This window comes from Dipteris shenzhenensis, chromosome 22 (assembly GCF_047967505.1).
Source record: "Dipteris shenzhenensis isolate YYH24624 ecotype China chromosome 22, Dip_SZ_1.0, whole genome shotgun sequence".
NCBI lineage: Eukaryota > Viridiplantae > Streptophyta > Polypodiopsida > Gleicheniales > Dipteridaceae > Dipteris > Dipteris shenzhenensis.
In genome coordinates, this window is record NC_141617.1 from 27,491,300 (window position 1) to 27,635,478 (window position 144,179).

The 144,179-nt window shown below is 43.5% G+C and overlaps 3 protein-coding genes across 17 annotated transcripts; all 3 read right to left on the minus strand.

Annotated features, from left to right (window-relative positions):
• Nucleotides 1-72,478: 72,478 nt before the first annotated feature.
• LOC147887955 (uncharacterized) lies at nucleotides 72,479-98,761 on the minus strand. 15 transcript variants are annotated; one of them, XM_087393360.1, is made up of 16 exons: nucleotides 98,747-98,761; nucleotides 98,463-98,599; nucleotides 98,103-98,295; nucleotides 97,872-98,006; nucleotides 97,505-97,690; nucleotides 96,857-97,327; nucleotides 96,616-96,737; nucleotides 95,954-96,059; nucleotides 95,713-95,834; nucleotides 94,971-95,076; nucleotides 94,730-94,851; nucleotides 93,990-94,095; nucleotides 93,749-93,870; nucleotides 73,644-73,780; nucleotides 73,432-73,565; nucleotides 72,479-73,259 (listed from the first exon to the last, which is right to left on the minus strand). In XM_087393360.1, exons 6-14 carry the CDS (start codon nucleotides 96,942-96,944, stop codon nucleotides 73,754-73,756), a joined length of 921 nt encoding a protein of 306 aa, XP_087249486.1. In that variant the 5' UTR covers nucleotides 96,945-97,327; nucleotides 97,505-97,690; nucleotides 97,872-98,006; nucleotides 98,103-98,295; nucleotides 98,463-98,599; nucleotides 98,747-98,761; the 3' UTR covers nucleotides 72,479-73,259; nucleotides 73,432-73,565; nucleotides 73,644-73,753. The 15 variants fall into 15 exon arrangements, with proteins under 15 accessions (XP_087249486.1, XP_087249495.1, XP_087249494.1 ...); XM_087393369.1 differs by lacking the exon at nucleotides 98,747-98,761 and having other exon boundaries at nucleotides 72,479-73,002; nucleotides 73,214-73,259; nucleotides 98,463-98,732; XM_087393368.1 differs by lacking the exon at nucleotides 98,747-98,761 and having other exon boundaries at nucleotides 72,479-73,077; nucleotides 73,214-73,259; nucleotides 98,463-98,732.
• Nucleotides 98,762-103,518: 4,757 nt separating this feature from the next.
• LOC147887956 (uncharacterized) lies at nucleotides 103,519-105,860 on the minus strand. The gene is made up of 2 exons (XM_087393375.1): nucleotides 104,338-105,860; nucleotides 103,519-103,607 (listed from the first exon to the last, which is right to left on the minus strand). The coding sequence occupies exon 1, from the start codon at nucleotides 105,801-105,803 to the stop codon at nucleotides 104,343-104,345; it is 1,461 nt and encodes a 486-aa protein (XP_087249501.1). The 5' UTR covers nucleotides 105,804-105,860; the 3' UTR covers nucleotides 103,519-103,607; nucleotides 104,338-104,342.
• On the minus strand, nucleotides 105,811-119,442 carry LOC147887957 (uncharacterized). Its single transcript, XM_087393259.1, has 8 exons — nucleotides 119,021-119,442; nucleotides 118,801-118,932; nucleotides 118,338-118,660; nucleotides 109,654-109,811; nucleotides 108,139-109,427; nucleotides 107,725-108,018; nucleotides 105,917-107,635; nucleotides 105,811-105,816 (listed from the first exon to the last, which is right to left on the minus strand). The coding sequence occupies exons 1-8, from the start codon at nucleotides 119,156-119,158 to the stop codon at nucleotides 105,811-105,813; spliced, it is 4,059 nt and encodes a 1,352-aa protein (XP_087249385.1). The 5' UTR covers nucleotides 119,159-119,442.
• Between the last annotated feature and the right edge of the window lie 24,737 nt (nucleotides 119,443-144,179).

Genomic DNA, 144,179 nt, shown 5'->3' on the forward strand with positions numbered 1-144,179 from the left:
TATAAGTAGGTTCTAGAGGCTTCCACTGACCTAAGCACCCACAACATAGAACCCCACATGATGGAAGATGCCTTCCACTTTCACTACACTATCCTTAAGGTAGCCTCCATTCAATATCATCTTCACCTCACCAACCCACTTCCTCCAACCTACAATTTTTATGTAATGCGCCATAATTCTCTCCACACACAACCCATTTTATGTACGCCATTCTATGGGCTATCCATAGGTGCCACTTATTCCTTGGTATGTGCCTTGTAGGCCTAGTTATAGTCAATTAGGACTATTGATACAGTTAGTACATGTACCACCTAGGTCAGTTAGGACACTTAGTCCAATTAGGGCAGCTAGCCCTAGGATTTTGTTATGTTGGCTCCCTCTTGAGCCTCTACTTTCAGTTTTGTAGCAATCTATTATAGTATCTTGGTTTTATCCTTCTCTCCATTTTTGAGCTTCCATTGCTTGCCATAGCCAATAGCGGTATCAGAGCAGGTCAGGAATCCATTCCCTCAGCCATTTACAACTTTTCCAGGCTATTTGGCAACCTCCTGAGCCCTCATTCCTACTAGTTTTGCTGGTTTCTACACACTCGTGAGTGTTTGAAACTTCTCCAAGCACTTCTGTCATGAAAACCCTGATCTTGACGCAAGAAGACTGCATTTTGGAGCATCCACCGCGAAGGGAGCCACATTTTGAGGCAAAGGGAGCTGTTTTTTCTCAGTTTTGACCTCACACGTGTGGCAGCTACTTGCTGTACGAAATCTATACAGTTGTATAGCACCTTCTGTTCACAAGTGTGACTATAGATTTCTATACGGAGTCTATACGACCATCCGTACAGTTTGTATAGGTTGTATGGACCTACTGCGTCTATTTTTACTGCATCGACAAGCTATACAAACCTATTGGATGTGCTTTTACTGCACCGAAGGGTTGTTTGGACCTGCCTTAAGTTTGTGCCTACATTTTGGAGGTGTTTCTTACTGCCTCATGCTGCGTGCTGGCTGTTGAAGCTCTTTGGAGATTGCTAAAGTGATCTGGAGATCTCTCCTTGAGCCCTTTTTTCTTCCATTGGCTATTCTTTGCCTTGGGCTGCGAGTACCCATCCATTGGGATCACTCTTCTCTCATTTCTAAGTGCTCTCCTCCTTGTGGGAGCACTCTTCTCTCATTTCTAAGTGCTCCTCGTGGGAGCACTTTCTCTTGCTGTAATTCTCATTTCTAAGTGCTCCTCGTGGGAGCACTTTCTCTTGTTGTAATTCTCATTTCTAGCCCTCTTTTGCTCTCATTTTCACCTCTCCTTCAAGGGTGAATCTCTCTGCTCGCATTCAAAGCTTTTTTCACTGCTATCCTTTTGAGCTACATCATTGGGTAAGCCATTGTTGCATTGGTTTTTTCCCAATTTCTGCTTCATTTGCATTTTGGAAAGGCCCCGTGTTGCCTTAGAAGGCCTCGCTTTGCCTTTTGGGGATTTTTCTTGCAATAGCTACACCTTGGGATAGCAGAATCTCTTGCAAGGAAAAGCTTTGAAGCTTGAGCAGAATTTGTCACTTGATTTTGAGAGGTTGCCTTTCTCTCATTTGCTTTGCCAGTTGGTGCATTTGTCTTGAATTTCAGTACCATGACTAGCAACAAGGATGATTTGTTTGGGATGCTTGGGGCTTATCCCATGTGGTCATACATAATGGGACATGTTTTGGTTGCCAAAAATCTATGGCATATTGTTTCACGTTCTAAGGCCAAGCCTACATGTAATGTCGCTTCTAGTGCTACACCTACTACCTCGGGTTCTTCTTCTAGTGATGGGTCTTCAGGTGATGGTTCTAATGCTACTTCTAGAACCCGTGGAGCTATTGTTACAGGTGCTTTGCCTCCTACACAGGAGCAAATTCAATGGGATGGTCCTGATGCCAAAGCACATGCCTTGATTGCTCTTTCAGTGAAATGGGTTATTATCTGCCAAATCTGCTCTTGCAAGACTGCTAAGCAAGCATGGGATCATCTTGCATCTTTGTATCAAGTGCGGAATGAGGCGAGGGTTGCCTATCTCCGCAAGCAGGTGAAAGATTTGAAGCTTGATGAGGTTGGAAACATGGATGCCTATCTCACTAATGTGAAGGATTTGAAAAAGCAATTGCTTCTAAGGTTGAAGCCTATACTGTTTGGGACATATCAGAGGAAGCTAAGGATATATCCTTTTGGGAATTCTCCCTCATGTTATCCCCTAGGCGTATCAATGTATTGCTACAAAGCTCAAACGATGTGGGATTCATAGCAAATAGATGATCATGTAGCTTAGCATCCCCTAGCCCTATGAGCTCATCCTCTCGTGGGGTTCACATCATGAGTTCAAATATTTAATCTTGGCAATACAATCCCTTAAGGACTCACTCTCCTTTTACTTTATCTCACAAAGCTGGTTAATTGGGATTCACTTGGGACCACTGGGGGCAAACCCCACAATGAAAGATTTACGCAATGTGTCCCAATTTATCTTCTCCTTAGGGCTTAAATCTCTGAACCATTGTCCATCCTTGCCATCAAGGATTAAACCAAAAGCATTACTCTTGTCTAGATCTCCAATATCACTAAATGTCTCACAGATTTGTTCAAATCTCTCCTTCTCCTAGAAACTTGGTGATTAGCTTAGAGATTGTGGTAGGCTTGCCCCTTGAGGGCTTGGTATCCCTTCTCCAAAACATTGGTGGAGGAGCGGTGGCCCCCCTTTCTAATGCTTGCACTAGGATTCTCATAGCGGTGGCCCCCCTCCTCCTCCTTCCTAGCGGTGGAGGAGCGGTTGGGATGGGAGGATCCAAGCCCACTAGGCATTTGCATTGTGACTTGGGTTGGGCTAGGCCTAATAGGTTAGACTAGAGGTCCTATAGGGAGTGGTATGTTCCCTACAAGCATGGGCCTATAAACGGTAGTTGTCGGGCATGCAATATCTCCCATGTTTTGTTGTCAAGGAGGATTCATAGGGGCTCCTAAGGTGGAGGTTCTTAATTGTGGGCCTTCAAGGTTACTCCTTTGCCCCCTTTGTTCTAGCATTCGGGACCTTTGTGTGAACCTGGGTCCAAATCCATCCCATAGGATTGTCGATCATCAAAGAATCGGTATGATTGGCATTGATTGCTAGAAGGCATAGTGGGACTTGATTCTCTAAGTATTGCTTGTAATATTGGTGGTTGGGCCGACATTTGAGGCTCTATTGTTACCCTAGTTTGCCCCGCAAATGGGTTTAGCAATTCAATTGGGTCTGTCAATCCAAACCTTCCCATGATATTCGAAAAGGTTTCCCTTAATCTAGTTATTGTTGTAGATGGGGTAGGAGAGTGGAGATCATTGGGGATGGAGTTTAGAGCCACTGAGGCTGTAACATTAGAGGGTTCACCCAACTCTCCATCCTGACTCATGGACTCTTTCAAGCTAGATAATTCATATGGTGATGGTCCTTACAACGAGTGAGAACCGACTTTTGAGCTTGCTGATCCTGAGGATGCCAAGCTAGGTATGAAGGCCAACAAGATGGTATTTGAGGCATTGTCTTCAAGCTCAAGGTGAGCTTGTAGTACTCTTTTTAATCTCAAGATCATGTGTTCATTGGCACAGTTGAGGCCCCAATTGTAGGTTGAGTTTGGCAACGTGGGGTCAAGGGGTGGCAACCCCTTGTGGCTTCTCGGTGCCATAGTAGGGTATGATCCAAGGATGCCTATGACTAAAGCTCTAGTGATCAGATTAAAAATCACTAGAGCCATCTACTTGACAAGCCTTCAGTGAGGCTACCCAGGGGAATGAAGCTGAGCAAACAACCCTTTAGATGGTAAAATGGTCTAGGTACAAGACATCTAATGTGGCAGGCCTATGTGGGCTTTTATATGCCACAAGAGAGGCTAGATAGCCACCACAAGCTGGCCTGTGGGCCAATCAAGTGATTCAAGTTGGTGAGACTAATTGGGTCAGCCAATTGGGTCAGCCAATAGCGGGGACAGTCAGCCACATTGGAGCATTAGATAAGGTCTCAGCCAAGAAGTGCTTCAAATAGCCCTTTATAGACTATAATTAGCCCCATAGGAGTGCATTCCAGAGGCACTAGTGGATGTAGGTATGAGGTAGCAATAAGATAGAAAGTGCTCCAGGCCTTTGTAGTGCAGCAAGGGACTAGAGTTCTAACATGGAGACTACATCATCAAAAGCGAGGTGCAATAGAGGCATGAGTAGTAGCAACAACATATCCTTGCCCTTGTGAAGACATTAGGTGGTGAGTATATTACAAAGCTGCAGAAAGGAAGCTAACAGAGATTTTGGCTCCCTAAGAAGTTTTGGGCACCTCCTTGGTGCATTGAAGTTCTCACTGGTATGAGCCATAGGTATTCGATTTTCCAACATGGTATCATAGCTAGTATAAGAGCTGACAAACGTGATTAGACATGTCAACCCTATAGAGGCTAGAGGCAGGTACACAGCCTGCATATCATGGATGGCACATGATGCAAGATGGCGGGGGAGCCGGCAGCCAGGTTGGCCTGTTTGGAGGCTGGTAGGGCTGGTCACAGCCACAGCCTACTAGGATTGGAACAAGGGCAGACTATGGGGGCCTGGACCCCTCAAGGTTTAAGGGCAGTGGGGAGGCAAGGCACAAGTCGGCCTACATAGGGGCTATACCCCTACCTTGAAGTGTGGGCCAAAAGCCCTGGAAAAGTGAGCCTCAAAGGGGCATTTATAGTAGACCAAGGCAAGGCCTGGTCAGCCTGATGGGGTCAGCCATAGGCAACCTGCCTAGTCAGTTTTTGCAACCCTTGAAGAGCCTAAAAAGGAGGGCCTCCACCCCTCACTCATCATCCGATAGTACAGCAAAAAAGGCCGTAGACAGGAGCAGCGAGAAGACACTTCCTTGGGCCTCATCCTGGAGGTAAAGGAGAGTAGAAGGTGTGCTGCAGACTAAGCTCTCAAGGGCTAAACCTTGGCTATCTCTCTAGGCAACAAGGTGTTGTGATCTGGACAAAAAGTCTACTTACACTCGATGTGGAGCATGCAGGCTCGAGTCTAGACATAGCCGACAGATAGAAGAAGTGCCTTGTGGTAAGATTAGAGGGCCACACCATTGGTGGGACTCTAGATCTATCTCTTTTGTATTGTGTCCATAGTTTTGGACAGAAATATATTATTTTGATGTCTTCTATATCTGGCTGGTTCATTGTCTATTGACGAGTATGCACAATCTATCCTATGCACATAAGTTTAAGAATTTTTTGATTCCACTCCTGGCACACACACAGTGTGAGCTCTTGGGCTATTCTATCAGTCTTTCATTGTGCGTACCCTCTGTTGGTTGATTTCTAACATAATTGGTGGATACTTCAAAGGAGCTAGACCATATTAATGGCTTGTATGGGATTAGCAACACTTGTTAGATCCTTATGCCCTAGAACTGATTGTTCCAATAAAGATGCAGGAAGGAGATCTAATAAGTGAGGATTTGGTTATCATGAATCACCTAGTAGTTGTAGCTCACTAAATACTGTAGCAATCCAAGCCTCTTACTTTTAAGGAGTTGGGCCCAATTCTCATGCAAGAGGAAGACAAGAAGAAGATATATGGTGACAACAATATAGCAGCAGACAATTGGAGTATCTTCATCAGTCGATTGGTAACGGACAAGATGTGTCAATGAGCAGATCCAAGGAAATACTTGGTAGGCAATTCAAAGCTTCCATGGTGCATAAGAGGTGCACAGCAAGGGTACTAAGGTGCCACATGGTTGTCTGTAAATGGAGGGAGTATGATTGCATAGGGAATACTGCATGGAACAAAGTGATGTGCTGGCAAGTGATGTTAGCAACTGTAGGAAGGCATACATTAGAATGTATGGAGGTATTGGAGAGGATCCAAAAGGCCTTGATAGTAGGAGGTATTCTTGGGATGATCTATCAGTCTTCCACTATGGGATACCCTCTGTTGCTTCATGTCTAACAACCTCATTTCCTTCACACTTGTGCTTTTCCATAATAAGCCTCATCACACTACTAATTAAGTTGTAGCCATATATCACTTTCTAGTGTATGAAAAATATTAACATGACAACTTGGCAAGAGAGCTGACCTGCACCTTCCAAGTTCATTGACACTTCTATCCACATAGGCACTATTATATTTTCAATGTAGATAGTGACCTACATGGAAGGTGCAATCTAGATGCCAACCGGGCTTTGAAACATGAACCTATGCCTTGCAAGTTTTACCCAGAAACTCCTACACGCACATCTTGAAGTCCCTCGTAACATTCCTACATGTCTTGATGCATCTCTACACACCTCAGGGTGATTAGTGCATAGGGCGGCAAACTCACACAAAAGATTGCACACCACTACTACATTATTGGGATTCTTTGTTGAATCACATATTAAATAAAAAAACCCTCTCGATGCTGTAGTTTGTTGACTACAAGGACATAAATTTTCCAATTGGGAGGTGGGTGCTTCCTTTCACATGAAAGCATCTTGCCTATGCCTTAAACTACAAGATCATGAGGTAGAACTCCAATGTGTCGATGAAGAAAGTTGATGTGAAAAGATATTGCACACAATCCTGAACTCAAACTTTTGCATTCATCACTACTATGTCTAATCCCCATGCCGCAAACCCACAATTCTGTCCAACCTATTTTGAATTGGCACTATAGGAATAGAAAATTGGAAGCACTAGCAGTGTCAATCAATATCTGATTAGCCTTTTCAACATCTTGACAACATGTGTTTGGCAGTCGATCTGCAAAAGTAACTATCATTAGTGATAGATTTGTTCACGCTCATTACAAAATTTCCAAGTTTGTGCCTTACCCTTCTACGATAATTGGGCCATAAATTATTGAAGTACAAGAACTCCAGAAGTGAAGATTTGTGACTCAATATTCAAGGGATTGGAAGAATATAGGCTACAATCAACGGATAGGCAACGGGAAGGGAAAGGCAGGGAGAGGGGTGAAGCAGAGAGCAAGGTAGCGAGTGGCAATGTCAATATGATCAGGTGATGAGCTTGGAAGAGGCCATTGGAGATAGCCATGCAAAAGGAGAAAGGCTCAAGGGATGGCAATGAGGGAATAGGGGAGAGTAGTGACCATGGAGTAGCGAGGCGGGAAGAAGAATGGGCAGCTCACGTGTCATTCTTTGTTTGGTCTTTTTGAAAATTTATCTGTAATTTCATTAGATCAAGCTCTCATATTTTTTAAGCTGTACATTCGAAAGCTGCATGAGAATAGTATAAATTTTCTTCCTAGGAAAAAATCTAACATTAGCATGTAGTGAAACATAATGTTAGAACAACCCATAAGTAGAGGAAAAGTGATTTGCACGCTTAGGGAACGATCACACATGGCCCATAGTTCGTTGTTACAATAGAGGGGAGTACAATCACGCAAGGATGGAGGAGACAAGGTAGCAAGCAACTCCCATTCGCTAAGCAAGCATTGATAGGAGTGCATTAAAACCCTACAAGTTGTAGAAGGCCTTCTTTGCATCATTTTATTGGCTCAAGTGGTCTCCATTAATGAGGGAAGTAGGTTCAGATGAGTAGCCCCTCATATCAAGGAGAGGCAATACTTTGTTGTGTTATGGAAACCAATTCCCATCTTTTGGCAAACCAATTCAAGCCAATTATTGAATTTTGGGCCATGCATGGTCGTGCGCTTTTTTCTCCTCAAATCTATGATGTTATAGGGAGTTCCTAAAACTATGATGCAAATGTTCCAAAGTACAATATTTAGGTAATCGTGAATATCGAAACCATCCTCTTGGCATCATGGGAATGCCCTCTAAAAACAAAGTTTATATTATTGGAAAAGCATAGCATCCCACAATCATAACAAACAAGAACATACTTTTTTAAAAAGAAACAACCACATACTTGTAAAGGTGACAACCAAGATGTCCTATATTATGGAGAATTTCTTACACCCTTATTAAAAGGAGACTTGATATTTTTAATTATAGCTTTGCTCTAGGATTACAACCACTTAAAAAGGCAGATCTAGCATATCTAATGTAGCCAATACAACCACTTAAAAAGGTGGATCTAGCATAAATATATTCGATAAGTCCATAATGTAGCCAATACAACCACTTAAAAAGGTGGATCTAGCATATATATATTCAATAGGTACATAATGTAGCCAATACAACCAAGGTCTGATAGTCTAGCCAAAGCAAGTACATAGTTCTCAACCAATCAATTCATTTGTTGGAGGGCTTGAAGGTTAATGATTAGTGTTTTTCTGGGGAACATAACTTAGCATAATCGTATTAATTTGTAAATGGGGGACGGAGCTAAATAATTGAATTTTGATTACCTTAGGGGCTTTGGGCTATTCAAAACAAACCATGTCAAGCACGTCAAGCATTCCTTTGGCCCACCAAAAAATCAAGCATTTCTTTCCTCCACCAAAAAATCAAGCTAAACTAGAAAAGGGGAGGGAAATGTTCACATGTACTTTGGACTATTTAAAAAAATACATCAACCCCTCCTTTGGCCCACCAAAATAAACTGCATCAAACATTACTTTGGGATATACAGAGATTTGCCAATTGGAAGTGGCAAATACACACCCTTTATTTTCTCCACATAAAGTAATCTTAGAGGCACTTCCCATGTACCCTTATTTTTTTCCACACAAAGTAAATTTAAAGGTACTTTTGATGCAAACTTGTAGGACAAACTTCTGCATATCATGAAAACTAAGGTATTGTGTTAGAAACTATCATAATCATGCTAGAAACAATGTTGCATAATCATGCTGAAAATAATGTTGCTTAATCATGCTACAAACAATTTTGCTTGCTGAGAAATGCGAGACTAACAGCTAGTGACAAGTGCTTGTGGTGAGACCCTATTGGTGTAGACTATGTGGGAAGAGCACTGAAATGCAATGTAGAGCAAATATGTGAAGCATGTTTTTCTTCTATTCGCACAAACTAGGGAAAAAAGTCTGTAAAGTAGTTTCCAGTAAAAGGGGTATGAATCAAATGAGGGCATCAAACCCTTATGTGCCTATAGGCAGCCTACGTGGGATGCAGAGATGGGATGCAGAGACTACCAAAGTCTTGCTTAGGGAAGTCATGATAGCCTAGTTGACATGGGAAGCACTTCTTATCACTTGGAAACAGCGTACTATCAAATTTTGGAATAAACACACCCCTTATGTTAGTTTGATAGGGCTACAGATTCTAACCCCTCCTGTATTTACAAATCTACAAGCCCAACCAATTAAATAACCCCTCTTTTTGAATGCATGTGGTACACTAATGCATTGTAGGGTGCACCCCCCAAGTGCATGGTGAAAAACTAGGAAATATCCATTCTAAGCCATGCAAATGACATTAGATGGTCATGATACTTTTGCACAAGCCTTGAAATCACCTATTTTAAGGCTTGTCCAAAGTATCATGCCCATAAAATAGTGGTTGCATGGCTAGAAGCACAACAATGCATGTTTTCAATGCTCATGCATGATGCATAGTGAAAAATTAGAAAATATCCATTCCAATCCATGCAAATGACATTAGATGGCTATGATACTTTGCATAGGGCATTAAAATCGCCTAGTTTAAGGCTTGTGAAAAGTATCTTGTCCATCAAATACTATTTTCATGGCTAGAAGAACACCGATGCATGTTTTTCAATGCTCATGCATGATGCATGGTGAAAAACTAGGAAATATCCATTCCACGCCATGCAAATGACATCAAATGGACATAATACTTTGCATAGACCTTGAACATTCCCATTGTAATGCTTTTGCAAAGTATCATGCTTATCAAATATCATTTGCATGGCTAGAAGTTGACATTTGCATGTTTTTCAATGCTCGTGCATGATGTATGGTGAGAAACTAGGAAATATCTTATCCAAGACATGCTTGAACAACATCGAATGGCCATGATTCTTTGCGTAGGGATTTAACTCACCTTGTTTGAGTCTTATGCAAAGTACCATGCACATCGAATACCATATGCATGGCTAGAAGTACAACAATGTGGTAAAAAAGGAGTTACGGTAAAAAAGTCAGCAGGAGCCCTAAAACAAGGCCTCCCAGGCTCCAAGATATTATAATCCAATACGAGTCACCAATTTTTAAACTTAATCAAGAACTAGAAGTGAGAGAAGTATGAAAATTTTTATGAAATGCCAAAAAAATGGAAAACTTTGTTTTCGTCGATATAGGCACTAGTATACATATGCCTATAGCAACTCTGATAAACTTTCAAAAAGCAAACCCAAATGCTTTTATTTTTTCTGTGCCTCTCTTGTTTCAACTCTTGCCAGCTTTTTTCCTCTTTCCCATGACCTTGCTACCATCTCCCTACCCTTCCCTACCATCCCCACACCATCGTTGGCCAACCGTCTCTCCACTCCAAGCTTGAAGAAGAAGATTTCTACTGGGAGCTAAAGAAGCGGAGGACATTTTTTAGCTTTTTGAGTGGTTGTCTTCAAATTCCTTCTTCTAGGGAAGCTTCCAACCCTCCCATCTCCATTAGAAGAATCTTTGGAATAGCTAGTAGGTGTTTATGTGTTTATTATGTCTTTGTGGTTGCACAAAAGGAAAATATGATATTTTTATAGGGGAGATGCTGCCAAAATTTTCCAATTAGTTGCTTACTTGATATGAATGCATCTTGTTTCTTACTTGCTTGCTAGATTTCATTGCTTTCTTGGTATCTTATTGTCTTGTTTGCCTTCCTCCCCCACAGGCTCACTTCTCCAACCTCCTCTCCTCTCCTTCGTTATCTCCTCCACTCCCTCCTTCTCTCTTTCTCTCCTCCCTCCTGGGGACGAGCATTTTCTGAGCGAAATCTTCCGAGCGTCCGAGCGAAGGAAAAAAAAAGCTTCCAACTATGCATAAATATGGCAAAAATCGATCAGAAGAAAACATAGTTTCACTTAGAAATATGCAAAGTATTATAGCAATGCCTATTTTATACAAAAATCTTTAGGTGAATCTGTAGGAATGGTGAGAGCATAATGGGATGGCTTTTGAAGAAACCCACATGTAGAGTAGACTTCTCTATGAAAATTCCCTTATGATCCTTCTTACAACTTTTACTTAATAGGGGGTGACATTGAAAACCCTCTCTCAACCTATCTTCATGAAAGAGTTTCTTCAAAGAAAACTCATTGAAGCAAGCCATCCAGGTAGTTTCGCCAGCAAAACCCCTTTGAAGCAAGTCTCCCAAGGTAGTTTCGCTGGCGAAACTACCTTGGACAGCACTTTTAAAAGTGACATAACTTTCATATCCAATGTCCAAATATAGTCATTCAACCACTCAAATTGATCGGAACACCCCATTTGAGCACATCTATGGAGTTATATTTTGGAAAATCTTTCATATATAGTATTAAATATTACATGTATTTTATGAGAGTGATATATAAGCCCAAGTTAATACTTATTTATAGTAATTTAAACTTCTTTAGAAACATGTCCATAAATATGCTATAAAAACACTAAAAAGATATTGCCATATGATATAAATGTGTTAATAAGTAATTATATATGCATAGTATTATTACATTGAGAGTGATTATGAGGAATGTTTCTTAAAGGAATCAACACTTTTTTAAGGTAATAACAGGGGTACAAAGGGATGTCTCTAAATAAGAAAATTATGTTGTGTAAAAATGAATGAGTGACTAGTCTGTGTATTTTTATGATAAAGGGATCTAGTTCTAGTGAAAATAAAAGTGTAAAAACCATGTTTCCTAAAGAAAAACATTTTTAAAAATCTCTTGAAAAACACGCTCGGATAAACCTGCTCATAGGTTTTTGCTCGTAAAATTGACGCATCCCTCCTCTCCTTCCATTTCTCTCCTTTTGCCTTCTCTTTCGCCCTCTGCACCTCCCTCCTCTGCCTCTTCGCTTCGCCTCATCTCTGCCTCCCCCTCAAATGTCCTTCCTCCTCACCCCCCCGTTATCTCTTTTCTTCCTCCCTATAGTGGGAGCATTTGTGCTTGTTAAGGCAAAATAAAATCTTGGTGATGACCCTTGGTATGGACAGAGGGGCTCTATGGCTACACCCTCAAATCCCACATTCGTTAAGGTTCTTCTTTCCCCAGCTGACAAGAAATAGGTATAGGAGGCAGTTCAGTCCCTTCAAGACAAGGCGATCATGGGCAGAATTGTGGGCCTCACTCCTACAAGGATCCAAGAGAGCTTGGCATTAGAGGGTGACCACATCCAGGAGGTCACCATCTATGGAAGAGGCATATTGCTCATCCACTTGAGCTCCCCCGACACTACCTCGACACTCATGGAGCAGAGCCCCATCCTCCTTGGCCCGCATCTAGTGTACCTCTTTCCTTGGTACCATGGCCTTATAGTGGTGGAGGACATGGACACGACACACCATGTCCCCTGTTATGCTCCACTTCCCAGGGCTCCCTTGGAGTATCAAGCCATCCTTCCCTCCATTGGTCGGGCATTTGGCACCGTGCTCAAGTCTCCGCCAAAGTCAGCCACCTCAGTTGTAGAAGATGATGGGGTCCCCAGGATCAGACTGGTGGTTGAGAGCCCAGAGTCCCTCCCAGAGTTGATCCTCCTAGAGACCCTCAAAGGGGGCACACTTTGACAATAAGTGGATATTTGTGGGTTACCAGGCCAGTGTCTTTGGTGTAGATAGATGGGTCACCTAGCCAGAGACTGTTAGAACAAATTGATGAAGGTATACCTATGTGGTGAGTGTGCCTGTAGTAGGTGTGATTGATGATGTGTCAATCAGTAGGTGTGAGTGTGGAAGGTTCTAGTGGATGATTGAGAGATTCATGGAGAGATCAGTGGAGTGATTTGTGGATCTGGGATGCTCTCTCTTGAGCTCACATACAATGTATCACTGGCCTGTATATTGGTACTTCCTCTCATGAATAAAGCACACTTTCTCCTTCATTGTTGATCTCATCATGACTTCCTTTTAGTTCCTTCATTTGGTATAAGAGCCATGTCCTCCTTGAGCTTCTAGCCTCCATTTTTTGCCACATGTCATCACCTCCTTCATCTTCTCCATCTTCTTCCATATTTCCTCCCTTCTCTCCAAAATTTTCAAAGCTTGGTTCTCCTACCACGCGTGACCATTTTCGGAATGCTCTCAACATCAGAGTCCTCTAGTAGGGCGAACCTACAGCAACAAGCATTTATAGAGATGTGGACTATATGCGCCGTGCCGCTACTAACTCTGTCTGTTGAAGTTTTGCACAATTCCATCGATAGGGAATACACTTCTCTAATTCCTTCAAGCCGTAGTTGGGCGATGGTATAAGACATCTTGGGTACAAGTCTAAGACTATTTGGTCCACTAACCAAGGAGAATTCTGCAAAAAGATAGTCGATTTTCATCAGTGTTTCCCGAATGAAATCGCGCACCATTTTGCTCATGCTTCATATTAGAGACTCTCCTCAGTAAGAGCTTTCATTGTGCTCTAAATGCCCCTTTATTTTGCTCAAGACAGGTCAAATTGGATCCTCCAGTTTCTGCTTGCTCAATTTGGGGATAACTCAAAAATCTTGGTCAAAGCTTGACTTTTACAGAAGTCTGTCATTTCAAAAAATTTCTTCTATATGTGTTTCAGTTGCTTGAAGTGATAGATCTTGAATTGACTGAGTATTGACTTCAATATGGACCATGGAAGTATCATGGTATTTTTCATATTGAAATGGTTTATAGTCAAAGATTTGACTATCTTTAAGAAAACTATGCTTTGCATGATGAATGCTTGCTTCAACAAAGATAAAGCATGTATATTCTATGATGATGATCTTGTGATGACATGGATGTTGGCTATGTACGAGCTTCAATGTATAAGAGTAGACACTACCCTTATTCTTCTGACAAGTGGTAAGACCCTCTTCATCTTCAATCTATTTGTCCAATTCTCTTGCATATTCTTCCTTGGCCAAGCTAGTGAATAGTTCTGACATTTGGATCATTTGGCTAGCTTGATGTTGGAGAATGACAGACGGTGATGAGGTCTAGCGATATTGCTAATACAAGTGGTGCCCATGTAGCCATTCCGATGATTCTGTAGTACTTGGGGGAGGTTGTTCCAATGGCATTTCAGTCCCTTGTGTACAATAGTCATATTGTTGATCTGGCACTAGCTCCCCTTGTGGCTCATCGACTGGCATGGCGTCGATGGGCAGTTCTAGTGATGATGTAGCCTCAGGCTCTGGTGCCGATCTTTTCTCAAGTTCTGGTACCAATCTTGCCTCATGCTCTGGTTGCTACTGTTGTTAGAGATATATTGGTTGCAATTGTGCACCGAGCTATAGCATTTCAAACTCCTCAATTGGTTTTGGTGACTGGGGTAGAGTCATTTCTCTTTCTTGTAGTTCTTTTTTGATGATTATAGCCAATAAGTGTGGAATTTTACAGTTTTGGCCTGAAGAACCATCTAGTTTCTTTATAAAGAAGATGACGAAGTGCTGGACCCAGTCTTGTTTTAGCTTCCTACTCAGCAAGACAAATGTGCGGAGTGGAAGGGATCGATTCTTGCCGCACTTAACCCCCAGGATTGTGGATAGGAATTGTGCTGCTTCCTTGAGGCGATGGTCAAGGATTGTGCGAAGCAATATGCCGTCTCTATGGATCAGTGTGCCCTTGTGTTTGCTCTTTCCTACTGCTTTCGTAGGAAGAGCTGGGTATTCTATGTTGTAGGGTTCCGAGGCTTTTTGTCACCTACAGATATATTGGGTTTGTCGTTGTAGTATATGTGTAGCTTAGGACCTCGAGTCGTGTTCCGGTGAGAGACGTAGGCTTAAGTGTGGTGAGTAAACAAAATGCAAGCATGTGTAAAAGGCACGTAAACCATTGTTGTTGGGGTAATGAAGGCTTTCGCCTTCATTGGGGGTTGTAGGGTTTAGGAGGAGTTTAAGGGTTCAGAAGGAGGTTCCAGGGTTTAGGAAGAGTTCAAGGGTTCAGAAGGAGGATCCAGGGTTTAGAAAGAGTTCAAGGTTTAGAAAGAGTTCCAGGGTTTAGAAGGGGGTTCCAAGGTTTAGAAGGAGTCCAGGGTTAGAAGGAGGGTCCAAGGTTCAGAGTAGAGTACATGGTGGAGAACTCGTCTCCCTCGTAGATCATTGAGTTTAAGGGTTTAGGAAAGCATAGGAGTGGGAGAGGAAGAAGGTGTAAGAGCATGGGTGAAGTAAGAGAGAGAGGATGAAGGAGGAGGAGGGAAGAGGAGGAGGGAGAGGGAGGAGAGAGGAGGAGGAGGAGGAGGGAGGAGGGAGGAGGAGGAGGAGGAGGAGGGAGAAGGAGGGAGGAGGAGAGGGAGAGGGTGGGTTACAGGGTTGGAGGAGAGGGGAGAAGGGTTGCAGGGTTAGGACATGCTTTTGGACGTGCAGTGCAAGGAAGCATGGACCCTTGAGACAAATGCTTGGAATACCAATGTAGACTCAACACAATGCCCCAAGAGTGTGGGCTTCATTCCATTATGGGGTATTTATACAAGTTGGAGAGCTTCTCTCTCTGCATGTAACACAAAGTTGTATCACAAAGTTGTAACACAAAGTTGTATCACAAAGTTGTAACACAAGGTTGTATCACAAAGTTGTAACACAAAGTTGTGTCACAAAGTCGTAACACATTCTCTCTCTACATGTAGAAGTTGTAACACAAAGTTGTTACACAAAGTTGTAACACAAAGTTGTGTCACAAAGTTGTTACATAAAGTTGTAACACAAAGTTGTGTCACAAAGTCGTAACACATTCTCTCTCTTCATGTAGAAGTTGTAACACAAACTTGTAACACAAAGTTGTTACACAAAGTCGTAACATAAAGTTGTGTCTAGAAGTTGTAACACAAAGTTGTAACACAAAGTTGTATCACAAAGTTGTATCACCTTCTCTTTCTTCATAAGTTCATGTTGGCACAGAGTCAACATACTCCCGGATCCATTTTATTACCCGTCCTCGGGTTATCGCTTATTTTGATTGCAGAGTTGAGATGCCATGTGTGTAATCCAGTGGCTATTTAGCTTGTGGTATGCGAGTCGTTCCTGCTGTAATTCTTTTGCACCACACAATGTGTAGTCAATAGTCAAGAAACTTATCTCCTCTTAAGGAGGGGTAGATGACTATGAATGTCAGAGGGGATCTCATTGCTGAGGTTGCGGACGCTGCCATTGAATCTTCTTGGGAAGAGGTTTGGCGGGGGTCTTGTTGTTGAGGCTATCATTTCTTGCTATCTTGCATACATGTTGGATGCGATTGCACCCGTAGCATTGAGCTTGTAGATATTAGTATGCAAGTTTGATATTTTTGCATATAGGAGACGGCTGTGATGTTTGGCGGGGGTCTCGTTGCGGAGGCTGCAGACTCTGTCGCCAATTCATCTTGAGCTTTGGCATAGCTTCGTGTACTGCTTGTGAATTCATTGCATGCTTTGAGAGTATGGAATGAAAGTGTGTGATACTATTTTTTATGCAATCTATTATGTGCCTATGCAAAATCATGTGAGTGCATGTGATGTGTCTAACTATATGCTTATTTGTGGGATTTGATAGGGAAACTAAGACTCAAACATCCCTAATGTGCAAAAGACGTGCGTATGCAGTGAGTGTGCGTGTAACAATCTAGTGCAAACTATATGTGCAAAAATGTGCATATGCGAGTGAGTGCTCGTTATACAATCTAATCCTAACTAAGGAAGACTTGGTTTCCCAAATCTTCATTTTTGTCGGGGATGGCTCGCGTGTTGATGTAGTAGCGCTTCAGTCGGCTCCCGTTTATTGTTGTGTTGAATGGAACTCCATCTAGTGTTTCAAGTAGCACAGCTCCAATGGGATTCATCTTTCGTACTCGGTAGGGTCCTTGACCTAGATACTTCAGTTTTCCCTTGTGTACTTTGGCATTGTATAACAGGACTAAGTCGCCTTCCTTGATGTCTTTAGCTTTCAGATTCCTGTCAAACCATGCCTTTCTTCGACGTTTTTCTGCTGTCATGGCATGATAGGCAACTAGTCTTGTCTCTGTATGCTTTTCCAACTGACAAAGCCTTTCTTTCAAGGACTCATGATCACCCATGCGTTCCTGTATTGCGATGCGTAGACTTGGTATTACAAATTCGAGTGGGACCACGGCTTCAAGGCCGTACACCAATTGAAAAGGTGTGTTCCCTGTACTGACCTTGAATGTGGTTCTGTATGCCCATAAGGCTGCATTCAGTTTCTCTGCCCAATCAGAACGCTGTGGTTCTACTACCTTGGTGAGGATATTGCATATGATTTTATTTGTGGATTCTACTAGTCCATTCCCTTGGGGGTAGTAGGGTGTGCTTTTTCTATGAATGACCATGAAGCCAGACAAGAGTTCTTGGATTACCTCATTGATAAAATGTGTGCCTCTATCCGACACAATTTCAAGGGGGCATCCGAATCGGGTGATCACATGTTCGTACAAGAATCTTGCTGTGCTTTTGGCATCTGCCCTTCTGACTGCTTTAGCTTCAGCCCATTTTGTAAAGTAATCAGTGGCCACAATGATGTAGCGTGCCTGTGTTCCTTTTGCTGCTGGATGTATGGGACCCACATAATCAATCCCCCATTTTTCAAATGGCTGTTGTGCAACAACTGTTGTTAGGGGATTGAAGTCTTTGTGTTGTGGTTTAATAGTTCGTTGGCATACATCACAGCCTTTTACATATTCATAGGCATCTGCCCAGAGTGTTGGCCACCAGTAGCCTGCGAGGAGAACTTTTCTTGCTGTGGCTTCCCCTTGGAAGTGTCCACCTGCAATGCCTTCATGGACTTCACTCAGGATTGGCAGGATCTCATGAGGCATTACACATCTTCTTAATATCTGGTCCTTGCCCATCTTGTATAGTTGTCCTGCAATGAGTTGATATGGTGCAGCCTTTAGAATCAATTTTCTGGCATCTACTGCTTTCATGTCAGGGGGTGGTCTTCCTGCCATCAAGTACCCAATGATATCTCCACACCATTCTGGAACAGCATCTATTTGAAATAGTGTGGCATCTGGTAAGTCATCTTCTATTCCAGTGGCTTCTTCTCCTGTCTTGACTCGAGACATGTGATCGGCAATGTAGTGTTGGGCACCTTTGCGGACCACAATTTTGAAGTTGAATTCTTGCAGCAAGAGGAGCCATCTGGTTATTCTTCCTGTGGTACACGGACGGTTCACAAGATAAAGCAATGCTTGATGGTCGGTGTAGAAGACAAAATCATTTGCGAGTAGATAGTGCCGAAATTTCTTTACACTATACACCATTGCTAGGGCTTCTCTTTCTGTGGTTGTATAGTTGATCTCTGCATCATTGAGTTGTCGACTGGCGAAGTAGACGGGGTAGTCTTTCTTATGTTCACCCGGTTGACAAAGTACACTTCCAATTGCATACTTGGATCCATCAGTATGAACATGAAAATCAATATCCCAATTGGGAGATAGAAGGATGGGTGTTGTGATTAGGCGCCACTTTAAAAGCTCAAAGGCTTGGTCGCACTCTTCGGTCCATAAGAACTCCACTAATAATTTGTAAAGTGGTCTAGCTATCATGGCATACCGCAATATAAATCTTCTATAATAGCCGGCATGTCCCATAAAGACCTGTACACCTTTGGAATTTGTAGGAGGAGGCAATTCCATGATGATTTTGATTTTATCCATGTCAGTTGCAATCCCATGTTGAGAGACGATGTGTCCCAAAACAACTCCGTGTGTGACCATGAACTGGCATTTTGTTGGATTTAGGGAGATGCCATACTCCCTGCATTTGATTAGTACTTCTTCCAGACATTTGAAGTGGTCCTGTTTGGTTGAATGGATGCACAAATCATCCAAGAACACCTGTAAAAACTTATTCAAGAATGACTTGAAAGCTGTGAACATGACTCGCTGGAATGTGGCTGGGGCATTACAAAGGCCGAATGGCATGACTCTATATGCAAAAATACCCCATTCTGTAGCAAATGCTGTTTTTGATTGGTCTTGAGGAGCAATTTGTACTTGGTTATAGCCACTGAAGCCATCCAAGAAGCTATATATTTCGGATCCTGCCACCTTTTCCAACACTGTTTCTGTTAAGGGTAGGGGGTAGTGATCCCTAATTGTGGCGGCATTCACATTTTTCAAGTTTATGCATATTCTGAGCTTCTTGTTGCGTTTAGGCACAATGACAATGGGTGAAACCCAATCAGTGTGCTCTATTTCGTAGATGAATCCAGCATCTAGGAGTTTTTCCAGCTCGTCATAAACCATGGTGCCATATTTAGGATTTGTGCGATAAGGTCCACATACCTTAGGGCGAGCACCTTCCCTTATAGGGATCGTGTGAACTGCCACTTCTGGTGAAATTCCTTTCATCTCTTTGTATGACCATGCTAGGCAGTCACGGTATTCCATTAGGAGGTCTTTGAGTTTGCTTTCATCTTCTTGACGGAGCTGTTTCCCAATGAAAACCAACTTTTCTTCCTCCCCTTCAAGGGCGAGGTTTATTGTGCGTGTTTTTGCCGGTCCCTCATAGATTGGAGTTTCTCCAATGCTATCGGTTTCTTGAACTTCAGATTCTCTGATTGGTCTTGGCATTGCTATTGGTGCACTGCCACTTGTATAATTCTTAAAGTATTCCGGCACTGCTCGAAGATCGGCCTCTGATGGGGTTGAACTAGCCTGAGATGTGTCATGAGTACTGGGTGGCATAGTTGCATTTAGTAATTTGTTAGGCTCTTCTTTCCTTTCTTTTTCTGAAGTCTCTGGATCGAGCTTCATCCGCACATGTGGCTTATATTTCCGAAACTTCTTACGTTGGGAACTATGGGGTAACTTTTCCACTGGTAAGGTGTTTCCAAGTAAGGGTTCATGTGCTGTACATACTCCTTCCAGTCCTTCAGGGGACCATTCAAGAGGTGGCGGTTTTGACTTTGAGGGGACTGCCTTTGCAAGATACAATTCCACAATCCTTGTTTGGACTCGTTCGAATTCATTGAAGTGCTCGGCCTTGGCTTTTCTGCGATTTCCTCTGGCAGCTTTCTTGTGGGATCTTCTGCTGTTATTCAACACTGTGGAGGTTCAACTTTTGGGAGCTCAACTGCCATTAGGGCATGCAGAATGGCTAGGTCATTATCAAAGATTTGATCTTCAATTTCAGCATTCGCAGCCTCTATTTCAAGGTCCCAAGGAAAATCTGAGTCATCATTGGTATGGGAACCTTCTTCAGGTTCATTATTCCATTCGAGGTCTACCATAAAGAATGGCATCTCTAGATCGATTTGTTCTTCATGTGTCGGTGGAGGATCGACCTGTAGTGCGTTAACATCTATCTGTGAGAAGATGGGGTCTAAGGAGTGGCAGTTGTCGATGGTTGCCAATGTTTGTATCCAGTTATTGACATTGCTTTGTGAGTCACCTGCTATGGCATGCTGTTGCAAGGGAGCTGATTTGCTTGAGATTGTCGTGGAAGATGTGTCATCCAATGTTCTAGGAACAATTGGTTTAATAGCTCCTGTCCCCACATTCACCCTGACTGCAGTGTCTCGATTCTGGATTGTCAATCTATCCGTTCCCCAGTCATGGAGGACTGATGCTTCCCGTAACCAAGGACGTCCCAGTAAGATTTGATAGGATTTTTTGGGGAGATCCAAGATTGTGAATTGAAGGGAAAAGCGGACTCCTGCGATCTTTGTGGACACGCCATTCACTATTCCCAAGGGTTTAGCCCGTGAATCATCGCGTATGTTGAAATTAGCCTTTTGCATTGGTGGGAGACCCCATTCTTCGTAAAGCTCCTTTGATAGGACATTGACACCTGCTCCACCATCCACTATGGCTTGGATTTCATTATATGCCTTGTGGATCAAAGGCACAGTGATGTTGCGTATGTCATCTTTCTCACCCATCCGCACAGGGATATCATCAATGTCGTTCATAGGTGGAGGGGGATTTGCGAGTTCAATCCATCCTTTGAAACTCTCCCAGAGATTGGGACAATTTCGTAAGAGGATTCCGATGGGAATGGACACAGGGCAACTCAAGATGCTAGAGAGTGCAGCTCCTTCAAGTTGACGTGGCGGTACATTCTGTTGTGGAGTTTGTTGTTGGAACAAGGGCTCGAGTACAGTATCAATACTTTGTGGGGCCAAGTCATGGAGTGGGTCTTGAGCTTGTTTCTGAGCCTCAAATTGAGCTTGTTCATTTTGGACCCATTGCTGAAGTGCCTGAAAACGAGCCTTCTCCACCTCTGCATTCGGGAATGGAGCTTCTTTTATTCGAGGCTCAGGAGTTGATGTGGATGAACTCGGCTGCTCATTGCTTGGCGGAGGTGGAGGCACTTGTGCTTTCTTTCTCAGAAGTCGCTTCGGTTGGATTGGAATGATAGGGTCCTTCGTGGCCGCTTTCTGTTGGCGTGTAATTACATTGATAGGTTGTGACCTTAGACTTGCCGGACCCAGACTTTGATGGTCCACCCCAATGATGCCGATGGGGACGTCAGGCTTAACCTCTGTTTGTTCTGGGACCTTATTTTTCATGGGACAATCCATACAGGCATGTCCTATGCCACAATCTCTGCAGAGCGGTTGGAAAGTCGCTGGGCTACCACGATGAGGGCACTCTGCGATCCTATGATTTTCTCCACAACCGTAACACTTGATTGGTGTGCGAAATGTGTTGGGTCGCACTTGATTTGCATAGACTGGTATTAGACCCTCTGCACCTTCTACATAGTACACTGGGTACTCTGCTTCATACTCAAATAGTGAGTCTACTTCTTCGGCTTGTAATTGATGTATGGGAACTGCCTGAGGAGCTGGATTTGGTGCTCTTGGATACGGTCGTGGATTCGGATTCCTGAGTAGTTGTGGGACTTGTGTCCGAACGGGAACATGATTTAGTCTCGGAGCTGGGGGCGCTTGTGCAAGTGTCGGTTGCCTGTATACTGGCATGGGTGCCGCTTGGTATTGTGGTGGTCGAGGCGGATTGTTGCGCATGTTGAAGATGCAACTGGTCTCATCATGGCCGCCGACGACACAGATATGGCACCACAACCGTGGCGGTGGATTTGCTTGTGCATTGATTCTTGCTCTTAGGACTGGGCATTCATTTGCTGTATGATTGGCCAAGCAGTGTGGGCACCAGACATTTTCTCGCCGTGGATATGTTTGAGTTGGCGGCTGAGACAAGTGAAGTTTTTGATCCATGGCCTGCATCATATCTTCTTTCAGCTTCAAGGTCATGGCCTCGAGGCGATCTTCATTGGATGTTTCGGCAGTGTCCTTTGATTTACCTTTTTTCGAGCGCTTATCTCGTGTATTTGATCTGGCATCATCACTGCTAGTGTCTGAATCTGTCATGCCATCTTCGATGTCAATGGCTGCCGCATGAGCAGCACTGAATGTTTCATAGCTACTTATCTTTTTCATATCCTTGTGGATTTTCTTTCGTAGACCTGCTATGAACCATGCCGTGAGGTACTTTGCATCTGGGCATGGGTCACATTTGGCGATCAATCGCTTCATCTTTCCCAGGTATGTGCGTACATCTTCCCTCCGGCCTTGTTCGATCTTGCTGAGTTGGAGAGCGGGATCATCTTGTAGCCTCTCCGTTTGAAAGCGACGTTTGAATTCGGTTTGAAGTAGGTCCCATGTAGCACGTTCTTCCACAAGAAGGTCGAGGTACCATTCTGACGCCTCATCAGTTAAGGCCATTGGAAACCAAGCCACCTTAGTTTCATGGGATTGATCACCACCTGCTCGACATGCGGCATCAAAATGTTGGAGGAAGCGAGCAGGGTCTCCCCTACCATTATATTTGGGAAGTTCCAGTTTTCCCAAGGGGCGTCGGTCGTGATTGTTGTGATTTCGTCGATTGAAGAAGTTGTCAGCCTCGGCATCGAGCTCGATGTCCCCATCATGCTCAAGCGTACAGAGAGGGGGGGGGGTAAGGGGGAGAGAGAGGAGAGGGGGGGTGGAGGGGCGAGCGTAAGGGGGTGGGGGAGAGAGAGGGATGGGGGACGAGGGGGTAAGGAGGAGAGAGGGGGATGGGGGACGAGGGGGTAAGGAGGAGAGATAGAGAAGGGGTGGGGGAGGGAATGAGGGGGAGAGAGGAGAGAGGGAGTGAGAGAGGGGGATGGGCGGAGGTGGTGGTGTGGGGGAGGGGGAGAGGGAGTGAGAGAGGTGGTGGAGGGGGAGGGGGAGAGGGAGTGAGAGAGGTGGTGGAGGGGGAGGGGGAGGGGGGACGTGGTAGTGAGAGGGAGGTGGAGATGAAGGGGGAGGGGGGAGAGGGGAGGTGGTAGTGGAGGGGGAGAGGGGGGAAAGATGGTGGCGGAGGGGGAGAGGGGGAGGGGGGAGGAGATGGAGGGGGAGGTGAGGGGGAGGTGAGGGGGAGGTGGTGGGGAGGTAGAGATGAAGGGGGAGGTGAGGGGGAGGTGGTGGGGAGGTGGAGATGAAGGGGGAGGGGGGAGGAGGTGGAGGGGGAGGTGAGGGGGAGGTGGTGGGGAGGTGGAGATGAAGGGGGAGGGGGGAGAGGGGAGGTGGTAGTGGAGGGGGAGAGGAGGGAAAGATGGTGGCGGAGGGGGAGAGGGGGAGGGGGGAGGAGATGGAGGGGGAGGTGAGGGGGAGGTGGTGGGGAGGTGGAGATGAAGGGGGAGGGGGAAGAGGGGAGGTGGTGGTGGAGGGGGAGGGGGAGAGGGGGAGGTGGAGATGAAGGGGGAGGGGGAGAGGGGGAGGGGTAAAAGAGCAACAAAAAAAAACTGAAAGACGGAAATTGAAAAGCAAGGCGAAGTGGTTACCTGACGCTCTCCAAGTCTTTCTCGATGGAACGGGATTGTCGCGGAACAATGGACGGTGGGTGGAAGGCTAGGTCATCGCTGCGAGAAGGGCTCGATGTCACTTACATGGCGAGGATAGGAGTAAGGGGGTGGTCGATGGAGAGGGAGGAGTGTCTTGCGTGGGGCTCGGAAGGAGGAAGAGAATGGAGGAAAAAAGTGAAAGATGAAGAATGAGGGGGGTGGAGTAGGTTTTTATAGGTTTGGATTTTAGGTTTAGGGTTTAGGTTTAGGGTTTAACCCTAAACTCTTCCCGAGCCATAACTCTTTATGGAGAGCTCGGTTTGCCTTTCTGTAAAAAGGTAAAATGATCGTAATTGAAAGCTCTTTGCAACCGTGTCCACTACCTAGCCTAATTGTACATCATGTGGCTTTTACACCTACCTACGCATGTTTACTCGCTACTTGAGACGCTAGTCTCCCCGGCAACGGCGCCAAATGTTTGCTCTTTCCTACTGCTTTCGTAGGAAGAGCTGGGTATTCTATGTTGCAGGGTTCCGAGGCTTTTTGTCACCTACAGATATATTGGGTTTGTCGTTGTAGTATATGTGTAGCTTAGGACCTCGAGTCGTGTTCCGGTGAGAGACGTAGGCTTAAGTGTGGTGAGTAAACAAAATGCAAGCATGTGTAAAAGGCACATAAACCATTGTTGTTGGGGTAATGAAGGCTTTCGCCTTCATTGGGGGTTGTAGGGTTTAGGAGGAGTTTAAGGGTTCAGAAGGAGGTTCTAGGGTTTAGGAAGAGTTCAAGGGTTCAGAAGGAGGATCCAGGGTTTAGAAAGAGTTCAAGGTTTAGCTACGAGAGCTGGGTATTCTATGTTGCAGGGTTCCGAGGCTTTTTGTCACCTACAGATATATTGGGTTTGTCGTTGTAGTATATGTGTAGCTTAGGACCTCGAGTCGTGTTCCGGTGAGAGACGTAGGCTTAAGTGTGGTGAGTAAACAAAATGCAAGCATGTGTAAAAGGCACGTAAACCATTGTTGTTGGGGTAATGAAGGCTTTCGCCTTCATTGGGGGTTGTAGGGTTTAGGAGGAGTTTAAGGGTTCAGAAGGAGGTTCCAGGGTTTAGGAAGAGTTCAAGGGTTCAGAAGGAGGATCCAGGGTTTAGAAAGAGTTCAAGGTTTAGCTACGAGAGCTGGGTATTCTATGTTGCAGGGTTCCGAGGCTTTTTGTCACCTATAGATATATTGGGTTTGTCGTTGTAGTATATGTGTAGCTTAGGACCTCGAGTCGTGTTCCGGTGAGAGACATAGGCTTAAGTGTGGTGAGTAAACAAAATGCAAGCATGTGTAAAAGGCACGTAAACCATTGTTGTTGGGGTAATGAAGGCTTTCGCCTTCATTGGGGGTTGTAGGGTTTAGGAGGAGTTTAAGGGTTCAGAAGGAGGTTCCAGGGTTTAGGAAGAGTTCAAGGGTTCAGAAGGAGGATCCAGGGTTTAGAAAGAGTTCAAGGTTTAGAAAGAGTTCCAGGGTTTAGAAGGGGGTTCCAAGGTTTAGAAGGAGTCCAGGGTTAGAAGGAGGGTCCAAGGTTCAGAGTAGAGTACATGGTGGAGAACTCGTCTCCCTCGTAGATCATTGAGTTTAAGGGTTTAGGAAAGCATAGGAGTGGGAGAGGAAGAAGGTGTAAGAGCATGGGTGAAGTAAGAGAGAGAGGATGAAGGAGGAGGAGGGAAGAGGAGGAGGGAGAGGGAGGAGAGAGGAGGAGGAGGAGGAGGGAGGAGGGAGGAGGAGGAGGAGGAGGAGGGAGAAGGAGGGAGGAGGAGAGGGAGAGGGTGGGTTGCAGGGTTGGAGGAGAGGGGAGAAGGATTGCAGGGTTAGGACATGCTTTTGGACGTGCAGTGCAAGGAAGCATGGACCCTTGAGACAAATGCTTGGAATACCAATGTAGACTCAACACAATGCCCCAAGAGTGTGGGCTTCATTCCATTATGGGGTATTTATACAAGTTGGAGAGCTTCTCTCTCTGCATGTAACACAAAGTCGTATCACAAAGTTGTAACACAAAGTTGTATCACAAAGTTGTAACACAAGGTTGTATCACAAAGTTGTAACACAAAGTTGTGTCACAAAGTCGTAACACATTCTCTCTCTACATGTAGAAGTTGTAACACAAAGTTGTTACACAAAGTTGTAACACAAAGTTGTGTCACAAAGTTGTTACATAAAGTTGTAACACAAAGTTGTGTCACAAAGTCGTAACACATTCTCTCTCTTCATGTAGAAGTTGTAACACAAACTTGTAACACAAAGTTGTTACACAAAGTCGTAACATAAAGTTGTGTCTAGAAGTTGTAACACAAAGTTGTAACACAAAGTTGTATCACAAAGTTGTATCACCTTCTCTTTCTTCATAAGTTCATGTTGGCACAGAGTCAACACCTTGGTGAGGAGAGACTGTACTTCGAGAAACTTTGCATCAGTAGGCCGCTTAGGGTATTTGACACATTGTGTTGGCAGTGAGAAAGCCCTTTGAATGACTGTACTGTCGAGGATAATGTTTAGTGGGCTCTGATGTACAGTGATTGCACCATACTTGCCAACCTTTGCATTGCTGGAGTGGTAAGAATGGAGAAAGTCTTTGATGTAAGTGGTCATTGTAGGATTGTCCTCCAAGGATTTTAGGCTCTCATGCAAATTGCCTAGACCCCTTTGCTCTAAGTAAGATGTTGCTTCTTGGGAAAGAGCATAAGTCAATGTGGGTGGCTAAAAAGTTCAAGTGACTGGGCCCCGTCAATGGCTGTGTAGGTCGATGGTGATTGGGGTGGCATTTGTTCGTCTTAGTCATGCACTGAATCCTCTTTGGAGCTATCGCTCTGGACCACAAATGCCTGTGGTCATCATGGTTGAGAGGATGTAGATGGTTGCGAACTCTGGAGAGGGTCTTGTGGTTGAGGCAATGGGTTCTTTCTACGCATCCTCTTTAGTGGAAGCATCTTTTCTGAACCTGCATCCATGTGCATGTGGTGTACCATTGAGCATTAGATTGGCTAGCATGCCGGTATGAACTTTCTGTGTGTGTGTGTGTGTGAAATCTTATTTTTATACATGCTTTGAGAGTGTGGAATGAAAGTGTGTGGTACAATTATTCATGCAACCATTTCCAATCTTGAGCCCTACAAAATCAAGGGAAGTCCTCTCCGGCAATCCATTTGGAAAGCTTTTGAAAAAATAAAGAATTTTCTATAATTTTCTTCCAAAGGGAGCCTTTATGGCTATTTAATCTATATGGGTCTCTACTATCTTCACGAATGCCCAACTCAATGATGAGCAGCTTCTCCTAGCCAACCATATGTTCAAAAGAACTGCCAACTTGGGGACAACTTTGGAATAAAGAGCAGCTAAGATGGAAGACTTGGCAATAAATTAGGAGGGAATTTTCCTTGACCAATCAGTATCAGCTACTACTGATTATGAGTAGGTTAAGAGCTCTGGCAAGGGAACACATGTTGGAAAGGTGGCACTTTCTTGATCTATCACAGGGAATTTAGTTGGGTAAAAAGTACTTCTCTTTTTCCTATCCCCACCCCATCCTTTGATATTGAGGATCTTTTTAGAACTCTTAATGCAAGGTGGTTGCTTTAGGACATCAGAGAGAAATGGTATGAAAGATTTGGGAAGGTATGGAACAAGAAGGTCTGTGAAAAAATGTCATGCCTGGTTTGTCTTATACTTCATAAAGCTATGTGGACAAATGAAAGGGGTCCCATGATAGGGAGAGGAGATGGTAAATGCAAAAAATGCCTTGGTGTTATTGAAGAGATTTTCCATCTTTTGGTTGCTTTCCCTCATGCTAGAAAAGTGTGCAACTACATCCAAATAGAAATTAGGGATCCAATTAACTGAAAGTATATTTTTGTTGACTCTGTGCCAACATGAACTTATGAAGAAAGAGAAGGTGTTACAACTTTGTGATACATCTTTGTGATACAACTTTGTGATACAACTTTGTGTTACAACTTCTAGACACAACTTTGTGTTACAACTTCTAGACACAACTTTGTGTTACAACTTCTAGACACAACTTTGTGTTACGACTTTATGTAACAACTTTGTGTTACAAGTTTGTCTACATGAAGAGAGAGAATGTGTTACGACTTTGTGACACAACTTTGTGTTACAACTTTGTGTTACAACTTTGTGTAACAACTTTGTGTTACATCTTCTACATGAAGAGAGAGAATGTGTTACGACTTTGTGACACAACTTTGTGTTACAACTTTGTGATACAACTTTGTGTTACAACTTTGTGATACGACTTTGTGTTACATGCAGAGAGAGAAGCTCTCCAACTTGTATAAATACCCATAATGGAATGAAGCCCACACTCTTGGGGCATTGTGTTGAGTCTACATTGGTATTCCAAGCATTTGTCTCAAGTGTCCATGCTTCCTTGCACTGCACATCCAAAAGCATGTCCTAACCTTGCAACCCTTCTCCCCTCTCTTCCAACCCTGCAACCCATCCTCTCCCTCTCCTCCTCCCTTCTCCCTCCTCCTCCTCCTCCTCCTCCTCCCTCCTCCTCCTCCTCCTCCCTCCTCCTCCCTCCTCCTCCTCCTCCTCTCTCCTCCCTCTCCCTCCTCCTCTTCCCTCCTCCTCCTTCCTCCTCTCTCTCTTCCTTCACCCATGCTCTTACACCTTCTTCCTCTCCCACTCCTATGCTTTCCTAAACCCTTAAACTCCATGATCTACGAGGGAGACGAGTTCTCCACCATGTACTCTACTCTGACCCTCCTTCTAACCCTGGACTCCTTCTAAACCTTGGAACCCCCTTCTAAACCCTGGAACTCTTTCTAACCCTGAACTCTTTCTAAACCCTGGATCCTTCTTCTGAACCTTTGAATTCTTTCTAAACCCTGGAACCTCCTTCTGAACCCTTAAACTCCTCCTAAACCCTACAACCCCCAATGAAGGCGAAAGCCTTCATTACCCCAACAACAATGGTTTACGTGCCTTTTACACATGCTTGCATTTTGTTTACTCACCACACTTAAGCCTACGTCTCTCACCGGAACACGACTCGAGGTCCTAAGCTACACATATACTACAACGACAAACCCAATATATTTGTAGGTGACAAAAAGCCTCGGAACCCTGCAACATAGAATACCCAGCTCTTCCTACAAAAGCAGTAGAAAGAGCCAACATTTGGCGCCGTTGCCGGGGAGACTAGCGTCTCAAGTAGCGAGTAAACATGCGTAGGTAGGTGTAAAAGCCACATGATGTACAATTAGGCTAGGTAGTGGACACGGTTGCGTAGAGCTTTCAATTACAATCATTTTACCTTTTTACAGAAAGGCAAACCGAGCTCTCCATAAAGAGTTATGGCTCGGGAAGAGTTTAGGGTTAAACCCTAAACCTAAAATCCAAACCTATAAAAACCTACTCCACCCCCCCTCATTCTTCATCTTTCACTTCTGCCTCCATTCTCTTCCTCCTTCCGAGCCCCACGCAAGACACTCCTCCCTCTCCATCGACCGCCCCCTTACTCCTATCCTCGCCATGTAAGTGACATCGAGCCCTTCTCGCAGCGATGACCTAGCCTTCCACCCACCGTCCATTGTTCCGCGACAATCCCGTTCCATCGAGAAAGACTTGGAGAGCGTCAGGTAACCACCTCGCCTTGCTTTTCAATTTCCGTCTTTCAGTTTTTTTTTGTTGCTCTTTTACACCTCCCCCTCCACCACCATCTCCCCCTCTCCCCCTCCCCCTTCATCTCCACCTCCCCCTCTCCCCCTCCCCCTCCACTACCACCTCCCCTCTCCCCCTCCCCCTTCATCTCCACCTCCCCCTCTCCCCTCCCCCTCCACCAACACCTTCCCCCTCCCCCTTCATTTCCCCCTCCCCCTCCACCTCCTCCCCCGTTCCCCTCTTCCCCCCCCCTCCACCACCACCTCCCCCCTCCCCCTTCATCTCCCCCTCCCCCTCCACTACCACCTCCCCCTCCCCCTCTTCCCCCCCCCTCCACCACCACCTCCCCCCTCCCCCTTCATCTCCCCCTCCCCCTCCACCTCCTCCCCCCTCCCCCTCTTTCCCCCCCCTCCACCACCACCTCCCCCCTCCCCCTCCCCCTCCCCCATCCCCCTCTCTCACCTTTCTCTCTCCCACCCCCTCTCTCTCTCACTCTCTCCTCTCTCCTCCTCATTCCCGCCCCCACCCCTTCTCTCTCTCTCCCCCTTACCCCCCTCGTCCCCCCATCCCCCTCTCTCCCCTTACCCCCCTCGCCCCCCCTCCCCCTCTCGTTCCCCCATCCCCCTCTCTCCTCCTTACCCCCCTCGCCCCCTTACTCCGCTCAAACCCCCCACCCCACCCCACCCCACCCCACCCCCTCCCGCGGCGGCGCTCCGCAGCGCCGCCGCCGCCGCCGCCCGCCACCCGTCTCTAACCCCCTCTCTAACCCTCCCCCGCCCCGCCCGCCGCCGCGGCGGCGCACACAGCGCCGCCCCCCGGCTACCCGCCCCGCCCGCCCCGCCAGCGGCTGAGCCGCCAGCGGCGGCGCCCCCTCACCCGCCCGTCCCGAACCCCCTCCCCCGCGCGCCCTCGCCCGCGACCCCCCACCCCCCGTTCACCGCCCCGCCCGTAGCCCACCGCCCCCCGCCCCCGCGGCGGCGCACACAGCGCCGCCCCCCCCCCGCCCCGACCCGCGCCCCGCACTCACCCCGCCCCCTCTCACCTCTCACCCCCCGCTCCCCACCCCCCCCGCCCCGCCCCGCGCCCCGCACTCACCCCGCCCCCTCTCACCTCTCACCCCCCGCTCCCCGCCCCCCGCCCCCCCGGCGGCGCACACAGCGCCGCCCCCCTTCCTCCTCCCCTGCGCACCCCCCCTTGCGAAACCCCCCCCCCCCCCCCCCCCCCGGGCGCCGCCGTCGGCAAAGCCCCCCACCCCGAAAAAAAAAAAAAAAAAAAAAAACAACAACAACAAAAAACAAAACCTAACCTAAAACTAACCTCAGGTTAGTTACTAACTACGGTTAGGTTAGTCGATTAACCTAACTACAGTTAGGTTAGGTTAGTTAACCCTAGATTAGTTAGTTAACCTCAATTAGATTAGCTACGTAGGTTTGGTTAGTAGTAACTACGGTTAGGTTAGTTTAGTTAGCCCTCAGTTAGGTTAGACTAACTCTTCAGTTAGTATCTAACTACAGTTAGTTAAACCTCCCAGTTACAGTAACTGGGAGAATTTAGGTTAGTTAATCTAACTAGAGTCACTTGGTTTCAACCCCTCGGTTGGACTTAAAGTCCATTCACACCACCATTAGGACCCCCCCAAGCGCCAAATTTACCCCTCCTTTAACCCCTCGAAACTCATCCGTTTGGGACCCAAATTGAACCCCGTTTGAACCCAGATTTCACACACGAAAACACCACGTTATGGGGTATTTTTCCAGCCCATTGCACACCGTTTCGGCATCCCTAGCACACGTTCATTCGCGCCCCCGTGTGGGCCTCATTTTGCATTAATTCACTCGTATTTTCACGTCGCGACCTCCGATTAACGATCCGTCTGCACCGGCACATTTCCCTACACACGTAGGACAATCCTAGGCACATTATTAACACGACGGTCCCTACACAAACTAACATCACTCTAACTCTCCTAACGACACCACCTCCACGCCCACACTTGGGGTAGCGATCCCCTTAGCCAATCACGCACCATCTGCATGCAGTTACGTTCCGGCCAACGACTTCGACTCCAACGCTCACCCAATCCGCATCTAACTCCACTGCAACAACCGCCCCCGCCAATCCTCTACCCCGAATCCCCCCCTGAGGTTCAACAACTTCCTTTAACTCCTCCACGCCCCAACATGGCTGGACGTCGTCCTGAGCATGATGGGGACATCGAGCTCGATGCCGAGGCTAACAACTTCTTCAATCAACGAAATCACAACAATCACGGCCGACGCCCCTTGGGAAAACTGGAACTTCCCAAATATAATGGTAGGGGCGACCCTGCTCGCTTCCTCCAACATTTTGATGCCGCATGTCGAGTAGGTGGTGATCAATCCCATGAAACTAAGGTGGCTTGGTTTCCAATGGCCTTAACTGATGAAGCGTCAGAATGGTACCTCGACCTTCTTGTGGAAGAACGTGCTACATGGGACCTACTTCAAACCGAATTCAAACGTCGTTTTCAAACGGAGAGGCTACAAGATGATCCCGCTCTCCAACTCAGCAAGATCGAACAAGGCCGGAGGGAAGATGTACGCACATACCTGGGAAAGATGAAGAGATTGATCGCCAAATGTGACCCACGCCCAGATGCAAAGTACCTCACGGCATGGTTCATAGCAGGTCTAAGAAAGAAAATCCGCAAGGATATGAAAAAGATAAGTAGCTATGAAACATTCAGTGCTGCTCATGCGGCAGCCATTGACATCGAAGATGGCATGACAGATTCAGACACTAGCAGTGATGATGCCAGATCAAATACACGAGATAAGCGCTCGAAAAAAGGTAAATCAAAGGACACTGCCGAAACATCCAATGAAGATCGCCTCGAGGCCATGACCTTGAAGCTGAAAGAAGATATGATGCAGGCCATGGATCAAAAACTTCACTTGTCTCAGCCGCCAACTCAAACATATCCACGGTGAGAAAATGTCTGGTGCCCACACTGCTTGGCAAATCATACGGCAAATGAATGCCCAGTCCTAAGAGCAAGAATCACTGCACAAGAAAATCCACCGCCACGGTTGTGGTGCCATATCTGTGTCGTCGGCGGCCATGATGAGACCAGTTGCATCTTCAACATGGGCAACAATCTGCCTCGACCACCACAATACCAAGCGGCACCCATGCCAGTATACAGGCAACCGGCACTTGCACAACCGCCCCCAGCTCCGAGACTAAATCCTGTTCCCGTTCGGACACAAGTCCCACAACTACTCAGGAATCCGAATCCACGACCGTATCCAAGAGCACCAAATCCAGCTCCTCAGGCAATTCCCATACATCAATTACAAGCCGAAGAAGTAGACTCACTATTTGAGTATGAAGCAGAGTACCCAGTGTACTATGTAGAAGGTGCAGAGGGTCTAATACCAGTCTATGCAAATCAAGTGCGACCCAACACATTTCGCACACCAATCAAGTGTTACGGTTGTGGAGAAAATCATAGAATCGCAGAGTGCCCTCATCGTGGTAGCCCAGCCACTTTCCAACCGCTCTGCAGAGATTGTGGCATAGGACATGCCTGTATGGATTGTCCCATGAAAAATAAGGTCCCAGAACAAACAGAGGTTAAGCCTGACATCCCCATCGGCATCATTGGGGTGGACCATCAAAGTCTGGGTCCGGCAAGTCTAAGGTCACAACCTATCAATGTAATTACACGCCAACAGAAAGCGGCTACGAAGGACCCTATCATTCCGATCCAACCGAAGCGACTACTGAGAAAGAAAGCACAAGTGCCTCCACCTCCGCCAAGCAATGAGCAGCCGAGTTCATCCACATCAACTCCCGAGCCTCGAATAAAAGAAGCTCCATTCCCGAATGCAGAGGTGGAGAAGGCTCGTTTTCAGGCACTTCAGCAATGGGTCCAAAATGAACAAGCTCAATTTGAGGCTCAGAAACAAGCTCAAGACCCACTCCATGACTTGGCCCCACAAAGTATTGATACTGTACTCGAGCCTTTGTTCCAACAACAGACTCCACAACAGAATGTACCGCCACGTCAACTTGAAGGAGCTGCACTCTCTAGCATCCTGAGTTGCCCTGTGTCCATTCCCATCGGACTCCTCTTACGAAATTGTCCCAATCTCTGGGAGAGTTTCAAAGGATGGATTGAACTCGCAACTCCCCCTTCACCTATGAACGACATTGATGATATCCCTGTGCGGATGGGTGAGAAAGATGACATACGCAACATCACTGTGCCTTTGATCCACAAGGCATATAATGAAATCCAAGCCATAGTGGATGGTGGAGCAGGTGTCAATGTCCTATCAAAGGAGCTTTACGAAGAATGGGGTCTCCCACCAATGCAAAAGGCTAATTTCAACATACGCCTTGCCGATGATTCACGGGCTAAACCCTTGGGAATAGTGAATGGCGTGTCCACAAAGATCGCAGGAGTCCGCTTTTCCCTTCAATTCACAATCTTGGATCTCCCCAAAAAATCCTATCAAATCTTACTGGGACGTCCTTGGTTACGAGAAGCATCAGTCCTCCATGACTGGGGCACTGATAGATTGACAATCCAGAATCGAGACAATGCAGTCAGGGTGAATGTGGGGACAGGAGCTATTAAGCCCATTGTTCCTAGAGCATTGGATGACACATCTTCCACGACAATCTCGAGCAAATCAGATCCCTTGCAACAGCATGCCATAGCAGGTGACTCACAAAGCAATGTCAATAACTGGATACAAACATTGGCAACCATCGACAACTGCCATTCATTAGACCCCATCTTCTCACAGATAGATGTTAACACACTACAGGTCGATCCTCCACCGACGCATGAAGAACCAATCGATCTAGAAATGCCTTTCTTTATGGCTGACCTCGAATGGGATAATGAACCTGAAGAAGGTACCCATACCAATAATGACTCAGATTTTCCTTGGGACCTTGAAACAGAGACTGCGAATGCTGAAATTGAAGATCACATCTTTGATAATGATCTAGCCATTCTGCATGCCCTAATGGTAGTTGAGCTCCCAAAAGTTGAACCTCCACAGTTGAATAACAGCAGAAGATCCCGCAAGAAAGGGAGCCGACTGAAGCGCTACTACATCAACACGCGAGCCATCCCCGACAAAAACGAAGATTTGGGAAACCAAGTCTTCCTTAGTTAGGATTAGATTGTATCACAAGCACTCACTCGCATATGCACGTTTTTGCACATATAGTTTGCACTAGATTGTTACACGCACACTCACTGCATATGCACGTTTTTTGCACATTAGGGATGTTTGAGTCTTAGTTTCCCTATCAAATCCCACAAATAAGCATATAGTTAGACACATCACATGCACTCACATGATTTTGCATAGGCACATAATAGATTGCATAAAAAATAGTATCACACACTTTCATTCCATACTCTCAAAGCATGTAATGAATTCACACGCAGTACACAAAGCTATGCCAAAACTCAAGATGAATTGGCAACAGAGTCTGCAGCCTCCGCAACGAGACCCCCGCCAAACATCACAGCCGTCTCCTATATGCAAAAATATCAAACTTGCATACTAATTATCTACAAGCTCAATGCTACGGGTGCAATCGCATCCAACATGTATGCAAGATAGCAAGAAATGACCGCCTCAACAACGAGACCCCCGCTAAACCTCTTCCCAAGAAGATTCGATGGCAGCGTCTGCAACCTCAGCAACGAGATCCCCTCTGACATTCATGTGGAGATAAGCTTCTTGACCAACATCCTTTTATACCAATCCTCCACAATGAGACCCCCGCTAAACCTCTTCCCAAGAAGATTCGATGGCAGCGTCCGCAACCTCAACAACGAGATCCCCTCTGACATTCATAGTCATCTACCCCTCCTTAAGAGGAGATAAGTTTCTTGACGATTGACTACAAATTGTGTGGTGCAAAAGAATTACAGCAGGAACGACTCGCATACCACAAGCTAAATAGCCACTGAATTACGCACATGGCATCCCAACTCTGACATCAAAATAAGCCATAACCCGAGGACGGGTAATAAAATGGATCCGGGAGTATGTTGACTCTGTGCCAACATGAACTTATGAAGAAAGAGAAGGTGTTACAACTTTGTGATACATGTTTGTGATACAACTTTGTGATACAACTTTGTGTTACAACTTCTAGACACAACTTTGTGTTACAACTTCTAGACACAACTTTGTGTTACAACTTCTAGACACAACTTTGTGTTACAACTTCTAGACACAACTTTGTGTTACGACTTTGTGTAACAACTTTGTGTTACAAGTTTGTCTACATGAAGAGAGAGAATGTGTTACGACTTTGTGACACAACTTTGTGTTACAACTTTGTGTAACAACTTTGTGTTACATCTTCTACATGAAGAGAGAGAATGTGTTACGACTTTGTGACACAACTTTGTGTTACAACTTTGTGATACAACTTTGTGTTACAACTTTGTGATACGACTTTGTGTTACATGCAGAGAGAGAAGCTCTCCAACTTGTATAAATACCCCATAATGGAATGAAGCCCACACTCTTGGGGCATTGTGTTGAGTCTACATTGGTATTCCAAGCATTTGTCTCAAGTGTCCATGCTTCCTTGCACTGCACGTCCAAAAGCATGTCCTAACCTTGCAACCCTTCTCCCCTCTCTTCCAACCCTGCAACCCATCCTCTCCCTCTCCTCCTCCCTTCTCCCTCCTCCTCCTCCTCCTCCTCCTCCCTCCTCCTCCTCCTCCTCCCTCCTCCTCCCTCCTCCTCCTCCTCCTCTCTCCTCCCTCTCCCTCCTCCTCTTCCCTCCTCCTCCTTCCTCCTCTCTCTCTTCCTTCACCCATGCTCTTACACCTTCTTCCTCTCCCACTCCTATGCTTTCCTAAACCCTTAAACTCCATGATCTACGAGGGAGACGAGTTCTCCACCATGTACTCTACTCTGACCCTCCTTCTAACCCTGGACTCCTTCTAAACCTTGGAACCCCCTTCTAAACCCTGGAACTCTTTCTAACCCTGAACTCTTTCTAAACCCTGGATCCTTCTTCTGAACCTTTGAATTCTTTCTAAACCCTGGAACCTCCTTCTGAACCCTTAAACTCCTCCTAAACCCTACAACCCCCAATGAAGGCGAAAGCCTTCATTACCCCAACAACAATGGTTTACGTGCCTTTTACACATGCTTGCATTTTGTTTACTCACCACACTTAAGCCTACGTCTCTCACCGGAACACGACTCGAGGTCCTAAGCTACACATATACTACAACGACAAACCCAATATATTTGTAGGTGACAAAAAGCCTCGGAACCCTGCAACATAGAATACCCAGCTCTTCCTACAAAAGCAGTAGAAAGAGCCAACAATTTTATTGGGGGATGCCTTTACAACGAAGTAGGAGCTTTGGTTCCAAATCATAGCCCATGCTTTGTGGTTAATTTGGATATCTAGAAACAACTTCCAGTTTAATGATATTGTGATGCTTAAAGATACTATGTTTACATCATCTTGGGATAGGAGAAAAGGAGACTAGACTTCCAAATAAGTGCATATAATCTAGGGCACACCAAGCTAAGCAAGGATATTGCTAACCACATTAGTAGATGTAATTTGGATGATGTTCATGATAATCCCCCTCATTCCTACCGCAAGAAACCCCCTACTCAAGGTGATGTTCCTTGGAATTTTGTTCAAGGTGTTGCTACTCAAGGTGTTGCTTCTCAAAACCCTACTTCAAGTGTTGTTTCTCAAACACCTATTGAGTCCTCTTTTCAAGTTGCTTCTTCTTCTTAACAAGACATATCTACTGACCCTACACAAGGTGTTTATATTCAATGTGTTGCTCTTTGGAATGTTAAAAGGGTGTGTTCATCATTCGAGAATATCACATGTGGCATATAGTGCTTCATGGATGTTGGGATATACTTTGTTGTGGAGCATAAACAAAATTCCATGGGAAGACAAGTGTATGATCATTAGGATTTTCATGTTTTATAGTGGGAACCCAACTAGGGACTTAGGAGTCACGATAGCAATGAAATCTCAATTTAGTCCTCATTAGTTATGCAAGATGTACGGGGGCAGTTCCTTGTTCAAGTGGATGCTCTGGTTGAAAAATTATGGATAGTACGATTGTATGTGCCTAACGGTGTAGCATAATGCCCTCAGCCTCAGCTATGGGGTGCTTGTTCCATGATAAACCCAGCTTTGTATTGGGTGATTTTAAATTCTATCAATTTTTAGAGCATGTCTCTACACCCCACTCCCCAGGCCGATTCAAGCATAATATTCCCAGTGTTGGGGACTGGGAAGCACTTTGGTAAGCACATCTGCGATCATCTACTTTGTGGGTACAATGGATGTTTTTATTGAAGCTATACTTATATATTAATATAAAATCTAGGCAAAATTTTAACAAGCTAGTTTTTTAAGTCTCACAATATTGATAGAACATGGTAGAATTTTATATATTTTCTTTTGAATTTTAAAGTAAAAGATGTAAATCCTAGCGAAACTTTACAATTTCTCATAAAAGTTTCAAATCCCGGCGAATATTTCTAATGTTCATTTTTATTAGGGCATACAAACTTTCGGAACCAATATAAAAGTTTCGCTTCTTAACGAAACTAACATGAAAAAATCATCCATGGTGGGTACATACTAGAGATCCACTAGACCTTGATTAATGAAATCCTTTACAAAGTGGAACTTGAGATCGACATGCTTAGCTCGATCACCCTATGATGTGTTGTTGGCCATCGTAATGCAGGACTGATTATCACAATTGAGAGTGAATGATATCTTTAAGGCAAATCCAAGTTCTTTGTGAATGCCTCGTATCCAAATCTCATTGAAAATAGCTATTGCAACAGCGAGGTATTCTACTTCAGCCACCGTAGAGATTGCAACCATTGGTTGCTTCTTGGAGTACCAATTGAAAGGGCCAAAAGCCATATGGAAGGCATATCCTGATGTAGACATGTAGGTGTTGATGTCACCTCCCCAATCTCAGCACCGCACCAGCTCATTAGGATCAAATTAGAATTTGCTTGATAGGTGATGCCAATATCCTTGGTGTGAACAAGGTAGTGAAAGAGATGCTTCACTACAAGCCAATGATTTGGTCCTTAGCATTTGCAAGTTCCCATGCCTTTAGTTCATCAGTGGGGGCCACTGGACAAGATTGGCAAAGGTGCTAGTCACGACTGTCCACAAGTCAGAACGTTGGAGCAGTGCCTTCATTTTGATTGACCAAAAGTGGTAAATATTGGATTTCATCAATTTGTCTACATCATAGACTCGCATTGTGGATTTGGAGGTCGAAGTCATTGAAATGATCAGGATCAGTGGGGATGATAAAGAAAGATTGCCATAGCGTCATGTAAGAGGATGGAGACTATTTCTTACCAGACAAGCTCCCAATAGGGGATGAAATAGTAAAGATCAACTTGGGCATTGATAACGTGAGGATCTAAGTTGCCTACAGACATGAGAGGGGAATATTTAAGAAAGGGGATGGAACCACAATAGGTGTCACAAATAGTGACCTCCTGATACCATGTTGAGCAATGAAGAAAAACCTAGAGAGGATGAAAGAGAGAGCATGCATGCAAGAAGGAGCAGCAAACGACCTTGAAGAGCAAGTCAATACAAAAGAAAACACCTACATTATTCAACGAAAAGAGAAGACTATATGGACGTTTATAACATCAGTTATTTAGTTGAGTCAGTTCGTGATTGAGGGCATACATGCACACCTCATCACATATTTATTTAGTGGATACACAATTAGGATTAATAATTCAATAGTATGGTGACATGTGGAATGATCCACAACATAATGAAGCTCTCTTTCTCTCCATCTAATATATTCTCCCAACCATGCCTCCTTGTGTCTCTCCAAAAACAAGGTTTGCATCCTGTTTTTACCTTCTATTCACATGTCCATGATGGGTGGTGTACTCAACTCCTTCCAAGCAACAAGGAGTGGTAGTAGAAGTGACGAAGGTGCAATGAAGGGCCGGAAGTGTGAGCTGTGAAGGTAGGAAGTGGACGATCAATCTTCCTTTCCCCTCCATGACTTTAAACTTGAGTGCAAGAATAGACAAGGTGTAAGAACTCCTCTGAGTGATGGAAGGAGACAACGTCCTTTTTTTAATGATGTAGTTGCATTCTCTCATCCCGTGGCTAGCAATTGTACAATCTCAAGAAGTGGATCCTGGTGTAACTATTCTTCTTGATACCTGCTTCATGTTTGGTAGGCCCATGTGGAAATGAACAAACATTCCTTTCCCCTCCATGACTTTAAACTTGAGTGCAAGAATAGACAAGGTGTAAGAACTCCTTTGAGTGATGGAAGGAGACAACGTCCTTTTCTTAATGATGTAGTTGCATTCTCTTATCCCATGGCTAGAGATTGTACAATCTCAAGAATTGGATCCTGGTGTAACTATTATTCTTGATACTTGCTTCATGTTTGGTAGGCCCATGTGGAAATGAACACTCGACCATCCAACAAAAGGGGGAGGACGAGCAAGAGGAGAAGGAAAAGAGGAATGGAGGGGGATAAACATAGATGAGCGAGGAGAAATACAAGGGGATGGGGCAGATGGCAGTGACTCAATGGAGAGATCATTGCAAAGGCCAGTGTCAGACACAATGGCCGAAACTGACATTCAAAAATAAATAGAGGGGGGGGGAAACAACATGTGGCACTTTAACAACCCAAATGCCACATCAAAAAATATTCCATGTGGCATTTTGGCTACCAAAGTGCCATGTGGAATGCCATATGGCACTTTAGTTGGTCGAAATGCCACATGGCTATTGAAGTGCCACATGGCCCTTTTTTTTTCCCCATGCAGACACAACAACACAAAGCAACTATAGACACGCTTGGTAGATGTGCAAAATAGCGGGCGCATCTATAGGCGTTGCTTGAATAGAGAAATTACGAGTGCGTCTAATCACGTGTCTAACAGCTCGTCTATTTGCACGTGTATTAACACGTCTATTTGCGTGTCTACACTGAGAAAATACGGGCCCATCTAACATTGTGTTTATCAGCGCGTCTATTTGCACGTGTATTAGTGCGTCTATTAGCGCGTTTACATTGAGAATTAGACGCGTATTTAGACGCAAAATAGAGAATACAGAAAGTGAGATTTTGGTGTACATCATTGCTTTCCAAACATTGCCCATGATTACCAAAGCACATAATTTTAACAAAAACATCAATGCTTTTTTGCAAGCCCACATATACAAGAATTAAGTGAGGTGAGGAGAATGAGACAATATGTAAAATCGTTTTGCCAATATCAATGATGGGCTATGGTTCAATCTCATCCTCAATGAGATCAACCCTTGCCAAACTATCTACTTCAAAATCCAAACAAGTGTTTAGATCTACAAATACATTCAACACACTACTACTTGTGCTACTCATGTGCTCATCGAAATCAGTATCACCAATGGTAGGCTCATCCTCATGGGTAATGGTCTCAATATCTGTATCTCCTATCTCATGATCATCCTCCTAGACTCTCGTATCACGATCATCATCACGTCCATGGCCATGATCATCCTCCATATGCTCCATATTAGTAAATGTACTATACATCACTTTGGAACGTGGCATAATAGGTATAACATGCCACCATCTATTATTATCCACCATTGGTTGATAGACAACCTAATTCAAACACAAATACAATCATGTTATTTTCCTTGCATCAAATATTTAAAAGCGAGTATTTTTATATGTGTGCACAGTACCTGTTCACATTGTTGCGGTAGTACTAGTGTGTCCTTCCTACTTTGCCAAAACTTTGTGGAGTCAATAGTTACAAAGCCACTTGCATGGTGTTTGATTGTTGCATTAGGGCCTCTTTCCACCACGTCCTTAAACCACTTTACATCCAAAACATACACAAAGAAGCGTCAAAAGTCAAGCTTAATAATATCTTGGATTATGCCACAATAATCATCCATGGCTCCATTGGCTCCCTCAAAGCTAGCAATGACGCCGCAATCTTGTGTGTTTCTCTTATCATCAATCCGTTGTGTTCGAAAATGCTTGCCCTCACACCATATAGCATTGAACATAGTGCACTACACCAAGAAAAAATCAATTAAATAAGCAATCTAAATTATTGAAAGCTCCTAACTTATGCATAACATTCTATATACCGACCTTGCTCATGCATCCTCCTCCACGGCTTCATGAGGTAATGGCGGAGGGCTACTATCACCATCACTCCATGCATCCGTAACGGTCCCTCTTGAAGATCCCACCTCATATCCCCGACACTTCACTTCCTCGCGACGAGCATAGGGCAACATATGCGGGTGTGGCATTGCATCCTGTATCAAATTAAAATGGGATTATAACTCAAACATATGAACACCCATAGGTATCTCAATCAACCTTAACTCTTTAACACTTACCATGTTTACGGTCGCATCCCATTCTCCATACTTTGAGATGTGATTGAGTGTAATCCTGCGTGCACGATACATGTTTCCTCGACATCGATCACACATACATTTGAATTTTTGCTCCAACCACATTTCACGATGGTGGATACAGAGGGATTCATCCTCACTAGAGCTACTTGTTAAAGATGAAGACATCCTACAAACAAACAACCCAAAAAATTTTGCTTTTCTTCAAATATTTAATTTTAAACTCGGTGGCGCGTCTAAAACCGCGTCTATCTATTCTGTGGTGCGCATCTACAAGCGCATCTAAAACCATGTCTATCTATTCTGTGGTGTGCGTCTACAAGCGCGTCTAAAACTGCGTCTGCTCTATGTATTTAGGCACATGTATAGATGCGCCTATAGACTTTTAAATCTGCTTTTAGCGCGCTCGCTTTGCTTTTCTTCACATTACTTATACTTCACACGGCTTGCTTGCTTTGCTATTAGCAGATCCATAGTTTTGACGCTTAAGAGGAAGGCACCCACACTTACTTCCAAGCTTACACTTGAGAGGAAGGCACCCACACTTACTTCCAAGCTTAAAGGAGAAGAGAGTGAACAAGGAAGAGAAGCAACTTTGAAAAAGGAGAAGAACCTTCCATACCTCTATCCAAGGTAAGTCTTTTTGCAGTTGATCTTTTTTGGAAGTTTGCTCTCTTTGGATTTGTACTTTCTTGTATCCAAGAAACGCATGATTTTGGTATCAGTGTTACGTTTTTGTGTCGGATGCATGTCCTTTTCTACTTTTTAGAAAAGTCCGTCTGTCGGAGCGCGTCTATAGGCACGTCTCAGAGCGTGTCTAAAACTGCATCTATAGGCGCGTCTAGATGCGCATCTAGCCTGTGTGCAGACACAGACAGCCGCATCTATAGATGCACTGTTATACGGAAAAATAGACGTGCTTCTCAGACGCGTCTATAGATGCACTCCGACAGTAATCTTTTCTTCCCTTCCCCTTTCTTCTCAGCTCATTAATAATCGTCTTTTTTTCTTTCTTCCAGTTCATCATGTGGCCAGGAAGCTCTTCGGGCTCACCTGATCTCCGAGAGTCTATTTTTAGGGAATTATATAACCTTTTAGGGCACCCTCCTAGTCCTGCGGGGTTATACGGGTATATGACCGGTACTCTAAACACCCCCCAGGAGTCGGCACTATAGACTCCAAACCACCCCACACCAACTGAGATTACCCCAGCGGAGTCAACACAGCCCAACCGGCTACACAGCGCGTGCCCATCTCCCATGCTATCTTATGCCCGTTCCCCCATGCCGTCTTATGCCCCTTCTGCCATGCCATCTTATGCCCCTTCCCCCATGCCGTCAGGAGGTCCTTCTGTCTCGCAGAGCCGTCGACGTACTCCTGTGTAGTCGAGACTCGGTTCTCCAGCTACGAGTGGTCCACGTAGTCCCGTGCAGTCTCCAACTATGAGTGGCCAACGTACTAGCTCGACACGACATGGTAGCAGGCGTAGTAGTAGGGAGAGCGGTGGGGGATGTATGGCACAGTGCTTTGGGAGGGGTGGTGGTTGGGACGATGATGATTTAGATGATTTAGACGTGCCTCCGGGTGATGGTACGATATTCTATGACATCACTTAGACAGGAGGCATCTTGATGGATGCACGGGGGAAGGACATCATGGCCTTCATGCGCTCTGTAATTGCTAACAATTACAGAGATTGCTTTATCCACTACAAAGACCAGCCAAAGAGGTTGGCTGATGAGACCCTCGTTGCTGTTCACTCTAGGTATCCTAACCCCCCCAATCGTCAATTCACAGATAAATGGGCCAAGTCAAAGATTGTTACGACACTTGGCAATAAAAGATCTTCGCTTAGAGGCAGGCACTAGCGGAGCTTGCCAGGCTCGAGGGAGATCAACCACCAAGGGGCCCACCCCACACCGCTCACAAGCGTGAGTGGAAGAAAGCAATGAAGTCAGCGAGGGAGGACCCCAGTCTGCAGCACATGGAGGCACAAAGGATCCAGATGGAGCAATATGGAAGTGTGCATTTTGGAGCAGGGGGTGTTGATTCATGGGAGGCCTAATTTGTAAGTATCGATCTCAAATTATATTGCTTATGTAGTTTATTAGGAGGTTGCTTCTTTGTACTAACCCCTCCGCAAATTGTGTCGTCTTGCAGCTTGATATCGTGGGCGGATACCCTACTCCTGTCGAGACAGCCTACCACCGCCACCATCGCAGAGGAGATACATGGAGGTACTTCTATCATGACGGGTTGATTACTAAGGAGCAGTATATCCAGGCTATTGGAGCGGCCCCCGAGGTATTTGAAAGTAATTAAATAATGTCAATATTATAAGTAAAGATTTGATTTTTCATACATTGATATATGTTGTCTCTTGTTTACAGGTCCCTGCACAAGAAGACAAGGAAGAAGACGAGGAAGGAGGCGGAGAAGGGAGCGCAGAAGGGAGCACAGAAGGGAGCATGGAAGGGAGCGAGGATTAGTCGTAGAAGTAGTGCTAGCTACTCTTTTTTGTACTTAAAGCCATTGGCTTGGCTTCATGCCTCTTGTATATACACTCCTCTTATTTTTTGTACTTGAAGCCACATGACGTGGCTTAGCTTCATGCTATATGTACATACAAGCACTTTTTGAGCTTTCAATTTTATTGCATTCTGGAGTTGTAATGTTTTATTTGGAATTGTAATTAAAATGCGGTTGGCTGTAAGAATTGAATTACACAATGTGGAAATGGGATTCTTGTAACTATATAGCATACACAACATACATAGCATTTTGTAAATTTAAAAAAATATATTATATAGCGCGTCTATCAGTGCATCTATAAATACGTCTATATACGCGTCTGTCTGTTCGAGAAGCGTTTATTTGCACGTCTATAAATGCATCTATAAGATCGTTTATAAACGCGTCTATACACGCATTTAACAATGCATCTGTCTGTTTTTTAAATTTTTTAGCAGAGCGTCTATTTACGCGTCTACATGCACGTCTATGCACGTGTCTATCTCCTATATAGACGCACTGTTAGACACAGGTCTCTAGATGCGGAAATAGACGCATAAATAAATGTGCCCGTAAGTTTTCTTTTTAGTTCAGTAAATGCGTCTGTGTGCGCATCTGTGGGTGCTTTGTCTTGTTGTGGGAGGGGGGGGTTGGAAGGGGATTGTGTCTGTGTGTGTGTGTGTGTGTGTGTGTGTGTTTTAACCTACATTTCTACTACTCTATTTCACATCTCATTCCAACATCCTTGATACATTCAGAATTGTATAACTTTAATACCTTTGAATCAATCATTTCATTATTTCATTGAACAAATTGCAAGAATCATACTCCCTTTTTATCACAGAATTTCCCAAATTCCTTTAAATCCCAAGTCCTATTGTTCCCCATATGACTGGATTAGAGAATCACCCAACTTGATTTGCATTTAATTTCATTATGGCATGCCACTAAGGGGCTCGAGGTTGTATCATACCTGTTGGACGTCCATCCCCAACGCTCAATAGTACACATCCACTTGAATCCTCATAGTGTGTGAGCACAAGTGCCCAGGTTTCACCACCCATTCCTTGCTCTGAGCTTGTACCTCATTACTCAATTGTTCAATACTCCTGAGCTCTTTGGATATGGCTCTTTTGCTATCTCAGGCTTCTCAGGAAGGGGGTTGCCTTGGATGCTCCTACGGGAGCCCTTGTACTTCAAAGTGTCGAGTGTCGAAATTAACTATTTGGCTGTATTTTTGCCGCTCCTCAGTCTGCCCATATCCTTGGCTCCAATCTTCTTTATTACTGCAAAATCGTTCCCCCTTAGCTTCCAGTTATTACCCATCTTCCTACTTGCGTAGTCAGTTGGGGGCATTGGGGGATCCAATCGGAATCACTGAGTATCATTGTCCTAAGTTGGACCCACAGATACTGTCCATTCGCCCCTTTCGTGTACACATGTTTAATGTTAAGGAGGGATATTGAATTATCGTACAATACCATTTCAATTTAGGACGTTTAGTTCTCCTTATATCGTTCCTTCTTTTCTCGGGATCCTTTGGACAAAATCGATCCCTAGAGGTACTTGTAGGTCTCTTCTCATTATCCAACAGTCCATTGTATATTCGACACACTTTTCCTTCCCAGTCATGGTACATGCCTTCACTCATGGTGGTTCCATTCATCACTTAGGTGGAATATGGACTATTAGTGACGCAAACTTGAAATAGGGACGTTAATTCCTACCTTCTCCTTTTCGTCCCCTCTTTAGGTCCTTTGGGTAATATTGGGTTCTAGGGGTATTCGTAGGTCCCCATTAGATATTCATGTTACAAATGCTATTATCTGACGACTTCATGACATAACCCAACATGTAGTCAGTGGTATATGTCATGGGTCTCTTTTAATAATTCCATACTCAACCTTTCATGGATAAAATTCGCACGTTTAACCAAGGTATAGTCCCCTACATATAGTGGTCCCATTGATAGTATCGAGAGCACTTTCACTTCTAATCGGTCTAACTAAAAGCCACGAGCTCACGCATTTTCAAAGTTTTCTTTTCATCTCCCCTTTATCTATTTCCCATAGTATTTTTGCCATATAAAGTGTAAAATCCTAATCATATAGCTTCTACTAATTGCATGGGAGGTAACTATACTATCATGTAAACCAAATCATGCATAAGTATTCGCTTACACCCAGTTTTTTCCACAGATATGTGTCTGCTATACCCTATTAAATCCACTCAATAATGTATTACATTGATACAAGCCCTAATGAGATTGGGGCACGTCTTGTTACCTCCTGCAATGGGAGGCACTTCCTATTACCTTCCTTGTTAACTAATGGGGATCATACTTCCCATATCATAGGTGTCCAATTCCATCATCACCACTGGAAGTGTATTCCATTTGGAAGTGTATTCCATTCTCTTTGGTCCCTATATATCAAATATCTCCTACTATAACTGCTTGTTTTGATCACGTATCGAGATATTCCCATCCACATAAAATGGAAAATGCAATACTACTACATCTCCAATCATTGCCATATAATAGTGCCTTAAATTGGAAGAACCCCCATAAAGATTGAGGTACTACTTAATATCTCCCCACCAATGGGAGGATTTGTGTGTGTGTGTGTGTGTGTGTGTGTGTTAAACGCACACACACACACACACACACGATCACATGCACATGCATGTAGTCTAGATATGTGTCATGTGCACCCCCCTCCTTTCTTCATATATTTTTGCTCACAATTGCATTTTTACTTCATTTTTTTAACTCAAAAACTTTCACCAATGAAGGTATAAATAGCCGTAATGAATCCTTTTTTAATCATTTCAAAGTTCTTACCTCTGTCCCTCCTTCGTTCCTCCCCCCCCCCTCCCCTTTACTCTCCTCTCCTCTTCTTTTTTGTCCATCCCTCTCCTCTCCTTCCATGTACTCTCCTCTCCTTTTTGGTCCCTCCCTCTCCTTTCCTTTCCTCTCCTCTCCTTTTTCATCCCTCCCTTCTTCTCATCTCTTGGTAATTGTGTGCCCTTCCTTCCCTCTTCTCTTCTATCTTGGTAGTTGATGTCCACCACTTACTTGGGTCCTATTACAAGATATTTGCTCAAGTAATTATTTGACTCATCCCTCCCTCTATTTCTCTCTCTATTTGCAGGGGTCGCACGTATTAGCTATTGTGTGGTTGTTCTTGAGTGCGAAAGGTTAACACCTATCTTCCAAGGAATCAGGGAGGCCTAGTGGGACATGATTTAAAGGGACCGTGAAGAACAAATCGGTGGTCAATCATGACAAGACTATCGGTCCGTAAAAAGTCCAAATGATAATCACAAGGGACATACTTATATTTATCCTCATAAGGCCGAGTCACGACACCTCAAAGAACGTAGGAGAGTAAGAATTATTTCACATATTGGAGGAGCTCACTCCCTTGCTAGAGAGCAGAAGGTGAGGGCCACTTCTAAGGCATAGTTGTTCAATCCAGTTGTTCAAGGATTGATTGCATAGTTTTTCTCTTACCCATTTCTTAAAACACAGATTTTGAGGAATGGTTTGTAGGGATCGAATGGAAGTAGCTAAAAGCACACAAGGATATGATAATGTTTTCAAGCTAAGCATGAATCCATGTACGATTTCTTAAATGGTAGCAAGTTTCTAGGTCAATACTCCCTTGAAGATAAGTGCTTTGTCATGAAGAAGTCTACAATGGGGCTACCTCTGGGGTGACCTTGTGAAAAGGATGTGATGGAATGGAAAACATTGAATATACTATGTGTGCAGTGTTGAGATATGGTGCCATGTGCACATAGATTAAAGGCAAAGGTATGGTATTGCAACAGTTTCCAAGTACGTTTGCTAGAAAAGCCATGCAGTGGTTCAACCTGTATGGAGTGGGAAATTTGTCCCCTTATAATGAGTTAAAGACATAGTTCTTGGAGATGTTTTGAAAAGAGAAAAACCCAAGTGATGTTAGAAAAAAGCTGAGGCAACTTTGACAAAAGAAAATGTCTATAGAAGACTACACCTAGCAATTTTTGAATCTACATGCATGTTTGGATGTAGTAGAAAGACCACCAGACTAAAACGATTGTAGAATATTTCTGCAAGGAACTCAAACCAAAAATTTGTAGCTCGTTTGGTGGCCTCGTACCGCCAGTAGGGGAAATGGGTTCAATACCCCCATCGATGCAGCCAAAAGAGCTGAAAGATGTATAGGCACAATCAAGAAGAAAAGAAAGAAATTTGAGGTGGAATCTGAAGAAGATTTTGAAGATAACTCAGATGCATTGGACAATGAATCTAAATCCAAGTCCGAGTCTAGCACTAATGAGTCCGGAAGTGATTCAAAAGAGGACTGAAAGAAGAAGAAAAATAAGGAAGCAAAGAAAGCTGAGAAGGAAGAGAAGAAGATGAAGAAAGAAATACAAAAGTTAAAAAAGACTCCTTTAGCTTCTGATTTGGAGAAATTAGTGGATCAAAAGCTACAAACTTTGGGGGTGAATCAGAACCAACCACAATTGTAGTGTGAGATCTGCAGTAAGAGTCATCCAACCTCAGCATGTTGGTACAACCCCAATGCACACAACAATCCACAACAATAGTAAGAGAGAACTCCATCAACAATGGGTGCCAGTGCGGTAGCCATTGGAGCAAATGAAGCGATCGTTGCACCACAGAAACACCAGTAGCAATAGCAACTGCAACAATAGCAACAAATAAATTGGGGACAAAAAAGGAACTAGAACCAATAAACTAATTGGAATCAACAATACTCAGGCCAATGTGGCTATTTTATAGGAATGGATGGTCACCGTTTGGGATCCAATTATGCCCTATGGATAAAGCACCGAGCTGAAAGGGGAATTCCAATGTCAATTATGGCAATCAGGGTCCACCACCACCTCAAATGGCACAATTCATGTGCAAGCCAATGTAGCGTTGATACAAGAACTACCAAATGCACCGAGAGGCTGAGCAGTGGCATACAAGAAGGGTAGGCAGCATGACCCGCATGAGTTGTGTGATTGTTTGGGGTGTATCTTGATTGAAATGATACCGGAATAATTACCAGGCATAGAAGTTTTGGCAGTGACCAGATCAAAAGGACCAGCCTCGGAGACACCACAAGCAAAGAAAGAAGTGAAATGGAAAGCTCTTAGATAGAAGGACCAAGAAGAAGTTTAAATAGCAGCATTGAAGGAAATTCAAAAGACACAAGCCAAAGAGGCAAAGACCATAGTTTGGCAACTGGTGGATTTGTAGGAATGGACCAGTTCAAAAGATCCGAAAGGTAATCCAATCAATAGTCTGAAGTTCAAGTCCGGGTTATAACCCACTGTTGAGTCCGAGAAAAGACTTGACTATAGATCCGACAAGTAGCCAAGACTTGGGGACCCAATCAACAATTTAGGAGCAGGGGGGACTAGCCGAAAGAAGGACAAAGAGATCCTCTTAGAGGAATTGTTCCACGCCCTAAAGCAAGCATCTATTACAATCACATTGGATCCACTGTTGAGTTTGACTCCCATGTTCCGTGAGAATTTTATTAAGGAACTGCAAGAGGCAAAACAAGATCAAAAGAAACCATAAGTTTTATGTCAATTAGATCACCAACCATCATTGGAACAACCAATAGTATTAAAAGTAGAACTGGATGATGTGGACTATAAATTCTAAGCAATCAATATGCATAGTACAATGGCCAATAGATACAAGGAACATTGCTAGATGGGGGTTCAAGTGTCCTCCAACATAGTGCTTATGAGAAGATGGGTCTAACAAAGATGGGGGCTCAGGTGTCCTCCCACACAGTATGTATGAGAAGATGGATGAAGCACCTTTTCATGTCAAAATGGTTGATCAAAAACGAGTCCAACCACTAGGTATTGTTTGCCAAGATCTATTATAATTCAAGGCATGATATTAAAATTGAATTTTGTGGTCCTCCAGATGGAAAAGGGATATTTCTTCTATCCAATGTTGCTGGGTAGGGCATGGTTTGGCTTCTAAGATCACAGTCGAAACAAGAAAAAGAAACCCCACCTGGGCATGGTCCCAAAGGTAAATATGGAAAAGGCAAATACAATGTTGATTACGCAGTGTGTCAATATGCTATCAGAGATGATGAGGATCAGGAGAAAGATTTTTTGAATGCAAAATCATCCATAGTGCCACTCTTTGATGTTGATGTGGGCCATATAGCACAGTGACATGCAGCTGAAGTGGCGGCAACCTGCCCAAATTTAGTTCTTCCAACTCATCTTCTTTTACCCTTGTTGTTTTCTACATATTCTCCTCATAGGCTTCTACTGCCTTGCGAATGACATCTTCGTCCCATTTTGCTGAGTGGAATCTTCATCTAGATATTTTGCGGATTCCGAATTGACATGCTCTTTGCTGTGGACTTCAGCTCGACAGGAAAGCCACAAACAGTAAAATCAAGTGTGCTCATGAAAGGCACTTTCAAAAAATAATTGATGCAATTAATAATGGAATTTAAAGATATTTTTGCTTGGGAATAATATACTAATATGAAGGGCATAGATCCAAGCCTATGTGTTCACCACATAATTTGAAAAAAAGAAAGACATAGTTCTGGTGATCCAACAGAGATACCAAATGAATCCAAATTATTCTAAGCTTGTTAAAGAAGAAATTGATAATTTCTCAAAGTGGGTTTCATATACCCGGTGGACAAAGTGACATGGCTTCCTCCTATAGTTATAGTTCCCAAGAAAAAGGGAAAATTGTGGGTCTATGTGGACGTAGCCACCACTATAACCAACCCCTTCCCTCTACCTTTTTGTGAAACAATGCTGGATGTAGTAGAAGACATGAGGTGTAGAGTTTTCTAGCTGGTTTCAGTGGGTACAATCAGATCCAGATGGCAGAGAAAGATCAGACAAAATAGAATTTGTCATGGATTGGGGAGTGTTTGCCAGCAATGTCATGAATTTCAGATTTAAAAATGCTCCACCCACACTTCAAGGATAGATGCAGACAATTTTCCCACCGTACCTAACTACTTTCATGAGATTTTTTTAGATGATTTCAGTGTGTTTGGCAAGAAGGATGAACACATTGAACATCTTCGACTTTGTTTTGGAAATTTCCAGAGTCTCGATGGAGCTTGAATCCGATGAAATGCGCATTTGCAGTCCGTCAAGGTACCTTACTTGGGCACATTATTTGATACATGACCACAAAAAAGGGCTCATCAATGATTCTCCACCCAGCCTCAATTCCAAAGTGCTCCCTCTTCCTACGTACGTGAACTCTTTCCCGAGTTCCCTCTCTTTTCTTCCTTTTATGGAGCCTGTCTCTAGAAATCCCCCCTGAACCCAGTGCTTGCCATTTGGAGCCCACTTGAGAGCCACATGTCCATAAAGGACCTTAGTACCTTTCTGCCCTTTAGGCCTTAGCATTGCACTCCCCATTCTTGCCTAGGCCTAGGATAGTTCCTAGTCCCCAACCCTTTAGGCGCTTGTCAACCAAGCACTGTCGAGCCCTCTGGTTTCCCGCTTCACAACAACCTCACCAGACTATACCGGGATTATGGCTAACGTAACATTCCCTTCCCCTTAAGAATGGTTTACATCCAAAAAAATTGGGAAACCTCCTCTAGAGAGTCGCTTACCCTTTCCCATGTTGAACTCTATTCAGATCTATCTTTCCACTTAACCAGACATTCTTGCCATATAGTATGTCGTGTTCTTTTTTCTTATTTATCTAAAATTCTTTTTGGTTCGTGTGGTAGAGATGCAAGTCCAATGAGTTCAACTAGGACTTCATTTCCAATGAGATTATCATCATCTCCTAATTTTCTTTTTAGCGTGCTGACATGAAAAATTGGATGTACTCTACATCCCTCAGGTAAGGCTAATTTGTAAGCAAGTTCTCCAATCCTCTTAAGTATTGTGAATGGTCCACAATACCTAGGAGACAACTTTGGACATTTACCTGTCTTTAGAGATTCTGAAGATTCAGGTACCTTAAGGTAGACTTTCTCATTTACTTCAAACTCCAACTTTCTACGGTGGGTGTTTGCATAACTTCATGCTCTATCCTGAGCTCTTCTTATGCTATCTTTAGCTAACTTAAGCGTTTCATTCATATCCTCAATAAAGTCTTTGGCCGCTTGAACCTTCTCTTTTTCAAGTCCCACTGTCATTGGGGCTCTTGGTTGAAATCCATACATCATCATGAATGGACTAAAACCTGTAGCTGAATGTTTGGCACTGTTATATGCAAATTCTAATATGGGCATATACTGTTCCCAATTTTACATATGCTCAAAACATATCCTCAATGATCTGGTTGGCCCTTTCAGTTTGACCATCACTATGTGGATGATCCGCGGTGCTCATATTCAATGAAGTTTTTAATCTCTTAAACACAGCCATCCAAAAGTGGCTGCTAGATTTGCTATCCTAGTCACTAATGATACCGGCTGGTAGCCCATATAATCTATAGATATGCTCCACAAATAGCTTAGCTAATTCTAGAGTTTTAACATCTTCACTGACAATAATAAAATGAACCATCTTGGTCAACCAATCCACAATTACCCACATTGATTTGTGCCCCCTTTGGGTCCTAGGTAATCCCACAATGAAATCCATGGAGATGCTTTCCCATTTTCTAGATGGAATCTCCAATGGGTGTAGGAGACCTCCTACCTTAAGGCGTGACCTGGCATTTTTGGCACTTCAATACATAATCTTGGACGTCCATACCCATTCCAGGCCAAAATAATTGTCTTTTCAGAAGCACATATGTCTTCTGAATTCCTGGGTGTCCAGCACTCGGACTATCATGACATTCAAAAAGAATTCGGCACCTAATGTCATTATTATCCAAGACACATACTCTAGGAGGTAGCCATCTTCAATAGGATATGTTTTCCACTTGAGTCCTTTATCACCAACTTGTGGTGTGTCATCATTTCCATGCGACTCCTTAGTGAAAGCCTCTCGATTAGTTGGATCCCTATTTCTAATTGCTTTCCATATTTCAGAGAAGTGAGGATCAAACTCACATTTCCCCTTAAGGACTGTGGGAAATCATTTTGAAATTGAGTAAAACTCAATTAATTAACAATTGGCATTCGGCTAAGAGAGTCTGCTACCACATTGAACTTCCCGCTCCTGTATGTCAATTGTATATCAAACTCTTGCATTAACTCAACCCATCTAGCTTTTCTACCTTTAAGCTCTGGCTGATTACAAATCCACTTAATGCTCTCCTGATCAAAGATGATCTCAAATTTTGCACCATATAAGTAGTGCCTCCACTTTTTTAAAGCATAGACTATAGCATATAGTTCCTTTTCATATGCCGAGTAATTCCATTGGACACAATCTAACTTTTTTCTTTCAAAAGCCGTTGGTCGACCTTTTTGTATAAGTACTGCCCCAATAGCAAAATCACTAGCATTTGTCTCAACCACAAATGGTTCATTGGGATCCACTACTTTTAAGACAAGAGCTGTTGCTATAGCTACTTTTAATTTTTTCAAAACTTCTCTTTTGAGGTTCATCCCATATGAAGGTGCTTCCCTTCCCCTTAAGCTAGTCCGTCATCGAAACAGCAATCCTAGCATAATCGTGGATGAATCTCCTATAGAATCCTGACAAACCTAAGAATATCTGTAACTCTTCTAGATTTGTAGGATGTGGCCATTCCAATATGGCCCTTACTTTGTTAGGGTCCATATGAACCCCTTCTTGGGATATAATATGTCCCAAGTATTTCACTTCTTTTGCAAAGAATTCACATTCGGATTCTTTAGCAAAGAGTGAATTATCTCTAAGCAGCTAGAATACTTTTCGCAAATGTTCCAAATGCTTTTTCTTGGTTTTACTATAAATAAGGATATCGTCTAAAAATACTACATCAAATTTTCCTAGATATGGCTTTAAGACACTATTCATAAGTGTCATGAAAGTTGCTGGACTTCTTGGTGTAGTAGTCATTCCAATTCCATCGAACAAATAAGAGGAGAGTTAGGCACATCATGTTCTCCTTGAATCTAGAAGACCCTACCCTCTTTTTCAAACATAATGGAGTTATTAAGATAACTCCACTGTAAGCTATGCCCAAGACTATGCAGCCATTCTCGACCAAGCACTACATCTGTTCAGTCGAGATGCATGATTTGGAAATCCAAGGCATCCTGATAACCTTGAATATCCACCTCCACACCGTGTATCATGGTGTCCCAAACTTTTTTATCACTTCCCTTTGCCAAAGAGACCACATATTTATGGGGCACTGGGACTCTCAGGCAATCTTAATTTCTTAACTAAAGTTAATGGCTTCCTCAAAGGTTTTAGGAGAATTTCTTTTCACCTCAACCTTATAAGTGTCTTTGAGACCTCTCATAAAACCCCTTATTTTTTGGAATTCATCAACTCTCTTCAGCTTAAGGATTGCCTCCCTATAGTTTGCTATGTACTGGACTATAGTATTTTTACCCATAGTACAATTATCCCAAGCCTCCCACACTCTTTATAATTCATTTTTTGATAAAAACTCTTTTAGGAAGGCTTGTCCAAACTCAGTCCAATACCTAGGAATTCTATCACTTTTCCTGAGGCTCATCCACCATTTGTAGGCTTTATTTCCAAGGGAAAGACTTGCTTCCACGACTTGATTTCAAGAGGAGAATTCCTAAGTCCGTGGAAGTCTTGCCTCTTTTGCAAGAACGTATTAATCACATCTTTATTACGCTCCTTTTCCTTCCCATTGAAAATTGGCGGTTTTAAGTCCTTAAGGATGTTCGACGTTTGTCTAAGTTGAGAGGTGGACCTCTCAACTTGATTAGAAAAAATCGATGATTTTTCAGTAATAGTTACCGATTGAGAATCGGCTAACTTATTTATAGCTTCAGCTAGGGTTTTCAATGTATCACTGATAACTCCTAACTGTGTTTCTATATTTTGCATTCGAGTTTCAAGTTTAGTGAATTCCATATATAGAATTTCATAATCACCATAGTCTGTGTCCTCCATTTCCACGTTATCCTCTTGAGTTTCAGTTTGTACCTCCTCATGTGTTTCCTCTCCAAGTATCGCTTTTCCTTTTCTAGCCCTTTCCTCGGCCTCTCTAACCATATCATCCCTTTCTGGAGTTGTCATTTTAAAGACATATTTTTCCAAAAATTATAAAGCAAAGTGCTTTATGTCAGAGAGAAAAATGTGATGCCCACTTCCCTAGTATTTGTTCGAGGCATTGGATTTGTCTTCGAAGTTGTCTCACTTTCTTTGATTCACGGACTCTCTTTTCTTTAATTGTTGATCTCGCCTTCGCTTTCCTCGAACTCGATCCCCAAAATCTTCTTTTAATTCCAGCCTCTTCCGCTTTCTTGTATCTCAAAGTCGTCGCTTCGATCTTCTTCTTTAAATTCGGTGAGGATAAGGAGATTGGGAAAGTAAAATAGCTCTTTAGTCCTTGGTGGTGGAAAAAGGAATCTTAGAGATGAGAGGGATAAAAAAGAAGAAGAGTGGGTAACCTTCGAATGACATGGCTCTGAATGGATTTCTCTGTCACTCTGTGTATGCGCATGGGAGTTATGATTGAAGGTTGCGATGCGTGCCCCGTTCTCTTCTTTGATCGCTTTGGTAGAAGTTGCACTGCGTGCCCCGTACTTGATTCAGTCTACTATCTCTAAGTCGCAGCTCCTTCGAGTACGTCCTTCTATATGCAGGCAGCAGGTCGCCCGTTATGCAGGTGACAAATCCGCTGTGCAACAATTTGCAGGTCCTCAGAGAATCTAAGTACTAGCATGCTGCAGCGCAGCAACAAAGCTAACAGTATGACACATCTTCATAACTGACACACCTTAGTTTCCAACGCCTTCAAATTGATTCGCAGGCTACTGGAGAAGGCAGTCTAGTCTCTTAACTCCCAGTAGCCGACTCTGATGGTGCAATTAATCACTCTGCAGCCGCTGCTGGTGATTTCGGCCCTCAGGCAGTGCTCAAGCTTTTGCTTTTGTCTTCATCCTTCTATTCGTCATTGAACCTTATGCTCTGATACCAATGATACGTGACGACAAAAAGGGTTCATCAATGATTCTCCAAGAGTGCTCCCTCTTCCTACATACGTGAACTCTTTCCCGAGTTCCCTCTCTTTTCTTCCTTTTATGGAGCATGTCTCTAGAAATCTCCCCTGAACCCAATCTCCCCTGAACCCAGTGCTTGCCACTTGGAGTCCACCTGAGTGCCACATGTCCATAAAGGACCTTAGTACCTTTCTGCCCTTTAGGCCTTAGCATTGCACTCCCCATTCTTGTCGAGGCTTAGGATAGTTCCTAGTCCCCGACCCTTTACGCTCCCGTCAACCAAGCATTGTCGAGCCCTCTAGTTTCCCACTTCACCATATTCTCACCAGACTATACTGGGATTATGGCTAACGTAACATTATTTCAGCCAAAGAAATGGCTATTGATCCAAGGAAGGTCCCTCCAATCAAAGAAGCAAAAGAGCCCAGAAATGCCAAAGAAGCCATGAGATTCATTGGGCAAGTAGAATGGCACAATAGATTTCTCAAGTATCTATCCTATGTCAACCATTAAAAAATTGTTTGGAGAGACGAATAGCAAAAGGCATTTGATCCACTAAAGAAAATGTTGGTAGTAGCACCTATTCTTATTCCACCAGACTGGACCCAAGATTTCCATGTTTTTGTGGATGCATTGGATATTGCCATAGGGGCAGTATTAATGCAAAATTTGAAAAAGGAGTAGTTCCAGCCCGTTTACTATGCTAGCCACACCTTGTCACCAGTCGAAATGAAGCATTCAATTATACTGAATGGGAAGTCTTAGGTATGGTGTATTCATTGCAAAAAAAATTGGCATTATCTTTTGGGAAATGTAGGGGGCTTTCATGTCGACCATGAGGCATTATCATATTTGGTCAACAAGCCACAACCATTCGGAAGGATATCAAGATGGATCCTACTTCTACAAGAATTCCATTATAGAATAGTGCACACTTTAGGAAGACAGCACCTTATTGTAGATTATCTTAGCATATTAGAGTTTAGGGAGCACCTAGACAAGGAATTTTGGATGATCTACCAGATGCATCTTTGTTCCAAGTGGAAGCCATTCGAGGAACGGATCGGTATGACATAATGTTGCAGTTTCTAAAAAATGCCATGTTCTGTAAAAATTTCATAAGAGATCAGAGGGGTAGAATGGCTCTCAAGAGTAGACCATTCATCATTGTGTAGGGGCATTGTATAAAATGGTAATAGATCAGATACTCTAACGATGTGTCACTGACCATGAGCAACACGCAGTTTTGCAAGAAGACCATCAAGGGACATCGTGTGGTCATTTTGCGGTGTCACACAGAAAAATATTTTTTAAGTAGGATTGTGGTGGCCAACTACTCTTAAGGATTCACATGAAATTGCAAATAAATGCTGGTATTGCCGAAGAGATGGGTAGCCATCGAATGCTAACAAATTACCACACTTAACCCAGTTTTACCACTAGAGCTATTCCAAAAGTAGGGTCTAGACTTTGTGTGACCATTCAAACCAGCTGCAAAACACACTGGGAACAACTACATTTTGGTAGACATGGATTATTTCACTAAGTGGGTAGAGGCACAAGCACTACATGACAATTCATCGGACAGTACTGCAAAGTTCTTATTCCGCAACATCATTACATGGTTTGGATGTTCGATAGAGTTAGTATCGGATCAAGGAGGACACTTCCTAAAAAGAGCCATTAAAATTTGACAAAATTTCACATGATTGTTCACAAAATTGTATCAACATACCATCCACAAGCAACCGGATATAGGCAAAAAGTTCTAACAAAATCATGAAGCGGATTCTGAAATTGACAGTTTTGGAAAATAGAATGGACTGGGACACAAATTTGGATTCAACGTCGTGGACATTCCAAACAGTATTAAAAGTAAGCACTGGAATGAAACCTTTCAAGTTGGTTGATGGAGTTGAGGCAGTGGTACCTATGGAATTCAACTTGGTTTATGGAGTTCATGGAAGGAAGTGATAACAGTGACACTTCACATGTGCAATTATTTCAGCACATGCAGGAATCAACATTTCACTTCGTTCACAACAACAACCATTTCAAATTCCTCGTTGTCCTTTGCGTGTTTCAGTTTTGTCAAAAAATCACCCCTGCTATTCTCATCGGTTTCCCAGCATGTAGACTAATCTCAAACCTATAGTAGTTGAAGAACACACAGTAGGAGAAGGCGGTGCGAGTAGTTTATCTAGCTTACAAGTGATGGCAACTTCCTTCAATAAGTCAGCATGTAAAAGGAAGGGACCACCAACATCATGGTGCGTAGTCAAGTGAGAGCTAACATGGATGATAAAGCGATGAAGTCACCTTGACCCGTGCGAAGAAAAGGTTAGCAGACACTCCTAGTTGTGATTTTCAAGATTTTAAACACAACTTGGGGAAGTTGATAGAGGGTCACAGTAAATTATTTTCTAAAAATTTATTATTAAAAGAGAAAATTACAGCACTTACTCCAGTGGAAGGTCAATTTAAAAATATGTAGGATGAGGAAGAAGTGGAGATTGCGAGAACATTCATGCCTCCCATTACATTATCTGAAATGCAAGACAAATTAACATAGCATATGGTTTAGTTATGGGCACAAGTGGGAAACAGATTGCTTAACTTATAGATAGAACCAGCTCATCAGTGTGAAGATCACATTTAGAATTTGTCTTTTTTATTGAACAAGGAAGTGTAGGAATTGAAAAAGGAATTCTATGCATTGAACATTAAGTTGGCTAAGACAAAGGAGTTTGAGTCAATAGGTTCTTTATCTTAAGAAGAATCAGAACAACTGATCAGAGAAGAACCTGAGACTTCTTCTTCATAATTTTATCCCTTGTTAAGTCTTTCCTTGCTTTTACAACAATTGATTTTAAAGAATTAGTGACTACAACAAAACAAGATACAGCAGCAGAGCCTCTGATAGATAAGGAAGTAGCTCATACTCTCCTTATGACAAAAATAGAAAATATTAGAGATATGATGTGGAAATTCACAAGATTTATTATGAAGACATAGAATGTAATTTCACAAGAATTGATAATTCTCTTGATATTTTAGTTTCAAAAATTATAACATTGACAAATGAGAACTGAGTTGTGGATGACGGACACCCTACTGCCACGACTCCGGAGGTACCAGCTTTTAAACTGGTAATTATGCAGGTTATGATAATCTGAAGGTAGCACAGTCTGCCAAAACAACTACTAACTTCTGACTTATTTCTGAATTCATTGTTGTTAGTATTTCATTTTGTTAGTTTTCAATCTGTCCATACTTTATAGGAAAAATGTCAAGTAGATATACAGACTTTTTTTTTTTGAAAACAACTAACACCATTTTGTGATTGAAAACTCAGGTTTTACTTGGGGAGAAGTGAACAACTATGTATGGAATCTATTAGTATCTTGGTACTACACAAATCTATGCTAGTAGATAATTACATAGACTTGGTCTGATGGGATGTTACATCAGATACAAGAGTTCACTACTTTCCAAAAGTGGAGATCTAAAATTTTGAGGTGGGTTCAAGTCCAAGAATTTAGTCCAAATTCCTATCCACCACAAGTTGCGAGGTCTTAAAGGGTAAAATAAGTAACCTGACTTTAATACCAAAATGGTTAAGAGTCCTAGCTATTAGAAGTTGTAATTAAAATACCAAATATGAAGTTGAATATAGCAAGAATGTAAGAGAGATATTGAGAGAGAAGTACACAATGTGAGTTTTTGTTGTAGTATCTTGAATAATGAATACAATTTCCAATTGATTATATACCTTTGTAAGATGAGAATAAGTCCAGTCATACAATTGATTGTCTATTCTATGCATTATGTTTCCATTACCATTTTTCGAGTGCAATTCTGTATCTATTTCCTCCTTCTATGAGCAATGAGAGAGAGAAGAGAATTCTGTTATGAAGCAAAAATATCCCAACTATCCTGTAGATCTTAGTTCTTCTCTTCAACAAATGCAACGTTAGTTTAGTTCCTATTCTTTCAACCCCCAAAGAATGAAGTTTTGTATTCTGATAACATGAAGGTGAAAGAGTTCCAACAGTCACTACTTTCCATAGTTTGAAGAAATTTGTACAATCAATCTTGAGATTCAAAAACCCTTCTTTAAGGAGCTAAAGAGCTCCATTCAAAGCCCTATCAAATATGGGCTACAACCCTATAGCATTGGTTTTGGTAAGGTGATACATGCATTGCATTTGATTGTGTGTTGAACCAAGAATTCTTAGAACAAAATTGCATGCCAAGCCCATAAGATGGCTTTGATTGGTGCATATGAATGCTGATGGATCTTGTATGGATTATTTTAAACCTTTGGTTAATAAGTAACTCAGGTTGAGTTCCAGCTCAACATAGGGGATCTCAGGTGGAGTTCATGCAAAAGGAGGTATGAGCATTTGCTCAACACTTCCCTCTAAGGGCAATGCGGCTCCACAATTTATGGAGAAATGCAAGCTACAGGTAGCGGTGTCCAATCATGGATTGCAATCCAACTAGTTAGGCAGAGAATAGAATTAGAAGGATGCAAGATCAGTCGTCCCCATTCAGGTGATGAGCGCATCTATATGGCAATAGATATGTTAGGTGTAGAGAGAACTCAACCTTACTTGGTTAAATAGGGAGCTGTAAGTAAGTGAGTAGGCCCTAGCGAGTGTAGGAAAAGGGCTTCTAGCTCATAGAGCTTCAATCCTAAGTTGAGGTGAGTGAAGTTGAGCATGTGTGAGGTCTGTTGTGCACCTATAAGCTATATTAAGTAGTATTAGTTTCAATAATACAGATATTTTTATTATGAAATGGGTATTCTATTCTCATTCTATTTAAGTGTGCAAGCGCCTATCTCCATATAGTTCACCTACCCAACACATCACCTTGATCTGTTAGTTGATACTTCGCCACACCCAACATGTCGCCCTATTCTGTTAGTTATATGTGAGAGACCTCAACAACGGAAGTGGAACTGAAGAGGGTGAGAGAGAGAAAGATCCAAAAGAGAGAGCCACACAAGTTTTGGTGGGTGCAGAACACCCCAATCTTCTTTGTCATTCATTTATATATGTATTTGAGTATTGTATATAACTGGGGTTAAGGTATAGTGGCCTTTAACCCCCACAATCTCCCACTTAAAGGACAATGTGCCTTTAAGGGAGAAAAACCAATGAGCATACTATCCAATTCCCATCAATATACGACAATACTCAAACTGCTGACTAGATAAACTCTTCATCATAGCATATCTGCAGGGTTATCATCTGTATGAACCTTGACAAGCTCTATCCGCTTGTCCTCAAGTACCTCACTAATGAAATGGTACCTGACCTCAATATGTTTGGTCTTTGCATGAAAGACCAGATTTTGTGCTAGCTGAATAGCACTCATGGAATCACTATGCAATGTTGGTACACCTATATGAATCCCCAAGTCTCCCAATAGCTGATCAAGCCATATAGCCTCCTTGCAACCCTCTGTGCATGCAACATACTCGGCCTCTATGGTAGACAAAGCAACGCACTTTTGTGCACGAGACATCCACAACACTACACCACCTAGAAAGGTGAAAACATAACTAGAAATGGATCTCCTACTATCCACATGCCCTGTATAGTCTGAATCTATGTACCCAAGTACACACATCTCTCCTTTGTCAAAGTAGATACACATCTCCTTGGTACCCTTCATGTACCTCATGAAGCACTTAACTACCTCCAAATTCCTCTTTCCTGGATTAGCCATACAAACATCAGGTAAAAACTCCCATTGCAAGTGCAATGTTCCATCTAGTACCTATCATAGCATACATAAGACTCCCAATCGTTGATGCATAAGGAACCTTGGCCATCATGGCCCTCTCGTCATATGATTTGTGACTATCCTGACTCACTTTCACATATGGAGGCAATGGAGTACTTACTGGCTTTCCCCCCTCCATATTGAAACGTTGTAGCACTTTTGTAACATACTCCTTCTGTGAAATCCAAAGGAGCTTCCTACTACGGTCACACGTGATGCGCATACCAAGAATATGACCTGCAGGTCCCATGCAACTTGGACTTCAATGCATCTAGCTCATAAGTATTCTTGCTAGCCAATAGCATATCATCCACATAAAGTTCAAGGAGTATTAGGCTCTTATCCTTAGCCCTTTTATGTAGAGACTGTGATCAATCTCACTTCTTCTGAAACCTTGGGACCGATTGAAAGCATCAAACTTCTGATACCATTCTCTAGGCGCTTGCTTAAGGCCATAGAGACTATTTTTTAGCTTGCAAACCAATGCTCTTTGCCCTTTTCTTCAAAGCCTTCAGACTGTACCATGTAAATTTCCTCATGCAAGAAAGTTGTCTTGACATCTATCTGCATAAGCTCCATATCCTCTACTACCACAAGTCCAAGTATGCATCTAAGTGTGGTCATCTTCACAACCAAAGAGAAGATCTCATCAAACTCCACACCCTTCTCTTGGTTGAGCCCTTTAGCAACCAAATGGGCCTTGTACTTAGGCTCATCATCACGTGTGACCTTCAGCTTGTAGACCCATTTACATGGCAATGCTTTCTTTCCACGTGGCAAAGAAACCAAGTCTCAAGTCTTATTCTTCATAAGTGAACTCATCAATGATTGCATAGCATACTCCCACTTGTGCTGATCCTCGCACATCATAGCCTCTCTATAGCAAGAAGGCTCCCCACAATCATTAAGCATCACATATTCTACCCTTGGAACAAATCTCTCAGGTGATCTAAACACTCTAGCTGATCTTCTCAAGGGCATTTTAGCTTGCCGTTCCACCTGCATATTAGCCACATTTGGCTCATCATTTCCAAGAATAGATGATCCATCATCTACCCTTGATTGTGTACTTGTGGGAGGACCTGGTCGCACCATTTACTGCACATTTGGTGCATGGACAGCTTGTTGTCTCTATGCGAGTGGATTCACATCCTGGAAAGTGATTCTCCCCATTTCCACATCCCTCATAGGTGTCTTATGCATCTTATTCTCATTGAAGACCACATCATGGCTTCATATGATCTTCTTTGCTTCTACATCCAGAGAGACGATAGCCCATCTCTCCACTTTCACTCATAACCCACAAAGAAGCATTTCCTAGACTTAGGATCTAGGTTCTTCTGAAACTCTTTTGGCACATGTGCATATGCCTCACACCCAAATATACACAAATGAGAGTAAGAGAGCTTCTTGCCACTCCATGCCTCTTCAAGAATACCAACATCCAAACTCTTACTAGGTGATCTTTTGATCACAAGCCCCACAGTCTTCATTGCCTTAGCCCAAAAACCACCAGAAAGACTTGCATTTGAAAGCATACATTGCAACCTTTCCTGAATGGTGCGGTTCATCTGTTTAGCAACTGGATTTTTCTCTGAAGTACGAGGGGACATGAGCTCCCTCTTGATTCCACGTGTATCACAGAAATGTTGAAAGTCATGCGAGAGATACTCTTCACCATTGTCAGTCCATATGCATTTAAGCGTTTTATTTGATTGATTTTCAGCAAAAGCCAGCCATTTCTGAAATACGTGGAAAACATCACTCTTCCAAGATATAGCATAAGCCCACACTTTCCTAGTTGCATCATCAATGAATGTCACATAGTATTCAGCCCTGCCTAATGACCGTGTAGGCATGGGACCACATACGTCTAAATGCACCAAATCAAGCTTTTTAAGCTCTTTCTTTCCCCTTCTTTTATGGGTTGATTTAGTCTACTTCCAATAGAGACAATGCTCAAAAAATTGAAAGTCAAAAAAACTCAAATGCGGTACATAACCCAAATAGCATAGGAGTTTCATTCCATTGTGGCTCATGTGCCCCAACCAGCAATGCCACAAAGAAGTCCTTGGCTGCTCGTTTATTGCAACCACATGATCAGACACCCCTGATACATGTAAGAGATACAATGTCCCACACTTGGAACCTCTTGCCAAAACCATAGAGCCCTTCTGAATTTTCCAACTCTGAAATCCAAAGTCTGAAAACCAGCATCATCTAGCTAACCCGCTGAAATGAGAATCTTGGTCAACTTAGGCACACGTCTCACATTTTTCAAAACAAATGCAGACCCATTTGCAAAAGAAAACTTTATCACGTGCTCCCACTATGCACATACATAGTTATTTCCAAGATACACACAACCTGTCTTTCCACTGTCATAAGTGGAGAACCATTCCCTATGGGGAGTAACATGGAATGAAGCACCAAAATCCAAAATCCAATCCTAGGAATATGCATCATCTGAAGTTGTTAATTCACTTTTCCTTTGTCCTCCCTTGGACTCTCTTCCTTCTTATTTGCACCCCAATTTGCATTCTTTTTCTTGTCCTTTTGCTCTCTTTTCAACTCTTAGCAATTCTTTCTCATGTGTCCCTTCTTGCCACAATGGTAACACTTAATGTTTTGTGCCCTGAATTTGCTACGAGACTTCCCTCTTTCTTGGGACTTTCCCCTGAACTATGATCTTCCCCATTGCACATTTAAGGATGCATCCTTCTTGTTGCCATCCATAGAATTCTATCTAATCTCCTCGGCCAACAAGCTACCCACAACATCATCAAACTTTAGTACTCCACCAGTGAAGAGTTACTACTAGTTGTACGAAAGGTATCCCATGAGGATAGCAATGAACACAAGAGGAATATTGCCTTAGTCTCCGCATCAAAATTCATCCTCTAAGCCTGAACCTGGCTGAAATGATATTGAATTCATTCCAGTGAGAAGCAATGGAGACCCCTTCCTTCATTTGCAGCTCAAACAACCTCTTCATGAGGTAAACTTTATTAGAGGCAGTTTCCTTCTCATAAGTGGCACATAATTTCTTCCACAAATCTTTTGTAGTCTGCTCATTTACTACTGTGAAAAAAACTGACTCTGCAAGATGAACGTCCATCAATAAAGCATCCCACAAGGCAATCTGGGCCTATCAGCGCATCCAACAAGGATCGCAATGCCTCCAAAAGCATCCATTCTAACCCAATGCAAACCGCGAATGAGCGCACATAGCTTAAACTGCAACTAGAGTGATCTGCATAAGGTATATCCAAAAAATCTCAGCCTCACGGCAATGACCGCTAAATTCAGCTTCTAGAGCTCAAATGTGGGACTCCATAAAGCAATATCCTTGGTCCTCAAATGCTCTAATTTGTGGTGACTTCAATAATTCTCCTCACTGGAAGGACAATACCACGTGCCTCAAAACATGAGTGTCACTGCACAATCGAACTCAGCAAGAAAATCTACAAATATCTCTCTTCTGCTGGAACTCCGAAATCCCAACCAATGGATGCAAAACAGGGAGTCAACCCTTGCAGTTTACCAGCAATTTAAAAATGTTAGGTAACTTAGACCTTAGCCAAAATGCCACGTGGCACCTATGTAGAAATCTGAAGAAATCTGCAATAGAGAAGAAAAACGTTGACACAGAGATCTATAATGCTGAGAATCCTTCGCCGAATCGCGCAAGACTTTGCAGATAGCAGTTTTGGCCCAATCCCCGATCCATCGAAACAGACAGATCTGGCAATGGTGGTCTGTGCAAGCGATCCAAACCACGAGCATCCGAAATGTAAGAATGGATCCAAATTTCAAAATGCTTGATCTGATTGGTTTTTCCTACTTCTTCTCCTTCTCCCAAGGTGGCTGGAAGCTTGGAATTGCTTCGGAAGCGGAGGACAGAGTAATGAGCTCACAAAGTGATTTCATAGCAGGGGATGCCAGATTCACGGGATGAGCCTCAAATCGCCCTTTTGCTTCAAATAACTTTCACAATGCTCAATAGAGTCCACATCCAGCTAATGGTCACACCCACGAGGTTTTGCAATGAGAAATTGGCTCACCTAGAATAAAAAATTGTCATAGGCTCCAAAACCACCCAAATTTTCTTTTTTTTGCTTCAAAAACCACTCAAAGCTTAGAAAAACCACCCAGAGACTTCCTAAAACCACCAACAGGATTCCACAAGGTTCAAATACCACCTGGGAAGCTCAAACAAGCACCCATAGGCTTGCTCCGTCCTCCCGAGAAGCTGCAGCAGCAAACTTCGGTCTCTAGGCACACACACGGGCTCAGCTAGACCACCCGTGCTCTGATACCAATTGAGAGATCTCAAAAACTAAAGAATGGTGAGAGGGAGGGAGAGACAGATGAGAGAGCCACACAAGTTTTGGTGGGTGCAGAACACCCTAATCTTCTTTGTCAATCATTTATATATGTATTTGAGCATTGTACATAACTGGGGTTAAGGTACAGTGACCTTTAACCCCCACAATATGTTGGCATCTATTGCCAAACACCACATTTCTGGTGGAATCCATATACAGCAACACGATAACTGCAAGAGAGAGCATCTTCTACATGAGAGGGAACCTTCTGCAAGCCATAAGCTCACCCACCCAAACTCAGGCACAAGGGTAGTTAGTCAACTCAAGAGACAGGGGAAAAGATTGTCGATATTTGGCAATCCTACTAGGGATAGATGTGTTGAAAAAGTGTCAAGTGGTAACCGATCGGATTGAGAATGGCATTTATACGAATGAGTGCATAGATTTTCATAGTAGCAACTTATGTTGACTCAAGAAAAGGCTTCAATAGCTACTTGGTTTAGTCGGATGTTACAATTGATTTCTCTCAGGACAGTCTAAGGACTTCAACATCTGTAGACCTCTCTAACAACTAGTATTTGGATTGAGAATTGTTCTCAAGAAATCCTTCATATCATTCAGGTGAAATGAAATGTATGATACATGCTCGGTGAGGAGAGAAAGGTATGTGGCAAGAAGGGAAAGCTTTCTTTGCAGAGATTAACAAGGTTAATAGAATTTGGAAGACCAGGAAGCTACCATGTATTTTGAGCTAGTAGGGGACGAGTAATGGAATTATGAGGAGTCGTCAGAAGGCCACCTACATAGACAAGCTTGAGATAGACAATGACCTGGCTATGTGTAGAGAGTACCAAACCGACACTAGAAGTGAACCGGTTCCCAATTAGCATCTGAGGTGACTTGCACCTTTAATAGAGAAGTGACTTCCAGGTTCTGGAAAGAGGATTTCGAGCAATCATCTATAAAAAGTCTCAATTCTAGGAAGTCTAATAGATTCAGACATAGACCAAATATGAGCACGATCCTTCAAGTTCACAACACAATACTGGTTTAGAAGCTAGGCATACTTCAAGCCTAGAGTGACAATGGAGATCTACACAAGTGTCAGAGGTAGAAGTGCAAGAGAATAAACACAGTCACAACCAAGCTTTTGACCAAGAATCAAGGTGCACTCACAAGAGCAAGATCTCAGGACATAAGTTATCATCGGGATAGAGAACACCCTATCCTATCCCACCATCCAAAGTTCAAGCACCAAAGTTCAAGCAACAAGTCTTGTATTAGTATTGGGGTGTGGCCATACACATCATCAATGATCTAGGCTAGCACTTCCAAATATTTTCATAGCTAGAAGGCTCAAGTGTCAAAGCTGCCACCTATTGGGGGACACCACCATGAGCACATCCACACAAGCAAATGTTTCCATAGGACTGATGACAATAACGACAAGGTACCTAAAGGACCCAAGTTGGATGCTATTGAAGTAAAGCAAACCACACTAATTAAGGTCAAGTTCCAAGATTTTAAAGGAACTAAGTATGAAGGTCCTTATAGTCATTTGCAGAGTTTCATGTAAGTTTGAATATTAATGGTGCTATGACAAAGAGGAATACATGAACTATTTCCCATGTATACTCACCAAGATGGCCCAATGTTGGTTCAACCAATTTCCAATTGATTACTTCAAAGATTGGAAACAAATGTTCGAGGCTTTTCTAAAAATGTTCAAACAAGAAATTAATGAATAATATGTACACCAAAGCTTAGTGACTTGAGTCAGAAGCAGCATGAGTTCATACATAACTTTTTACTCGGAGTGCCACCTTTGAGTAACCATCTTAGCACACTTCTAGAGGATAAGTCATTGCGATCATGGTTAATCATGAGCTGCACTCAGATCAACCTCAGATCTCTACAAAGAGTCGATTTGATAAAAACATATGAAGCATTACTGAACTAAGTTGTTGCATTGGAGAAAATTCCTCCAGCCAAGAAAAAGACCAAAAAGAAGGCTGACGTGAGTCATGATGAGGATGCTTTGACTAAGCCTGACAAAATTAAGTCAACACTGAAGAAGGCTTTGAAAGAAATGGGATTTAGAGAAAAGCTAAGTCAAGAAGAGAAATGGTGCAACAAATGTTCCAACAAGGGACATACAAAGGACGATTGCAAAACCAAATATTGTGGGACTTGTTCCAAATATGGACGAGATGAGTCTGGTTGCTAGTATGCCTAAAAGAATCTGCCTAAGGTTAATTAGGTTGAACCTGATTCAAAGACCAAGGAGGCGTGATCACCGAAACTTGGGCAAGGTAAAGGTAAGGGCAAGAATAGTAAGAACAAAAATCAAGGTCCTTCACAAATTGGATGTTATTTCTGTAATGGTAATCATACCAAGGCAAGGGTAAATCAAGGTCCTTCATTGGTAATCATACCAAGGTAGAATGTCCACATTGGCAAGAACATTAGAAAACCACAATCATCGAAATCAAATTTAAAGATGGTCAAGTAACTTTGCCAATAAACAAAACCAACATCAACCCTAAGACAACAAAGTTCAACAACAAGTTCTTATTTCTCAATACTCAAATGCAATTTTCAACAATAATGAGGGCATTTGGTAGTTTGACTCGAGTGCAAGCAATCATATGTCTCATGAGCAAGAATGGTTTTGATAAATGCATCCAAATAAGAATGCAAAAGGAAATATAATCATGGTGATGATACCCCACATAAGATTGAAGGAATTGATAATTTTTCTCTTCATAGTGATGAAGAAGTTTCAAAAAGCATAGAAGATGCTTTCTTTGTTTCGTCAAAAATCTCTTACTAGCTAGTTAAATAGATAAATGAGACATGGACTAGTAAATTAACATGTTCTCTTGTACAATCTAAGAATTATAGAATCCAAACAAAATTTGAAAATTTTAGAATAATGTTGAAATTCTCTTTACTATTCCTACTCAAAGAGCTGTGATAGCTTCTATCCAAATCGATTCTTATTTGAACATACTAACATACTATAGCACAAAAGGTTTGATCATATCAATTTCAAAATCTTTGTTTCACTCAAGCAAAGAAACATGATTAAAGGCCTTCTATAGGTAGTTTCAAAAACATGTATGTAAATCATGCTATACATGGGAAAGAAACACCATCAATGTTTTTTCATTTCATGCATTCTGACATTTGGGATTATGTCTCAAATTTATCCTTCAGTGATGCTTTACAATTCCTCACTTTCATTGATGAATACTCTAGAAAGACATGGATCTACTCTCTCACGCAAAAATCAAGTGCACTCAACGCATTCACAAGGTGGAAAGTTTTAAGAGAAAAGTAAACTAGAAATTACATAAAGGTCCTTTGATGTGTGAATGGAGGAGAGTATAAGTCAAATGAGCTCAACAAGTTATGCAAATATCATGGAATAAAAGATAGTTCACTTTTAGATATACTCCTCAACAAAATGGAGTTACTAAAAGAATGAATAAAGTCATAGAATTATCAAATAAATGCATGATGGATGATAAAGAAAGTCTCCATCCATATTGAGCAAAAGCATGTGGAACTACAATTTATTTAATGAATTGAAGTCGAATTACAACCTTGAGGAATGTCAATCATAAAGAAGCTTTTACATGTGTAAAGCCTCCAGTTGACCATCTGAGAGTGTTTGGATCGCTTGCATACGTACACAATCCAGATGAACTTTGTAACAAAATAACTAGATATCTATTAATGTTCCCTCATAGGATATCTATTAAATGTTCCCTCATAGGTATAGTGATGAGTTCAAAGCATATAGATTATGAGATCTAGCTAAAAGAAAGCTCATTCTTTCTACATGATCAGTGATGATACTTTGATCAACCCATAATTGTTTCAGTACCATCTTTATCAATATCGGTTGTTCAAAATATTACTTTACCAACATTTTCAAAAAGTTTCTAATCCACTATGATGACACATAGAAACGGTAAGTAGGAAATGTATGAAATTGTGGATATTACAACAACTATCATCACAAACATTATAGAATTTTCCAATGCACATTGAGAAGATCATCAAGAGAAAAGAAATAGTGAAAGAGATGGGCATTCATGGCCAAAGTTATGGAAATAGAAGGACCAACATCATTCAAGAAGCAATCCGACTTCTATAATGGAAATGTGACATGGATGAGTAGTGCAATCCCCTCATCAAAAACAAAATAATGTCATACATATCTATTAATTGAAAAGAAACCCAATGGCTACGAACGGTCCCTCACAAAAGTCAAGCTCAACTCAAATGAAGCAATTTTAAAAAATACAGGTCCATATTAGTTGCCACAATTATGAAGAAAAATTTGCAATAGTTATAAAGATGACCAGAATTAAATTGCAAAAATCTCTTTAAGGATGAAATACACACCACTTACTTTAAATGCAAGAATTTAATATCATTTTCTGGCAAGGTAATTTTGACCATCAAACTTAGATTCATCACTTTAGATCAAAATGATAGCATATGACATTGTTCTTGTTGTGTTTTATGTTGATGACTTGATCATCATTGGCTCCAATAGGCATCTTATTTCATAAGTCAAAGGTTACCTCACATCAAGTTTCAACATAAAAGACATGGAAAAACTCCATTACTTTTTGAAAATGGTTGGATTTGTTGAGTTAGATGAAATTGATGGGTACAACTTAGCCATACTTGATCGATCCTTTCTCCAATCAACTACTTACACTCACCAATCTACTCCATGAAGAATGGCATTGAATGTATCCCTACTTGCCTACTGGATGTTGTATGGAATTCCTTGCGTTGCATCCATGTTTCGACTATGAGGGTTTGCCTTTTGATCATCCCTTGAAATAGAAGCTCACATCTCTAGATCCTAACTTTACTTTAATTTGATTTGCTTAAGTGGCCATATGCTAAGAAGTTAGATCCTATGTGCCAATCATTATTAAATGGGATAGACTCTATGGCTTAATATTTTGCTCCTATGGTGATTTGGTCCCTACTCACTACTGAGACATGCCCAACTATCAAAGCACCCATAATTGATGGGAAACATGATTTCTTTGAAGATGGGAGTAGTTCCTCTTATAATGGCCAAATAGCATCTACATTTCTTATGGTGCTATCAATGCTCCAATGGAATTAGATAGTTAACAAGTTGCCTTGCAACCATATCTTTGAATCTCCCTTAAGATCTAGTTTGATGCTCATTTTATAAGGGTTTCTAGGCTTCTCATTTTGGAAAACATGGTCAAATCTCTTGGAGACTTGAACCATTGGGTTTCTCTCTCCCCCACTCTCTCTCAACATCATCTAAAGTTTCGAGATCGGGCAAATGCAAAGTAGATGGCGATTGTCATTTGTAACATCATCAAAAAATGGGCACACCCACATGTTTCTATTATCAAGGTGCAGGGACACTCGAGTTTGATTATTTAAATGTCTGCCCGTCATTTCAAAGTTCTGACGTAGCACAAGGGAAGTATGGGTGGTGAATGCCATTAGTATTGTCATCAAAAAAATTAGTTCGCACATACACGCGCACGCACACTTGTCGGATGTGATGATGGGGGAGGCACCTATGTATGAGTTTTGAGGTAGCTCAAAGCTAGCATAGGTAGTGAATATCATTCTTAGTTGACAAGAAATGAGCCAACTTTCCATTCTTTGGCTTTGTTAAAAAGTAGCAACTTCTTTAATCAATCATAGTTAATCTAATATCATTAGCAAACACAAGAGGAAACAATGTTCATGAGCCATTGCGTGTAGAAGCAACTTTTAAATAGATGAATGGCAACTAGAAAGTTTGCATGCATTGAAAGGAGAGCCGAGTGTACCCTTCTATGAAGGTGTGAATTGTAAAGCTGTTGGATAAATTCAACCCTTGTTACAAAATGCATGCCCAAATTATATCAGAAATTTGTTAGCACTGCCGCACTAGGGGCAAGCTATAGCAACGAGGACCTTCCGGGTCTAAACCGGACTTTGCTAAGATTGACTTTTACTCGATCACGCTAAGACATTTACCCAAAACAATCTAGGGCAATGGGAGGGGCACCTCGTGCCTCTTGTTGATAGAAGCATTCTTAATTTCTCTTGTTTAGAGAAGCATTCTTAATTCCATCCAGCCCGGAAAGGATGATGTGGTGGTGATCATCAGCCCTCCAAGTAGACTCGGGTGATCCCCAAGAGCACCTCTGGAAGTAAGCATCTGGTATTTAAAACCTGGAGAAATATGGTTTCCTTAAGAAGACGAACCAATGTTCCTAGAGCGCCATCAGCAGATCATTCCATTCCACGACATAAAGATATCCCCTTGCTTTGTCTCCTTTTCCTGAGCTTCTGTTGGGAAATCTGAGCCCAACAGATATCCGAGAATCAATCAGCGAATCAATCTGAAAAGATATCCGAGAATCAATCAGTGAAGCCCAACAGAGAGAGATCACAGCAGCCAGAGCAGTTGCCGACACCTGCTCCAGATTCCAGTACAAAATCCAATGAGAGATTTTCCCACTCTATCCTAAGAAGTTGATGTGACGACCGCTCTAGGTTGCTCACAATATTCTACGTTCTCACGATGTTTACAATGTGTTCTCCGTTGCCCACCTGTGTTCTCCGCTCTAGGTTGCTCACAATGTTCTCCATTGCCCACCTGCGGCACAAGAACACTCATAGGTGAATGAACAAGGAGATGAATACTCCATACACAGCATGCCATTCATCGCGTGCACGCGTGCGTGAAATGGATTTCACCAAAAAAAAGTGTGCGTGTGTGTGTGTGTGTGACCCAGAGGGATGTTTGGAAGCAGGTTGCTTACGAGTACCTGCAGAATTAATCCTGTCTTCCAAGAAGTTTTCAAATTGCCAGCATAGGGGCGCAGAAGCCCTGTGAGAGTGAAGTTTAGTTATGGTAGCTTTGCTTCACTAAAATACGTCCACATGAGAGAGTATCACATATCTGAAATGTCAAACGTCATGTTTATAAGGTTACAAAGTAGACTGCAACAAACTTAACGTAGAACGTAAAAAAACTCACCGTGCTGCATAAAAGGCTATGGCATTGCCTTCTGTGGAACTTTGATGGCACAACATTCAAGCTGTTTGATGAGATTCGTGTGTCTTAATATCAAAGAGGACATGCGAGCCTCACCTGACTTCTGAGGGATCTATTAACTTCAAACACCACACAACATATTGCTTAGAGAAAGCTTGCTTCATCTGCAATAAGCACTAAACTTTTTCACAGAGCCAAAAATCAGATATTTAGCAATCCTTTCCCTTAAATTAAAGATATACTAGAGCAACAACACGCACAAATTAATCTTGGCACCTGCAAGAAATTGTCAAATTGAAAGCCAGAGTTGCTTGCTTTAATAATTGGTTCGATTAAAAGTTTCCCATTGCAAACACTCACATATTTATATCCAATGCTTGCTTTATGGCCATTCAAAGCTTGAGGACAAAATCATCGTCCGTCAACTTCATATAGTGTGCAAAATAGCTTGAATCATCCAAAAGCTGTAGCACTTGGCTAAAGTCTGGAATGGACAAAGCTAAGACCTTCAATGCGAAAAAGAGAAGATGAAGCTGACAGACATCAGAGATTGCCCTTTCTTGGGATCCATGTACATGACAAGTTTCACAACAGTAAGAATCTTGGCAGTGTCAATAAGGTTTTGTCACCGAGACAAAACCTAGCACTTCAGATTTTTTAGTGGGTAATTGAGATACTACAGCTACTAATGATGATGACCCATATGCTTTTTTCACTTGCAGTTACGATCCCTCAAAGGATGAATGCTCTTTCAGTGTTGATGAGACACTACATACTTGGTATTTTGATAGTGGTGCTTCAAAGCACGTCACTTCCAAGAAAAATCTGTTTGTAACTCTCATTCTTCACCCACCAAGAGGAAAGTCACTTGTGCAAATAATTATTCTTATTCAGTGTGTGGAATGGGAGATATTATTCTCACATCCACTGATGGCACTTTTTCCAGAATTTCAGATGTACTCTATGTGCTAGGTATAAAGAAGAATTTGCTTTCAGTGTCCTCACTCAATAGAGGAGGATTTCAGGTTGTTTTTTATGATGACAAGTGTGCAGTCAGAGACAAAGAAAATGAATATGCTTTGAGGTTGTCTGGCACTTTGTATCGGGGTCTTTTTCAGCTTGATTTATATGAAAAAAGATCCCATCTTGCATTATCAGTTAGCACTCCCACTGCTGCGATGCACAATGCGGAGTTATGGCATGCCAGGTATGGGCACATGAGCTATGGCAGCTTAATGACACTTCAGAGGCATGATATGGTTGATGCATTACCTCCTTTGGAGTCGCCTCCTCCTCATGCATGTGAAGGTTGCATTCTTGGCAAAATGCATAGGCTTCCCTTCAAGAAGCATGGTGCACTGGAAGCTACAACAAAATTGCAGCTTATTCACAGTGATGTCTGCGGTCCCATGAGGACACCTGCTTTTGGGGGTTATCTCTATTTTGTTACATTCATAGATGACTTTACCAACTATACTTGGGTCTATGCCATATGGTCTCGAGGCAAAATCAGAAGTGTTTATGCATTTCAAACACTTTGTGGCTATGGTTGAAAATGAGACAAGACTCAAGGTGCAGACACTTCGCACAGATCGAGGGGGGGAGTACATGTCTCATGAATTTGAGACATTTTTGAAAGAAAAATGCATTATGCATCAGCTTACAGTGAGGCTTGTTGAAAATGAGGAGAGGGTGAGAGACACTCAATCACAGGTTAGAGACAAGAGCTGAGGCACAAACTGATGTTGATAGATTGTGTTATCATAGCAAGTACATAGCCTCATTTATAGGCTGGGCAAGCCTTATCTTCCCACACTGACACCTCATAGATGAGGTCACACACAAGAGAATCTAGATCCTATAATCTAGAGGAGGAATCACACCTACCACATGAGGTGGCACAAGTGGCCTCAAGACTCTTTACACTCACACAACTGTAGGACACTCCTAGGACTCTAGGACCACACACACTAGGACTCCGATTCCAACAAACCCCCCTTCAGAGCTAGGGTGAGAACCTATGACATCATCCAGACTGTGCATCCCAGGCAATTTCAGAGGCTAACAACTGAGCATAATTCAGAGGTTGAACCAAGCACTCTCATGGCTTAGGTGTCAACGTGATCAGAGACTCAAATCTGAACATGGATGCATGACCAACTCATAGAACTAGGGAGTACACCAACATCCTAGAACTCGGCCAGGCTTGATAAAGGAAAGACATAACAACCCCCCTGTCTCCTAACTGGGTACATGGAAATAAGTGGAGCCTTTTTTAGGACAAGGCACACAAAATGACAAATATTACATCATTTTAGGGGGACTACCCAAGGCAGAGTACCTTACACACACATGACTCTAAAAAGCCCACTCTTCATCTATCACCTCATGGAGGGATAGATCAGAAACAGCAACAGTGCAGGCTTGTTCCTCAGGTCCAGAAGGTGTAGCTTCATCGTCTTCGTCCTCACTCTGCTCCGCAACCAGATTGGCATGTTCTTTGGCTTGTACCTTTGCCATCTTCTTGAAGCAACGATCCTCTAGATGGCCAAGCTTCTGACAGTAATTACATTTAAGAGGTTTTCCTTTCTTCTTGGGCTTATTCTTGAGAAAGAATGCTTTGCCAGATTCAAAGGAAGATTCTGCTTTCTCTGTAAACCTACGGTCCTCATCAATGAGATGAGCTACCATATCCTTAAAGCTCATATTGCGGCTGACTCTTAGGACAGCAAGGATCTCATTGTACTTGGAAATGTCTTCAATACTTGAGAGAAGTACAGCAACTTGATCATCATCTTCAACAATGGCTCGGATGGCAGATAATTGTTGGAGAATTGATCCAAGATTGCTCAAGTGTTCATTGAGGGTTTCACTTTCCTTCATCTTGAGCTTGAAGAGTTTTTGTTTGAGAAAGACTTTGGAATTATTGATCTTATTTCCAAACAAATTCTCTAATTTTTCCCAAACGTCATTTGCAGTCTTATCAAAATCCACATGGTGGATAAGGTTGTCAGCTAAAGCTAGGCCAATGATAGCCATTGCTTTATCATTTTGGTTCTCCCACCAACTGATTCTAGCATCATCACTTTGGGGTTTTGGCTCCTTGCCATTGGTGATATTCCATATCCCTTCTCGCATAAGAAGAAGCCGGAGTTTCGTCTGCCAAGTTGGGAAATTGCTCCCTGAGAATTTCTCGATGAACGAGGAGTTTTTTATGCTATCCATTGGTGGGAAGGTCTTAGCTGTTATTACAGCCAGTGTCTAAATCCCTTACAATGTTTACTCAAATTTTGCAAAAAAGCCCCAAATTTTACATGCCTGAGGCTTCAATTCTGGGTAAGGAAGTAAAATCAATGTATGTTTGCAAACAATAGATAGTACACCCAATTTGTTGCAGAATAGTACCGGTTGTAGCAAGATCTAGACCGCAAGAGTGAACCCACGAACTGAAAGAGCAAATCTGCAATTTCTGCCTTCGTGCTGTTGCCTGAGAGAGATTTCAGATTGTGGACATTGATCCCAAAACAATAAGCGAAATGTTGTTGGAGAACTCCCACGACATTGTTGAAATGAACTCCGTGGTTGAACAGAAACGTATCATACACACGATCTGACGATGACGAAGACCCAGCTGATGATGTAGCGTAATCAGGTCTTATATTTCAATACTCAGAACGATGATAGAATAGATAGAGAGTTTTTAGTCGGATTTTCCAAGCAGGCAAAGAACTTTGCTACGAATCATAGCGATGGCAAGGCAGCTAATTATATCTGACTGACGCATGAATCTCTGCCGCATATTTAAGCCATCAGTATCGGTTCAAACCACTGCCAAACCTCCACAAAAACCCTCGTGTTGCAGTCTTCAGCGACTGTAGCTTCTGCGTTGACGGAAGAACTTGAGAAGGTAATTTTTCCTGGAATAGCGTGAATTAGTCCGATAATCAGGCAGGCTCCGTCGTGAGGACGAGCTTTCATCAACTAAGACAAGCGAGGCAAACGATCGCAAACGTATTTCAACAGAAAGAGAGGAGAGCTGAGAGGCGGCAGTAGCAATGGGCATAACTGGAACGGCCTACTGGTCAGCATCGTGGAGATGGCAACATGCGAGTCGATGGCCACAGCCAGCTTCATGCTCGCCGCGTGACTTTTTGTCGCTTATCCAAGACACGTCTCCGGATCTATGCACCTTTCTCTTACATCTTGACGAGCGGTGGAGACATACGGTAATGTTATCACAGAGACAAGGCTCAGTCAAGGAAGACCTGCTCTGATACCAACTGTTGAAAATGAGGAGAGGGTGAGAGACACTCAATCACAAGTTAGAGACAAGAGCTGAGGCACGAACTGATGTTGATAGATTGTGTTATAATAGCAAGTACATAGCCTCATTTATAGGCTGGGCAAGCCTTATCTTCCCACACTAACACCTCATAGATGAGGTCACACACAAGAGAATCTAGATCCTATAATCTAGAGGAGGAATCACACCTACCACATGAGGTGGCACAAGTGGCCTCAAGACTCTTCACACTCACACAACTGTAGGACACTCCTAAAACTCTAGGACCACACACACTAGGACTCCGATTCCAACAAGGCTTACACCTCAACAGAATGGCAAAGCTGAGCGAAAGAATCACACCGCCATGGAAATGGATAGATGCATGCTCACAAGTAAGAAGTTGCCTCACAGGTTTTGGCTGGAAGGCCTCATGTGTGCAAACTATATTTTAAATCAAGCTCCTACAAAGGCTTTGAAGACAATCACTCCCTATGAGACATGGCATGAGAGAAAGCCTTCAGTGGACCACTTCAGAGTTTTTGGTTGTGTTGCATATGCCCACGTGCATGTGGAGTTCAGACACAAGTTGTCAGATAAGGCACTAAAATGCATTTTTGTGGGATATAGTTCACAAAGCAAAGGCTATCGTCTCTACAATCCTGCTACACGCAAGATTTTTGTGAGTAGAGACGTCATATTCTCTGAAAATTCTGCACATACAAATGCTGAATTTCAGATTCCGGCCTCTTCACATGATGTGTTTGAGGGGATGCTTCCTATAACATTTGGTTCCCCCGCTGAAAATCAGAATTTACAGCAACCTCTGCCAGCTCCACAAGTACAGATTCAGCCCCTAGCTGAATTGGTACAACCTCAGGGTGTGGATGAAGTTGTCAGCCAAGAAATTCAAGAGATACACGCAGCCAAAACAGTCCTGCATTGGTTGCTTCAAACTCTCAGGGAGAGTAGGCTTGAAGCTCCATTGCCTGGCAGAACTCGTAGTGCAGTAAGGCACATGGAGGGAGCTCATTCTGTTGAATCAGCTTATGCAGGTACTCTTCTTGATGAGGAGGAGCCTGAGACATTTGAAGAAGCAAAAGATAATGTGCATTGGATGAATGCCATGCACGATGAGTTGCAGTCCATTCATAAAAATCAGACTTGGGATGTTGTGGATTTGCCACCAGGTAAAAATGCCATAGGTACACGGTGGGTTTTCAAAGTCAAAAGAAAGCCAGATGGGTCCATTGATCGGTACAAGGCAAGGTTGGTTGCAAAAGGATATGCTCACAAAAAAGGCATAGATTATGAGGAGACTTTTGCTCCTACATCCAGGATGACCACCATCAGGTCAGTTATAGCCATGGCTGCAAATTTTGAATGGAATGTTCATCAGTTGGACATTAAAACAGCTTTCCTTAATGGAGACTTGTTGGAAGAGGTTTATGTCAAACAACCTCCGGGCGTTGAAATTTCAAGAAATGCACTTCAGGTATGCAAGCTGAATAAAGCTTTGTATGGGCTGAAACAAGCCCCACGTGCATGGTATGCCAAAATTGATGCCTTTCTGACCAGCAAGGGGCTGCACAATAGTCCAATTGAGAGCACCCTCTACATCAAGAAGGATGGGGGGGATATTCTGGTCATCATTCTTTATGTAGATGACATGCTGCTCACCGGATCAAATGAGGAAGTAATTACAGATTTCAAGGCCCAATTGAAAGCTACATTTGATATGTCAGACTTGGGCTTGTTACATTTCTTTTTGGGGATCCAATTTATTCAAGAGAAACGTGGCATTGTTATGTCTCAGTCCAAGTATGTTCAAAAGCTCTTGGACAGATTCAACATGCATGATTGCAAGCCTATGTCCACTCCCATGGAGCTGGGGCTGAAGCTTACAATGGATGATGCGGGTGAATCAGTTGATGTCACACTCTATAGTCAGGCTGTAGCTGCACCTCAGAGAGGAAAGAACAAGAGGAAAGAACAAGAAGATTTCAGATAAAGGCAAGGAGGCAGAGGTTACCCAACCTGTAGCTGCACCACCTCAGAGACCCGACAGGCAGCTGCCCCAGGGACATGGGAGAGCATCTTCTTCGACGATAGCCCATCCTCCACAGCCTCAGGTCCCCCTCTCTTCCTCTCCCCAGCCTCTTCCCTTTCAGCCCCAGCCCATCCCCCAACTGCACCCCATGTCTCCCGACCCGCAGCTTCAGCCCCCTCGTCCTCCTCAGTCTTCTCCCCCTCCTTCTCAGCCCCAGCTCCAGATGCAGCCCCATCCCTCCCCCCCCCCCCGCCTCTTTCAGCTCTCCCGCAGAGCTAGCTGCTCCGACGGTTCCTCAGCCGAGGACAGCCCCCGCTCCCCCTCCTTCTTCTCCTCCGCTAGCCGCCCCTGAGGAGTCTGAGCTGCCTATTCCCCAACCTCCTCCCCCTCCCCCTCCGCTGGCAGGACACCCTGAGTCTACACCACCACTGGAGCAGGCTTCTCCGTCCGCTAGCCCCTCAGTGGCAGACTCTGACGGGCCTTAGCTGCAGGAGAGAGAGCTCCCCCGCGACTTTTACAGATCTGGCCCCTGGGACTACTTGGATGTGGCCGACCTCGGGACCTTCCCTGCTTGCCTTGACATCAGTATATTCCTGCTCCACAAAGGGGGCAGATGGGAAGATAGCCGCCTTGGCACCTAGGGATGGCCCTAGCTTTGCTTTCACGTTCCTTAGCGACGGCACCGAGACCTGGACAGACGACTCGGTCTGGGAGGCTCTCAGGGAGCAGACGCATGCTCAGATTTGCTCCTGGATAGGCCCGTCCGGTGGGCAGCTTCTCGAGACTCAGTGGTCCGAGGGTGACGTGCGCCTGCGGTGGCGCTGCGCCGCCAAACGATTCAGACTGATTGTGATCCTCAGGCCCCCCCTGTCTTGGCCCCTCCCCCAAGATGTCAGAGCCTGGACTCCTCAGAAACTCCGTGCCTTCTACGGGATGTCCACCTCAGAGATCTCGAGCTGGCTCGAGAAAGCTTTCGTTCATGGTACCAAAGGCCTCTCGCCTTTGCTGAAGGTGTTGAAGGACGGGCAGGACGACCCCGCCTCCCCCTCCAAACCTTCCCATAAGCGCCAGCGCATCCACTCCGAGATGTCAGCTTCTTCTTCGACCTCGACCGCGAGCAGACAGTTGTTCGCTGCCTCCCAGTCCTCACCATGAGCCTACACCTCGTATCCTAGAATGTGAACGGGTTTCACTCTTCTGGCACCCGTGGTCCTAGGAAGCTCATTTTGAGACAGGAACTTCAGCCAGCAGTGATTGGTCGTTTGGATGTACTTCTGCTCCAGGAGCACAAGCTTTCGGCGGCTCACTCCCGTAGATGCGGGAAGATTCTCCCTGGTCGCTCTCACACTTATTGGGAGCCCTCGATCGGCGCACTGGGGAGGAGTGGTGGTGTCTGTACTTCCGTGGGAGAGCAACTAGCCCAGGGAGTTTTCGGTCATGGCACGTTGATTCCAGGTCGTGCCCTTTGGGTAGGCCTGGAATTGGAGGGCTCCAGAGTTGGAATCCTCAACATTTATGCTCCCACAGATCTCCGTTGTAGAGCCACCTTCTGGAGGACACTTACAGGGATTCTCCCAGACATGGATTCCTGGATTGTTGGAGGTGACTTCAACAATTTGGAGACCTTGGAGGACCAGCAGGGCAGAGGACCGGAGTTTACAGGTATGTCTCAGGCAGAGCAGTCCGCTTGGGACTCTTTTATCTTTGCGACAGGTGGAAGGGACTGTTGGCGAGACCCGTCCTTCCGGCGTTGGCACGGGAGCTTGGACTTCTCGTGGGGCTTCCGCAGGGAAGGAGGCAGACTCCTGGAGAGGCTGGATAGATTTTTTGTTAGTGATTGGGCCATCAGCAGAGGCGGTCAGGCCGGTATAGTTCCAGGGACGACACTCTCCGACCATGCGCCTATGCTCTTATCATTAGATTCGGCAGCTCAGGCCCTTCCCCCCCGCTCATGCCGGATTCCCGACTCCATTTTCTCGAGGGTGGACGTGCGCAGCAGTATTTGCAGTCTTTGGGATAGAGACTGGGGCGAGTGCGCGGATCTGGTTGATTCGGTGGCGCAGGCTTTGCAGGAGTCCAGCCAGATCTGCCAGCTCGCAGCCCTACAGGTTCGACAGGAGTGGTGGGGTAGAGAGAGAGCTCTTCGGAGGGACCTCGCCTCCATTCAGCGGCTTCAGCAGGCATCCCCGGGCTCGGAGGAGCTTCGGATCCAGGCCCTTCGAGCCAGAGCCCTTCTTGAGGAGACACTCCAGCGTCGCTCAGAGTTTTCCTATCACGCCTCTCTCTCCTTCTGGGCTCGGAAGGGTGACCGGATGTGCAGGGAGTTCTTCGGGACACATGGCCAGAGAGCTGCAGGTGATCAGCTTCGGAGTCTCAGGTCAGCGGAGGGACACATCGTTACGGATCCGGGAGAGGTCTTGGGATTGGCCACCGACTTCTACAGGACCCTTTTCCAGCAGGAGCCGCTTGCTCCTCGTACTCGTCGTGCCCGTGAGGAGGTGTGGAGACACACTCCTTCCTTGGTCCAGCCTAGCATGCAGGCGACGTTGTTGGCACCGTTTACCACGGAAGAGATGTTGGAGGCCTTAATGGCCATCGATGGACAGAAGTGCCCAGGTGAAAATGGGCTATCCCGGGCATTCTTCACCTCCTTCTGGGACCAGATCCATCAGCCCCTCCTAGCACCTCTTCAGAGGATTTTCAGCAGCGGTTATATGCCAGAGAGCCTCTCCTCGGGACTGATTTGCCTCATCCCGAAGGGAGGAGATAGACAGGAGATCCGTCAGTGGCGCCCGATCACTCTCCTTACCACTGCCTACAAAATCCTCGCCAAGATGATCAGCGCCAGAGTTTGGCCTCTACTTCCAGATCTCATTCATGACACTCAGACAGGCTTTGTCCAGGATCGCAGTATCCTGGATAATGTCTTCACCTTTTCAGAGGCGGCGGAATGGGCTCAGCACAGCGGATCACACCTTGCCATCCTACTTCTCGACTTTGAGAAGGCCTACGATCGGGTGGACTGGTCCTTTCTGGAGGGGACTCTAGAGCGGCTAGGTTTCCCAGCACGTTGGATTCAGGGTATTTCAGCTTTGTACAGGACAGCTTCTAGCAGAGTCATCATTGGAGGCCGGATGGGTGAGTGTTTTAGCTTGGAGAGATCAGTGCGTCAGGGCTGCCCCCTTGCTCCTTACCTGTTTCTCTTCTTCGCCGAGGCTATGACTTACTACCTTCGGGCGCGGTCTACAGGGATCAGGGGTGTTCGCCTTCCCCTCCGGGAGGACACGGAGCTCTTGGACTCGGAGTACGCGGATGACACAGCCCTGTTTTCCAGGACGATGAGTTGATGCTGGAGAGGGTGAGGATGGCCCTGGAGGTCTTCTGTTCGGCTGCTGGTGCGAAAATCAACTGGAACAAATCAGTTGGTTTTCTCACAGACCCCGGGGCGCGTTCTCAGTGGGGGAGGTTTTTGGGTTTCAGGTGGATCCCGCGGGGACAGACAGCTAGATACTTGGGTTTCCAGGTCGGCCTGGACATCACGCCAGCTCAGCAGTTTCTCCCGGTGCTAGATTCCATCCGACGGAAGCTCGCTTTCTGGAGCACTGCTAAGCTTTCCCTTGCAGGTCGGGCCTTGGTAGTCAACCAAGTCCTCCTTGCCACGGCTTGGTATGTGGCTTCCTGTTGGTGTTTCTCGAGATCCAGTGTGGCACAGCTTAGGAGGCTGGTTCGGAACTTCCTTTGGTCCGGGGAGGATGGCCTCAGAGATACCAGAGCCAGGGTTGCTTGGCAGACAGTTATTCTTCCGCAGGCTGAGGGAGGCCTGGGAGTCATCGATCCAGAGCTGCAGAGTCAGGCCTTGTTAGGCAAGTTAGTCATCCGCGGTTTGACCCCGGGGGGCAGACGTGGAAGATGCTACTTCAGCAGGGGGTCGGTTCTTGTGTCCCGCGCCGAGGTGGAGAGTGGCTCCCGTCCCTCAGGTGAATCTTCACTTCCGCCCCGCTCACTCAGCCCCGTTCCCCACTCGTTCGTAGCCTCCTCATGGTTTGGAGGCGGCTCCGCCTCAGTCTCATTCAGTCCCCTCCCCGCTGTCAGGAGGAGATCGATCGCCAGCCGCTTATCTGGAATGATCAGGTCAGAGATGCCGAGGGCCTTCAGTTGGGGGAGAGATCACATATCAGGTGGGATGGTTGGATGAGGGGGCCAGCCCGGTCCCTTCGAGTTTGGAGGGACACGTACAGACATTTGGAGACGGCTGATCTCGCAGACGCAGTTGGAGGTGCACGTGGAACCCAGGCGAGACGCACAGAGATCGACGGCGCGATCCCAGCTGATTGGTTGGTTCCACCTGAGCCTCAGATCCTCATGCCTGGTGACGACCGTTGGCTGGGACAGTTCACCCCCCGTGGCATCCCACTGGTGGTCACAGGACGTTTGGACGACTCCTCTATTTCCTTCTTCGCGGTTATGGGGGATGGACGACTCAGGAGAGAGGATGCACTCATCGACCCCCTACTCCCATGGCAGAGGGTTCGGATCGTAGGCCTTTTGGGGAAGGTCTGGCGTACCGATCCTAGCATTGAGCAGGATCAGATGCAGCTTTGGCGACTCTGGCTCTGGGAGGGGCGGGCCTTGTCAGAGCTTGATTGGGACCCAGGAGAGTGGAGTTGGCCAGAGATTGTGACAGGACAGGGGCCGACCTCCTTCTTTGCCTACAGCACGACTTTGGGCAGGCGAGTTCTTGGGAGGATGCAGAGCCGCCCCCCCACCCAGCGGCCCAGCTGGTATGCACAGGGTATTTCCAGATTCTTTTTGCAGGCCTTCTGGAAGGCCTTGTGGGAGAGCTGGCGGCCGCGGAAGATCTCCTACTTCCTGTGGCTTCTCGCCCACAAAGGTCTTCCGGTGGGGAGCTGGTTGAGACAGATAGGCCAGGACGGACGCTGTCAGATCTGCCATGAGGTTGAGGAGTCACCAAAACACTGCCTATGGAGCTGCACTCGCGCCCAGGAAGTGTGGAGGTGGACTTTCGGGATTCTCACTCGCGCAGCACCAGAGCTAGGCTTGATCACGTGGGGCGTGTTCTGTTGGTGCAGCACCGCACCTGGTCTACATCACTTATTCGAGGCATGCCAGCAGGACCCCACTTTCCTTATCACACAGGGTACATGGGGGCCGCTCGAGGGTATCCCGCAGCACCTAGCAGAGGTGGATACAGGAGTTCAGGAGAGGCAGCCAGTCTGGGAGATTATTAGCAGCATAGCAGGATGGCACATTTGGACCTCGCGTTGTGCGCAGATCCTCGGTGGCACCTCCTTATCGACTGCCCAGATCATGACTGATATTTGGTGCGAGATTATTCATACCCTCAGAGGCCAGTGGGACCAGATTCAGGGAGATTCCCGGTCCGGTCAAGAGAAGCGGAGACGCTTCCTCTGGGCTTGGAACACTCAGGGCCTCTTCTTCGAGCAGACTTCGCAGGGCCTTCGGTGGCGCTACTCACCACCCCGATGGCTATTCATTCACACTCGCCTTAGCCCGCCGTGAGAGAGTGATTTATTTTGTTATCTTTTAGGGCTGTGTCCGATTTGTGAACGCAGCCCGTCTTCTACAAGCTGACCTTTTTTGTATCTTGTTCTCGAAGTAATATAATTAGCACTGTTTTTTCGAAAAAAAAAATAATAGTCAGGCTGTTGGATGCCTCATTTATCTCTGCAATACACGACCTGATATTCAGTTTTCAGTTTCTCAGGTGAGCAGGTATATGCACAGCCCAAAGATTATGCATTGGCAGGCTGTAAAACGCATCTTCCGTTACTTGCAAGGTAGTCTTTTGGCTTAATGTTTCCCAGGGGGGATGACTTGCAGATGCATGCTTACAGTGACTCAGATTGGGCTGGAGACTATGATACTAGGCAGTCCACTAGTGGGAATTGTTTCTTTCTAGGACATGCTTGCATTTCTTGGTTGAGCAAGAAACAGTCTACAGTGGCTACCTCCTCATGTGAAGCTGAGTACAGGGCAGCTTTCACAGCGACAGTTGAATGTGTTTGGCTGCGTCGTTTGTTTGCTGATCTTCATCTTTCATTGGAGGGTCCTTCTCCGATTCTCACTGATAGTCAGAGTGCTATAGCAATGGCAAAGAATCCTGTGTTTCATGCTCGCACGAAGCACATTGAGGTTCACTATCACTATGTCAGAGAGAAGTTGCATGCAGGAGAGATCAGTATGATCTCTGTGTCAACACATGACAATGTTGTAGACATCTTCACCAAAGCACTTCCACGTGAAAAGTTTGAGGCATTTCGCAGTGCCCTGAACTTATCTCCTTTTGGTGATTGATCATTTCCTTGTACATGACATTGGCACTACAGGGAGTGTTAGAATTATTATTATAATTCAGCGATGACCAATGTAATGTAATAAGTAGGTTAGGGGCACTTTTCCCTTATTTAGAGGTTTTTCCCCCTAACCACAATTAGTTCACTAACTACGGTTAGTGAAGGATAAGGTTGTCACTTAGACAAAACCTATCCCACTTCTTGTATTACTCACTTCTTCTATTGCAAGCACTACGTTCAGCTCTCTTGCTCTCACACTCTCTCTTTTCTAACAGCAGAGACCTTGTCACTGCTGGTTTCCTTAGGTGTTAGAATTTAAAAGAACATAAGAGAGAAAGAAAGGAGAAGGCTAATACTTTCATGGTCATTGGCCTTCATTTACTTCCAAACAATATCAATGGGATAATAACTATGGTATCCCATGAAAACCCCTAAGAATCCAAAAGCCTGCTCAGCCGGCCTCCTTTTCAGACCCTGCAAGAGCAGTGCTGTATTGTTACCACTCATATTCCCTACAATCCCACGTTGAATGATTCCATCAGTGGATACTTACATCCTGACAATGACAATGAGTGCCATTTGGCTATGTGAGCTGCTCAATTTTTGGATGCTCATGGACAAGATCACCAACTGCAGAGAATATTAGAAAATATTCATCTATAAGAAAATTTAAAAAAAGACTAAGATATTCATCCCAAGCAGATGATTCCTGAAAGGGAATGATTGTACTTTGTTATTCTTTCTTGCACATAATGCTTTACAGGTTTGATAGCACAGTTATAGCACAACAGAAACATATTCACCTATCAACTCGATCATGAGATTACAGAAGCATTCGGTGAACAGATCCAACGATGGTACTGTTAGAGACTCACTGTGCCCACCTGTGAGCCCCCGTTTTGTGGGGACAAGGGGCAGTGAGAGTAAGGAGGGATGGGAAAGAGAGACCCAGGCAAACAGAGTTGGCAACCAGCACACGGGCTGGCTGCTGTCTGCAAACAGCAGTGAATTGGGGGGGGCCCTTTGCCTCCCTAGAAGCATACATAGTCCTATGGACTGGCTGCACAGGGCACCCTTTTATAGGGGCCTGTGGCAGGGCCAGTCGGCCCAACCAGGGCCACCGACCAGGGCCGACCCTGGTCGGATTTCCAGACTGTTCTGGTCGGTCACCAGTCAGGGGACCGACCTTGCTGGTCAGCCAGACCAGAAGGCCTGGGCAGTGCCTATAAAAGGCCCACACTTCTCTCCATTCTGGTATCCAGTGCAGGACAGAAAGCCTCAGTCATAGGCTGTGCTGTGCACTCAGATCTGGTATCTTCTGACAGAAAGAGTTCCTTCAGTTCTCCTCAGCACTTGGCTGAGTTTTGTATTGCTCCCCTGGAGCCAGTTTTCTGCCCACCATCCGGTGGATGAATATATTCTCTCTCTGTCTAAGTTTTCTCTGAGTGAGTATTGTATCTGTGATCAGTTATCTGAGTTGAGTGTTGCAAGAGCGGGAGAGATCTTGGCTGGAGGTTTGAGTGATTCTTTCCTTCTGTTTTTTAACATGGTATCAGAGCCATAGGCTCTCGACTCTTCCTCATCAAAACACTCTCTAAAGGAAGGAGTTCCTTGGTAGTAAGGCAACTCTGTTTTCAGCTCAGGCTAGTACAGAAGGTCAGTTCATTTATTTCTGTTTCAGTTATTCAGTTTTTGCTATTCACCGAGATGGATCAGCGATCAGAAGCCTCTACATCCATTGCTCGTCCTTCCTCCTTCTCCAGTCATCTTCCTTCTTCATTTATCCCTAATTTCGGTGAAGCTGGAAAGCTCGATGGAACGAACTTTCCAATCTGGAAAGTCAAGATCCGAAGCCATCTGTTGGCACGGAGGTTGTGGAAGATTGTGAATGGGACCGAAGAAAAGCCGGAGGACCTTGTGGACAAAAGAGGTGAAGTTCTAGCTGAAGCAGATGCGGATGAACTCTGTGCATGGGAGGAGAGGGATGCTCAAGCCTTAGCAATGCTTATAGGCACGACAGCAGATGCTGTGATTCCTCATATCCAGTTGGCAGAGATGTCTTCAGAGGCGTGGGCCATACTGAAGGAGCTGTATGAAACCGATAATACAGCTCGTATCATTACACTTCAGCATCAGCTTTATAATCTTGATATGAATGAGGGTGATAGTGTGCATGATCATGTGACAAAGGTGAAAGTTGTGCGGGACCAGCTCGCAGCGGTTGGTCAGAAGGTGGACACGAGTCAATTAGCATTACTCACACTCCACAAGTTGCCACGGAGTTTCAAAAGTTTTGTGACTACGGTCACTGCGGGTCAACGGACTAAGCCAATCACCTTTGAGGAGCTTGGTCCACTCCTGCTTCAGGAGGAGGCTCGAGAGAAACTCTTTACGCAAACCGACGAAAAGGCATTGGTTGCCAAAGACAAGCCTGGAAAAGGCAAGCCAAAGGATTCCAAGAAATCAGAGGACGCTGAACGTAAGAAGAAAATGAAGTGCTTTTACTGTGAAAAGCTTGGCCACTCTGCCAAAGAATGCCGGAAGAAGAAGGCGGATCAAAAGCGAAAAAGAGAAGCCAAAAACAAAGAAGAGCCTAAGAGTGATTCTGCCAATGTGACAACTGGACAGTTATTCTTACTCAGTGAACATTGTTCAGCTTATGCAGTTAGTGAAGGTAAAGAGGGTTGGTATGTTGACAGCGATGCTTCTAAGCACATGTCCAACAGAAGGACTTGGTTCAAAACCATGGAAAGTACACACCCGGATTCCAAAGTTTCTGTCGGGGATAGCCGGACATGTCCTGTGAAGGGCATCGGTAGCATTCCTTTCATTACCACTGCGGGTGAGGAGAAGGATATCTCTGGAGTACTTTATGTACCCGACCTTTGCAAGAATTTACTATCTGTAAGTCAGATGGACAAAAACAACATGGCAGTTCTTTTTCAAGATGGCAAGGTCACCGTGACATCCAAAGGAAATGGGCAGATGGTGGCTCAGGGTGTTGAAGAGAATGGACTGTACCGTCTCAGTGCAATGTTGGTTCATAACGATCACGGAAAGTCCAAACTTTGGCATGAGCGCTTCGGTCACGTCAGCTATGGAATCTTGGCTGAAATGTCAAAGTCGAAGATGGTGGATGGACTTCCACCAATTACAGGCAAGGATGATGTCTGTAGGGCTTGTCTAGAAGGCAAGCAGCACAGGGATAAGTTCCCACAAGAGGCTTCGTTTCAGGCCAGCAAACCACTTGAGTTGGTTCATGCCGACATTTGTGGTCCAATGTCTACAGCATCGTGGGCAGGATCCAGGTATTCACTTCTCTTTGTGGATGATTTCAGTAGAATGACTTGGGTATATTGTTTGGCTAAAAAGTCTCAGGCTTTTGAGAAATTCAAAGACTGGAAGGCTAGAGTTGAAAAGGAGACAGGGGAGGATGTCAAGACATTCCGCACAGACAGGGGGGGAGAATTCACCTCAAGTGAGTTCAACACATTTTGTCGCAAGCATGGGATCAAGCGACAACTCACCACGGCACATACTTCTCAGCAAAACGGGGTAGCTGAGAGAAAGCATAGAACCACCACCGAGACAGGGCTTGCTATGCTCCGAGGGAGGAATCTTTCTAAAGCCTATTGGAGTGAAGCTATCAATACAGCCGTACACATTCTCAACCGGACCAAGACGAAGGCCGTCAAGGACAAGACTCCATATGAGGCATTTTATGGTAAGAAGCCCTCTATCACTCATCTCCGCATTTTTGGTTCTAACGCATGGGTGCATGTGCACAAGGAAGACAAGACCAAGCTTGATTCCCGGAGCAGACAATGTATCTTTGTTGGGTATAGTGAAGAATCCAAGGCCTACTGCCTCTTCGACCCAGTAAAGAAGCAAATACTCATCAGTCGGGATGTTTTCTTCGTGGAAAAAGAACCTGAACCCCAGGAGGAGCCTCAGATTGAGGAGGAGGAGGAGATTGTTCAACCCCCGATCCCACCCCGTCCCAGGTTGACCATTCAAGAGGTTACCAAATCAAAAGCTGATATTCCACAAGATACTCAGGAAGAGCAGGATGTTCCAGAAGAAGTTCCCGTTCCTCCTCCCACAAAGAAGCAGAAAAGGTTGCCCCAATGGTACCTCCGGACATTGGAAGAGTCTCGGGTCACCTCATTACCTGAGAGTAGCAGTTCCGGATTGCGACGGTCTCAACGTCTTCAAAAGGCCCCATCCGTGAATTTTGCTTTGGTGGCTCAGATTGATGAGCCAAGAACCTTCGAGGAGGCAAAGGACAATCCAGAATGGCAGGCTGCTATGCAGGCAGAGATGGATGCTATCCTGAAGAACCATACATGGGACTTAGTGGCCAGGCCCCTGCGACGGAAAGTCATCAGCACTAAGTGGGTATACAAACTTAAATACAAATCCGACGGCAGCTTGGATAAGTATAAAGCAAGGTTAGTAGTGAAAGGTTTTGCTCAAACTGAAGGCATGGATTTTGATGAAACTTTTGCTCCCACAGCCCGCATGGTTACTATCCGGACAGTGATTGCCCTTGCTGCCCAATTCCAGTGGCCTATTTTTCAAATGGATGTGAAGTCCGCATTCCTTAATGGAACCCTGGAGGAGGAGGTATACATGGAGCAGCCACCGGGCTTTCGAGATCCAGTGTCCCCATTAAAGGTCTACAGGTTGAAGAAGGCGTTATACGGGCTGAAACAGGCCCCCAGAGCTTGGTACCAAAGGATTGATATATTCTTTCAGAAGATAGGGCTCAGTCGGAGTCCTTCTGAGGCAAACCTTTACTTGTTCATTGAGAAGGGATTGCGATTGGTACTCATCCTCTATGTTGATGATCTTATCTTGACAGGTGATCATGTCAAGAAGATTTCACAGGTCAAGGAGCTACTCATGTCTGAGTTTGAGATGACTGACCTTGGGTTATTACATTACTTCCTTGGGATTGAAGTAAAGCAGGCCAAAGACAGGATCTTCATTTCACAGGAGAAGTATTGCAGAGAAATTTTGAAGAGATTTCAGATGGAGGATTGCAGAACAGCATTAACTCCCATGGAGGTCGGGCTTAAGCTAAGTGTTCACGACACATCTCAGCCGGTTGATACTCCCTTGTGTCGACGATTGGTAGGAAGTTTGCTTTACCTTACCAATACTGGCCCTGATATTTGTTATGCAGTTGGGCTATTATGCCAGTTCTCTGCTTCTACCAGGAAGAGTCATTGGGATGCAGGTTTACGAGTGCTGAGGTATCTGAAGGGTACTTGCACCTTTGGGATCACCTACACCAAAGGCATCGAACTAGGCGGGTTCTGTGACAGTGATTGGGCAGGTGATGTGGACACCAGATGATCGACGACAGGATATTGTTTCTTACTTGCATCTGGTGCCATCTCTTGGCTAAGTAAGAAGCAACCCACAGTGTCTCTTTCATCTACAGAGGCAGAGTACAGAGCCGCGTGTACAGCAGCTTGTGAGACACTGTGGTTGAGGTGGATTCTGGAGGACATGGACGTGTGTCAGGAGGATGCGACAATGCTGATGTGCGACAATCAGAGTTGCATAGCTATTGCCAAGAATCCAGTGTACCATGCGCGGACCAAACACATCGAAGTTCATTACCATTTTGTTCGAGAGCTCATCATCGATGACGTGATCGAGCTTATCTACTGCCCGACCGCCGACAACTTGTCCGACCTCTTCACGAAGGCACTCCCTCGAGAACAGATGGAGCACCTCATCAAACACATGGGGATTGGCCCACAGTTGTGACATTGAGGGGGGGTGTTAGAGACTCACTGTGCCCACCTGTGAGCCCCCGTTTTGTGGGGACAAGGGGCAGTGAGAGTAAGGAGGGATGGGAAAGAGAGACCCAGGCAAACAGAGTTGGCAACCAGCACACGGGCTGGCTGCTGTCTGCAAACAGCAGTGAATTGGGGGGGGCCCTTTGCCTCCCTAGAAGCATACATAGTCCTATGGACTGGCTGCACAGGGCACCCTTTTATAGGGGCCTGTGGCAGGGCCAGTCGGCCCAACCAGGGCCACCGACCAGGGCCGACCCTGGTCGGATTTCCAGACTGTTCTGGTCGGTCACCAAACAGGGGACCGACCCTGCTGGTCGGCCAGACCAGAAGGCCTGGGCAGTGCCTATAAAAGGCCCACACTTCTCTCCATTCTGGTATCCAGTGCAGGACAGAAAGCCTCAGTCATAGGCTGTGCTGTGCACTCAGATCTGGTATCTTCTGACAGAGAGAGTTCCTTCAGTTCTCCTCAGCACTTGGCTGAGTTTTGTATTGCTCCCCTGGAGCCAGTTTTCTGCCCACCATCCGGTGGATGAATATATTCTCTCTCTGTCTAAGTTTTCTCTGAGTGAGTATTGTATCTGTGATCAGTTATCTGAGTTGAGTGTTGCAAGAGCGGGAGAGATCTTGGCTGGAGGTTTGAGTGATTCTTTCCTTCTGTTTTTTAACAGGTACATTGTCATCAGCTTCATAATGGTTCTAATACAGGGATACCGGTACATAGAGCAAAGGCAAAAGACACCAAGGAGACACAGATAAAAGGGAGAAGATACATGGATAAAGGCAGATAGAGGGACTATAGCCACAGAAATATAAAGCACTATATGGATGATCACCATACATCACTGATTAGATAAATAAAACAAGAATCTAACCCTGTAATGCATAAAACACAGCACCATACATAATAAAAACAATTGACATGAAAGCAGGATCAAGGACCTTTACAAATAGCATAGAAATATAAGGCAATATCTACATCATCACCATCCATCACTGATGAAATAAAACAAGAACCTAACCCTGTAAGTATTTTACGCATCATCTCCTCAGCCTTGTTATCTTCTCGTGTGAATTTCTTTCAATGACTCCAGCCAAGGACCGTTTTTTTAAAACTCTTCTCACTTTGATTCATTGGACAGTCCCCGGGAGTCTTCTAACCCTGTAATTATTTTATGCATCATCTCCTCAGCCTTGTTATCTTCTCGTGTGAATTTCTTTCAATGACTCCAGCCAAGGACCGTCTTTTTAAAACTCTTCTCACTTCAATTCGTTCGACAGTCCCAGGGAGTCTTCTCAAGCGGCCTCTATCAGGTGGACTATCTTCCTCACGGATTGCAGTGGTTTTCCTTTTTTCACACAGTCCATCATAGCTTTGAACTGGCATTTTTAGCCTCAAATTTAGTGTTTTACTAGCTCTTCTTAATGAGTCACGTTATTGACCACTTAGGGTGTTTTGATTTTCATGCTATGCATGAGGTACTTCTGCCAGAGTACTGCTTTTTTCATACTCAGTAGAAGTTCTTCATTGAAAAAAAAAAACAAAGCTTTTTTCATGTACCCTACATGGCAGCTTCAACTAACCTTCTTTTGCAAGGACTTGGGAGTACCTGAGAATATTTGGAAGCACTTGGGGACACTTGCAGAAGCACGCCTATCTTCTGAAACGTGTTCAAAGGACAAGCACGGAGTAGAACCCTAGTTGTTGACAGATTTCCCAATAAAATCAGCTCTGCAGATATGAGAGTATCACACGTCTGAAAATGCCAAATGTCATGTTTTCAAGTATCTATGAGGTTACACTCCAAGCTTAACAATAGAACGTAAAAAAACTTGCTTATCTGACGTTACCTTCACTGTAAATTTGAACGCAAAACACTTCAGCTGTTTCATCACATTGATGTGCTTTGATATCAAAGATGTCACAGCAGCCTCTCATTTGAGTTCTGAGAAAGATCTATGAACACCAAGCAACATCACTGATGAAATAAAACAAGAACCTAACCCTGTTAAGTATTTTACGCATCATCTCCCCAGCCTTGTTATCTTCTCATGTGAATTTCTTTCAATGACTCCAGCCAAGGACCGTTTTTTTAGAACTCTTCTCACATTGATTCGTTGGACAATCCCCGGGAGTCTTCTAACCCTGTAATTATTTTATGCATCATCTCCTCAGCCTTGTTATCTTCTCCTGTGAATTTCTTTCAATGACTCCAGCCGAGGACCGTCTTTTTAAAACTCTTCTCACTTCGATTCGTTCGACAGTCCCAAGGAGTCTTTTCAGGCGGCCTCTATCAGGTGGACTATCTTCCTCACGGATTGCAGTGGTTTTCCTTTTTTCACAGTCCATCATAGGTTTGAACTCGCATTTTTAGCCTCAAATTTAGTGTTTTAGTAGCTCTTCTTAATGAGTCAGTTTATTCACCACTTAGGGTGTTTTGATTTTCATGCTATGCATGAGGTACTTCTGCCAGAGTACTGCTTTTTTCATACTCAGTAGAAGTTTTTCATTGAAAAAAAAAACAAAGCTTTTTTCATGTACCCTACATGGCAGCTTCAACTAACCTTCTTTTGCAAGGACTTGGGAGTACCTGAGGATATTCGGAAGCACTTGGGGATACTTGCAGAAGCACGCCTATCTTCTGAAACGTGTTCAAAGGACGAGCAGGGGGTAGAACCCTAGTTGTTGACAGATTTCCCAATAAAATAAGCTCTGCAGATATGAGAGTACCACACGTCTGAAAATGCCAAATATCATGTTTTCAAGTATCTATGAGGTTACACTGCAAGCTTAACAATAGAACGTAAAAAAAATTCCTTATCTGACATTACCTTCACTGTAAATTTGAACACAAAACACTTTAGCTGTTTCATCACATTGATGTGCTTTGATATCAAAGATGTCACAGCAGCCTCTCATTTGAGTTCTGAGAAAGATCTATGAACACCAAGCAACATCACTGATGAAACAAAACAAGAACCTAACCCTGTAAGTATTTTACGCATCATCTCCTCAGCCTTGTTATCTTCTCGTGTGAATTTCTTTCAATGACTCCAACCAAGGACCGTTTTTTTAGAACTCTTCTCACTTTGATTCGTTGGACAGTCCCCGGGAGTCTTCTAACCCTGTAAGTATTTTACGCATCATCTCCTCAGCCTTGTTATCTTCTCGTGTGAATTTCTTTCAATGACTCCAGCCAAGGACCGTCTTTTTAAAACTCTTCTCACTTTGATTGGTTGGACAGTCCCCGGGAGTCTTCTCAGGCGGCCTCTATCAGGTGGACTATCTTCCTCACGGATTGCAATGGTTTTCCTTTTTACACAGAAGCCATCATAGGTTTGAACTGGTATTTTTAGCCTCATATTTAGTGTTTTACTAGCTCTTCTTAATGAGTCAGGTTATTCACCACTTAGGGTGTTTTAATTTTCATGCTATGAATGAGGTACTTCTGCCAGAGTATTGCTTTTTTCATACTCAATAGAAGTTTTTCATTGAAAAAAAAAAACAAAGCTTTTTTCATGTCCCCTACATGGCAGCTTCAACTAGCCTTCTTTTGCAAGGACTGGGGAGTACCTGAGAATATTTGGAGGCACTTGGGGATACTTGCAGAAGCACGCCTATCTTCTGAAACGTGTTCAAAGGACGAGCAGGGGGTAGAACCCTAGTTGTTGACAGAAATCCCAATAAAATAAGCTCTGCAGATATGAGAGTATCACATGTCTGAAAATACCAAATGTCATGTTTTCAAGTATCTATAAGGTTACACTGCAAGCTTAACAATAGAACGTAAAAAAACTTGCTTATCTGACATTACCTTCACTGTAAATTTGAACGCAAAACACTTCAGCTGTTTCATCACATTGATGTGCTTTGATATCAAAGAAGTCACAGCAGCCTCTCATTTGAGTTCTGAGAAAGATCTATGAACACCAAGTAACATCACTGATGAAATAAAACAAGAACCTAACCCTGTAAGTATTTTACGCATCATCATCTTCTCGTGTGAATTTCTTTCAATGACTACAGCCAAGGACCGTTTTTTTTAACTCTTCTCACTTTGACTCGTTGGACAGTCCCTGGGAGTCTTCTACCCTGTAAGTATTTTACGCATCATCTCCTCAGCCTTGTTATCTTCTCGTGTGAATTTCTTTCAATGACTCCAGCCAAGGACCATCTTTTTAAAACTCTTCTCACTTTGATTCGTTGGACAGTCCCCGGGAGTCTTCTCAGGCGGCCTCTATCAGGTGGACTATCTTCCTCACGGATTGCAGTGGTTTTCCTTTTTTCACACAGTCCATCATAGGTTTGAACTGGCATTTTTTGCCTGTTTTACTAGCTCTTCTTAATGAGTCAGGTTATTGACCACTTAGGGTGTTTCGATTTTCATGCTATGCATGAAAATAAAAAACAAAGCTTTTTTCATGTACCCTACATGGCAGCTTCAACTAGCCTTCTTTTGCAAGGACTTGGGAGTACCTGAGGATATTTGGAAGCACTTGGGGATACTTGCAGAAGCACGCCTATCTTCTGAAATGTGTTCAAAGGACGAGCAGGGGGTAGAACCCTAGTTGTTGACAGATTTCCCAATAAAATAAGCTCTGCAGATATGAGAGTATCACACGTCTGAAAACGCCAAATGTCATGTTTTCAAGTATCTATAAGGTTACACTGCAAGCTTAACAATAGAACATAAAAAAACTTGCTTATCTGACATTACCTGCACTGTAAATTTGAACGCAAAACACTTCAGCTGTTTCATCACATTGATGTGCTTTGATATCAAAGATGTCACAGCAGCCTCTCATTTGAGTTCTGAGAAAGATCTATGAACACCAAGCAACATCCTATTCGGCCTCTGCCAGGAGGAATATCTTCCTCAGGGAGTGGAGTGGCTTTCCTTTTTTCTTGGAATCCACCACAAGTTTGAGGTGGCATTTTCAACCTCAACCTTGGTGTTTTATTGGCTCGTCTTTTGTTGATCCACTCACGGTATCTTATTTTTCATGTTATGTATGATGTACTTTTGGCATGAGAACAGAAGTTTTTTCATGTGTGGGTGGGTGGGTGTGGTGTGTGGGTGTGGGTGTGGGTGGGTGTGGGTGGGTGGGTGGGTGTGTGGGTGTGGGTGTGGGAGAGGAGGGGGGGGGGGGGGGGGGGAGGAGTGCATCCAAAGGTTTTTCCATGTACCCTGCATGGCAGCCTCAATTAGCCTTCTTTGCATTGCATCTTTGGCTATGTTTGTCCTTCCCAAATGCAAGGAACCATCATAGCTGTCAGCAAACCTATGTGCTTCCTCGGGGATTCAAAAGTGGTAGTTGTATTTTGAACTGCACAAGTTAATTTTGGCATATGTTCGACGGCATACCTCATTATCAAGATCATCAAAATTCTCCAGCAAACCCAGCAGGTCTTCAAACAAGCTGTCACTCAAAACTTCTTTGTCTGAAGGCAGCTGGTAAAGCCTCCTGTGGTTGACAAATAGAATGCCATCTCGTAATTCCTGAAAGACAAAGAGGGGGCAGGGGGAGGCGCAAAGGTTTTTCCATGTACCCTGCATGGCAGCCTCAATTAGCATTCTTTGCATTGCATCTTTGGCTATGTTTGTCCTACCCAGATGCAAGGAATCATCATAGCTGTAAGCAAACCTATGTGCTTCCTCAAGAATTCAAGAGTGGTGGTTGTATTTTGAACTGCATAAGTTAATTTTGGCACATGTACGAGGGAGGGCATACCTCATTATCAAGATCATCAAAATTCTCCAACAAACCCAGCAAGTCTTCAAACAAGCTGTCACTCAAAACTGCTTAGTCTGAACACAGCTGGTAAAGCCTCCTGTGATTGACAAATTGAATCCCATCTCGTAATTCCTGAAAGACAGAATACGTAGAACTCTAAAACATCCTAAGGTTTGCTACTTGCTTTAATAATTTCTAAAAGTTTCTCATTGCAAACACTCACTTTACCATCTTTTAATGCTAATGTTACCCTTGCTTGCTTTATGGCCATTTGGAGCTTGAGGACAAACTCATCTTCCATCAACTTCATACTCTGCTTTGCAGAATATTTCTGATTGGCGTCAATCTTCCAAAAGCTGTAGCACTTTGCTAGAAGTCTGAAATGGACAATGCTATGACCAAAAAGCTGACTAGCAAATTCCTACAATGCAAAAAAGAGGAGATGAAGCTGAGACACACCTGAGCTTGCCTACAACAAGAGATATATTGAGAACATAGTATTTAGCACGTTTACCAATTTTAATACTCCTCTTCAATGATACACTCAAGCATTAGAGATGCAGAAGTATATCTTAGTTGAGAGCATACCTTATCAGCAAGGTTACTGCAATTCTCCAGCAGACCAACATGTCTGCAAACAAGCTGCCGCTCAAAACTGATTTATTCAACTGCAGCTAGTAAAGTCTCCTCAAATTGACAGCTATAAAATATTCATCTTCTGATTCCTGAAAAGACATTGCGAGGTTTCAAAGCCCAAGGTTCTAAATATGGTGATAAAAACACCAGTTGCCTAAGTAAATTGTTTAGCTCAATAAAAAGCATCTTCATTGCAAAAACTCAAAATTTGCTAGTTGTTTTGATTCCATTAATACCTTTGTATGTTTAATAGCATTTGATGTGTGACCACAAGCCCATTTTCCACAACTTCCTGGTGTGCAGTGTAGAATCTTGGAAATCGGTTTAAACATTTTGAAAGCTGTAGCACTTGGCTAAAAGTCTGGAAAGGACAATGTTGTGGTCAAAAATTGACTTGTGAATTCCTATGGTGTGGAAAAGAGCAGATACATTGGGCTTGTCGTCAAGGTACTTCCTAAGTACCGTGTTGTGTCTTCATCAAAGGGAAAAGTAGCTGTGTCTGATTAGTCTCTATGAATTCCTGCAGGGAAAAACCCCAAGGATCCGAAGTCAGTTTAATCTACTCAAGAAGCTTCTAACTTTCCCGTTCTCACACAATAAGGCTCAGCAAAGGAAAAAGATGGCGAAGAAGCATATAAAACATATAAACCCTCACCAAATTTGTGGCACCTTCGACGGTCAGGTCCAACTTTTGGCGGCAGAATGCAAAATGCGCATTCCAGTTCTGGTTGAGAAACCAAGTGAAGCCTTCAAATGTAAAATGTGAAGCAAAACAAGAATCACTTAGGAGTCAAAAATCACTTTAAAATTGAAGCAAGCAGAGTCCTCATCACTGCTGGTTTCCTCAGTTGTTAGACTTTAAAAGACAAAAAGAGAGAAAGAAAGGAGTAGGCTAATACTTTCATGGCCACTGGCCTCCACGTGCTTCCAAACAATATCGACGGGATATGGGATCCTATGAAAACCCCTAGGAATCTCCAAAAGCCTGCTCATCCGCCTTCCTTTTCAGACCCTGCAAGAGCAGTGCTGTCCTGTTACAATTCATATTCTACAATCCCGTGTTGAATGATTCCATTAGTAGATACTTAAATCGTGACAGCGACAATGAGTACCATACGGCTATGTTCGCTGCTCAATTTTTGGATGGTCATAGAGGGCATATATTAGAAGACATTCATTGATCAGGAAATCAAATAACAGACCAAGGTCTTCAAAAATTCTTGAAAAGAAATAATTGTACTTTGTTATTCTTTCTTGCACATAATACTCTACCGGTTCGATAGAACACGTATAGCATTGACCACAACAGAAACAAATTCACCTGTCAACTCAATCATGCGATTAAAGAAGCATTGGATGAACAGATCTAAAGATGGATCAGCTTCATAATGGTTCTGATAGAGTTTTCGAACCGCTTGGTGCTACAATGTCCACATTGCTTAGAAACGTTAGAAGACAACTTCTTTGCAGAAACTAATGACATCACCAGTGACAGTCGTACATATAGAAAAGGCCAAAGGCACCAAGGAGACACATATAAAGGGAGAAGGTACATGGATAAAGGCAGATAGAGGGACCATTCCTATTCTAGAAACAATCGAGCACTAAAAGCACGATATAAAACAGCATAGAAATATAAAGCAATATCTACATGACCACCATACATCACTACTGAAATAAATAACAAGAGAATCTAACCCTGTAATGCATTAAACACAGCACAATAGATAATAACAACACACATGAAAGGATCAAGACCCTATACAAATAGCATAAGAAATACATATACCTAGACGAATCCAGGAACATTCCCAAACTCATCCTCTAAAAACACAACATAGTGCCGTTTCAATCTCATGATAGTCACTCACAAGGTTGAAAACCATAAACTCCATCATGCATAGCAGGGACTAGCTACTATGACATAAGAAATAGCATAAGAAATACAAGACAATATCTCCATCAATGATGAAATTGTTGGAATGTTGGGCCTTTGGGGCCTTGGTATGGTCCAACCACCCTCGTAGTACCTTGGAATAAAAATGTGCATTTGGAGGGCTAAAAAGCCTCTTTGGTGCGCGCAAGTCACACGTGGTATTAGATGTGGCTTATCCCATATACAAATATGTATATCTAAGGTCCTTGAATATTTAAAGATAATGAGCCCCTCTCCCATCATCCCACCGGACTTTGTTGGATGTGAAAGAGGCTCTGCATGGCTATGGGCGGGAAGTGGGACCCCTGCCACCTTTTAGGTTGACTATGTCAATGAAATATTTGATTTCATATCACTAAATCACCTTGAAATAATTTGATGCATTACATGAGAAAATATATATTTTGAAGAGGAATCTAAAATTTTCATTTTCTATGTTTTCTTAGTCATGGAGGTTGGCTGTCCATGTATCTTTTATTTTAATTTTTAGGTTGGCTACTATATCACCTTGTAAAGGATGACAACATGTGGCTCTACTATCCCACGTTTTCCAACATGGTATCAGAGCAGGCAGATGGCCTGCAGACTGTGGCAGTAACACATGGCACCTGCGCTGCTCTGTGGACGTGATGGACTATTTGAACTGCATGTTCGTGCGGCGGCTAGTTGTACTTGACTTGTTCAATAAATGCACCTCTGCGTGTATGCGGGAAGTGACTACCCTCGTGCGCACACTGTCTGTCTGCAAGTGTATGCAGTAGTCAGCTGCGCTATGTGTGTACTAGGCAGGGTACCTGCGCACTCAAGTGCTCTAACTGCAGTCCCTATCCACGTTTGACGGTAGTATCTTCAAAGTGTTGATTCTCTGGCGGCTAGTGCGAGAGTTGATGGCCTGCATCAGCATCTTGTGAATTGTCTGGCATTTGATTAGTCGACCGTGCCCGGTGCGGGTGCTTGACATCTGTTTGTCTAAAAGGTGTGGGTCAGAATTTGTGGCTGGTCTTGCCCTGTGTGGGTGATCAATGATATTTGGCCTACCTATTCTCACTATGGTGTTTGGCCCATTTGGGGGGGGTTGGGATGTTGGGCCTTTGAGGCCTTGGTATGGTTCAACCACCCTCGTGGTACCTTGGAATAAAAATGTGCATTTGGAGGGCTAAAAATCCTCCTTGGTGTGCGCAAGTCACATGTGGTATTAGATGTGGCTTATCCCATATTCAAATATGTGTATATAAGGCCCTTGAATATATAAAGATAATGAGCCCCTCTCCCATCATCAAGCTTGAAATCCCAACCCAAACAACAAAAACTTCTATAGCAGAAAGGAACAAACAAATCAGAAAACAAGAAAAAGAAATGCAAGAGAGAGAGAATTAAATTAGGTTAAACATCATCCAACCACACACACAACCCCACCTACCCGATCTCTTCTTTTTTTTTAAATAGTTTTTATTTTAAATTTAAAAAATAAATTAAATAAGAAAATGGGGAAAAGCCAAAACTAAACAGGTACCTAAGAGTGGATGACCTCCAAAAATAGAAAAACCTAAGAACTAAACAGGTACCTAAGAGTGGATTACCTCCAAAATAGAAAAACCTAAGAACTAAAAAGAAAATGGGCTTGAAGCTTCCCACTTTGGGGCTTTGAAACTCCCCACCTGCAAAATTGAGCATATCTTCCAAGACGTGTTCGAAGTGCAAGCAGGGGTAGACAGAGCTCCACACATCTTAGAATATCACACATCTCAAATTGCCGAACATCAGTCTCTCATCTGAGTTCTCAGGAGGATCTATGGAAAACCAGGCAACATGTAAAAACATGCAAAGAGAAAGCTTCTTTCAACTGCAATCAGCATTAACTTGTTTAACACAACAAAAGTTTTGCCAATTTCAGAACTCCTCTTCAAAGATACTCAAGCATAGATGTAGACGGGATGTACTAACTATTATGGACTGGTTACAGAATTGCAAGGTTCTTAAGTCATGACCATTTTCTGGTCATGAACATCTGATTTCGCTCGAGGGCTCATTGAGACACAAGTAAATCTTAGCACTTATAAAGAATCTATGATGGCATGAGGGCATCCCTCATCAGCAAGGTTTCAAAGATACACTTAAAGATGCACAAGTAAATCTTAGCATATCTATTACCTTATCAGTAAGGTTACTGGAATTCTCCAAGCCTGCAAAAAAGCTGTCGCTCAAAATTGCTTTGTTCCACTGCAGCTGGAAAAGTCTCCTCAAGTTGACAGTTAAAGGATATTCATCTTTTGACTTCTGAAGACAGAATACAAACAACTTTAAAAACATCTCTCTTTCGTGCCTTTGGACGTCCAAGATCTCTCTCTTTATCACTTGCAATGCAGTTGTCTCTCTCTCTCAGGATAAAGGTTGTAGATATGGTGATGAAAACATCAGTTGCCAACTTAAATCATTCAGCCCAATAAAAAGCTTGCAAAAACTCAATTTGCTAACTGTTCTGAGTACAATATTACCCATGCTTGTTCAATGGCAGTTCGTGTGCTGTGCAGAATCTTGGAGATCGACTTCAACTTTTCAAAAGCTTTAGCACTTTGCTGAAAGTCTGAAAAGGACAATGCTGTGGTCAAGAAATTGACTAGCGAATTCCTACAGTGCAAAAAAGAGGAGACGGTAGTGCCAAAAATGATCACGATTCACAGCTTTCAGCTTGCCTGGTCTTGGTGTTTCAGGGTGTGTAATTGAAGATCCATGTACATGAAAAGTTCATGATCGCAAATATCTCTGCCTTGTCATCAAGGAGCTTCCTAAGTACCTTGCTGTGTCTTCATAAAAGAAAATGGGGGCGAACCCAGAGAATCAAAAGGCTGTTTAAGCCAACCAAGTAACTTCTGATTTTCCCCTTATTAAATAAGGTTCTGTGAGCATCACTACAAGCAGAAGAAAAGTATAATCACTTACGTCCAAATTAAAGCAAGGAGATTCGTCGTCGCTGCTGCTTTCTTCAGTTGTTAAAATCAAAAAGACGGAACGGGATACCATGAAATCATATAATAATTTGATGATTGATATAGTACGCCGGGCCAATGCGTCAGGTGACTTGCTTTGTTCGACAGTTTCGTCAAAGTCTTCTTTTCTACTTCCACGCCAGGGATTCCTGCAACATTCATGCTTATCGAAGTCTGTACGAGTAAAAGCTGGTGGAGCTTTCCCTTGCTCGGAATCATTGGAAATGTTTGGCGAAATCCTTTCTCTGCTGGAGAACGAGGTCAGAAACGATGAAAAACTTCGTACCATTGCAGAAATGAAGCCAATAAGGCTCTTATGTCTCACGTGCAGTGGGGGGAACCTCTTTATTTAGATGAGGACCGCCTCCAGTTCTGACTCCTCTTTGTGGCTATGGTCTGACTTATCTCCTCTGCTTTGGAACATGAAAATCGAGCTGCATCGAAGTGATAAACACAATGACGCCAGGTCTTCCGGGCCAAGGGAGCAAAGAAAGGGCAGACAGGCAACTGTGAGCAAACGTAATGAAAGCTGCATTCAAAGACCCGACTTTCTCTTCCACAACTTCGTCAGTAGAATGCAGCACCCAGAACAGAGCGATGGCACTCAAGTTTCTCGGACACTCAGCTGAAAATGCCCATGAACAAACAGAGCGATGGCACTCAGCGACTGCGAAACATTACGAAAGCACGCAAATCAACTACACGCAAGAAGCGCTCCAAGACAGAATTTGCAATGGCCATAAAAACACAAGGATCATGCGGGAAAACACAGAATTGGGAGCAAGATTACCTGTTTACGATCTGAAGGAACGGAGACATGAGCGCTGGATTCACCAGATTGAGAAATGTACTCAACGCCTCAAGATTTTTAATCCGTTCGCTTGCAAATGCCCAACTCCGGTACCAATATCAACTCGGGAAGGCAGGACTAGTTCCTTCAGAGCTGTCAGGGAGCCAATCCCCTCCGGAAGGGCCTTCAAGTTCTCTAGGCCGCTCAGATCTAACGTCTCCAGCCCTTGCAAGTTGCCGATCCACGTAGGCACTGAATCCAAGCCCCGACAATTCTCCATCCGTAGCGCCTTCAGAGCTGTCAGGGACCCCATCTCCTCCGGAAGGGTCTTCAACTTCTCTAGGCCCCTCAGATCTAACTTCTCCAGCCCTTGCAAGTTGCTGATCCACGTAGGCACTGAATCCAAGCCCCGACAATTCTCCATCCGTAGCGCCTTCAGAGCTGTCAGGGACCCCATCCCCTCCGGAAGGGCCTTCAAGTTCTCTAGGCCGCTCAGATCTAACTTCTCCAACCCTTGCAAGTTGCCGATCCACGTAGGCACTGAATCCAAGCCCCGACAATTCTCCATCCGTAGCGCCTTCAGAGCTGTCAGAGACCCCATCCCCTCCGGAAGGGCCTTCAAGTTCTCTAGGCCGCTCAGATCTAAAGTCTCCAGCCCTTGCAAGTTGCCGATCCACGTAGGCACTGAATCCAAGCCCCGACAATTCTCCATCCCTAGCGCCTTCAGAGCTGTCAGGGACCCCATCCCCTCCGGAAGGGTCTTCAAGTTCTCTAGGCCGCTCAGATCTAACGTCTCCAGCCCTTGCAAGTTGCCGATCCACGTAGGCACTGAATCCAAGCCCCGACAATTCTCCATCCATAGCTCCTTCAGAGCTGTCAGGGACCCCATCCCCTCCGGAAGGGCCTTCAAGTTCTCTAGGCCGCTCAGATCTAACGTCTCCAGCCCTTGCAAGTTGCCGATCCACGTAGGCACTAAATCCAAGCCCCGACAATTCTCCATCCGTAGCGCCTTCAGAGCTGTCAGGGACCCCATCCCCTCCGGAAGGGCCTTCAAGTTCTCTAGGCCCCTCAGATCTAACATCTCCAGCCCTCGCAAGTTGCCGATCCACGTAGGCACTGAATCCAAGCCCCGACAATTCTCCATCCCTAGCGCCTTCAGAGCTGTCAGGGACCCCATCCCCTCCGGAAGGGTCTTCAAGTTCTCTAGGCCGCTCAGATCTAACGTCTCCAGCCCTTGCAAGTTGCCGATCCACGTAGGCACTGAATCCAAGCCCCGACAATTCTCCATCCATAGCTCCTTCAGAGCTGTGAGGGACCCCATCCCCTCCGGAAGGGCCTTCAAGTTCTCTAAGCCGCTCAGATCTAACGTCTCCAGCCCTTGCAAGTTGCCGATCCACGTAGGCACTGAATCCAAGCCCCGACAATTCTCCATCCGTAGCTCCTTCAGAGCTGTCAGGGACCCCATCCCCTCCGGAAGGGTCTTCAAGTTCTCTAAGCCCCTCAGATCTAACTTCTCCAGCCCTTGCAAGTTGCCGATCCACGTAGGCATTGAATCCAAGCCCCGACAATTCTCCATCCATAGCTCCTTCAGAGCTGTGAGGGACCCCATCCCCTCCGGAAGGGCCTTCAAGTTCTCTAAGCCGCTCAGATCTAGCGTCTCCAGCCCTTGCAAGTTGCCGATCCACGTAGGCACTGAATCCAAACCCCGACAATTCTCCATCCATAGGTTCTTCAGAGCTGTCAGGGATCCCATCCCCTCCGGAAGGGTCTTCAAGTTCCCTAAGCCCCTCAGATCTAACCTCTCCAGCCCTTGCAAGTTGCCGATCCACGTAGGCACAGAATCCAAGCCCCGACAATTCTCCATCCATAGCTCCTTCAGAGCTGTGAGGGACCCCATCCCCTCCGGAAGGGCCTTCAAGTTCTCTAAGCCCCTCAGATCTAACGTCTCCAGCCCTTGCAAGTTGCCGATCCACGTAGGCACTGAATCCAAGCCCCGACAATTCTCCATCCATAGGTTCTTCAGAGCTGTCAGGGACCCCATCCCCTCCGGAAGGGCCTTCAAGTTCTCTAAGCCGCTCAGATCTAACGTCTCTAGCCCTTGCAAGTTGCCGATCCACGTAGGCACTGAATCCAAGCCCCGACAATTCCCCATCAATAGCTTCTTTAGAGCCGTGAGGGACCCCATCCCCTCCGGAAGGGCCTTCAAGTTCTCTAAGCCCCTCAGATCTAACGTCTCCAGCCCTTGCAAGTTGCCGATCCACGTAGGCATTGAATCCAAGCCCCGACAATTCTCCATCCATAGCTCCTTCAGAGCTGTCAGGGACCCCATCCCCTCCGGAAGGGCCTTCAAGTTCTCTAAGCCCCTCAGATCTAACATCTCCAGCCCTTGCAAGTTGCCGATCCACGTAGGCACTGAATCCAAGCCCTGACAATTCCCCATCAATAGCATCTTCAGAGCTGTCAAGGACCCCATCCCCTCCGGAAGGGCCTTCAAGTTCTCTAAGCCCGCCAAATCTAACTTCTCCAACCCTTGCAAGTTGCTGATCCACGTAGGCACGGAATCCAAGCCCCGGCAATTCTCCATCCGTAATTCCTTCAGAGTTGTCAAGGACCCCATCCCCTCCGGAAGGGTCTTCAAGTTCTCTAAGCTCCTCAGATCTAACTTCTCCAACCCTTTCAAGTTGCCAATCCACGTAGGCACAGAATCCAAGCCCCGACAATTCTCCATCCATAGCTCCTTCAGAGCTGTCAGGGACCCCATCCCCTCCGGAAGGGTCTTCAAGTTCTCTAAGCCGCTCAGATCTAACTTCTCCAACCCTTGCAAGTTGCCGATCGACGTAGGTAGTGAATCCAAACCCTTACAATTCTCTATCCTTAGCTCCTTTAGAGCTGTCAGGGACCCCATCTCCTCTGGAAGGGTCTTCAAGTTCTCACAGTTGGACACATCCAAACTTTCTACTTTTTTCAAGTTAGCGATACCCATCGGCAATGATTTCAAGCCTCGACAATTCTTCATGCGTAACACTTTTAGAGCTGCCATGGACCCAATCTCCTCTGGAAGAACCTTCAAGTTCTCACAGCCTGAGAGATCCAAATTTTCTATTGCTTTCAAGTTGCCAATCCCCATGGGAAGTGAATCCAAGCCCCGACAATCCTTCAGCATTAGCTTTTTCAGAGCCGTCATGGACGTGATCTCTTCCGGAAGGGTTTTCAAGCTCTCACAACCCAACATATCTAAGTTTTCTAGTCCTTTCAAGTTCATGACGTCCCAGGGAAGCATGGCGAAAGAGGTACACCTCATCAATACAAGACTCTTAAGGGATTCAATATGGCATATTTGTTGGATTGCTTTTTCGGAGATCTCGCATTTGGATAACTTGAGTATCTTTAAGGATTTGAATTTGTTGGTTCCCTGCAGAAATGCATGAAGTTACAGAATAGAAACATGAATTTGCTTGGAATTCAACCACCTACCACAATTTAATTCAGAAGAGAGATTACCAATACGTTTGTGAGGTCCATTAGGGGTGAGTCCAGTTGCAAGAAGACTAGCTGAGCTCTGCTGTCAAGTTGGCACTCTGTCTTAAAACGGTAAGCTGACAGTATCCGCAGGGGTGCTCCTTGTGCTATGTTGCAGTTATAATCCTCGTCGACTAGCATGTCATCTTGGGACTGTCTAGGCAGGAACAGCAACCGCAGACTCTTCATTTGTCCAAATGCTTCGGAGGAAAGCTCTCTACGAATTAACTCGTTGCTTTCTTTCCTGAGATCCAACCCCTCAATCTTGCCGAGCTTCTGAAAGATTATAAAGATCGTTAGAATTCAGCGATGATGGGCAATGCAAGACCTTGCTGAGCTTCAGAAGACAACTAGGGGTGAGAGTGAGGCGAGGATGCTGTGCTGCAAATGCTTTACCTTTTTATCACCGAGAAGGGGTCGGAGTTGTTCCCAGCTTGTGACTCTGGTGTCCTCTGGCATGCGCTGTCGGCCCAAACTTACGAGGAGGTCATGAACGCGAACTCGTTCGGAGGAAGAACTATCTTCACTGCGCTCTACGAGAGAACGCCGCTCAAGCAACAGAGCAGAATGATCATAAATCTCATCGACTTCCGTCCACAGAAAGTCCTCCGACGAGTTGAAAAAAGACACAATATCAAAGAATGCTCGCCGGAGGTGATCGTCCAGCGGGTCAATACTAAAGCCCAAAATTTGGACAAGCTCGTTCTCACTGTCACCGTCCAACGCACGCATCCTCTCCATAGAATCGATGACAGTATTGCAGGCGCCTTTTACGCTAAGCGTCTCATCTTCTATAGCATTACGTATGAATTCGCCTGCAAGCCTCAAAGCCAAGGGGAGCCCCGCACAGGCCTTAGCCACCTTGTCGACCATATCAGCGTCAAGACCATGGGCAATCTTGTCAACAAGTAACTGCTTGGATTTCTCAGGAGAGAGAACTTTCACGTGGTAGCGCTTGATGGATTCGTTATTTACGCCTTTTCTTTTCAAGGCATGACCAGTATTTGCATCTCTTGAGGTGATCAAGAATACACTTCCCGTGGGCAAACACGAATTTAGATTGTCAGGTAGCAAGTCTTCTAGATCCTTGGTGTTCCAGACATTATCGATGGAGAGCAACAGTGGTGGAGCAGCCATCCTGCCAGGATCTTCGGAGTTCAGATCCTCAATATCAATTTTGGACTTCAACGCTTTTGTCGTTCCTCCTTTTTTATCGATGGAGAACAACAGTGGTGGAGCAGCCATCCTGCCAGGATCTTCGAAGTTCAGATCCTCAATATCAATTTTGGACTCCAACGCTTTTGTCGTTTCTCCTTTTTTACCAGGAGCATCAAGTTTGGAGCCCAAATCTCGGAACGCTTTTTTCATTTTTCCATTTTTACCGGTAGAGAACGCTTCTGCAAGCTTTTGTCGTCCTACACGAAAATCGGGGATTTTGATTGTCTTCCCAGTTAGACACTCGTAAATTTGCGCCTGCAAACTTTGAATATCCGTGTCCTTTTTTGCCATCCCAACAAAGCAGTGCGCATAGTGGTGTGGTGAACTCAATAGATTTGCATGTACAGCTTCCAGCAGCGTGGTCTTGCCAACTCCTCCGAGTCCATGCAAAATGACATAACGTACGTGAGAATTTGGCATGCCATCAATGATTTGAACTACCTCCTTGGTTCGCTCCTCTAGCCCAACTGCATACATCCTGAGTTTCGTTAGCCCTCCCTCTATCAAAACAAGGTAGCCCCAACTTCATACATCACGGAGCATAGATCAATGCTAAAAATTTGGAACCAAGTTATCTCCAAAGGATTGGCCTTTTTCAAATGCTTTATTTTCACATCAACGCATCAATCCAAAGGTTGAGGAGGTAATCATATGTGGTCTTCAACTTTTATATTGTAGATTATTGGATCATACCTTTGCCTTTTGGTATTTCTGGCACATATGATGAGAATGGTCTGGGAATCATGTCATAAGTTCTTCTCAAGATCAAACGATCAAGCTTGTCGTATGAGCCCTTCATGTCACTCATAATGCCATCCAATGTGTTGGCATTTAGATTAGCAAAACAAAACCTATATTATAAAGAATTAGTGACACATAGCTCATTGATTCTCCAAAAGATTCATATCAATGTCGATATTTATATGTGGAGATTAATCTCTCTCTCTCTCTCTCTCTCTCTCTCTCTCTCTCTCTCTCTTTCTATCTATCTATCTACCTCTGTCTCTCTGTCTCTCTGTCTCTCTCACACAGACACACGCATGCACGCACGCACAACTATTAAATATGAATATGTGGAGGTGGAAAGTAGTTGCATAATCAAAGCATAACTAGGTGTAAACTATTTTCATGAGGTTCAAAGAATATATTACATATGGGTAACTTGCTCAATCCATAACTTATATGTTGCTCAATGAACTTTAACAAGATTGGTATTTAAACTAATCTACACATCCCAAACTTTAAAATGAGTGTAAAACATTCCAGAATTGCCTTCTTGAATGCGATCATTAAACCATGACAAATGCTATTTTGCATGTGAAGTATGTGTTCTCTATATATAGGATATATGAATTTCTTCAAAACTATTAAAAAGTTGTTCTACATGTGAATGCAAGCAAGTTCTCAATCAAAAAATCATTACTAGAGCTTTATCACAACTACAAGAGACATCCAATCTACAACATTTGATATAGTTTATGTTGTGCACAATGTTGCACTAGAATTACAAGTGCACATACAAGGGCACGCTTCATGGCCTTTGCTAGATTTGTGGGCAATTAGAAGATTTGAAGAAATGGACTATACATTTATGGAGTTATGGCCTTAAGACATTGATTTTTGGTGATATCCTAGCTTACTTCACCCTAGAATGGATGTAATAGATAATAGTCAATCAATACATATGCAATGCTATTTGTAATGGATAATAGTCAAGTAAAACATATGCAATATTATCTCTATAAATCCAAAATTAGGTGTCATTTCATTGCAATGTGGTCCATAGAACATGCCACAGATGTCAGCATGTCATAATCCATAGTAGCAAACATGCTAGTGTGCCATTGTACCTTTTGTTTTTTTAAGCATTTTAGGCCTCAGGGCAATTGCTCAAGGGTCATTGGGAATACTATTTTGGTGATGTGTATGGTTAGTGGAGCCGAACCACGGTCGCTAGGTTTATCCAAAACTTCACATCTCCCACATTGGCTTTCAAATTTTCACAACTTCAATCCTAAATACATTACTAACCATATTGCTTCTTTTTCAAAAGTCCTTTTTCTCAACATTCCACTAGACTAGCATGCACTTTGATTTGGTTCTACTTTCCTGTTCCCACTTCAAAAGTCCTTTTTGCCCTCGTTTTGCTAGACTTTATGCTCCTGTTGTTTTCCTATTCAGATTTCGTTTCCACTCTTCATGCACTTTTGACTTGGCATTGCTTTTCCCCCTCAGTGTGCAGTTCCCATTTAGATTTGGCATAGCCATGAAGGATGCTTTGATCATTTCTGTAGGTGAGTCGTCACCTTTCCATGTTTGCTCTCTTTACAAACTAGCTAGTCTACATTATTGGTTCACTTTCCTTAATATCCATGAGAGTTACAAGAGAAGCAGACAGAGGGTGCAAGATAGAAAAGGTAAAAAACCCAATCAAGATACAAGGAAGAGGTTGAAAAACCCAGACATGGTGAAACGAAGAGATTAAAAGAAGAGGAAATAAATGTACAATATCCAAAGATAATGGACCAAATCCAATGATTGAGTGTCGTGTAGAAGTGATACAGCCTAATGTGCAAAATCATCGCTATAGTGACACTGTTTTGGAAAATTAGCACAATAACATGAGAGTTTCTCCAAACAAGAAGGATGCTTGTAGGTTGTGGATGGGACACAAGAAGTACAATGAGTACATGATTCACAAGCTTGATACAATGTAGGCTAGTACATAGTTGTGGACCTCCAATTCTATTCGTTACTATATTTTTTGTCTCCAATTCTATTCGTTACTATATTTTTACATGTTTGCTCTCTTTACAAACTAGCTGGTCTATATTATTGGTTCAATTTCCTTTATATCCATGAGAGTTACAAGAGAAGCAGACAGAGACTGCAAGATAGAAAAGGTCCAAAACCCAATCAAGGTACAAGGAAGAGGTTGAAAAGCCTAGGCAAGGTAAAAGGAAGAGGTTGAAAGAAGGGGAAATAGATGTACAATATCCAAATGATAATTGATCAAATCCAATGATTGAGTGTCAAGTAGAAGTGATACAGCTTGATGTGCAAAATCATCGCTATAGTGACACTGTTTTGGAAAATTAGCACAATAACATTAGAGTTTCTCCAAACAAGAATGATGTTTGTAGGTTATGGATGGGACATAAGAAGTGTACAACGAGTGCATCATTCACAAGCTTGATACAATGTACGGTTAGTACATAGTCGCAGACCTCCAATTCTATTCGTTACTATATTTTTTGTCTCCAAAACATTATGTATCTTTTCATTTGTATTGTTGTGATCTTAGAGAGAGAGAGAGAGAGAGAGAGAGATAGAGAGATAGAGAGAGAGAGAGATTTCTTTTACAAGTGACAAGCCCGATGGTTGGAATGGCAAGCTAGCTTATTGTCCATTTGACCACTGGGCTACTTTAGGCCAACCATTGGGCTAGTTTAGGATAACCAATAGGTTGGTTACAACCATCATGCTAGTTCTTAGCCATTGGCTTGGTTTAGGCCAAACTTTGGACTAGTTAAGGACACCCACCAGGCTGATTATAACGATCATTTTAGCTCTAATCGTTGGGAGAGAACATTTGCCAAACCAATCTAATGTTTGAAACATTAAGGTTGTTGGGTTCATGAAGGCATGCAATTTGGGTTGGACGAGCTGGCAGAGTTGTACCTAAGATTTATGGTTGAAATCCTTGATGAAAGAGTTGTATTTGAGAATTATGGCTAAGATCCTTGATGTGGGTGATTGCAAGATAAAGGTGCCCATGGGTGCCCACTTTTGGTTGGCCTTGAGTAAAATCGGATGCTTGAAATACAAGGAAGTGGAATAATGGGCAATGGGCAGCCACCTCAATTAGGGTATTTCAATCAATTACTAAAGTGACACATGGCACGTCCTCTAGGCTTAAAATCCCTATGTGGCAATATACATGAAACTAACACCTTGATCGGGTAAGGCATGTGGCAATGAGACCATACCTAAATCAATGTATGATATCTATTATGGTAGACCATGTGGCAATATAACATGGCTTCATGCATCCAAAAGGGTAATTATTTACCTCAATTGAGGTATTAAGGCATCCTACATGGAAAAACATAAACGGATGGGAACAAACTTCGGTTGAGATATTATAAAATACCTATGTGAACTAGTGCACTTCACAAGCCAATACCTCAATTGAGGTATTTAAGCATCCACTGGAGGACTTGGTCTAGCTTATTGGAGGACCAGCCACTATGATGGAGGATGTGGACCACCATACTAGTTGTCATGATGAATTATCTGCGAGCATCTTGAAACATGTGAGCATTCCCAAAATATTTGGACAATATGGATTCCCTCTTGAGGGGTGCACTACTAAGAAATCCTATGCATCACATGCATTCAAGGGGTATTTTGAAATTCGTTATCTAAAATCCCCCCCCCTAATAAAATCGCCCCTCGTTACTTATGAGCTGACATATATTTTTCTAAAGTTGAGTTAAAAATTGACCCAGTTATTGTAATCTTGTTAAAATTTTCCCTAAAATTGAGTTTAGAAACCATTCTTTTTGAATGCATGTGTTGCACAAACATTCTATGAGGTAAACCCCCTAAGGATTGCCTCAAGTTAGTGAAATGACAAGCATAGTGAACTACATTACATTCCATCACACCCCTTTAATGGAAATGTCCTTTCTGTGAGTCATCTCTTCTCCAAGTGGTTTGGTAAAGAGATTTACAACATTCTCTCTATTGTCACAATATTATAGTGTGGTGTCACCAAGTAACACTCTTTCACTGATGAAGTGCTCTTTGAGATCAATTTGTGCTTTTTCTTGAGCTATATACTACATTCTTGGCTAAGGCTTAAAAGTAGAGCCGATTGATTATCATAGTAAATTATTGTTGGCCATGTCTCATCAGAGTAATTTGTTTCTAACAATAGTCTTCTAGGCCATATAGACTCACATGCACCTATTGTGAGTGCTCTATATTCCATTCTTGTTGAGGATAAAGAAATAACTTAGGATATTTGTTTGACAATAATGATATATTAACTATTTTGAAGAACTCTACGTTCTGAAATGATGATTCCTTTAGTACTACTTAAACATTTATTAAATTCTTCATACATTGAACATTATGTTCTTTAAAGAAACACTCATATTAACTCTTGCTGCTATAGATGCTAGGAGTGAGCACTTGTGCATGCTTATCATGTAGCCGATGTATGGAGGGGAGAGTAGGGGGAGTGCGAACTGACCCCAGTTAGAGTCTGGACTCTGTATGTCTTATTAACCACATTCAAAAGACTATGAGTGGAGAGAGAGGGGAGGATGGGAGCACCTCCAAGGAGGTAGAGTGAACTACAATGGAATCTTTCGACGAGGATGATACCAAGAGCAAAGGTGCCTTGTCGTATGCTGATATCCTCACCGAAAAAATGCTTGGTGGCTTCTTCCCACTTCCCGATGAGGAATCTCAAAAGATTTTGTGTGCAAAAATATCTTGATGAGCGAAAGAAACTAAGCATAAAGATGAGATAAAGATTGGTTTGAGACAGTAGAAAGTACTTCTCAATGTGTGAGCTGTAGATGGACGATAGGTCAAGTCCCATCAATGGATGAACTCACACAATTTATGGCATAGAATAGCTTCACAAACTGATTCATGGGAAAGGGCTTCTTCTTGTTCCGGTGGATTTTTGAGGCAGCCACCGTGATGAGCTCGTGGTGAGCTCATTTTTATTTTTGATAACATCTATTTTGGTCATGCCATGGAGCCTCGCCTTTAGCATGGACAAGTTCCTTTACCATGATTACCCTATATGGATTGAATTTTTGAACCTTCCCACTTGGCTGGGTGACTCCGAGGCAAAGATGACAACATGCAAAATTCTACTCATCCCCAGGGTGGATAAGATCTTGGAACTCTGGGATCATATGCAGGTGGTGCCGGAATATTTCTAGATGACATGTTGGTTGTGCAGCAAGCTAGGTTTGGAACATTTCCTGACGCCTATTTTGTCTACAAGAAGTTGGGTCACTTCGCAAGAGAATGTCCCAGTAGGGCGGCCGCACAAGGGGAGAAGATGGGTGATGTAGAAGATGCCCATGAAGAAAGGATCCTGAGCAATATCATTCACCAAGAATTATAGGTGCCACCTTGCATCAATGAGGGTGATAGGCCCCAAGTCTATACCTTGGAGGAAGTCGATGCTCCCCCTCAAGTTGAGCAATGGAAAACAATGGGAATGAACAAAACGGTCATATCAAAAGTGCATGATGCTAAGTGGATCTCCTAGCATGCCAATGATCCATACGATTTGGCTAGCTAGGAATGAAGGGACATTCTATTCAAGTTTAATAAAAGATTACTTTTGATACGTTTTGTGTGTCTATCAGGAAAGCGGGTAGGAGGTGGGACCCTTGTATAGAGTGAGACGCTGCCATTTGAGATGTCATGTAAAAGGCTTGGGAGTGGGATTTCAGATATAGGACTAGTAGGAAGGATGCAAATGAGTTGGTGGTGGTTGTCAAGCAACCATTGAGAGCGGTGATGCCTTAACACCCCACTCACACCCCAAGACCAGTTCGTAGAGGGTTCATATCTACCCTCCTTATTGAAACTGAGCTTGCCATGTAGGAATGGGAACTCAATGAAGAGGAATCTACAAGGTTTAAGAGTTGGTAGCTGTGCCTTGCCATAGGAAATTGCCTCTTGAAAGATTTTTTACACTCCTTTAAGAGAAAGCAGATGAAGGAAATGATCGATAGAGTGCAAGATGCACATGAATGAATTTTGGCATGTGGTAGATTTCATAAGGAATTGAGTGCCATAGTAGGTGAAGGTCTGGAGGAGGATGTTGTATTGATGCGATTTTGGATGGATTGGATTGCCAGTTCTCTAAATATCAAAGAGCATGACTTCCCCACCCTGTTATCAAAGACGAACTCCAAGAAGCACTCAATGCTACGGCCAAACACAAGTCTCCAAGCCCTAACAACCTTATCATAGAGTTTTTTAGGGCCTTCTAGAACCTTATTGGATAGGTCCATCTAACTAATATGGCCAACTCAACTGTAGTTGAGAGGGGCACATTGTCGGAGGACATGAATGCTGGCTTAATGAAGCACTTTTCCAAGACACAAAGCTGCGTGAGAGTTGATGTCTAGCACCCGATCATAATGCTAAACAATCTCGTACAAAGTGATTGCTAAGGTGCTAGTAGTGTGAATCCATGATATCTACATGTCAGTTGTGGACTGTGAGCAAAACGACTTTTTGAAGGGAGGGACATATTTGAAAACATTCTAAATGTCTCGATGGCTCTTGACCATGTCAGTGCCATAGGATGCATATTCTACTATTTCGTCTAGACCTTGAAACTCCCTAGAAAAGGCCTACAACCATGTACAATGGGACTTCTTGCTAGCTGTGTTAGATAGACTAGGGTTCAGCTAGGGGTTCAAAAAGATGGTTGCTTGCTTATTTGGAAATGCTTTGGCAATGCTTTGTATCAATGGAGGGGCAGTCGGTAACTTCTATCTCAGGAGGTCAATCAAACAAGGGCACCCCCTTATTTGCAATTAGGAATGTGTCTCTAATGAATGTGCTCAAGCAAATTGTGGAGGCCAGTCGCGAGATCCATCAAAGGAGCCAAGCTATTGTTAAGTGAATAATTTTATGCCTAACTTTTCACAGACGACATCATATCCTCATCGTCTCTAGACAATAAGCTTGGTTACCAATCTTCTCACGATTTTGAAGAGGTTTTGTCTCGCTTTGGGCTCCAAATGTAGTTGACAAAAGACCCTCCAACTCTGCATATACTACAATCCTCCTCCTAACTAGCTAAAAGGCTTGCTGGTCCAAGTGGTTCCTAGGGGCCGCGTAATTCGGTACTTAGGAGCCCCCATAAGGTTGGGTTCGATAGTGCTCTAGAGGTTCGACTAGTCTAAGAACAAATTAGAGAGAAATTGAGAAGTTGGCATGGATTGTGCTTAGGTTGGAATGCACGAGTGCTAGTATGCTCATGGTTGCCACAACCTACGTGGTGTCGATTTGGAATTTTAGGAAGAGCCACTGGTTGGAAGTGGAATGGATGTTTGCATTGATTTGGGCTGAAGGAGGTAAGAGTAAAATGCACTTTATCCCCTGGGAATTCCTCAAGGCACCCAAGATGTAGGGGAGACTTAGCCTTCTAGATATTCAACTTAAAAACATTGCCTTGGTTTGCATCTTATCATTCTAGGAGGTTGAATGAAGGTGCATATGCACTCTCTCGTTCTCATGTGATCATTGCTCAATCATCTAAATCTCCTTCCGTGATGCACACCTTTACCCCTCCCTTCTCATATGCCTCAACTTCTGATAGTGACAGAACTAAAGCTTCTCCAGGGCGAAGACCCAAAAGTCATCAAAACCCGCTAGCAGCTAGAATCCAACAAGCTGCCTCTCTATTATCACATGATAGATGATAGATGGTTTACTCGACTATCATCAACCACCATTTCAACCTAGGATCTATGGTCTAGCTGTCTACCACTGACACCTTTATTTTTATGCCTTTCATGATGGAGACTTCGGAGGCCTTTACCAAAATTTAATCAAAGTTTTTTCTTGGCCCAAGCTAAAACACTTGCTACACCTCTATCGTCAGTCATTTGCTACTTGCCAATCATTCAGACACCAACCACCAAGCGCTCTGGTAATATACAACCACCCATCCATTCCAGTTAGTGGCCTACGACATTATGGGCCCCTTCCCCATGTCCTCTTCAGGCAACAAATACATAATAGTATTGACCAACTATCTAACAAGGTTGTAAGACCACCAACACAAAACCCGCCCGGCACCCGTTTTAATGTTGGAGTCTGGAGATCCGTGGATTGGCTCACATCACAAGCCCTTCTATTCACGTGCCGTTCATTTTAAAGGGCGGGGATTCCCACTTCGTACGAGTCATGACCACCGTAATAGCAAGGCCAGCTCCGGAGTCGGGATTCTCAGCAAGGCCAGATCGGCCACGTACAATCCCTTATTAACTCATTAATTTTGAGGCTAACGAGCCGTTTGAGTCCAGGGCGCAGAACAGCTCCTTTGCCGTGCCGTACTTCTTCTCTTTTCTCTTCTGTCTCGCTTCTCGGGTGATGGTTCTACGCTTCTAGCGTCCATCTACTTAGCTGTTACGATACGATATTCAACGAATGCAATCAACGACTACCTAACAACCTGAACAACAACTGAAGGGAGATAATTCGAGGCTGTTCCTGGGGATTCAGTCGTGCCAGAGCGGTTCAATAAAATTCAAGCACTTGTTCCCTTTGAAACTTAAGAAACGTCAAGTAATAATTATTAACGGTGGAGGTGTATAAACCTGGATTTCCAGTGAGAGGAGAGCATTGTGAGGCATGCTATTGTACCGCGTACAATCACGACTGTCGCACTCCTTAAGTTCTCACGACGCGCGTCGTCATTAATTTCACCGTCATCTTTGTGAAATCGCAGCACATACTTGGCGAGATCTCGCATCTCTTTTAACAGATCTACGCATTTTGCACGATTTTGACTGTTTAGTTCTTGTTGTCTCAAAATGTATGCCACCATCGATAGTGCAGTAGCGGTCCAATGGAGATTTCCGGCAGCTCCCAGCACATCTGATAATACTTTGGCCACGGCTCCCGTAAAAAAATCGTGTACCTGTGGGAAATTTGTTCGCCACTGATGATTTTCAAAAGAGTTCGAATCCGACGACCGTGTACAACAAATGTGGAGCAGAAAAGGCGATGACGACCAAATATCTACAACCGTATTATCAAACAAAGACTAAGCACGCGCACCTGGCCCTTTGCTTTTTCCGCGTTATCGGCAATCCCGCTCATGATAGTCGGTACAAAATCCAGGGTATGCTGGACAGCCTCTGGTATATCGAGGGGTGTCGATGGTTCACCTTTTTCAAAATTAGAAATGGCCTACAAAAGGTCTTGAGAGGGTCATTCGAGCAGTCTCCAAATTGTGAAACAAAGCAGAACAAATGAATGTCGAAACCAGTGAGAGTACCTCTTCAAAGTATTGTACGACGCGATCTAAGTCGTCCTCCGTCAGTTTGTCCAGAATGGCCAGAAAATCAGCAAAAGGTAGTTTCGACGGGTTGGCCGGACGACACCAACAATTGCAGAAGCTTGCTACTTGACCCATGCTGCAAGATCTAGCTTAGAAAGTCGACGCTGAGACTGGAAAGAACAGCGAAGTGTGTTAAAATGCCTGGACCGCTGAGCGCGTATCCAGAGGAAAAATTCCAGTCCAAAAGATATCTCTAGAGTTGTGACGGGTTGGCAGGACGACCCCAACAATTTCAGGAGCTTGCCCCTTGACCCATGCTGCAAGATCTAGCTTAGAAAGACGCTCAAACTGTTTTCTGGGAAGTGGAAAGACAAGCGAGGTGTGTTAAAACGCCTGGACCGCTGAGAACGACTTCAACAATTTCAGGAGCTTGCCCCTTGACCCATGCTGCAAGATCTAGCTTAGAAAGACGCTCAGACTGTTCTCTGGGAAGTGGAAAGACAAGCGAGGTGTGTTAAAACGCTTGGACCGCTAAGAATTAACGGAGCTGGATGTTGTTGAAACCTCAAAGTATGAAGCAACCGAAAGCACATAAGTTATTCAAGCCAAGTAGGAGGAGTTGTTGTAGGATACTTGTTCTAATTGGAAACACTAGTCCTCACTTTTAGAAGAGATATCTTTATACTTTAAGGGAAGGATGTTCACCCACCATTGAAACCGTGTGGACCCCTTTCTTATACTTCCACAATTTGGTTTCAAAAACCTACTACATACCTTTTCTTGGGTCACACTCTTAAAAGCCCTTACATTGGACCTAGTCAATGCCCAAAAAAAGGAAAGGTCTTAGTAATGCTTCATTTTGAAAGATGAAATTATTTTGTGGGATTTTATTTCCTTCACCCACCTTGGAAAGCCCTTACATTGGACCTAGTCAATGCCCAAAAAAAGGAAAGTTCTTAGTAATGCTTCACTTCAAAAGATGAAATTATTTTATGGGATTTTATTTCCTTCACCCACCTTGGAAAACTAAAATAGGGGTTTCCTTTAAATGTTTACCATCTCATGGATTCAGAACATGCTCAATTCTTTGCATGGCTCCTGTGCCCGGCGGATCTAAGTCTTAACAACTCCAACTTGGACCCTCAACTCGTCCTTCACCCAACCAAATGTCGCACCCTTACCAAGGCCTACGTTGCCGCTTTACAGATGTGCACAAGAAACTACAAAGGGTGCTAACCTCACGTCTTTCTCCGTCGACATTGTCTCACAAGCTCAGTCCATCTCTCTTGGCTCTATATAGTGCGATGCTTGAAGGTGAAAAGTTCATACGATATTGTTGCACAAGTGGAGGAGATGAGTTCCTCAAGAAAGAAATTGTGTTAGCCCTGAGCACAGAGGCAATTGACATTCATCTCCACGACGTGCTTTCATGTGTTTTTGCGGTGATAAAGCTCCTTCTCACTTTGCTCTCATATTCATGGGATTCCTTAAGGCCTACATACTTAGAGAATACCACTGGTATTATCCATGATCCCATCACTCTTTTTGTCTTTCTAGTTGGCTTGATTATTGTTGCATTCACTTGAGGATTTTGGTAGGGTTATTTGGTTAACTATGGGGAAATATCTCTATAATACCAGTGATAATTTGGCATCTCTCTCTCTCTCTCTCTCTCTCTCGCTCTCTCTCTCTCTCCTCCTTGTTTAGGGTTGGAGCCTAACCGACGGGGGTCACAGTGGCCCTTGTGCCTCATCCATCCTGATGTCCTGCTGTTGATGATGATGATGATGATTATGATGATGTTAATGATGATGCTGAGATCGATATATATAGTCGATTATCGACATGACTATGTTGTACTTAGGACTTAGTACTGCCATTTTGCATTTTTTGCATTCTACATTGGTGTGGATGCTTGTTTAGTAGCTCCACTACCACAACTCATTATATCAGGTTTTCATAGTCTCATAGACCCATCGGTCTTCTGAAGACTTTAATAAACTTTCTCTCTCTCTCTCTCTCTCTCTCTCCTATGTCCATTAAAATACTGCAACTCAAGGGCACCAAGGGGACACTAGAGAGAGGATGCAAGATCGTTTAGGAGCTCAATTTTGAAAATGAGAAGCTTAAGAAAGAAATGGCTGATCTACAAGAAACAATGAAAGGAAAACACGTCGAGATCATGCAGCTGATCACAAAAGGGGAAGATGATATTCTTGCATGGAAAGCAGTGGTTAAAAAGGGCTAGTTAAAAAGGGCACAGTAGCACCCACAAAAGAGCTCATATCTGAAACTATCAAGGAAGAAAAGAGGAAGAGTAGCAAGGCACTAAATGTGCTGGTTAGAGGCCCACCAGTTAGTGATACTTCCATGGCAAATGTTGTAGCATTTTTTTACCAAGATGGGGGTTAATCTCATCTGTGAAGAAGCATGGAGAGTGGGTACAATAGATGCACCAATAAGGCCCATGGTAGTGAAACTATGGAAAGCCAAAGATAGATCCACCCTCATGAATATGTGGGCAACAATGAAGGGCACTAGGAATTTCTTAGATGTGATCTCATTCACCTACAGCACGAGCATAGGAGGGAGGGGATGGTACAGGTAATGGCAATAAGAGAAGCAAGAAAATGGTCCACCTATAGGGATGGTAAGGTGATTATCCAAGAGAAAGCAGACATGGAAAAGAAGGTTATGACGATGTCGGGCCCATACAAAGAGGACTAAAAATGGCAGTGTGGAATTGTAACGGCACCCTTTGGTCAAATCCGAGGGGGAGTACTTGGAGACATATAACAACAAAGACATGTTTTTTTATGCCAAGATGCATGAGAGCCCAGAGACAGGACTTTCCACAGTGACAAGATATACATGGGAGTCAGCTCATAGGATGGTGATGAGGAGAGACAGTGGGGTATGAGGCTCTGGGGGCTAAAGGCACGGCTGTCCTTTTTCTATCATGCCCATACAGGGTTATGGCCCATATGAGATGATACATGATGACATCACAAAGTTGTCTAGGTAGGGGGGACACCCTCCTTCTTGGTGACTTCAATGCACACACAAAAGATAGATAGTTGGGCTTTCTTGAATTTGCATCTGATTCCCTCATAGTACTGAAGCTAGATGTAGCAGATCTTAAGATAGGAGGCACTCAATAGATGCACAACATGTGACGGGGTATGGACAACATTTATTGGATTTGGGTGCAATCCATGATTTGATCATTATATAATGGTCTCCATAGGTAGACAGCATTTAGTAGACTCACTTATTTCCCACGTGGGGGAGGGACAAGCATAGTGGACTACCTGTTGGGTCGCTTAGACTAATACATGTCTTTGTGGTGCCTCCTCCCCCACTCGGTGCTGATGACCACTCATACCTATCCTTTTGTGTCTCTACTATTATGCCAGTATCAAGGAGGGCCCCTCTCATGTCCACTCATGTCCATATCCACTTTGAAGGTGCCCTTGGTCTAGCCTATGTGAGCCACTTAGCCCGAGAGCTTCCAGCCTACTTGGAGGCGATGTAGACCTTGCCCATGCCTCACACACCCTTGTCAGTAGTACATGATGCTGTGATCAAATCTTTCCCCATGACTCAATCCGCACATGTCCTAGCTAGGAAGATTCCTCAAAAACCTTGGTTTGATAATGAGTACATAGAAATGAGATCTCACCTCACACATGAGCGAGCCTTAGGCTACATGACATCACATGAGGCATAGTAGATCTCATGATGATTGACATATTGTAAGGTTTTCCTCACACACCAGGTGGATGAGGTGATGAAATCATTTTGAGGAAGCCGTCTATTCCCATGATAGATCCAAATATTCGGCACACATATGTATGCTCTCTCTAATATTTCCTGATATGTAGGCACCACCCGATATGTCCTATATGCCAGGGACCACTACTTACCACCTGTTCACCACACAAAATGTACGTGTCGTAGTCCATCGGCTCCATAATTGGAGAGCATAGGGCTGATTGAGCACTTTGCACATGGGCAAGAGGTCTTGGCTCTGATTCTAGCATGGATTTTCAACCATACAGTATGTCATGGCTTCCTAATTACTTGGACTACTACCACTATTGTACTAATATACAAAGCAAGGGACCCCATGGACACTGGGAACTATTGCACTCTTATGATTGGCCACACCTTGGCCAAGATCTATGGTCGGTACTAGAGAGGTATATTGGTGGCCACACAAAGGCTCATGGGTAGTGGGCTCTAGGGTAGGCAAGATTTTGGAAACAACCCTCCACCCTAGACCACATGCTCACCCTGTGACTATCATTGATGAGGCAAGGTTGATATGTCAAAAGGGTACATTTGATTTGTAGACTTTCGGAAGGCCTTTGACACTGTCTCATGATCTATTTGATCAGAAGGCTACAAGGGATGCATATTCTAGAGATTATGATTTGTGGGGTGATAAGCTTATATGAGTCCATCAAAGGGAAAATTTGTGCTCTAGGAGACCTATTGGATTGGATTGAGAGCACGACCAAGGTGTAGCATGGATGACGCCTTTCACCAACTCTCTTTGGGCCCTACATTGATGAGATCACATCCATTATAAACTGGCTAGGAGGTGAGGGATCGCTATTGGTGGTTGACATGATGATACATATTCCATTTTATGGGGATGACATAGCCCTCATATAATCTTCCATAGAAGGATTGTAGAGACATATGAAGGCCCTAGAGGTGTCCTGTAGATAGAGAGGATTGACAATCAACCTAGGGAAAACCAAGGTTAAGACCTCAACACCTCACATGCAGTGCTCATGGACATAGCTTTACTTATCGAGGTGAGCTAGTGGAGATAGTGTAGCCCTACACATACCTAGGGGCAATCTTCATAAGGCCAATTTTCATGATGACTCATTCAGCTAAAGCATGACTCACACGAGGGTGGGGTGCTTTGGCTCAACTAGAGATATAGTGATCCTAGGTGCATTTTCAAGATCCACCAACAAAGGGAGGCTTTTGGGCACCCTAGTGAGGCCGACTCATGTATACACATCACCTTTTTGCGGGAGCAATCCTTCGGTGGCCAAAGAGAGGAGTGATATTTTATAGTGACCTTTTTGGGAGAGTAATCTTTTAGCAATAGAGTGGAGGATATTTGAGTAGCTATAGGTGACTATGGCATCTACGATGATTTAGAGTAAGCCAATTAGTCCCTCATCATATAGTACAGGTAGAGTTTGCCATGACACCTCTCTAGGTTGATGTCATTTTCCAAACAGTGACATTCCTCCACAGAGTTTGGGCCCTACCCCATTGGAAATTATCGAGGCTGGCACTAGAGTCATCCAGATAGCTAGCAAAGAGAGGGGTTGATACAATATGGTATGCACACATATCCATATGGTCTACTAGCCATGATAATTAGATGGACTGGCTTCCCCCTTTTAGCACATCATGGATGCATCACCTGAGTCAATCCCATGAGATGAGATTAAACATATCATACAGATAGATCTCTTCCAGCTCCATGTGTCTCAAAATTGGGGGGGGGGGGGACCAAGAGTTCCCCACTAAGATCCAATTCTATCATGACCACTTCTTGCATGTATCATAGGTCCATGGGCTCATCATCAAACCCTAGTACCTCAAGGATAGAGGAGTCTTACAACCATTGAGGATGCCATTGGATAGATGCGGGTCTCACCCCATTAGTTGAGGATTGAGGCAGGGAGAATTGCAAGTATACCCAAAGAGTAGCGAGTCTACAAGTTATTTACACTGGGGGAGGATGAGACATAGGAGCAATTTCAACATATCTTCCAAGCCTACTATGAGATCCGAGGATGATACCACTGCCTCTTTTAAGAGGGGCACAACTTTGGTCCACTCTCATTATTGATCCACTTCCACAACCACGTTTACATTGGGCTCTATCTTATTGAGATGTGATGACACAGAGAGACACTATTGTGACATATTAGAGAGCAGTAGGAAGTGACACACCACAGGTCATTGAGGCAAATCAAGCAAAGAGGCATGTCACAAACTTTTGTGCATTACTGACCTAGGTGGTACATGTACTAACTGTAACAATATTCTTAACTGACTATAACTAGGCCTACAAGGCACATACCAAGGAATAAGTGGCACCTATGGATAGCCCATAGAATGGCCTACAAACCCCCCCTCCATGGTATGGGCTGAAGTATCCTAGACATGGCTCAGGATACCTGAATATCTAATGTCATGGTTGCACATGTTTGTCCTATACGGATATAGCAACCTATGATTGTACAGTGTACAATAGGTCAAGTTACAAAATGTACTAAGTTTAAATCTTGCCAAAAAGCCTCAAACTTAGGTCAAGGTAGAGCTTCGTAAAAAGATCTGCCAAGTTGTCTTCAGTGGGAACATAAGACAACTGAATATCACCTACTGATAATTGCTCTCTTATATAGTGATAGTGAACCTCAATATGCTTTGTGTGAGCATGGAAAATAGGATTCCATGCAACAGCCAAAGCACTCTAACTATTAGTGAAGATGATGGTAGGAGCAGTCTGACATGCATCAAGATCTGCAAGTAGCTTTTGAAGCCAAATGCACTCCATTGTAGCTGTAAAATCTGCTATGTACCCAGCTTCACATCTAGAAGTAGCAACTGTATACTGCTTCTTGCTTAACCAAAAAACACATGAAGTACCAAGCATGAAACAGTTGCCACTATGTGACACATGAGTGTCCGAACAACCAGCCCAATCACTGTTAGCAATGAATCCATGAATGATAAGTGAAGTATCAGTCCCATAAAGAAGGCCTACATGTTGAGTGCCTTTGAGAAATCTAATAACACGCTTCACAGCCATGCACAGATGGGCTATGCATATATCTGCTCAACTGTGAGACAGCATACTGTAGATCAGGTCTCGTATGGCATAGGTAAATCAAACAACCAATTGCTTGTTGCTTGTTGATAGAGAGTGACATCACATGTACCGCTGCCATCCTCAAAAGAGAAGTGAAAACCATGCTCTAATGGTGTGGATACTGGGTTGTAATCCTCAAACTAAAAATGCTACAAAAGTTGTCCAATGTACTTGGATTGGATACTGGCTTGCAATCCTCAAACTGAAAATGCTAAAAAAGTTATCCAATGTACTTGGATTGTGACATCAAAATGCCCCCCTTACTACTAGCGAATTGGATGCCCAGATAGTACTGCAAAAGACCAAGATTAGACATAGCAAATGTCTTCTGCAAATCAAGTTTAAAATATGCAATTTGTTGAGCATGTGTCCCAGTCACAAGCATGTCATCCACATAAAGGACTAAAATCAGCAAATTTGTCCCACGCTTGTGGATGTAAATGGTAGCCTCCATAGGGATGTTCTGAAAGCCAAGTGTGAGCAAATGAGTATGAATCCTGGAATACCAAGCTCGAGGTGCCTGCTTCAATCCATAAAGGGATTTTTTCAAGTAGCATACCTTGCTTTCAGAACCTTCAACCTCAAAGCCAGGAGATTGGGAAACATAGACCTCTTCCTACAAATGCCGATGAAGGAAAGCTGTCTTTATATCAAGCTGATGTATGTCCCAATGAAAGTGGGCAGCAAAGGCAATAACAATGTAAATAGTAGTGATCCTGGAAGTGGGAGCAAAAGTCTCCTCAAAGTCAATGCCATGCCACTAAGCATAGCCCTTAGCAACAAGACAGGCTTTGTAACGGACCACTAAATCATTAGCTTTCCGTTTGATTTTATAAACCCGCTTAGTTCCAATGGCATGCTTGCCAAGAGGCATATCACACAACTCCCCAGTGTTATTCTAATGGATAGAATCCAATTCAGCTTGCATAGCCTTCAACCAAAAAGCATTCTGAAAGTCATATTGATGACATAATGGCTCTTCATTGCATACTGTAGCAACCAAAGCATAAGTAATAAAACTAGCATGCTCTTTCTGAATAGCTGCTCTAGTACGGGTTGGCAGAGGAGTATCTTGTTTGCTGTCTCTTAATGTGTTAAGGAGCCGTCAAGGTACCTTTTGGGATCCTGAATATCAACTCTTTCCTGGTCAAGAGCGCTATGCAAATGCTCCTGATCAATGAGAAGCATATCAGGTTGAATAGCTAGCTACACATGTGGCTACAAATGACCAATAGATGGGGGAGGTACAACCTCAGATGGAACATCATCTTGAGTATTGGATGGAAACAAAGGCATCAAACTGTCAAAAATGTATGGGGCATTAACAACAGCCTGTCTTTGACAGTCCCAGCAAAGGCATAGTGGAAGATTCATCAAACACAACATCCCGACTGACAAAACACTTGCCCATGCGAGGCTGATAGAGCTTGTAGCCCTTGCTCTCTGAGCTATACCCAATAAAAATGCACTTGATAGGTTTATCATCCAACTTAGTGCGTGTCTATGAAGACACATGACCATAATCTAAGCATCCAAAAGTCCTCATGTGATAAATGCGAGGATTACGACCCGTCCAAGCCTCGTAAGGTGTGATAGTCTGCAATGCCTTTGTGGGACATGTGTTCAAGATGTAATTAGCACACATGACCGCATCCAACCACAACTTGTTAGGAAAATGTTTGCCTTGCAACATGCACCTTTCCATCTCCATCACTTAACTATTTTTCCTCTCAGCCATGGGATCCTATTGAGGAGTATAAGGCACCGTGCATCGATGGTGTATGCCATGGGAAGCCAAAAAAACAGCAAACTCCTTTGACATGTATTCACCTCCCCTATTTGTATTAAGGTGAGCAATGTGCAGCATTCTCAGCCAAGGCAATAAAGTGCTTGAATCATGAAGAAACTTTAGATTTGTATTTCAAGGCAAAAATAGAAGTGTACTTGGTGAAGTTATCAATAAAAGTGACAAAATAATAGAAGCCCCCAAGAGCTACAACACTCATGGGTCCACAAATATCACTATGAGCTAGATAAAGCTTGCGTGAAGCACCAACTCTCCCATCCTTGGGAAACGTAGCACGATGCATATTACCAAAGCAAGCATGGTTCACAAACATGCTTTGAAGGCATATGCATTTTGGGAAGATCAACAACCATACCATCCTTATATAACTTCACCAAAGCTCCAAAATTGAGGTGCCCAAACCTCTCATGCCACAAATGGGTATCTGCCATGGTAGAATCAAGAGCAAAGACATGTGCATCTACAAGTGTAGCATCATCATCCAAACATTTGTCATAAGCATCAAGTCTATAAAGACCTCTAGCCAATGTGCCAGCCAAGACCATAGTAAAGGCATGTGTAGCATCATACACTGCACACCTAACACCATAAAAAAGGACCTGAAAGCCACATGTAGCCATGGCTAAAACAGAAATGAGGTTCTTATGAATGCATGGAACATAAATCACATTCTCTAGAGTAACAATACGACCAAAGACAGAAGTAAGAGCAACTTGCCCAATACCTTTCACGGTGTATGATGCACTATTGGCACATGTGACACTGTCCCCCTAAGATGTATGCTCTAATGAGCTAAATAACTTTCTGCAAGAAGTGATGTGCTTGCTAGCACCACTATCAAAGAACCAGGCATCATGAACATCTGAAACTGCCATACAAGCATCATGAACATCAGGATTATACTGACATGTAACCAAGAAAGCCCAATGCGTCTTGTGCAAAATTAGCAGACTCATGTCAATCTTCTACACTAGAAGAACCAGATACTACAAGACTAGACTCTTTCTTCTTCTTTTTAGATGCAATGTGCTTCCTGTATTCAGAAATATCATGCCCAGGTTTCCTGCAATAGTTACATCTCTTCTTCTTTTTATTATCCCTTGAAGAAGAGGCACAATGTGAATGATCATCATGGGAATGAGGGAGTTTACCAGCTAAAACCTTGCCTTTACCTTTGTGTTTGTGTTGGGCAGCAAAGGCTTGATCACTAGCCATAGAAGCATTGTGATTCGCACGACTTTTCTCCTCCTAAAGAGGAATAGCAACCACCTATTCAAATAGAAATGATTGGAATTACCCCCTGCAACCAACCTCAATGTAGCAGCAAAGCCTTGATAAGAATCAGGAAACCCATCAAGGGTATTATAAACAAGTTGAGAAGCAGGCATAATCTCATCAATGTATGAAGTCTATGGTAAGGCTGATCAAAGGCAAGCATGTAGCTTACAATTTCTTCTCTATCTTCATGATATTTCACATCTTGGAGAGTAAAAAGTATGAGCTCAAGTATTTGTTTGCTCGAGGACTACAGAAAGAAGTATGACCAAATTAGTGCATCAACCAGCAAGGGCTGACAAAATAGAGATAAATTCTATCTTAGATGATCAATGTGGTGGAAAGCATTGGTTTATAGAGTGTCATGGTAAGGCAATATTACATGATGGAGGTAATGAAATTTATGTGGATGGATGCTTTCATCACATAAGTTGCATGCAAATTTTACAAGATGGGAAACCGTTTGAAGGCTTCACATGCCACCATTGCAAGGGGATAGTAAAACTTGCCAACTTTAGAATGAGATTGTATACACAAGAGAAGGTTGAGAAAAAGAGAGGACATAGGGGTACTAGTTGTGAAAGAAGACTAGATTATATGTAATCTTAGAAATGCAACTCCTTTTGCTAAAAGGCGAGCAAGAAATCTTTCTATGCAACTATGGTGGGCAAAGTCTTAGGTTGCCATTCTTTCAGTAAGAGTCTAGACTTTAAGAGAAGCTAGAAGAGAGTCTCTCAATCAAAAGGATGTAAGAAGATTTTGCAACAACATAGTTGAAGCCCATAGGTTGGACAAATTCTATGGTAAAGCTACCTTATGGGACTTTCTACAAGCTGTTGCTACAAAATAAATAGGTCAAGTCCAGGATGAAGATATAGTGGAGAATACAAAAGCAATATTTGAGGTTGCAAGAATCTGGGAAGGCCCAAGGTTACATGACCTCTTGAGTACCTATCTCAATGGACCTTCTTTATCAACAACAAAGCGAGGGCAAAGACTTGCCACCCAATTTGTACCAGGCATACATGAGTATATTTTTTATGCAATTGGTGAAATTTATAGAACGGAGAAAGAAAAGCATGGGATTGTGTCAAAGTTCCCTTCATCTTAGTGCAAGATGAAACCACCATAAAGAAGCGAATGATGTAATCATATCAAGATCTATTTTATGACAATAATTTTCTTAATCTAGAATTTTCTTTTATATTAAAAGAAATTATAAATCAGCTTACTAACTCATGCTCAACTTCTAGGGGGCGTCCAAAAGATGATATGCTCGTGGGTTTTGATGGATATAAACAGATGATCATGAATGTATAACTACATGCATGATCATAGTGGGAGAAGGACAAAAAGGATATGAGAATATTATTGATGTCTTTCAGAATTTTGTTCATTGGTGAACGTGCAAGAGTTTCCCTTGCTAACCATTGCATGATGCCCTTCGACGCTTGGGTGTTGCACTTCATTGCACTTGCAATCAATTTGATGTAAGCTTTGTTCATCACAAGAAATGGAATGCCATTGGTAGCTTATGGAATGAGAAGCTAAAGCCCATGCTTGGTCCAATTATTGGGCCTTCATTTGATGGTGATAGTCAATAAAGGACATTAATGTTGTCTGATTATGTAGACAAAAAAGACAAAAGATTTAAGATGAAATGGGATCGATGGACACTCTCAACAAAGTTTTAGAAAATGAAGTTCATAGGCTACATGATCAAGACTTTGTACATAATGGGAAAAAATTAGTCAATGTTCTTGATAAGCCTAAGCATTAGTTGGCTATAGGCAATGTTTGGATTACTTAAATTATGTTATTATTGTGTATCATGATTTTTCCATCAATGACAAGCATATGCTAAGGGAGGGAGATATTAGATGAGATGACCACCAAAATTTTCTTGGATCTCAAAGGATATGTAGTAGACAAGTGCAATGGTGTTTGGGGGAACTGGCAAACAATGGAATGCATAGAAAAGAGAGAAGCATGTTGGGAACACAAGCTTATCTTGAAATTGTTAGCGACTACATTGACATCTTGTCTCCGCACTTGAGCCTTGTGGATCGAGTCCATCTTGCGAGCAAAGTTTCCTTTTCCTTCTAGATTTGGAGGTCTTGGATTGTTCATCATACACACTATACATTTAATATAAACTTCTTAACTAAGGAGGCCTTCTTAGATGTGCAACTCTCATGCCATTTTTTGATCTTATTAATAAAAAACTTTAGAGAATTTTGTCCAAGCCTTAGGTGCCCTTTACATCTTATAGGATCAGATGTAGTTGAAATCTTCTTTAGTAAGATTGGAAGCATGGTGGGACATGAATGTACTTATGTGATGGACATGCTACATAGTGCTAGTAGTCTGAACATGCTTTCAATATAGTCCCTTATTTACAAGGGCACATAAGAAGCAAGAACATGTTCGAAGGGAATTGAATCTCAAAGAGAACATGCTAGAAGCTAATCTAGGAGACTATAATTGTGTCTCAACTAATGATAAAATCATCGAAGCATTGAAGAAAGGGCTGAAAATTGCTCATGCAATCTATGAAAGTTTGCATATGAAGCCAAAGGATGAGGACTTGAAGTGGTGGCTAGAACCTCAGTTAACTAGATTTGCAGATGCATATGCCCAATAATTTGATTCCAAAGAGGAAGATCAACGAGTAGATCATGTGTCAAATATAGGGGAAAATGACAATGATGCCTCCATAAGTGAAATTAGTCAATTGGTAGATTCTCTCCTAGATGAGCAAGAAGTAGTGAACTCGGTTATTAGCATCGATGATAAGACTCTATTCAAGTCCACATTGGTAAGCCAGCTTAATGGAAATCCCACACTCTCTAAAGATAGACTTACAAGGGTTCAACAAGGAGTATACTACTATAAGGAAGAGATACCTCTTGCTACATCAAATGAGAACCTATCTGGAATAGGTTCTGATTGTGCTATATACTTTAAAGAAGAAGACAAAACAAGAAAAAAAAGAAAAAGGAAATCCAATCCAAGCTCTTTGCAAAGAAAGAAGACACAAGCTACATGGTATCTTGGACGAGTTCAAAAAATGAGGAGAAAGGTTGGTGGGGGATATGTGGAATATAGGAGACGGTTCAACCTCTCAGATAGACCTCCTTGAGTAGAAGTTCAACTTGGGTGGTTTCAAAAGGAAAATGCTCAGAATGCTTCACATATGATCTTATAGACCTTGATATGATAGATATTGAGGGCATCATTGCATTATCAAACCTCACCTATGCATGTAATAGCAACAAGTATACTTTGGATGAGAATGATTGGAATGTATTCAATAGATTTGTAAAGGGGCACTAAGGGTACTTAGTATGTGCCTCTTCTTGATCTTGCTTTTGATAGTCCTATCTAAGAGAAAACCAACATTTTTATTATGTGTTGAGTTGGATCTAGCTTGATGGATGTCCTTATTGAATTATCATTTTGTAGGACCTTCAATCACACAAGTGGATAATTTGCAATATTTTCATGGTTACTTCCATGATTTCCCCAACCACTTAGCCTTAAACTCTTCTCTATTCGCCCCCCAACCCTCTAGACCAATTCTCTTTATGACATTTGTTACAACATTGTCCTTTAAGAATGCAACAAAGTGGTTTTGGCTACTAGCTTCCGCATGGGTTACAATAAGGTTTTACATGGATGTACCAAAGCAAATCTAAATACTATGTTTTAGTGTCGGATACAACAAAGTTTTGCTTGGATGTGGCAAAGAGATTTTGAAGATTATGTTTTGGCATTGGATATAGTAAAAGGTCTTGCATGAATTCAACCATAGTTGTTTCTTTTGGCTTGCACGAGCTCTTTGCATATTTCAAGTTAATTTGCATACCTCTTCAGTGGTGGAACTTGGTGTGTATGGCACACATGATTTGGCTTATTTGCTCTTTATCTCTCTTACTTTTGGTATACATGCATTGCCTTGTTTACTCTCTGTTTCTCTTATCCTTTTGGCACTATCATCAGGGTTGAAACTTATGTGTTGCCTATTGTTGCACTATAGTACCTCTCTTTCATGTGTGTAGACTCAAATAACACAATGTGATACATTCAATCTCTCTCATATTGCCTTCAAAATGACTCCTAAGTAGTAATGTATCTCTCACATAAGGACATTAAAAATTCCTCTACAAAAAAATATATAATTACATTATGGGATTTATAAATTTTGAGAAATTTTACGAAGGGGGTGTAAGGAAATGATAAAAATAGGCTACATAGTGATTTAGAAAAGAAGGCCTTGAATGCACGTGATATAGACATATTACACTAAGTGACCCCACAGAGTGCACACAGAAGGAGGGTCAAGCATGGGTTGAGGGGGGGGCATGGTTCCTCGGTATAAGAGGAGTAACCAATAGGGGTTGTGCAGGTCTGCCCACCCTCCACCTCAATATGGCATTGCCCTACAAAAGCATTGGTACACCTCAAATCCCTCACCAACCCCTTGAAATTAGGAAATAGTAATTGAGGGCCCTTTGGAGACCCAAATTCTCCACAAATGTTTTCTTCTCCTCTTCCCTTCTTCTTCTCCTCTCCCTTCTCCACTTTCCTCTCCCCTCCCTCTCTTCTCCTTATGGATCCACGATCACAAACAAGCTAGGAATTGCTAGAGTGACACTAGTAGATGGCATTTTCATGAGTTGCTCTCAAGCCAAAGTAGCTTGGAGGAGTTCTCCATCAATGTTCCTACAAGATCCCCATGACACGTGAGTCACTTTTGGACTATACATTTTTGGTGCCATTGCTGGGGATTAGCTACCTCTGCTTTTGCATTGTGCTTTTTTTATTTTGTTGTTAAACTACCCATTGCTCAACCTTTTTAGCTTAACTAGGAGTGTTAAAGTTGGTGTATAAGAACTAGTTTGGGAGAGAAAAGAAAAAGTGCTGGTTTTTGAGTTTGAAAGCATTTTTTAGTGAATGGCACTTGCCTGGGGTGCCAACTCAATATGTATTATGTTACTACCCTGGGAATTGCTAGAGTGACACTAGTAGATGGCATTTTCATGAGTTGCTCTCAAGACAAATTAGCTTGGAGGAGTTCTCCATCAATGTTCCTATAAGATCCCCATGACACGTGAGTCACCGTTGGACTATACATTTTTGGCACCATTGCTGGGGATTAGCTAGGTCCGCTTTTGCATTGTGCTTTTTTTCTTTTGTTGTTAAACTACCCATTGATCAGCCTTTTTAGCTTAACTAGGAGTGTTAAAGTTGGTGTATAATAAGTGGTTTGGGAGAGAAAAGAAAGAGTGCTAGTTTTTGAGTTGGAAAGCATTTTTTAGTGAATGGCACTTGCCTGGGGTGCCAACTCAATATGTGTTATGTTACTACCCTCGTCCAAAATCCAGGGTATGGGGGGATAAGGTCCATATAGAAAATGCATAAAATTTCTTTAAATAATTTCAAATAAGGAAAAAGTATGAAAATCTCGTGTCCCCCCTCCCACAAAGTATAAGACATATACCTTGAAAAATATGCAAGATTTTAAGATTTGTACATATTTTTCATAATATGTGAGGCCCAAGGAGGGGGGGGGAGACAAAAAATACACTAAAATATGAAAAACCATCTCCTTTAAAATTAATGTAACTTTTTTATGTTACCTAAATTTCAAGGTGTCAAGACATATTTGAAGCTCTTTTAGTTTAGGACACAACCATGTTAATTTAACTAATTTCTACTCATGGCATATTTTAAATTCATCTCATACTCAAGATTTTGATAGGTTTTTTTACTAAAGGGAGTTGGTGCCCCAGGGGCACTTGTTTAGGGTGGTTTATTGTTGTTAAATCATAGGAGTTTGTAGCTGAGGTAATTGCTAAGCATATTGTGAGGTAAAATCCAATTAAAAGCTCTAAGAAAGCAATCTTGGAGTGAATTTGGAAGTGGTTTGAAGAAGTTGAACGTCATGTTTTTAAAAATCTCTCATTTGCACCTTAAAATTTATTGTTTGTTGTTGTTTTTTGTATTTAATAGGTAGATTAGGTAGTATAGCATCCCCCACACCCCACAAACCCTATACAAAAACTTGAAAATTCCCAAAAACTAGTTAATAACACAATGACCCATTGCATTAAAGTCTAGCACCACCTACCACTAACAGTTCACCTACTTCTAACACCACATCATTGAATGAATTGACAATTGTCAGATGAAAAGTCAACTCGTAGCATTAGGGAAAACACAATGACTTCCAACTCACTCCTATATCTAACTCGCTATGTTACATGACCCAACCACTGCTATAATTGTCCCATTGCCTTATTTGACGCGTAGCTATATAGAGCAACACAGCAACACAGACTTACTTCGTTATCAACTCACTGCATTCTCAACCTGGTGCATTAATCAAGTCATTGCATTAAGTACTCACTACTTTAATTCAACCTACTACCATAAAGTTAACACAACGATTTGGTGTCGGGTTGTTATAAAGTTAAAGCATCACACTGCATTATAACACAATGCAGTGACACAGACTTGTTGTGTTATCAAATCACTGTGTTAGCAACTCGTTGTGTTAGGATTAACGTAGTACCCCTTAGAGATAAGTGAATTTTGTCACCTAAAAATTAGCACCTTGAAACTTAGCTACAAGGGGTTGCTGCCCCTTAACCCGTGCCAAAATGAAATCAACGTAAAATTGGGCCTCACCTGCACTAATGAACACATGTAGTTGAGATCAGGAAGAGTCTTAGGAGCTAACCCTGAGCCTAAGGATAGTGCCTCAAATACCCTCTTGTTGACCTACACACCTAGCACTGAATCCTTAGGGTCAGCAAGCTCACAAGTAAGCTCGCAAGTTGATTCTTACACAATACACGAACCATCACAAGGTGACCTATCTAGCTCAAAAGAGTCCATGAGCCTGGACGGAGACATGGGAGAACCGTCCAATCCTCACTAGCTCCAAGCACCAACTTTAATGATCCCCAGTCTCCTACCCCTTCTATAACAGCTAGATTAAGGGAAAGTTTCTCCAACATGATGGGGGGGCTTGGATGGACTGAACCAATAGACATGCTGAATCCATTTGCTAGGCAGAATAGAGTGTTAGTAGAACCTTAGGTGTCATCCCAACAATTGACATCGGAAGAAATATTTAGAAAACCTGGCCCGATCATATCTACTGGCAATCAACTGCTACCAACATATCCATCGTTTGATGAAAGCTAGGCATATAGGGGTGAATTTGTCCCCAAAATCCCTCAAGAGTTTCAAATTCCGAAACAAAGTGGACAAATGAGTATTCCACAGGTCCACAAATAAAACCCCCTACATCCAAAGTTACATCATTTCCCACTTTGTGATGGAACACCATACCCAACAACACGCCCTTATAGGACTATGCCTACGCTGAGCATGCCCCTCCATAAAAGAACTCCAACCCAGCCTATTAGGCCTAGCAACCAACCCCAAGTCACAATGCAATTACCCAGTGGGTCAAGATCCTCAAATCCTACATTTGTACAGCCACCAAATACATGGAACCCTCCATCGAGACCACCAATATACATAGTAGAGTTACCATATCCTCAAGATTTGCCTACTCCATAAACAATACTTACTGATGAGGCAATGAAGGTCCTAGTACAAGCACTAGGAAGGGGGGCCAAGCCTCCAATATTTATGGAGAGAGACAAAAAAAATTCTAGAAGTAAACCCATCTCATGATCTCCAAGTTAATCACCAAGTTCTTAGTGGAAGGAGACCCAATCTCCCATGTTGCGTGTTTGGAGAAAATTAATTGGGATAGAGTGCGAAAGTCCATCGTGGGGTTTGTGCCCAGCGGACCCAAGTGGATCCCAACCAACCAGATCTATGAGGTCAAGTAGAAAGAGACCGAGTCTCCTCGAGATTTTATTGCTAGAATCAAACACTTGAGCTCCCACTATTACGAGCCTCATGAGAGGATGGGAGATGCACGGTTATTACTGCCACACTTCCTCATTGGACTATGGAATTCATGGCCATCTTTTTGCCATGAATCCCACATTGTTTAAGTTGCACATCAAGATGGTTGTGCGCTTAGATTGTAATGCCCTAAGCCACAGGCACTACGGAAAGTTAAACGTCGTGCATACTCATGCACACGCGAATCACACTCTATGATATGAAAGACCAAAAAAGACACGGTGTAATCCGAATATGTGAATCTGCATAATATGATCAAGAGACACGTGGTCTCATGGATATACATACAGCATGTGGTTGCAACCGTTGACGAAAGGGTTGCGGGTACTTGCACCCCTAAGAATCTATGCTAATCCTATAATAACCCCATAGACTGTTAATGACTTAACACATGGCACTCATGGTGGATTGTGCGGATCCACACTGACTACTGTGCCTAATTGAGAAGTCAGATTAGTGCGGTGCAAAGTGAATTACAATCATTTTGGGTTATGCCAAGATAGAGAACCTGTGCAAGTAGAAATCCACTTTATCCATAAAACACAGCTTGATCCAATAGCAAATAAGAAAGTACATTCATTTTGACAGTAATCAAATAAGAAAGTACGCTCGTCCTAATGATTACATCAGAATTGGCACTCTGATCCCGATACCCCACCACGGCCAACAAAGCAGCGGTTGTACTGTCTCTGCCTAGAAGGCCAAACTTTTGGGCTTCTTCTTCTTCTCAACAATGCCTCTGTCATCGCTAACTTAAAGAAACACCACCGGTATTGCTTGGTTTTGCATCATCAAGACCTCATGTACCTGCTCGTCGATCGCGTCTCTGCTGGTGTCACTACCATCTGTGCATCTCCTCCATGTCCACGAGCCACTTCATCCAGTTCCTCTGCATTGAGTCCACTTGGGCTGGTTTAGACCATTGTTTGCATGGGAGTTTCTCTCAAATTACCGCCCTTGGTGACAGATTGAGATCTTGTTGCTCTTGGAGTGATGCCAACCACTCAAATTCCTATGGCCAGAGAGAGGGAGCATTTGGAAGTGCAGGGAAGGGCGTGTGCCGATTTGCATAGTGTACCTCCAAAAACTGATTGGCTGCCTTCCACCAAGGGGGTTGAGGCTATAAAAGCACAAAAGAGTGAGTAGTGCACTCCAGCCAGAAGCACAGTCACCACATCTTCTCGTTGAACTGATTGACTTGGGCTTTTCACCCTCTGAGTGCTTGGGATCTAGATTTTGTAAGGGCGTTGTAGCGATCTTCTCATAACTCCGCCCTCATCCGCTACCACCTTGGCTTAATCCACTGTGTGCCCGCCACCTTCTATGGTGCCTTGTTTCGAGCCGATGGTGGTGGTGGTCGGATTGCAGCCCATTCTAGTTGCCTTCGCAAAATTATCCGCATCTGAGGGGACACCTGCAAAATTATCTGCACATGAGGGGACACCTGCATCTAGATCCGGGGTCATCGAATGATGCTCCCACAAGTCTCTAGAACAATAGCACATTGGCAGTGTGCAATTTAAGTGTCCCACTCACGCCGCATCTCATCTCGCAGAGTGGCCAGCAAATCAAATAGCTAGTCCATGTTGACTGTCACTAACGTTGAATCTGTCGAAAGAAAATGGGCCAGCACATCCGACGTCCTTCTATGGTGGAGTGCAGACCTGATCCACAAACTACTCCACATTCCGAACCTGCTCTTCAAGTGTACGGAGTTTGTTCAACTTTGGACTCTTCTCCTACATCCGATCCACCTAACTATCGCTGGAGCTCAACGTTCTATGTTTGCAACGTATCGTTCTCTCTCTGCAGCTCCTCTAGTTGCACTACCTTGGCCTATTGCGCTAGAACAACTTCCAAGCATGGAAGTTTAGAATGACAAATTTCCTTATGGGAAAAGGCTATTGGGAGTTCATGACAGGAAATGAAGAAGAACCAGTTCTTCCTAATGTTCCCAATCAACAGGAAATGCAGGCATTTAAAGGATGGCATGAGAGAGCCAGAAAATTTATGTACTGGCTGTCTATCAGTATTTCAGATTCTATGATTGTGCATATTTAGGATGCAAGTATGCCAAAGGAGGCATGGGATACTTTGGCAAAAATGTACAGCACAAATACGCAAGTTAGGAAAATGCAGCTCAAGCAGGAGTTACACAATGTGCAGAGAGAAAATATGAGCATCAATGACTACCACATGAAGGTGAAGAAGATTGCAGATGCACTTGCTTCCATTGGGTCGCCAGTGGAAGATGATGATTTAGTTTCTGTGACCTTGAATGGTCTAGGAAAGGATTATGCGTAGTTCCGGACATCCATTGCCGTCCGTGAAAAATTTCCTGATTTTGAGGAGTTGTTTGCTCTTCTAATTTCTGAAGAGCAGAGAAATGGTGGTGCCTCTTCTTCAAGAGAAACTTCAAAAGAAACTGTCTTCTACTCAAATGTTGGAAGAGGTAGAGGCACAGGTAGAGCAGACCAATCTAGAGGCCGTGGTAGAAATCAAAATATGCAGCAAACTCAAGAAAACCAGTCCTATGAAGGAGGACATGGTAACTCTAGAGGCAGGGGGAGCCAAAGAGGTCGTGGTGGATGGCAGAGAGGCCAAAATGCAAATAGCAATGTTGAATGCTACTACTGTGGTAAAATGGGTCATATGGCTAAAGACTGCTATAAAAAGCAGCATGACATCATGAATGGAAAATTGCAGCAAGGGAATTATGCATCTTCTAGTAGACAGGGTGATGACAGAAATGAGCATCTGTTTATGGTGCAGCACATGACCAATTCTGTGACAAGTGCAAAAGAAAGCAATGATGTGTGGTATGTCGACTCAGGTGCATCAAACCACATGACAGGTCATGCAAAATGGATGTAGGATGCAAGGAAAATGGAAAGACCAGGATTTGTGGAGACTGTGATGATACTGCACATCCTATTGTGCAGATTGGTAAAATTCCTTTGTCTATGCAGGATGGGAAAAAGAAATACCTGTCTGATGTATTTCATGTCTGGAATATCACCAAGAACCTGGTTTTTGTTGGTCAAATGGTTGAGCAGGGCTTGCAAGTCAGATTTAATCCTCATGGATGCTGTGGGGGTTAAAGGTCACTGTGCCTTAACCCCGGTTATGTACAATACTCAAACACATATATAAATGAATGAAAAAGAAGATTAGGGTGGTTCTGCACCCACCAAAACTTGTGTGGCTCTCTGTCTCTCTCTCTCCTTCTTCCGTTCTTGCTTCCGTTGAGAGCACTCTCAACTGGTATCAGAGCCCGGGTGATCTAGTTAAGCGTGCGTGAATGCTTGAAGCCCAGTAGCTCTGTGGGAGGAAGGAGAAGCTTTGTGGGTGACTTTACTTGCATCCGAGTGTGCAGAGACCTTGGAGGAACCTTTGGAAAAGTCACTTTGGCTTTGTGAAGTGGTTTTGAGAGCCTGTTAAGAGCTTTCAAAGAAAAAGTCGTTTTTTGAGCTTTTTCCTGTTCCATTCGATGACAAAGACTCCGTATTGACTTGTAGAGGCAACTATTGCTTGCTTTTGGTGTCCACATTACTTCAGGAGCTTGGAAACACCTTCATTCTTGAATCTAGGATCATTTCAGTGGATTTCTGACTCACTGTGTCAGTTCCTGCGTTTTTTGCCCAGGTGTTGGAACTCAAGTTTGGAGCAACCATTTGCAGATCTGTCAGTTCCGGTGGACTCAAGAGGTCTTAAAACTTCTATATTGCTCATCATTCACACTCCGGTGGAGTTTACAAACAGCTCTGTTTCAAAAAACGTTTTTCAGTCCGTGTGTTGGACCCAGTGATTGAGACCACGGTTTCCAAAACCGTCTGTCCCATTGCGTTCCAAACGCCCAAAAACCCCTACCTATCAGTTCTTGCATAATTCGGTGGAGGATTTTCAGAGTTATAGATCTCTGTGTATTCAATTTCGTCTCTCTGTTATGCATTTTTCATTCTAAGGTTTTGAAACCTTAAATTTATGCCACATGGCAGTGGATAAGTGTTGACTCCCATTTCTCACTCATCGGTTGGGATTTTGGAGTTCTGGCAGAAGAGAGATATTTGCAAATTTTCTTGCTGAGTCCAATTATGCAATGGCGCCCATGTTTTGAGGCATCTGAGGTTCTATTTTTCAGTAGCACTCATTACCGTGGGACTATGATTTCTTGAGCATACCTTATGTAGATCACTCTGGTTGCAGTTTGAGCAGTGTGCGCTCATTCGTGGTATGCATTGGGTTGCAGTGGATGATTTATAGGCCATTTGGATGCATTGCGGTCCTTATTGGATGCGCTGATAGCCCAAATTGCCTTGTGGGATGCTGTTTTTATGGACGCTTTGCACATGAATGCTATTTTATGCTGAGGGACAGCTTTGACACATTGCAGATGATGCACTGATAGTGCTATGCTCTCTTGGATGAGATATTATTGATGCATATGCCAGTGGACGGTGTTTATGCTTGAGTCATTCGGCACTTATTGGCATTTTCTTTTGGGCCAGATTTGCTCATATGGATGCATAGTATATGCACATGAGTCAGATGCATCTTTTGATGCTTTGAGCTTTGAATTTTGGTGATATTTCACTTTATTGTGGCATACACATTTGGGTGCACCTGGTATTTGGTGTGATTCTCTCTTGCAGGCACTAGCATTTGGGATTTTGTTTCATTTGCATCATGGCATCCTCTTCCATGCCTGAAAAGGAGTTTTTCAGCATTAAAAAGTTTGATGGGACAAACTTTTCTTTGTGGAAAGAACAAATAAGGGATGTGCTTATTCAAAAGAAGCAGATTAAACCCTTGGCAGGGATTGAAGCTAAGCCTGCAAATATGTCTGAGGATGATTGGAATGAGTTGGATGCATTAGCAAAGTCTACTATTAGACTTCATCTTGTAGAGTCAGTTTATTTCATAGTAGTAAATGAGCAGACTACGGAAGATTTGTGGAAGAAACTGTGTGCCACTTATGAGAAGGAAACTGCCTCTAATAAAGTTTACCTCATGAAGAGGTTGTTTGAGCTGCAGATGAAGGAAGGGGTCTCCATTGCTTCTCACTTGAATGAATTCAATATTATTTTCAGCCAGCTTCAGGCTCAAAAAATGAATTTTGATGCGGAGACTAAAGCAATATTTCTCTTATGTTCATTGCCATCCTCATGGGATACCTTCCGTACAGCTGTCAGTAACTCTGCACCTAGTGGAGTACTGAAATTTGATGATGTTGTGGGTAGCTTGTTGGCCGAGGAGATTAGACGGAAGTCTATGGATGGCAACAAGCAGGATGCAGCCTTAAATGTGCAAAGGGGCAGATCACACTTCAGGGGGAAGTCCCAAGAAAGAGGGAAGTCTCGTAGCAAATCCAGGGCATGGAACATTGAGTGTTACCATTGTGGCAAGAAGGGCCATATGAAAAAGGATTGCTACAAGCTAAAAAGAGAGCAAAAGGATAAGAAAAAGAATGCAAATTGGGGTGCAAATCAAAAGGAAGAGAGTCCAAGGGAGGACAAAGGAAAAGTGAAGATCGAGGAGATCAATGCAGTCACACATGATAGTGACAATGATGTTCTCTTCATGTCTAGTTTATCTGCAGAGTTGCTTACCACTTCAGATGATGCATATTCCCAAGATTGGATTTTGGATTTCGGTGCTTCATTCCATGTTACTCCCCATAGGGAATGGTTCTCCACTTATGATAGTGGAAAGACAGGTTGTGTGCATCTTGGAAATGACTATGCATGTGACATAGTGGGAGCAGGTGACATAAAGTTTTCTTTTGCAAATGGGTCTGCATTTGTTTTGAAACATGTGAGACATGTGCCTAAGTTGACCAAGAGTCTTATTTCAGTGGGTCAGCTAGATGATGCTAGTTTTCACACCACTTTTGGCTTTCAAAGTTGGAAAATTCAAAAGGGCTCTATGCTTTTGGCTAGGGGTGCCAAGTGTGGGACTTTGTATCCCTTACATGTATCAGGGGTATTTGATCATGTTGTTGCAATAACCGAGCAGCCAAGCACTTCTTTGTGGCATTGTAGGTTGGGGCACATGAGCCAGAATGGAATGAAACTCTTATGCCGTTTGGGTTATGTACCACATTTGAGTTTCTCTGATTTTGAATTTTGTGAGCATTGTCTCTATGGGAAGCAGACTAAATCAGCCCATAAAAGAAGGGGAAAGAAAGAGTTTGAAATGCTTGATTTGGTGCATTTAGACATATGTGGTCCCATGCCTACACAGTCATTAGGCGGGGCTGAATACTATGTGACATTCATTAATGATGCAACTAGGAAAGTGTGGGCTTATGCTATAGCTCGGAAGAGTGATGTGTTCCAGGTATTTCAGAAATGGCTGGCCTTGGTTGAGAATCAGTCAGGTAGAACGCTTAAATGCCTATGGACTGACAATGGTGGAGAGTATCTCTCTCATGACTTTTAGCATTTCTGTGATACTCGTGGGATTAAGAGGGAGCTTACATCCCCTCGTACTCCAGAGCAAAATCCAGTTGCAGAAAAGATGAACCGTACCATTCAAGAAAGGTTGCAATGCATGCTTTCCAATGCAAGTCTTTCTGGTGGTTTTTGGGCTGAGGCAATGAAGACTGCAGTGCATGTGATCAATAGATCACCTAGTAAGAGATTGGATGGTGGTATTCCTGAAAAGGCATGGAGTGGAAAGAAGCCCTCTTACTCTCATTTGCGTATATTTGGGTGTGAGGCATATGCACATGTGCCAAAAGAGCTTCGAAAGAAGCTAGATCCTAAGTCTAGGAAATGCATCTTTCTAGGTTATGGTGAAAGTGGAGAGATGGGCTATCATCTCTTTTATCCAAAAGCAAAGAAGATCATACGGAGCCATGATGTGGTCTTCAATGAGAAGAAGATGCATAAGGCACCCATGAGGGATGTGGAAATGAGGAGAATCACTTTCTAGAATGTGAATCCACCTGCCTATGTTGATAGACAACAAGCTGTCCATGCACCAAATGTGCAAGAAATGGTACCACCAAGTACTCCCACAGGTATACAATCAAGGGTAGATGATGGATCATCTATTGGTGGAAATGATGAGCCAAATGTGGCTGATATGCAAGTGGGACAGCAAGCTGAAATGACCCTGAGAAGATCATCTAGAGTGTCTAGACCACCTGATAGGTTTGTTCTAGGGGTAGACTATGTGATGCTTACTGATTGTGGGGAGCCTTC

What these genes read in the sequence shown, in the direction of transcription:
- LOC147887956 (XM_087393375.1), bottom strand. Translation starts at nt 105,803, where the DNA reads ATGGATGGAGAATTGTCGGGGCTTGGATTCAATGCCTACGTGGATCGG.
- LOC147887957 (XM_087393259.1), bottom strand. Translation starts at nt 119,158, where the DNA reads ATGGGTCAAGTAGCAAGCTTCTGCAATTGTTGGTGTCGTCCGGCCAAC. An exon ending in TCGTACAATACTTTGAAGAG is followed by an intron (nt 118,933 to 119,020) that starts GTACTCTCACTG and finishes GACCTTTTGTAG; the next exon opens with GCCATTTCTAATTTTGAAAA. An exon ending in AGAAATACCAAAAGGCAAAG is followed by an intron (nt 109,428 to 109,653) that starts GTATGATCCAAT and finishes GGATGTATGCAG; the next exon opens with TTGGGCTAGAGGAGCGAACC.
- LOC147887955 (XM_087393360.1), bottom strand. Translation starts at nt 96,944, where the DNA reads ATGAGAGGCTGCTGTGACATCTTTGATATCAAAGCACATCAATGTGAT. An exon ending in GTGCTTCCAAATATCCTCAG is followed by an intron (nt 96,060 to 96,615) that starts GTACTCCCAAGT and finishes TGGTGTTCATAG; the next exon opens with ATCTTTCTCAGAACTCAAAT. An exon ending in GTGCTTCCAAATATTCTCAG is followed by an intron (nt 73,781 to 93,748) that starts GTACTCCCAAGT and finishes TGGTGTTTGAAG; the next exon opens with TTAATAGATCCCTCAGAAGT.